Source organism: Thermobia domestica, chromosome 7, assembly GCF_964235325.1.
Source record: "Thermobia domestica chromosome 7, izTheDome1.hap1.1, whole genome shotgun sequence".
NCBI classification, from domain to species: Eukaryota; Metazoa; Arthropoda; class Insecta; order Zygentoma; family Lepismatidae; genus Thermobia; species Thermobia domestica.
In genome coordinates, this window is record NC_137460.1 from 285,165,747 (window position 1) to 285,309,925 (window position 144,179).

The following is a 144,179-nucleotide window of genomic DNA, read 5'->3' on the forward strand; positions in this document are numbered from 1 at the left end:
TCGATTCAAGGTGTAAAGGAAACAAAACACTTCGACTTCTGTATTTCCACTAAAACCGGAAGTGGTAGAAATTCACTACTACTTCCGGTTTCAATATTGATTTTCATTGATATAAAACTGTGAGTTATCGACAAGCAGTTTTCAGAAATCGATTCAGCATCCTAAGAATATGTCCTATCTCCTTCACCAATCTTCAAGTTAAACCGGAAGCTATACAAATCGGCCACTTCCGGTTTCAATAGTATTTGTCATAACCCAAAAACGGTTAGAGGTATCGACAAGAGGTTTCTAAGAATCGATTCATCGTTCCAAGAATAGGTACAATCTCCTTCGACAATCTTCTATTTAAACCAGAAGTGGTTGAAATTAACTACTTCCGGTCTCTACTATTTCCAGTTTTACTATGTAATTTGTATAGTTTGGAAGTCTACCGTAGTTTCACACTGTGGAACGATACTCACTTGTTTCTTCTTTTTCAGAGACGATCATGAATCGCAGAATTGATATGTCATGTTCCACTAATTGAAATCAAGCTAAATTCTTTTAAAATTCTTATAATTTATGTGTGGATGGATACACATTGAGTAAGTAGAGAAAATTACGAGAATTTCTGGGAGCCTATCAGTTTTATGGATTCGTGTAATTATAAAATATGTTTCAACTCTACGATTTCAGGTTGTCTCGAAACTTCGTTTTTACATATTTCGGAAACATATACCTCGACAAAGATAATTTTGAAGGATATGTTTAATGAACATTCCTTTTAATGTTTGTCGGAAAAGTAGCTATTTGTGCTTCAAAATTTCAGTTCATCCTGTCCTGTTTCAAGAATGCTTTACATTATTTTTCGTATTAGGTCAGTTCAGATGAAAGAACTTTAATTGAAGTATCCTCCCGCAGACAACATGGAAATTCGACTTATGAAGAACATCGCCGCAACCGTCTAACGTCATCCATCTTCCATAAAGTTGTGAAATGTAAAGATCACACTTCGTGCCATGTGTTGGTGTAAGACATTTTACACAAGAGAAATTTATCGACACCATCAATAGAATACGGAAGAAATCATGAAGATGTTGCTCCACGAAAGTTTGCGGAGGAGAAGAATGAGACAGTAGAGAAATGAGGATTATATATTGATTCTAAGTATAGTTTCTTAGCTACTAGTCCAGATGGTAAGAAATATTTTTCAACTTCTTTGTTGATATAATATAATAAGTGTTTAAGTCTAATAAGTGCTGTTTGTTAAGTGTGCTATAATTAGAGGACTGAATCTGAACGAAACCAAACCACTTCCTTTTGGAAAAGGGACAGACAGATTATTATATTACTTTTTTAAAAAAAATCTATTTTCATTCTTGTCTATCAATTAATTCTCTTCTAATCATATTTCAGGATATGTAGTAGAAGATGATGCGTCAGTGGAAGTAAAGTGTGTTCCTTCACTCAGAAATAGGGATGTCACTGAAGAGAAAGAAAAAGACAGGGGCATTTTTTCTTAGAGCCATTCCAGACGGAACTATAGGACTAAATACTAACAGCGACTACTACTATCAAATTCAGGGCCAGTTAAATATTACCAAATTAGACAAATGCTTTTTAGTTGTATACATTGATGATAAATCACCTTTACACATTGTAGAAGTAAGAAGAGATGAAGAATTATGGGGAAATGTTATGCTACCGAAACTTATAGGTTTTTTAAAGAGTGTATGCTTCCTGAGATAGTAGATTCTATGGTACAACGTGGGATGCCCTATAGAGACCCGGAATATATCCTAAGTGCTCAAAGCAAGATCGCCAAGAAAAAAGACAATGATCGAGCAAAGATGAAATAGGTGTAATAATGTACATACTTACTGCAACGAATTTGTGTTCTAAATAATCGTGTTTAGCATGTGTATATGATTATTGTTACTATTATTGTATATTTGCAGTTCGTTAATTACTGTTGTAATGTTTTATAATACTGCTTCTATCATGTTATTCGAAATGCTGGAAAATGCCATGATTTATTGGATCATGGTTAGGAAATATATAAATATTGTACATATTTTCTTAATAATGTAAACTTGTATTGTGTTTATTTGTTGTTCTTTGTATTATAGTTGCGCTGTGTATGTATTTGAATTTGTTCATGTTGATGTACTTGTTAATATTGAATAAAGTAACTTAGGGTATTATTATATGATATAAAGACTCAAAATAGAGAACTTAGAATGATCTAAATAGTGTAAATAATTTATAAAATGAAAATTACCATTGCAATACTTTATTTTTACTCAAATATTCTGTTACATACTTTTTATTCATATAGACTCTTATGTACTTATGTTACACTCAAATAACTACTTAACCTTACTTAAATTTCCAAGTTCCAAGTTTTTAAATGTAGTTTATAATGTAGTAACAGTATTCTTGCGCTGAATAACCAAACAATCATAACATTATTTGTATTTTAGCATAAATAAAGAAATCGCTAGTCTGACCAGCCCCAAGCAAGTCTGGAAAAGCAGCCAAGAAGACATTGTACCAGTGTTTCTCAAACTGTGTGGTAACAACTCCCAAAATCGGTAAAATATCAAGGAGTTTGTAAGTTTAAAAATATTCATTCGTAAATGACTTTGTGACATTAGTGTTATACAAAGAGGAGACGTCGTAACTTTTACTGACTTCTAAAGAGGATCTAGAGGTAAATTGTTTGAGAATCACTGTGTTACACATTCCTAACGGTCACAAGCCCGGTGAATGCCCGGTCTTTTTTTCTAAATTTAGTCTAACTTTAGGGGCAATTTTACACATTTTAATACAATTTAACCTCGGACCTCCCGAAATGGTTTGGACCCCTCCGAAAATAAATTCCTGCGTACGTCTCTGAGGCCAAAACATTAGCAAATACAGATACTTTATCTTTAAGGGTGGTATAAAAGGTGGTATATAAGGGTGGTATATAAGGGTATTTTTCTCTGTATAGATCGATTAATTATGGCAACAACCGTTCAAACTATTGAAAGAGATCAACGTGAAGCTTCCACCACAGCAAGCATATATAGCAGGCACGTATCCAGGGGGGGCCTGGGGGCTCATGTCCCCTCCGAAACTGAAGCACGTTTTTAAAAAACATACTTTTACGCTTGTGAGATTCTTTTGTTTCAAATTACTTCGAGTCTGTCAAAATTTTGGGCAATGTGTTTCGTCTTCTTTTAAGTCTAAGAACATACCGTGATGCCATTGCCCCTTGGTGGAATAAAAAAAACACTTTTAAATAGGATTAAAATTTCGTTTCTAATCTGTTTACAAATTTAAATGTAATGGGACTATACACTCAGTGTTTTCTTATTATTGTTATATGCTAGAGCAGACATTTTCCTTAGTTACATATCTCTCGGAAATATTTGTTTGACTTTCTTTGTGCCACAATACAGTTCCTTCAAACTAAACTGGTTCTTATAATGAAAAGTAAGGAAAAGTTTAAGCAAGAATAGAACTCTTGCATTATATTATTATTATTATTATTATTATTATTATTATTATTATTATTATTATTATTATTATTATTATTATTATTATTATTATTATTTTGAAAACAAATTGATATTTCAAAACATTAGAATTACGTGCTTACGAGACTTCCCCTTGTCACCCCCGCGAAAAGAAAACCTGGATAAGTTTTTAATATATAGTGATTAAATTCCCATCAAATCAAATAAGTTCTCATGTATCTGACCTTGATACATGGATACATGTATTCAAACTACAGACCAGGAGAGCATAACTTGTTCTACAAGATAAAATTTTGAGATGACCAATTTCGCATCACATCACAAACTCAGGATTGTGAAGACAAGGGACGTACGCAGGGAGTAAGTGCTAGGGGTTCGGACCCCCAATATCCCGACATTTTTGTAAATTTAGTCTAATTTTAGGGGCAAATTTACAAAGTTTAATATAATTATTATCCGTTAACATAATTATTATATTTTCCGTACGGTAATCGGGTTTGGATGTACATCTGCGGACAGCCAAATTACTGTGCAATTTCCATCTCTAAATCGAACAAAATCTGTTTTTAAATAGTTTAGTATTTTATTTCGTAACAGAAGAAAAGACTTGATGGGTTGAAAATATATAAATATTGGAAACAGAAGGAAGAAGTTAAAGGGTTACTTACAAAAATAAAAATAAAAATAACGTATTACGCTCATTGGTACGCGTTTTCGTGCACACAGAAATAATAATAATATTAATAATAATAATAATAATAATAATAATAATAATAATAATAATAATAATAATAATAATAATAATAATAATAATAATAATAATAATAATAATAAAACGTATCAGATACTCCATAGAAACACATTATATACCAAGCAATGCAGAACAAGTAATCATTTCAAGACTTCAGTGTCTTTTAAGGCAAGTTCTGCATACAGAGGCCAATTAACCAGAATAAACACCTTTGTTCAGGCTTTTGATTCAAATGAAGGGAGAAGCCGCGGGTGCTCAGAGATAGAGCGTTCACCTCTGGTGAATGGGGTCCCTGGTTCGATCCCAACTCGCGCCATATGAACTTTGTGGTGGACAAACACAGTGTGCATGTTTTTCTCGGGGTTCTTCCACTTTCTTCATTCCACCATTTCATTCATTTCTCATCATCATCGTCTCCTTTAGCCTAACCGGCATAACCGTAGGACGTAAAACTCAAAGATTTCCAAATGAAGGCACTATCGAAGAAATGTGTGCACGCTTAAAACATCTAAATAGCATCTGGTCAAAGCAGGAGGAGGTGCAAGATACTATTGAGACTAATCAAATTGAACCCGGAGCAGAAGAAAACGTCCGTGCAGTGATTGAAAATACTGTATATATTGTATTTTTCTTTAGAGACCTCAATACAAGCACTTGTTTCAAAGCATGAAAATAAATTCTACTGTTTTGCAAAATTTGACCCGCTATATTGGATCCACTATTTTGAAGATTTCAATTAGGATATCAAGTTCGTGATCAGTGAGGTCAGAAACCACAGCATGCTCATTTTTGCACACACTGAAAGTGATTTTGAATTTTGGCCACGTTTTTAGCATTTCGTAGCACTTGCGTCTTCGCAACACACAGGACAGCTCTTTAAAAACAGTACTGTATTGCGAAAATTAGTACGTCTGGTCACCCTATGCTAGTCAGACGAATTTCGTAACGGAGAATTTGGTGCAATAATTGAAACTCAAATAGTATAGACAATATATTCCAATTCGAGGTATAAATCAAGCAATATCTAATAGAAAGTCCTCTGTGACATTCATATGTTAACACATTTTCATTGAATATAAATTGTTCAGTTTTCCCTCATATTAGCGGTAAAAGTGTGCTGGAACACAGGAGGACGCCGTCCCCAACCTCCAAAAAATATGTACGACGTCCCCCAGTTCCTAAAGAATTACAATGGGCAAAGATAATCAGGGCTTGTCCATCACAAAGTTCACATGGCGATGGCTGGGATCGAACCAGGGACCCCAAGCTCAAGAGGTGGGGTCCGATAGTTATGCCTCTGGGCCTGTTCCATACATGACAAGTTAATTAAGGGACAATATTGACATATCTCAAAGCCGTACGAATAAATATAACTTCTAGGGCAACTACTAATACGGAGTTTTTTTAAACTGAAATTGGCCCACGACTCATTTTTGTTTGTGCTGTTTTGTTTATGTAATATAATGAACCTGTTTGATACTTCATTTATAATTTCATGTTCGTATCGTATATGGTTGAAAAATATATTGTCTTCAATTGTATCCCCCTCGAACGGCGGAGAGCTACCCTGGGGAGAAATTGCCCTCCTGTCCTCCACAAGTTAAGACCCTAATAGAATCCACTACTTATGAACATTGTTTCTAGCATTTTCATTTTATTTAGTGAAGATATATCGAACCAGAGACCTCTACCACTAAGCCACTGCGCTCCCTACAATCGTAATCGAGCTCTTGATATTCATTAGGGGGTCGGTGAAAGTAAGCAGAAGGGTAAAAAAAAAAAATCGAAGTTAATAAACAGGTTGGGCTAGGTAGCACCACTTAAATCACTTTCTTTGATGCCCCCTCGAAATTTTACATGCCGGAGACGCCAGTGCGCGGGAACATACTATAACCGCATCTTTTTCATGCGCAGCAACAACTAACATATGTAACACAACATATAGAATTTATGACAATTTGAAATGTATATGAATAGTATTATATTAACTCACCACATGTATATAGCTCTTCCACTTCTAAGGCCACGATTCTTTATGTTGCACATGGAATACTATTAGCTGGTTAATATTTAGTTTGTTCGTCGTCTTCCCCACAATGAACACTTACAAATCATGTTTTCGTGATATTTACAACTGTACTAGCAACTTGGTACAGTTGCCAATTAATGAATATTTTTATCACAAACATTTTTCCTCACTTGTAAACTCACCTTCACTTGACTATAAGAATCAACGAACTTCTTCCACATTGCATCACCATATGACAAATGAAGGACGCGAACCGAACATACATGCAGCGAGACCAGACTACGATTTCTCCAATGAGGCTCTTCATCGGCAAAGGCGGCTCGGCGTCTGCCCAAGCACCTTTCCAAGGTCGATCCGTCCGCTTTTTTCAGACCTTCTTTCGACTCCTTTACTTGTCGGCACGCCGACAGCGTTTCGGCACCTTTCCGACAACATTTGCCGAGGTCGCCCGTCAGATGTTTGCCGTCTTATTCCAAAATGTTTGTCACCGATCCTCTCGTACTTGTAATTTAATTTTAAAAAATTTACATCTCATATACCGTTTACGTGCAGTCCCTTTACTACATTTCTTTTCATACATTTACCTTTTTTATGGTCGGCACGCCGTCAACGTTTCGACGTCTTTACAACTATCATTTGTCGTGGTCGTTCCGTTCGCTGTATGCCGACTATCTGCAGACTCCGTTTTCACAATTCATATTTTATGGAATTAGTGCCCACTCAAGGGAAAAACCTTCGGACAGTTTCAATTTTTACTTCATCTTTAACATCTACGGACCAGCATTTTTCAATGCTCGAAAAAATTATTTCTGAATATTTTCTAGTTAGTACACTGTATACTCAAAGCTGCCATATAATGGACCCAGAGTGCACTAAATGTATTCTCGAATGAGTACTTGAGTAGCCAAACTTGTAACGATGCAATTGACATGAAACGACATACGTTTACGTAATATTAAAATAAATGTACTCAAATGAGCACTGGGGTCCGTAGAGGCTAATGAAGATACAGGCTTTATATTCATTTTCCAAAATTCGACTCGTTGCCACTTTTACGCAATATTGAAACATTCTCCGACGTCGTTTTTTAAAAGAAATTGCCGGCAGTGTCTTTTTGCAGTCGTCGTCCTACTGGCTGCCGACTGTTTCGAGAAAGCTTTATACGAGGGAAATATAAGCCCTAATTCGTATTTTAAAGGTACAAATTACCTTCTAACTCTCTTTGTTTCTTTTGGTGAACGAATCTCTTTTTGCTCGTCGCGTTCGGAAACATGCCGGTGTCCTCAGTAGGGACATGCAAGATTGAACTATGTTCTGTTAATTAATGTGAAATTTGGCGTAATTGTACCAAAAGACTATGTGCTTTTCAAATCTGAAATGTTATTTTGGTAATACACCGTCTTAGGGGGCGAAGCTCAGAAGATGGATCTTTATAAAAATTCAAAATTTTTTTCCCGAAATGCAAGTGAGCGTCAGATTATCCACAAATATCATATAATTAATATTTGAATGCTCCTTCCTGTGCCAGTGATTTATATGGGGCTATAGCCCCCTTTCAGAAATAAAAGAGTCACCATAATTATCCTTAGTACGAACATACAAGCAGAATGTATTTCTTGTCAATTGATGTGAAATTTAGCGTCATTGTAACAAAAAGGATGTGCTTATCAAATCTTGAATGTTATGTCGGTAACGCACCGCCTTAGGGGGACACTGGGGGCGAAGCGTATGTTACTGGATCTTACATATAAAAAATAAATTTTATTTTGGAAATCCAGTGAGTGTCAAATTGATCACAAATGTTACGAAATTAACATTCTGATGCTACTTTCATGAGCCAGTGACTGATATTGGGCTACAGCCCTCTTCAAAAATCACATTAAAATTCATGATAAATATCCTAAGCAGGGATATGCGCAAGAAGCTATTGGTTGTCAATTAATATGAAATTTGTCGTTATGTTAGTAAATATCTGGAATGTTATTTTGGTAACAGGGGGCACACAGTACGCAGGGTAAATTAGTAGAGATACCTTCGGCAATCACAGGGGGAGGGGAAATAAAAATTCCAAATTTTATTTTGGGAGTGCTCATGAGTTTCAAATTACTTGCAAGATGCGCAGAATTAATGATCCATACTACTTTTATGTACCAATGACTAATATGGGACTACAGCCCCCTTCGAAGAGCATAATAAATTCAGTATGATTGTTCTTACGCAAGGATTTACTGGCAGGAGCTAAATATTTTTTATAGTTAATAGGAAATGTCATTATTTTTTAAATAAAATGTTTATTTAGAAAAGAGTCTTAGTAACAATAGGATAATACCCCTGTGTTGTTCTCCTTTCAGGGGCACGGACTCAGAATTTTTGCCTAATGGGAGTGCCAATATGAAACGGTGGAAGTAGTTTTCTCTAGTTCAGTGGTTCCCAAACTTTCCAATAACGGAGACCCCTTGTTCGTTCGGAAAGTGGTCTGTAGGTCCCCTTGCAACGCTATTTGGAATAGATGGAATTACCACTGAGAAGAAAAAGATCAAGAAAAATAATGCAATAATTAGTTTATTCTAAATATACATGATTGTTTCCTAGTTAACGAAATTTCAATTGAAAATACAGTAATCTTCAAGACTGAAAATCAGTCTTTTTTCTTAAAGGATACCACTTCGTAAACAATGTTTTCAAATGTGCGATCACTAATGTGAAGAATGATTTTTTTTTCATAATTGCGTTGAAATCTGGAATAGGTTTTGTCACCATCAATCTTAGGTCCGATTCCACACCAAGACGATTTCATTTCTAGGTTTTAATACTGCAAAGAGCAGAAAATTTATGCTCACTTAAGTAAGTGGTAGGGGAAGCCATCAAATGTTGTGATGCCTTTTCATACAACTCTTTATACTCACAGCGCACAAGCAACCAAAAGTTACAAAGTTCATTTTTTAAAAGTTTATCCATGAATTCCCAAGATAGTTCCAATAGCTGTATTTTTCTGTGTTCGAAACATTCATAATATGTACGTCATGTATTTCTACTATCACCGACCCGAAGCTCATTTTGAAAATTTTAAAAAAGACATTTGGAAGAGACAGACATAATATCAAACTTTATTAACCAACCCTCGTATATAAAAGGAACAATCTCGAAGCTTTCTTCATCAGTTTTGTATTTCGTGCATCTGTGTTGGTAGGTCTCATTTTGATTCTTACGGTCATATATGGTCGAGGAACAAGGACAGTTCACGTGAGAGTTATATGCTTGTTAAATGTCCTTTTGGGTGTGATTTTGGGACAATCACTTTCAACCTACGCACTTTTAATACCAAAAGCTCATTGGACAATAATTCTGATCCCGACGCTAGGAGCGAAAATCGGGATTTCCCCGTTGACCATATACAAGCTTTGGTTTGCTAAATAGAACTCTCACTGTGTGTTTAGTACGCATGCCTGTTTGTTACTTCGAAGAGCACCCACCAAGGCGTGTCGGGTGCCGTGTTCTAAAGATAATACGCGCTCCCCTTGTATGGGTTGAGCTTCGCACGTTGAATCGCCGTTGGCATATGTGAGAGTTAATTTTCAGAGTTTATCAACAGTGATATGTTATGCATCTGTACAAAAAAGGTCATTCTAACAGTATGTCGAACTCTCACATAAAGTGACTCGTAATACGTGTTAACACTTTAACATTCGTTTGTGGCCTCAGCTCGGATGGTCGTTTTATTCCTGCCAGTAGGGAATTACATTGAACCTTCAAGACTAGTTGACGCAGCGCCGAACTTATTTCGGCTCTAGTACAGGAACTTTTGTGGATCTTGTTTACATCTAGGGGATTTGACGCCAGGACCCGAGTTGTACACTCTAAATACAGTACCCACTATTTCAGAGGTACAAAACGGCCTTTCTGTACCCATGAATTTAGCAGGTACATGGTACCCAAGAAGTAGCAGGTACAATGTACGTCTGATTTATTAGCTACAAATATTTTTCATAGATACTAAAGCTCGTAATTTCATGGGTACAAAACCTAATTTCATGGGTACATGTACAGTCAGAAACAATATTAAGTACAGTTTGGAGCTATAAATTCATATACTTTCAACCTATACTTAAGTTAATATTGTTTCTGACTGTACCTATTACATGGAGCTGCAGTGGCTCAGTGGTAGAGCGTTCACCTCTGGTGCATGGGGTCCCTGGTTCGACTCCAGGTCGCGCCAAGTGAACTTTGTGGTAGGCAAACACCGTGTGCGTGGGTTTCCTCGGGGTTCTACCATTTCCTCTCACTTTCTTTATTCTACAATTTCATTCATTTATCATCATTGCCGTCTTCTTTAGCCTAACCAGCATAAGCATGGAACGTAAAACTCAAAGATTTCATTTCATTTTGTACCTCTTTTATTGATAAACATAAGTTGACTCAATCAATATCTAGATTACAACCCTTAACAACATTTGCTATTATAGGTCGTAATCTAAGCATTTTCCAGTCAACATTAAAAGTCGCAATCACTCTGATTAACATAAATATGCTAAAAAAGAAATGTGATGGTCCTGTATAAAACTTAGGTGGGCTCGTGAAAACTTTCGTAACGTGAGTCTGTTGCCCATTTCACAAGTAGAAATATTGGTTTAATCTATTTAAAAAAAATAATGGAAACAAGGGTCATGTGATGCATCACCTTTAAGACTAGATTTCAATAGAAATTCAAAGGCAAAGTCAGATTTTCAGTATTTGTACCCTGCTACTTTTCAGAGATGACTTTATTAATGATATTGAAATTAGGAACAATATGAAACTGGTTACATAAACAGTAATAATGAAAACTCATTTTTTCAATAGTTCTCATGAAATACTATCACAAAATGAGGTGGGCTCCATTTTCCATTTAAGATTATTTTCAGACAAATTCAACAGGGCTGCCTACAGAACACATTATACTGCTAGAAATTTTCCGCATCCAACTAAACCAAATTACAATTATTCCTCTTTCACTTCAGAATATACAGTAATCAGGGTGGCTCTAACTTTGACTTACTTTGTACCGTATCATATATGAATATACCTTGTACTTTGTTCCTTATTATAAACACAAATATTTATTCGATTTGAAATGTTTGTATACATTTTATATTAATACTATAGTACGGCCATTCGTCCTACTGGAAGGACGCGCCTCCTGATTTAAAAATGGAGAATCTGTACTCCCGGAAGAATATGAAACTCCTATAAGAGGTATTCTGCAAAAGAACGAATATCAGTGTGATATTATCCATCAAACATCACCTTCGGAAAGCATCTCACTTTTAGTGAACGAACAATCGTAAGTTTTTTTTAAAGATTGGATGCCATACAGAACTGAGACTTCTCTTTTTTCTTAGTGATGCTTTCTATGCTGCCACAAATATACAAAGTCCTCTTAACTGTGGGAAAATATTGTAGTACCTTTTGGACGTTCAGTCCTTCCTGAAGGATGTTTATGTTACAAGTTTTCTGATGAAAGCAATGAAAATACTTAAAAATACCATCGATTATATTTTCGATATCTAAGCTTTGCTTTTATCAAACCAAATAAAACAACATAACAGCTGAGCAATGCAAATACCTTCCATTAAAAACTAAGCTTTTAGCTTTTGATAAAACTTATAAAATTTACTTGGGGCAAAATGCCACATATTCTTCTTCAAGCTGTGGATTAGGAAAAAATGAAGAAAGAATACTTCAGTTTGCGCGTGCGGACTCACACCGATTAAAGCATCCGAATTGAATAAAGCAGATCCGAAACCTACGCGAAAAATTTGAAGAACAACCAAGGACCAGACTGGTTTGTTGAATTAGGGAAGGGGGCGCTGATAATGCAAATTTGATGTTTTAACCTTTTGTTCACAATTTTTGCTGCTACATTATATAACCTTATTAAATAATAAATAAACATTCTTATTTTAAAATGAAGTGCTAAAAATACTTGATATACAGGAACATAATTCAAGTAATACAAAACAAGTTTATTGCTATTGTTTAATTGTTATTCTTACAGTTGTTTTCGTTATAATATTTAGTATCTTATATGGTTTCTGCAGTACGCTGCGTTTAATATTTCTTTGTCACATGTCAAAATTTTTTTGCAAGTCCCAGAAATTGTCCAAACCATGTTGGGTATAATAAATTCTTAACGTAATAAATGCATAAGAGCAGCTTAACACTCTTGCCCACTTACATTTAGATATTTTGAAAAATAAATTAAGTCCGAGAAAACCGATACAGGCGTAAGTGGGTTGTTTTTTTAAACCCTGATTTTAGTAGCTCTCAACTTTGTCTGGGTACGATGCTATTAGCTGTTAAGTTCCTAAAATCCACAAACAACCATGCTCCAGTGAGAATCGAACCTGGAACATTGAAGTAAGCGGAATGATACTTAAAAGCGCACGGCTACTGCGGTCAACTCTCGTTCTCATTTACAAAATCAAGCAAAAGGTGCTACAAGACTTCTTTCTGAACTGCAAAATTGGTTTGAAAGTACTTTTAAATTCTTATGTGCAATAGATGTAATCTGTTGGTCGTAGAACGATGTGAGAAGGAAAAGAAAAAATGTATACAATTAAAATATATTAAAAAACTACAGTAATTCCGTGGGAAAAGAGGAGCAGATAGCGGAAAGATTATGTAACTTTAGATAAGTATGGTTTCATGTGTTAAATTTGGAATTTTTTAATCAATATACAATGAATTTTATGTTGAGCATTCACTGATAGAGCAATTCCAGCAATTTCTTCAAAAGTGATGTGTGATTGGAAAACAAAACTAGTACACGTGATTAAAGGCATTGGTACAGTAATTAAATAATTGGAAATTTACTAAATGTAATAAATGTATACAGGTACCTATAATTATTATTGCTCTTTAAAGATAGCAACACATTACCATTTTAATGGTAAGAGAACATTTACTTGATTTTTAAAATATCAAAGCGATTATTTATTAAAACATACTTCGATTTTGCTGTTATCTATGTCTCATAAAATAACGAATTACTTATTGAGATCACAACGCAAAGGCGAAAGTTAATCAAATTGCGTGGTCCCAATTCCAAGCACTTCTATTAAAAAAAAAATGAAGAATATCCCTCTGTATCCTACTGCCATATTACCAGATTTTACTACAATGCATGAGTATTGCATAAACAGGCTATTCAAAATTCCTTCTCCAATTTACTGTAATTACTGATGACGATCTTAAAGACATCCGAAACATTGATGTTGCGATTTTTAATAAATTTATTTTCAAAATAATAAAAAATTGCAAAAGATAAAAATAAATGGTTAAAATTTCGTACAATACTATTACCTATGTTAAAGGGTTTAAAAATTCGACACTGGCCGTATTTAAGGCACCATTACAGCATTTGCATAGTACGACTGAGATAAACCAGGGATAAGCGGTTGCTGAGCGCGAACCCAGGAACTTCCTAAAACGAAGCCAACGCTCTACTCAACTGCCCTACGGTCACTCGCTAATATAAAGCAAAACTTTAATATAATTACCCCTAACTCCAGTTGATTTGGAACGACACGGGTTTGTTGCTTCTCTTTTGACAACAGTTTTTGCTTCTTTCTTCCTCTGTCAATCTTCTTATGAAAATACCTTACGAAGAAGAAGAGGAGAGAACTGTCACTTTTATTTTACCAATAATAAACTAATTCTTAATTATAAATCAAAATAAAAGTTAGTGTGCTTTAAATATGAAGCAACACATTTTTATTATAATCGCGCTATTTATTCCTATTGCATCAGACAGCTAAACATTTTCCTAGTAATCGATGTCTACTTTCGGAAAAAGATCTTCTTTCATATCACTGTGTTGCATAAGGACGTTAAGGCCAAATAAAATTATTTATATCCATATGTAATCTAAATAAATTAAGAAATTTATTTAATCCAAAACACCGCTTGAAAAGAAATATATATATATTGGAAAGGAATATATATTGGCTGACCATGTGTAGCAGACAGATACTGGCACCCAACAAAATATTTCCCACCAGCTGTATCGAGTAATATTATATGTTAGTAGCGTAAGTAATTTTGGGGGTCTTATAAATTACACACGAGTAGAATCACAGTATTTACAGACAAATTGTTGAGTGAGTCAGGAAAGTTTAACGAAATTATATTTGTCTGTTTGTTTAGTTTGAGATATTGCATTCCCTAGTTGAGTTTGCGATACTGAGCAAGAAACACTGAAATTTCGAAGGAACCGTATATTTAATTTTTGTTTGGCAAAGTTTAAGCTATCACCGTTCATAAAAAAAGACAGAGAGAACTGTGTAAGTTGTAGGCCCAGTTGCTAAATTTTCCTTCGATCGCTTTTACGTTTTTTTTTTTTTTTCCTACGAACTCTTGTGGAGTATCAGCTAGGGCCAGGTTAATTTAAGTCCTTTCAGTTTTCTTCGTTACTTTCGTGATATAGGCCTATGAGGTGAGGGAAAGGATAACCCCTCCCCCATGATAATGCGAGTTTTATTTGCCGCATTTTGATAAAACCGCCTTCTCTGTGTGCACATTGTGTATGTTTTTCGCCATGTACTTGTACAAGGACTTCGAGGTATTCGTAGAAGGTAGAGGGGTGCAACGTTGTGACTGGTGTACGAGGGAGAAGGGGGAATTTGTGTTATATAGAGATGTAAAAAAGTCGGTTTTTTGGATCGATGGTTTTTTCACATAAATAGCCGGCTTTTTTGGGGAAAAAACGAGAATTTTGGAAATTTTGGCTTTTTTCATTTTCATGATTTTTCTATCTAAATAGCTTTCTTATAGTATACTAACTAACTAACTAACTCTATGGCCTCTGGAACCCGGAGGTTCAGTGCCGCGTTCACAAAAGCTCTCCACTGACTTCTATCCTTAGCTAATTGCATCCAGTTTCTACTTTGTATTCCTATCTCTGCGAGATCCATCTTAATATTATCCTCCCATCTGCGCCTAGGTCTTCCTAATGGTCGTTTTCCTATGGGTCTACCAGTCAAGACTTTGAAAGCGTTTCTACTTATTCCATTCTAGCTACATGACCTGCCCACCTAAGCCTCCTAGACTTGACGACCCTAACAATGTTGGGTAAACCGTATAAACTATGTAGTTCCTCGTTATGAGATTCCGCCATTCCCTATTCTCGTTCCTCTTGGGTCCGAATATTCTTCTCAGGATCCTGTTCTCAAATACTTTCAGTCTATGTTCTTCCGTCAGAGTAAGCGACCATGTTTCGCAACCATACAGAACAACAGGCATGATTATCTTTTTATATATTTTAAGCTTCAAATTCCTCGACAGAATTCGCGACGACAAAAGATTTTGAACCGAATAGGAACACAAATTCCCTGCTTTTAGTCGACATTTAATTTCTTAGTGAATATGATTTTCGTCTCTTAATATTGATCCTAAATATTTGAAAGTATCCACTTTATCAAAAGTATTATTTAATATTTTAACGCCTCCACAATTTGCAGTACTACGGTTGCGACGCACTTCCATGTATTTAGTTTTCTCTGCATTTACTTCTAAACCCATGTCCCTGCAAGCGTTTAATAAGATCTCTGCATTTATTTCTACTTTTCTCCAATCATCCCCTATTAAATTTACACTTCCACTTCTATTCGATTGGATTCTGGAATATACGGTTCTGCGGTGTGTATCTCCTTTTCTCCACGCACATTAGTTTTTGGCTGCGTGTTCAGCAAATCGTCAAAGAAATCTTTCCATCTATTTAAGAGGCTATCCGTAACAGTGAGAACTGTTCCGTCAGATTTCTTTAAAATATAAGCACGAGGTTGATAGCCTTTCTTAAATTCGCTGATCCCTTTATACATGTCCCGAATATTTTTATTTTTACTATTATCTTCAAGTTCCTTAATTTTAGCTTTCAAAAAATCGCGTTTCTTTGTTCTAAAAGTTTTGGAAGTTTTCCGCCTGATATCTGCGAAATTTTGTGTAGTTATTTCATTCGGATTTTGTAGCCACCGTAATTTTGCCTGTTTTCTCTTCTCTGCTAGTTTAATGCATTCTTGGTCGAACCATGGTTTGTTCCTACGTATTTCCGCGTGTCCCAATTTTTCTATTGTTGAACTTTTAATGCTATCTCTAATTGCAATCCAAGTATCCTCAACACTAGTGCACTCCGAGACTTCTAAAACCGCGAATCTATTCGAAACTTCAATCTGGTATTTCTCTCTTACCTGGCTCTCTTCTAATTTCTTTAAGTTATATCTCTTCGTTTTCGGACATTGAGTATTACCTTTATTCAACGATAATCTCTCCCGTATTATCGCTGCTACCAGGTAGTGATCAGTGTCACAATCAGCCCCTCTAAACGACCGGACGTCAATTATGCTAGATTGTCTTCTTCTATCTACTAAAACGTGATCAATTTGATTATGTCTTTTTCCGTCTGGTGATGTCTAAGTGTATTTATGAACGTCGCGATGTGGGAATTTTGTACTCTTCACAATTAGGTTTTTGGATGTTGCAAAGTTCACGAGTCTAACACCGTTGTCGTTACTTTCCTTATGTAAACTTTCGTTCCCTATAATCGGTTTGAAATTATCCTCTCGTCCTACCTTCGCATTGAAATCCCCTAATAGAATCTTCATATGGTATCGCGGGAGTTGGTCAAATATCCGTTCCACTTCTTCGTAAAAACTATCTTTTATATCGTCACCCTTATCTTCAGTTGGAGCATGTACATTTAAAACAATAATATCACACCACCGTCCCTTAAGAGTAATAAAAGAAAGTCTGTCAGTAACGAATTCAACCCGTTTAATTACTGGTAATATTCGTTTGTGAACGAAAAACCCTGTTCCTAACTGGTGATTTTTATTTCCTTCCCCGTAAAATAACGTAAAATTTCCGGAATTATCAGATCCATTTTCTTCCCACCTAACTTCCTGAACTCCTACTAAGTCCATCCTGTATTTCTCTAACTCACTCGTTACAGATTTTAACGCGCCTGCCCTATAAAGACTTCTAATATTTCATGTTCCAAACCTCATGTCCATTTTCTTTTGCTGATGTCGTGCCAAGTTATCAGTCCTTGTCCGAGGCTTTTGTCAATGTTTCTGAACAAGTACCTTTTTTTACAGGATGAGGGTGTTAGCCTTACCCAAACCCCCAAGCTGGATTACCACTTCTAGTCGTCTGTCCGCGACTGCTTATTCAGTATATTCGCAGCTAACCTCTATATCTAGAGGCCTTCTCCTCGATCCGCAACCTGAGGACGCGCCATGCCATGGTGACAGGAACCCACGTTATTTTTTATTGTATATTCTATAGTTAGTTAAGAATTCCATGACCTGAATGCAATATTTCGATCTGAAATTCACCATCAATATGGATGGAGCACATGTTTTACGAATTAAAACTAACATGAAGAATGTAGTATTTGAGGGCAATTTTAGAGGCTATTTAACTTTATTTTAACTTTTGAGTTATCGACATCTTTTTTCTTCTCTAGATCATTTTAGTTTGTCATCCATGTTTCATTTCTAAGAGCTTAGTACTCTAGCTTCTAGCACAAAAGTAAAACATGCCCGTTTTTCTATTTATCCGTCAAAGCATACGTTTTTCAATATACCCGTCAAACCGTACTTCCACATTTCTGTTAAACTGTAACTGTGAAGTGATTTAGCAATAATTTTCCGAACACAATCTTGAATACCAATTTATACAAATAATCAGTAGCGAATTTAGAAAAGTACTTTAGGAGGGGTTTTTCTGATTGTTTCGTTTTCTAAAAAGTCCTAATTTTATTTGGGAGGTGCTTGAAGTTTATGAGTACAGGCATAAGTAATATTTCGTTTCGTTTATATGTTTAGCAATAATCTTCCGGATACAACCTTAAAAATAATTTTATACTGAGAATCAGAGGCGGACTTAGAAAAGTATTTTGGGAAGGGTTTTTCTTACTAATGTTTAGTTTTCTAAACAATCGTAATTTTTATTTGACGAGAGCTTAAAGTTTATGAGTAAAAGCATAACTAATAGATATTTTGTTTGTTGTACACATTCCGTAACTTTGGGGAACGGGCTTCGGTCCGAAAGACCGCCCCCTAACCTTCGCAAAACCGTCATTGCTGATAATTAGTAATAATAACGATTTATAAACAATAAGAAAGGAAGTCGGTCAACTCACGGTACACGCACTATTTCTACATTCACAGATGGAATGAAGAAAAGCATTGTCAGAATGGTCGAATGCTGGTTGAATCCCGGACTTCCCGATAGAAGCGTAAAAGTTAATCACTCAGTCATGTCTGTCGTGCAGTTGTATTTAGCTTAACTTAAATATATTCCGTAGTCCTTTTTTTTTGGGGGGGGGGATTCCGTAATGATATGTTGAATCCCTCTTGTTAAAAATTCAGAAAACTTGAGGATTGGGTAAACCGTGATAGTGGTTATATAAAACGTAACTGCAGAATTTCAAGAATATACAAAACCAAAAGCTCTAGATGTGCAACCTTTAAGTGTATCATATAAAGCTAAGTATTTCTCTTGTGTTTTATTCTAATTTTATCTTGTTTCAAAAAGAGGGTTTGGAATATTTTGAAGTAAAAATACTACATACTATTTTGCTAGTTATTTGTGTATTTTTTTAAAAAAGAAGTGTTTACATTTAGGGTGGGCTGGTTTAACCAACTTTTTTTAAATAACTGGTTTAAACCATAAAAATAAAAAGAATGAAAAATGCGAATCGTGTGAACGTCATGGTGACCCTTCCAGATATCAAACCACCTGCAATAGTTTTATTTCCTTTTCACCTTTTAATCAAGGTGTCTCATGATCAATTCTCGGTCGAACAAACCAAGTAGCGGTTTGGATGTCACTTTAAGCGAAAGTTTTCTCCTTGATAACCTCGGTATTACGTAGGGATGTTCAGCATAAACGTACAAAACAATACCAAATTGTATATTTTTCCTTGCCTGAATGCCTGTTGTTTTATAAAGAATCCAAAATTTCTTAAATATATTGATAGAAATTGGTAAAATTTATCGATTGCCTACGTAGCTTCCAGCATTAGATTGGATTGCACTTTCAATGATATCTATGTATTAAATTTATAATTTAATACCTCAGTTTTAGCGTACTGATTATGATACGTTGACCTTTAAATTTTACATGCAAAGCAATAACAGGGATTTCCCGTTATTGTCTTACATTTCAAGTAATGACGGGATTTTCCCGATGGCTAGGGCGGGAGATTCTCAATTTAAGAAATTTACTGACCGGGCTTCTTTAAGCGTATGGGAGTTCTTCCGGCAAAATCTCGCTGTTGCATAATAACACAAAGGCGAAGCAAACTTATTTCTGTGAATATGTAATATAAATACATAAAGCAAAAAATCTAAATAAAAAACTGGTTTAAACCAAAAAGCCTGGTTTAAACATCCCCCCAAAAACGGGTTTTTGGCATTTTCAAAAAAAAAAAAACCATGGTTCTTGTCAACTCTGCATACTTTTGTATATAGAAGGTTAAAAAATTCTTATTATATACATTGGTTAATCCCGTGGAATTCATAATGTAAATATGTTGAAAAAAAATTGTTTGAAATATCTTTCCGAAATTCATAGTTTATTTTCAAGATTTTATATTATTATCAGCACCAACCACTAATTAAATGACTTTTTGTGTTATAGAGAAGCGAAACAATGTCTCCTTTACCAATTTAAAGCAGAATTTTGAGAAAAAGCCCAAAATTTCCCAAGCAAAAAAGAGAAGCAGAAAAAACCGAGTTTTTTTTCAAAAACGCCGTTTTATCCTAGCCCTTGCTTCTCTAGCGTTATATCGAGGACTACATGAAAACACAAAAAAGTACCAAAGTGTACTGCACTTGGTTAGATTACATTACGTTACTTGAGGCTAGGTCAGGTTCAGTTACCTTCAAAACAGAGCCATGTAAACTTTTAGGATTTACATGGCATAAAAAATTACTATTGCGTACAAACACGGCGTACGGATGTATGCTACAGTGCTGGGTGCGTCCGGAGAAAGCAGGCGTGTCAGCGATGGTGGGTATGCGAGTTGGTGGTGAAACAAATGGTTTTTGGCAATGATACTAGCTTCAATAGGACTTCATATTAGTAAAGCTCCACTTGTAAACAGTATACTGTGTCTTTTACAGAATTTCAACAACTGACATTCGTTATTTTTGTGTAATTCTATAAAACGCAAACAAGGTATGTCAGAATCTTGACATATACGCCCTATTACCACACTGTCTTTTCCATCACTAAATCATAGCAAGTGTACTTCTCCGCCAAACAGTCACTTCCGCCTCCGCATACAATATCCCTTACAATATCAAACACAGCCTACAGAAATCGCTATTCCCTTCACCTGACTTTCCCTTACTCTTCCTCTCAAACCAAAATAAATTCTCCAATTCACCCTGTAAATTTCCAAAAATTGGTCCGGCGATACAACACTTACACGGTAAAGTCCTTGCACAAGCACAAGGTACAGGGATTTTGTAAACGTTACCTTGAACGTAAGCACCAGAAGCCATGAACACAACGTATACAAACCAGTGTAGTGCAAGGTGCACGTAACCATGTGTATGGAATACTTACCCTTGCACTTTCAATTCCATACTCTTGATTTTCCTACATACGTTAATGACACCCACGGAACAGTCGGAATATTATTCAGATAAAGTCACGAAAATTAGCATGTTGTGGATGTTTTTTTTAAAAAAAACTTGATTTAAAATGTACATTTTGTAATCAGCTTAACCATGAAAAATTGTTTCAAAGGAACTATGGCATAAATTACTGTTTGACTACTGAAATATAATATCCATTTTAGACAAGTTAATTCATTTAAAATATCCAGATACAATTATAAATACAAAATATTCCATTTACTTTTATATGTGACTCGTTTGATTGGTTGCTGAAATCTTTTCAATCTTCATTCAAATAATGCACAGACAACACATCAACCGAAAACACACAATATGGCGTATGTTCATGTTACCTTATTGTCATGGATACATTCTTCGGTACAAATTTACTGTACCCATAAATCTTCCATGTACCCACTAATTCATGGGTAAGAGGCTGAGACGCGGTGTGTACCCACTAAAGTCTTCGGTACATTGAATTCTCATAGGTACATCGGCGAAGTGCCTTCTATTTCATGGGTACTTGTGCAAAATCATGGGTACTGTTTTTAGAGTGTTTCAGCAGTGGAACAACTGACCGGTCGAAGATTTATCGTGAGTAAGTGAAACATTAATTATTCGAGCCACCTAGCCACTTTTTTATTTAAGGAAAGCAAATAGAAATGAAATGAAAGGTTGAAACAATCAAATAAAATTGAACAAATCTACTTGACCGCTTGTAATCTCTTAATGTTCTCCTAATTTGTGTAATTCAGATTCAGCAACACATTCTTTGCACAGTTTAATTAGTTTTTTTGAGTTGTATCGTAAAGTGGTTTCTTTATTATTCGTTAATATTTGTGTTGAAATTAATAATTTTCACATATTTCTATTTTACGGTCAACCGTATGTGCCCAGCTTCGGGTTTTCGATAAGATATAAGTTCGGATGTAATTGTGATTTGCCGTAGTAAATCTGGGGTGAATGCTTAGGTTTATAGAGTTTTAACAACGGAAAAAAAAACACGATTACAAACACATAGTGACCATGACAAAACAAAATCATCAATCTTCGGATGTAATTGTGCCCGAAGATACTACTGATTTACTTGGTAAACACGACAGTATTTAGAACAGGTATTGTAGTGTTTGCGTATAGAATCCAGAGTTTGAGTCACGTAGTATATGTAGCAAACTAATTATATTTAATTTCCTTGGAAATTGTTCAAACTTGTGAAAAAGGAAAGAGAAAATAATAAGCAGGCTTTAAATAACATAAAGTAAATTTAATTACTATAGAAATATTACTAGTATAAGTTTTTCGTAAGACAGTAAAATATAACATTTTTATCTTTGTTCGCAAAGTTTTCCAACCGTCAAATTCCAATATTACGCATAGATGAATAAACACCAATCAGCTGATCACAGCCGAACACACACCAATATAGACATAACCTTCTGTTTGCACCTTTATTTATACTTATGCTAAGAATATTGTGAGAAAATAATTATAGGATACGTGTTAAGCAGGGCCGGCGCTAAAAGTTTTGCCTCCCTGGACGGTACTATCACATGCCGCCCCTTTAATCCGCAAACCTTATTTTAACAGAAGATGTTCAAGTGTCATGAAAAAGCTGCCCCGTTTAAAAGCATGTATGGAATGGAAAAGTAAACAAAAAAATGAACTACTTCTCTCGAATGTTTACGTAATATTTGAGGGGTCACGGTGGCTCAGTGGAAGAGTGTTCAGCTGTGGTGCATGTGGTCCGTGGTTCGATCTCAGCTCGTGCCAAGTGAATTTTGTGATGGACAAACACCGTGTGCGTGGGTCCTCGGGGTTCTCCCGTTTCCTACTTTCTTCATTCCACCATTTTCATAATTTCTCATCATCACTGTCTGCTTTAACCTAGTCGTCATAATCGTGGGACATACAACTCAAAGATTTTTTTTAAAATTTTGCTTACATACTCCATACATTACACAATATTTAATATGCTCGATTTCGCTGTGTACCTGTGATGTACAGCAGCGCATACAGAAAATAAAATAAAAATGCTTTAGTGACGGCTAAGAATTTTAATTTTTAAGCTTATTTTATATCAAAAGATGTTTCCAATACGGTATGGAGCATAAAGATAATTGAGTGAATCAGATATTACGGCAAAACTAAGTGATTATACTTTAATTGAAAGAAACTTCTTGCTTTGATACGAGCAAATTCCATTATCATATTCGCGTAGTCCAATGTTTCAGCCAATTCGTATTCTATTGATATCGCTAGACCACACAAGCGTGTTTTAGACGTGCAAGAACGTAGATAGTTTTTAATAAACTTAAGTTTCGAGAAACTTCTTTCTCCACTTGCCACTGTAACCGGTAAGGTTAACAGAATCCTAAGTCCTGGGGAGCAAAGTCATGTTCCTTAATTAATTTTAAAGTCTCTTTTGGTGACCTTTCAGGCTTAATTATAGCGGATAACACTTTCAGTTCGTCTTTCAAATCATTGAGGTTAATATCTTTTGATTAGGTGTGTTAAAATGCTGGCAAGTTTAGTCACTTTTCAGACAAATGTTCAGGTGGCATATCTATAAGATTATTTATATCGTAAAGAAAATCGAAATACTCGCTGTGATGTTTAAGTTACTCAAACCTTTCTCTTAAATCTAACACAATCACGTCTAGAACTTTGTAATAAATATCGATCTTGTATCTTGTTTGTGAATCTTCAATAACTTCATCCTCTGCCTCGTACTGAAACTGTCTCTCCTTTCGACTTCGAGCTTGCACTGAATCACCTATCCGTCGATCATCCATATCTAATACTGATGCCAACTCTATCACATCAACTAAGTAAGATTGAAACTTTGCATCATTTCTTCTCCTCTCAAAGTACTCAAATACATTTTCAAGAAACCCGACTGTATCCAGCAATGACAATCAATGCTTTAGAGACTTTTGCTTACTATGTTTATGTGGAGTAAAAAGTCATACCAGATAACGAGTGAGCAAAGGAAAGTAGCCACGCAGCTGATTTGCTATACACAGAGCATCGTGGGTGACCATTCTACACTCTAACAGTACCCAATATTTCAGATATATCTGAACTATTGTCGTTACTTACTTGAAGTAAAGCATCATAAACCTCCCTATTTGATATCTAACACGTAAGTTGAGTCAGAGCATCAATTCGGCTCTCCCACCTTGTGGCGCTTAATAGTTTTAAAATGAGACTGCTAATATGTTCCTTTAGTATGGCCCAACGTTCAACTTATACAAAAACTGAAACGGCGTACTGAGGTGCTGTGGCTGCATCGTTAACGACAATGTTTAATGAATGACTACTGCAAGAAACAGAAGGCTCGGGAATATATTTCTAAAATTCTCTTCTGAATACCTGAATGTTTGCCTTTTATATTGGAACCATTGTCATATCCTTGGCCCCTCATGTCTTCGATAGGAATGTTCATTTTCTTTAGATGTTTATTATTAGTACTTCTGTCAGTCCTAGGCCAGCGGTATCTGTTACCGGTACGAAACCAACAAGTTTTCAACCAATTTGTAAATTAATTAAAAACTCGTTGCTAGAACCTAAATGTCTCTAGATGCTGTAGGCTAAACGCCCTGTTTCAAGTATAAGTGTACCTTTTGCATATTTGAAGTGGAGCGTTAGAATATTGCTGAACAGAAAAAATATAAAACACACCTTGAAAATCTTATCCACCCTAGCTGAAAATCTTCGCCGCTTCAAGGGAAGTATTGAATGAGATACCTGTGGCTAGTAGTTCGATAATTGAAAATGAGGGGGATGCTATGAATTTCCTGAGTAGGTAATTTCCTTAATGTGAGTGAAGTAAGTTCAATTACCCTCTCAGGTGAATATAGTTTTATGTTTCCATTTGTGGGCCTATTACGAAGCATTATATTTTGATAGTATTCTTTTCTTTTTCAAATTTTGACGCCCATTAGACTTGCCGCCCTGGGCGTGGGCACGGCTCGACCCCCCTCGCGCCGGCCCTGGTGTTAAGATATGTTAAAATAATTTAATAAGTTTTGAGAAGTGTCAAAAAAGAGAAGGTTCTGTGCAATTGAAATAATGACACGTTAGTTTCAGAAAGTTGTTTGTTTACACTTTGTTGTTGAAGTTAGGCGTTCGTATTTTTCACTTTTATATTGTGAATTAGTTGTTTCTATCTTAAATAAATATAGAGAGTAGAATTACATTAGAACAAATTAAAGCATTGTTAGAGAAACAGTCTGCTAAATTAGAGCAGAAACTAGAAAATAACAGTGAACGTTTAGAATATAAAATTGAAAGCAATAGAGAATGAGTAGATGAATTAATAGGCGAATGCAAACAGTCAATAACAGAATCAGCAAATGAATGTAAACAGTGCATAACCAAATTAGCGAAAGAGTGGACGTAGAATTGAGTTGAATTAGAAAGTAGACTTGATGGTTTGAGTAGTACGATTACTGATTACCGAATTCAGCAATACGATTACTGAAATACGTTTGGAATTAGCTAGCCTAACCAAACGCGTTGAATCACTTAGGGAAGAATATAGGAAAAGTGTTGGGCAATTACAGGCATCCATACAAGCGTTTAGAGATTGAGAGTAGAGAAACCACCGAGGCCCAACAGCGTGATATTGATACTTTGAAAGAGGAAGTGCAGGGGGTAAAAGGCCAAGTAGAGAAAATAGAAGAACACCAGGTGCTCACAGACAGAAAATGCGAGATTTGTAGTTTTTGTATGAATAGACAGGAAAGTGTCGTACGCGAATTAAACGGATATGTAAAGGAACTCGCGGAAAAGAGAGGTGAGATAGGTGAAGAAGTACAAGGGCAACGGCAAATTCTAAAACTTAACAGTGAACGGTCAGATGGAACCGAACAAACCTTAGAAAGTTTCAGTGAACACCATAAAGCTACTGTTGAAATGATAATGGAGCATTTTGAGAAATTGCCCGCTGTTACCGTAAAATCCGAACATGATCAAAATATTACTCAGGAAATGCATAGATTAGAGAGAGTAGATCGTGAATTATTAGTACGACAGGAACATATTGATAAATTGCGACAATTGCATATTGATACACGTACGTCACCACGTAAAGAGAATCAGTTCGATCATGAGTACCACGGCTCACATTAACAAAGTGAAGGATTCAAATCCGACGGTCCCCTAGTGTATTTATGAATATGTAATATTTGGCATAATTTGAATGAAATTTGTCGTGACTAGTGATGGGCAGTGGGAATATTCCCGGTGGGAAGGAATTTAAAAATGGGAATATTCCCGGGTTTTTCCCCTGGCCTATAAATTCCCGGGAAGGAATTTATTTCCATTTCTTTAAATTATCTTCCAAATTATAAGAACCATATGACTAATTACTTTATTTTAATATATTATGATATACTTCTAGGTTTTAAAGAATTTGGAGGTTAAAAAATTTAAAATTGACGGTACTTTATATAACTAATAATATGATTTTTTAAGTTCTATTTCCATTTGAACTAAAACGTAAGGTAATTGTTTAGTATTGGAGGGGGCCAAAACTAGCAAAAGTAGGATGATTTAGGGAAAAAATGAGTTGATAGTGATGTTCAAGTAGTCAAGAGAGTATCGAACACATTTGTTTAAGGCAGTAACGAATTTATACAAAACGGAAATGTAAGTGTAAGTGATATATGTGAAAAAAGAAAATGAATTGTCGGTAACGAAGATAAAAAAAAAAACAACGTGCCATGGGGGTTCTAACCCGCCTTCATTCGCTAACGCTCGCTCTACAATGCTGTCTGAATTTAATGTTGGTAACGTAATTTAACGTATGAAACCATAAAACAACCTCATCGGAATAGAATATCGCAAAAAAGTAGGTGCATAAACTGGCTCCCAATGTTAAAGAACAGCCAAAATTAGCAAAGTACTAATTTACAAATGAAGAAAATTAACCATTTTGTAAAATAATTTAGAATTATGTATAATTAGAGATTAAGTGCTCTTAATAAACCTTTAACCACCATTAGTAGTAGACGTCGGTCTGTCTGCTCTCTCTGACTCGAATTTCTGAAGAGGTAGGCTACTTGGACTTCTTTTACATGTAAATTAACGTATGGAATTTCAAGAAATAGATAGAATGAAAGGTCGTGTATGGAGTCAAGTTGAGTAAATCCACTTACATATAAATTTAAACTGTTACTATATAATTTTTTCACACATATTTAATTGATAGAACGTATTGTAAACAAATATACTTTTTTGTGTACTGTCTAAAAATAATCAAGTGGTAATAAGGTAGCATTGTACCGTTCAGAATGTACATTTTAAAGAATCCTCTGAGGACAACAATAATAATATACTGTGATATAATAATTAATTGAACTTCGAAATCATAATATAGTAATATAATGCAATTTTCTTTCTGATTTTACATAAATTCCCGGATAAATTCCCATTTTGGGATTCTTCCCGGGAATATTCCCAAAAAATATCTTTCCGGGAATTTACCCATCACTAGCTAGTGATGGGTAAATTACCGGGAAGATATTTTTCGGCAATATTCCCTGGGAATATTCCCGGGAAGATTCCCAAAATGGGAATTTATCCGGGAATTTATGTACAATCAGAAAGAAAATTGCCTTCTATTACTATATTATGATTCCAAAGTTGAATTAATTTTTATATCACAGCATATGATTACTGTTGTCCACAGAGGATTCTTTAAAATGTATATTCTGAACGGTACTATGTTATTTTATTAACACTTTATTATATTTAGAGAGTACGCATAAATGTATATTTATTTACAATATGTTCTATCAATTAAATGTGTGAAAAATTATATACTAACAGTTTAAATTTATATGTAAGTGGATTTGCTCAACTTGACACTATTAATGATATTATAAAGACATTAAATTTATAAATGTTTTAAACCAATTAGATTGGGTGAATGCTAGAAGATACATGTCTCACCAATGTATCAACATTTGCGCATACATATTTATGTTCACAAAATTTGCTAGATACATACTTACCTTTATATTTTAGCACGCCACATTACCATACACGACCTTTCATTCTACCTATTTCTCGAAATTCCATACTTTAATTCACATGTAAAAGAAGTCCGAGTACCTCTTCAGAAATTCGAGTCAGATAGAGGAGACAGACCGATGTCTATTACTAATGGTGGTTCAGGGTTTATTAATAGTACTTCATCTCTATTTCTACATAATTCTAAATTACTTTACAAAATGATTCCATTTCGTCATTTGTAAATTAGTGTTTTGCTTATTTCGGCTGTTCTTTAGCACTGGCTGCCAGCTTTTGCACCTACTTTTTTTTGCGATATTCTAATGTGATGCAGTTGTTTTATGGTTTTAACGTTAAATTACGTTACTAACGTTAAATTCAGACAGCGTTGCAGAGCAAGCGTTAGCAAATGAAGGCGGGTTAGAGCCCCGCATGGCACGTTGTTTTCTATCTTCGTTACCAACGATTCACTTTCTTTTCTCACACAAATTACTTCCACTTACCTTTCCTTTTTGTATAAATCCCCTACTGCCCTAAAAAAATGTGTTCGATACTATCTTGACTACTTGAACATCATTATCAACTCATTTCTTTCGTAAGTCATCCTACTATTTGCTAGTTTTGCCCCCCCCCAATACTAAACAATTACCTTACTTTTAAGTGCAATTAAAAAAATTAAAAAAATCATATTATTAGTTATATAAAGTACCGTCAAATGATTTTAAATTTTTTAACCTCAGAATTCTTTAAAACCTAGAAGTAAATCATAATATATTAAAATAAAGTAACTAGTCATATGGTTCTTATAATTTGGAAGATAACGTAGTGAAGTGGAAATAAATTCTTTCCCGGGAATTTATAGGCCAGGGAAAAAACCCGGGAATATTCCCATTTTTAAATTCCTTCCCACCGGGAATATTCCCACTGCCCATCACTAATACCCACCCATTTTCGGTTCGGTGCTGCCACCTGGCGTATCATACTGGAATTATTGTCACCTTACAAGGGCAGTGTTTGTCTGACCTGGAATACTAGCAGACACAGTTAAAGATGCTTTTATCATGGAATCTGGAAAGTCCTCAAAACTTTCCCTTCTGTTCTTTGAATTATTTGTTAGAGATTTATGACCCCGTTACCTGAAAATCAACGTTGCTACTTCCCTCTATTGTCCCTTTCTTTTATCTACCATTCATTGTTTTTTTTTTAATGCTGAATTTTGTTGTTTATGAAAGGTTACGGAAGTACGGCAACATTGAAGAGAATGACAGCGCACGTGCTGCTTAAGATCAGCCCTGGGTTGTGTGGGGGGAAATGTGTAGTGTTTGGGGCAAGAGATCTCTAAGTTTGTCTCCAATAGTTACAGTAGGTGCGTGAGTGATGGTAGTGACTGTTATCAAATGGCACCGAAAATCGACGTCTTATTCAACGAGACGCTTACACATACACACAAAAGCCACAACCAGTTATTGTTCTCAAGTGAAAAAATTGTGTTAAAATATTAAATTGTTCGCACTAACTATCTGAAGTCGCGGCACAAGTCACAATCAAAAGTAGCATTTGAAGGAATAATAGCACATGTATGACGTGTCAAGATGGCGTCCAAGAGTAGTGGTGTAAATTCTCAAGCTGTTGATATAAACAAGATAAAGTGTGATGAAACCTGCGGTAAGTGTAAGAGAAATGTTAAAAATGGCATTTTGTGTGTATCATGTGACAAATGGTTCCATTTCAAGTGTGGAAATATCAATAATGGTGACAGAAATCATAAAATGAAGGAACAGCTCGAGTGGTTTTGCCCAACATGCACAGAACATGGTGGACCAGTAAACATTGATACTTCTACTTGCGATACCGATAGTTTGCTAGAAATTATACGTGTTCTACAGGAAGACATAAAACTACTAAAAATAGAAAATGAAACTTTACATCAAAGAGTTAAAGCAGTAGAGTTAAACCTTGAGAAGAAAAATCCATCGAAGTTTGAGTGGTCAAAAGTAAGTACTAGACAAAGGGGGTCTATATTTCATACAGGAATGACGCCAGAGTTTCCATTAGTGTGTGAAAATAAATTTAGTGTTCTACAGAATGTTGACTGTGAAACTATGAACAACTCAAAGTGTTTGAAACAGAACGGAACCAACAGTAAAAGGACAATGAATAACGCCAAACTTACAGTGAATCCGGCCTTCAGTGCGGTAGACAAGAAAATAAGTGCAAGGAATAAACCTGGAACAGAGCCTCAAGTTTTTGTATATGCGGATAGCAATGGGAGGGGTCTAGCTGAGCAAATGAACCTCAATCTAAAACACAAGTTAAAGGCACAAGGAACCATTAAGCCTGGAGCAAAAAGTGCAGAGGTATTAAGTGGAATTAACTCTAAAATTGCAAATAAGGAGAAAAACTATGTTGTAATGTTAACCGGTACAAATGATGTGGCTTGTAACCAAGGAAATGAAGTTATTAAGAAAATTAGAGGTAAGCTTACTGAGCTAAATTACTGTAAAGTAGTGGTGGTAAATATTCCAAATAGGTATGACCTTATGGAAGACTCATGTGTAAATCAAGCTACTAAGGTCACTAACATGAAGCTGCAATCTTTGTGTAAACACTTCAGAAATGTGAAAATGGTAGATGTAAGTAAATTTGGTAGAGAAATGTTCACAAGGCATGGTTTGCACTTAAATAAAAGGGGGAAAAAATTTTTAAGCAATGAAATTTGTGATGTAATTAACAGTGATATGAGTAATAAATCTAGATCTCAAGCAGCGTTGCCAATACCTTGGGAAGTAACTCAAAGTAAGAACAATGTGGATGAGGGCACTTCTTTTTTAGTTCAAGGGTAAATTTAACACAGCGAGTAGGCTTACGTATCTTTCACCAAAACGTACAAGGGTTTTCCATTGGGAAACAATTAACTATGGAAATTTTGTTGACGGAAATTCTGAAAGATGTAGATATTATTTGTATAACCGAACATTGGTGTGCACAAAACAATATAGAAACTATAAATTTACCAAACTTCAAGCTAGCAAGTAGTTTCTGTCGCGAAAAGAAAACAAGGGGTGGTTCAAGCATTTTTGTAAAACATAGTTTAAAATTTAAAGAATGCACTAAGTTTAAACATATAAACGATGAAAAAAATTTTGAATGTTGTATTTTGGAGCTCCCAGTGGAAAAAAATGTAATGATCTGTATATATAGGACACCGGATAGTGAAGTTGAAATTTTTGTGCGTAACTTAGAAGTAATACTTTCACATTATAGTGGTACTAAATACAGCCCAGTAGTAGTAGGAGATCTAAATATGGATTTTTTGAAAGATATTGATGTAAAGATAAAAACATTATTGGGTACGTTTAATTTAAAACATTTAATAAATAAACCTACTAGGATAACTCCAACCAGTATATCAGCACTAGATCAGATTATTTTAAACTGTGACCACTTGAGCTCAAGGGCGCAAGTGATTAGTACCGGATTTTCTGATCATGAAGCTCAGATTGCTGAAATATGTGATAAACGCTTCTCTGTAGCTCAAAAGTGTAAGAAATATAGTGTAAGAACTTTCAAAGTTACAAGGGTATTCAGTAATCAAAATATCAATTATTTCAATTATTTACTTAGTCACGAAACATGGGAAGGTGTACTTTCATTAAACAACGCAAATGATATATATAATGAATTCATAAAAATTTTTGCTTACTATTTTGATATAGCTTTTCCTAAAATGAAACTCGTGTTAAAATCCCAGAAGAAGGGACAATGGGTTACTCCTGAAGTACTAAAAGCAAGTGCTACAAACATAAATTTACATAAACTTAGTAAGGTTTTTAAAACAGGTTGTGCAAAGTCCTACTATAAACAATATAAAAAAAGGTACAAGGAACTAATTAGAACGACTAAAAGGAATTACTACCAACTTAAACTTGCTTATGCATGGAATAAAACTAAAACCATGTGGAACATTATAAATAAAGAACTAAATGGTGGCAAAGAGACACCATATGTGGATACAATAATACATGAAGGGAACAGTGTATCAGACCCAAGGGAAAAAGCAGAAATATTTAATAATTTTTTTATAAATGTTGTCGCAAAAATTATGGATGATGATAAAGTAAATAAATGTAAACAGAATGGCTACAAAGTAGTTACTGTAAATAATTTTAAACAAAGTTCAAATAAATGTGAAAAAACAATCTTTCTACAGCCAGTATCAGAAGATGAAATAGCAAATATAATAAAATCTCTCAAAAACAAAAATACAGCTGGAATTGATCAAATCTCAGATAATTTATTGAAAAGATGTTTCAATCAGGTGACAAAGCCACTTTGTCATTTAGCAAATATATCACTTACAAATGGCGAGTATCCAGAAAATTTAAAAATTGCGAAAGTTAAGCCCTTGTTTAAAAAAGGTGAAAAGCAAAACATAAATAACTACAGACCAATATCTCTCTTACCTGTCGTTGGAAAAGTTTTGGAAAAAATTATGTATAACAGGGTAATTAATTTTTTATTGAAAGAAAATGTTATTTCAACAAAACAACATGGCTTCCTTAAAGGTCGATCTGCAAATACGGCAATATTTAATTTCATTGAGAAAGTAAGAAATATTGTAGATAATAAAGAAAACTGTATAGGAATCTTTCTTGATTTGTCTAAAGCTTTCGATACAGTACAACACAGTTTACTTTTGAACAAACTGGAGAACTGTGGAATACGTGGTAAAGCAAGGGACTGGTTTGGTTCGTACTTAAAAAATCGTAGGCAGGTCGTAGAAATAACGCATAAGAATAATAACATTGTAGAAAGCTATTTATCAGATGAATTATATATAAAACACGGAATTCCACAAGTATCTATTCTAGGGCCATTGCTCTTCCTTTTATATATTAATTATTTTGAGAAAAGCATATCTTCGGCAGATGTTACCCTTTTCGCTGACGATACCACTCTGCTAGTGAGTGGAAAAAATGAAAAATTATTGGAACAGAATGCTAGGCAAACATTAAATGAAGTATCTCTTTGGATGAAGAACAATAATCTTTTTGTTAATGTTGAAAAATCCATTGCTATAAATTTTCATAACAAGTGCAGTAAACCAATATACCCTAACCTATATCTGAACCAAAATAAAATTAACTATACAACACACTGTTCGTTTTTAGGTCTTACTATAGATCATAACCTGACATGGGAATTTCATATAGAGTCAGTTATTAATAAATTAAATAGAATATGTTATGCACTAAGGATTATTAGAAAGAAGGTAAATTTAAAATTAGCTAAAACCTTGTACCATTCGTGTTTTAGCTCTATCTTGCAATATGGTATCATGTTCTGGGGAAATTCAAGTCAGAGATTTAATGTTTTCAAAATTCAGAAGAAAGCCATAAGAATACTTTGTGATAAGAAGCCGAATTTTTCTTGTAGACATTTGTTTAAGGAGGTCAATATACTACCTCTGGATAGTTTATATTTGTATCGTCTCTTTTTGTATTTGAAAGAACACTCATCGGCATTCGTAACAAATAAGGATGTACATAATCATAATACGCGAAATAAGAATGATTTTCATTTGTGTAATTACCGGTCAGCAATGTATCAAAAAAGTGTAAGTTATGGTGGTGTTAAGTTGTACAACATGTTGCCTATTGATATAAAGTATGAAGCAAATATGAAAAGGTTCAGACAAAAGTTAAAATTATTTCTATTAGAAAATTCTTGTTATACGATTGAGGAGTATGTAAATATCATGACAAGGTAATATTACTTTATTTTACTCATGTAAATTTTTTGTACATATGACGCATGTTACACTTACTTGAGGACATTCCTCGTACTTGTAAGTTCATACAAAAGAAATAAATACAATACAATACAATACAATAAATAAAATTAGTACCGGTATACGCAACGGGAGATTGACAGTCAATCAAACCGCAATGGCATACAGAAATACAGGATTTGCTATTCACGCTAAAACGATAAAGATGGATGGATACCTTCTGAAACACGAGAATAGCGGTATGTGATTGTGAGCTACACTAGCGACAAAAGATCTCACTTGAACGAAATATGAACTAAAGAAGCATACATCCGGGTACCTTTTCATTTTACTCCGGCTGCTACAAACAAACAAACAATCTCCTAGAGAGCGATCGTGGCTAAGGAAATAAGGATCTGCAGAAGAAGATGATTTTAAATATAAAGTTGCTTTTGTGAGCGTTCTTGTAAATCATTTCATTAAGACTGGCAACATAAAATATAAGGGAAGTATAAGAACAGTGTTATATTCTTATTATATTTCAATTCACAATGGCTGGTGAGGCGTCTGTTAAGTTGGAATTGATGTGCAAAGAAGAAACTGATTTTGACTTACCTCAGGAAGATCCACTCGAAGGGAAAGGGTGGACATACGAACTGATGACTGACAAGAAAGAGTTAATATTATCCACAACGGAAGGAGAGGAAACAATGGACAAGGATACAGCTATGTGTACTTTGGATGTGAAACTAAACATTGATAGGGTGAAATCAGAATTAGCAGTAGAAGGTGATCCTGAATTTGAAAGGAATATAGAATCGCCTAGAAAAATAGTGGTTCAGGATACTTGCGCGTCGTACTGTAATGACTTCCAACAATTAACAACAAAAAGTTTAAATTCACTTCGCCCAGAAAGGTAATGTTCAATTTTTCGTATAGTAATTGGCTCAGATTGATAATGCGGTTACATGCGTTCGGAAAGTTTGTTGGCTAAAAGCAATACTTCGCGAGAAATATTTAGATATGGGAGATATCTCGAACGTAAGTTAGTAACCTACATTTAGGAAATTGGAAGGCACAGGTAGATAAGCTGTATACCAAATAAAAATAAGATCGATACGACTAATACAAATCTCATGTAGTTTAGATCTAGATAAACTAATTATTTCTTTATTATTGATCACACACTTCTCACTAATTGTTGCACATATTTAAGATATGGGTGCTCGACAATATTGTTTTATTTATATAGAGACTTATGTAAAATAAGAAATCGTGAGAATGGTATATATCCTAATATTTTGCAAATTTAAACGTGGAATATATTATATTGGAACAAAAACTATGGACGTTTGTGTTTTTACTTAGAATTTAGCTCAAATTTGTCTAGCCTCATTTTTCCGGAGGGCTTCGAAAGACATTAGTAAAATACAAGAGAAAGAATATTTTAACCATCAATGGATGTTCGTTAATTGTAGAGGTCCATACATCAAACCATTTCATAGCTGCACTCATTTCTTTCAAGGAAGTCGACTTTTTCCATTCCCAGGAATCATTTCTAGAGTATGGACCTAAATTTCTCAATGTACAATCACTGTAGGGGCTTAGTGAACGTACATAATGTGTGAATTATTGTACAGACAACGCTAACCAGCATGTGCTAGATGGCCAGTAAAAATAAGATTGCTATGCAGATTAGAGCACTACGCAGAATGTTGGTAAACGAGGATAGCGCAAAATTCTGCATTTAGGATAAACTTACATGTCTTACGTGTTGAATGTGTTCTTGTACGTTCGTAAGTATTTTATACGTAACATCTTGAAATGCTTTCTTTGCTTGTATATTTGTGTTCCAAACTAACGCAATATATTAGGGACGTAATTCCTTAGTTATATGAATTCCTTCCTTCCCAAAGGTTTTTCTAGTTTTGTGTCATGATTTGCCACATTGAATGTTGATATTTCATTTCGCTTACAGTGGTAACTAGCTACCGTAACACGGGGTAACTTTGCACATTGGGCATTACTTCCCACAAAATATGAAAAGAGATTCAGTCATCTGTTAGCAAAACCCTGAACTGTAAACAGATTGATGGTAGTTCATAGTTTTCTCACACATTATGTACATTTTTTTTTTTTTTGCGCTGCCCTGAGCCTATCGTAGAAGTATGTATTTGATATCTAGGTATTCCTAGTAGAAGTGGCAAGTAGCTCGCGAGTTTTTTTTTTTTTTAATGAAGAAGGAAGTATTAATGTTTGTACTGACAAACAATGAAAGACATTTTGATCGTAGCTTTAAAGTTGTTTCAAACTTCGTGATCAGAACGGCTCCTACTCTGCGGATGGTATAATTTGAGAACGTTCATTTTTTGTAGCCGATTGAAATAAATTGAGATCTTATTTGAATATATAAAGGAAAGTAAGAATATCTCAGATACAAACCATGAAAAATTTCCCAACCATTCTATTTTTAACATCTTTCAAACTTTAACAGCTATTGCCAGTTATTTCGCTTCTAACTGCAGTGAATGTAATTTGAGATAACGTCTTTCTTATTAGGTGAGTTAAGTAAATTTTGTTACTCTGCTTTTAGATTTTAGATAGAGTGAGAATGGCCATAGATACAAGTCCCTCAGGATTTTGTCCTTTTTTTCTATTTAAGAACAGTTTTGGAATAGAAGATTAAGAATAGATTTATCAATACAAAATAACTATGCAAAGTATCTCTTTTGACAAAGTAGAACCTTAATATGTTTTAAAAGTGTGCCCGACGTCGGTTTCTTCTTTTGGGTTCCCTTTAAAGGGGAGTTGTCATTATGATTACAAATCGAATTCTAAGTAACGTTAGTTTCAATTTTTGTTATGGGGCAGCAACATTTTATCAGATAATGTTCTCGTTGTACTGTTGAAAAGGGTATTTTGTAAACGACTTTTCGTTCTTCTACATAGAAATGGAGAGCTTCTGTATAGATCATCATTATTATTTAAATTCATTTCAGAACGATGTTAAATCAAATTTCATTGTGAGTTAATGAGATGTACTCATAAAATGCCAGCGAAGCGTTATTTGTTTATTTATAAATTAGCCTTTATAGAGTCCAGATTAAGAATATCATAAATACGATATTATTAAGTACATCCCGCCTTTCGAACAAAATTTCTTAGTATGATAGAAAACTACATAGTATAAGCTGCATTTCATTCTTGAATGTAGGTTTACATTAGTAAAGCACGATGATGGTTGAGTCCAAGTTTTTATGAGACAAAGATTTAAATTGCTTTAAGAAAAATTATATTCCACTTTTATTATATTTCTTACACGGGGGAATATATTCTATGATCCAATCGAAAGTAGCAGGAACGTGAGAGTAAAACTAACCAAGACAGACGAAAAGGTTATGGAGCTAATGGTTTATAGTTTACTTGTGTATCAGTTTTCTTATATATTTTGTGTTACCACGTATTTTTCCTTTCTTTAATTTGCATTTTTCTCAATTTTTAAGATTTTTTCACACCATTTTAGACTAAATTCCACCAAGATATGAGTTTTCTATCATTTTGTCAGTACTTGTGTGAATTGATAGCTTTTCCCATAGTTCATACTGCCTTTTTGGACAGGTCTATATTTTTGCTCTTAAAGTTGTAAACGCTGAGCTATTCCATATAAAATCAGGAAGTTCACGAGTGAAGCCTTAAAAATTAAAGTTAGATTTTATGTTTCAAATGAAATTGACGTTTGTTTGATTTGCTCTTGCTGATGGCTCAAAGCTCATAGGATACTTGCTTGGGTGTCGTTTCTAAGCTTGTGCATTACCATTTACAAGAATTTCCATTAACAAACCTGGATTTCTTTAATTTGTATTATTGTTTTCTTTTGAGATTTTAGCTTGCATTCTCCGTTTTTTGTTGACTACTTACAGCTTTATCTCGGCCACTTGCGTAATGCTTTTTCATCGTTGTAAGTGTCTATTTCCTTTGTTTTTTTTTCTGGTTAGTTATAACTCAGTAGTTTACGAAAATGCATTTTAAATTTTGCATCGTCCCAGAATTTTAAACTCAATCTTTTTCTCCTTCGTTTCCTTCTGCTTTTTAACCCTTAAGAGGAAATATGTGTATGTCAGACACCTATGGTTTTTCTTTGTATTACATTGGCAACACTGATTCACTCAATGTATCGGTTCTCTCAGTACCTTCCAATTATTTAGTTGTATGTGTGTCGCAGTAGTCCATTGTTGGCGTAATGTCTGAGTGAACATTTATCGATGATTTTAGAAAGAGGCACACATTTCCATTATTGTTTATATTTTTGCGTGATTATTGGACACACATTTCCTGAAGTTAGTTTTGCTTTCAAAAATTTTTGTGGTTTACTTTTATTTACCATGAAATAGAAGCTATTGAGCTCTTGAAACATACTATTTTGTTTGTGTGAGATTTTATGTGTTTGCAAAATATAGACCTAGTACTTCGAGAAAGAAATTTAAGAATGAAACTGTAAGTACAGCAGATCCTTATTTCACGGGAAAAATTACAAAAATGTTAAAAGTACAGAAGTAATTTATATTATTGTCTTCAGTAGATTCTGACTGAGACGCCGAATTTTTTCCTCAAATCAAGAATTACATACTGAAAGTGAGGACGATACCAATTCTGATAGAGTGCCAGGTGTCAGCTCAAGTAGTAACAGAACTGACAATGTGAGCAGCCCTAGTGAAGTTTCATGTGATAACGAAGGCCTTAGATACAGAGGTAAAAACAGGTTTGTTTGGAATTGAAATGAACCTCTAAAAAACCGAAGAGTTCTCATCAAAACATAGTCAGAGGGATTCCTGGTATAGTCACCCATGTAAGTAATCTGGGAAAAAAATCCTGTCTAACTTATGTAATGATGATATAATTCAGGAGATTTCAATATGAAGTTGGAAGAAAATCGAAACAAATTTGAAGTAAATTAGAGCAAAGTCAAACTACAGATCTACTGACCTATCTGAAAATAAAGCCCTTATTGCTCTCCTAATATTGTGTTCTACTTGTAAATCAGGCAACGAAGACATGTATTCACCATTTTCAAGACACTTTTGGACGACCTCTATTTAAAGCTACCATGTTCGTTAAATGTTTCCAAGCTCTTGGACAAATAGAACATTTGAACAGGGCAGCTACATGTGGACAAATAGCATTTTTGCGGGGTAGTAATATGTAGAATTATACTAATTTAAAATTTGTCAGTTTTTAAATTTATATTCTATTTTTATTTAGATACTGAAATATTTTCCGAATTTTTATTCCAATAAAACCGAATTAATATATGTAATTCTTGTTTATCATATTTTGCTCAAAGTAGAAAATATAAAGTTTCATTATTCTACATTACACATACGTTTTTTAAAAAAGATATTGCTTTATACATGTCCGTTTCCCAGAGACGTGCATTTCCTGTAAGCGAACAAAAATAACGTTCCCTGTTAAGGGTTAAGATATTTTCTGACTTTAAAAATTATTCTAATAGCATACATTTTACAAAAATGGAGATCCTAAAAGAGCTGGGAGTGAATCCAAAAACTACTCTCTCTTCTTTGTCTTCAGTTAAATATAATGTTACCATTTGGATGAATACTTCGCGATTAATTCCAATCAGTATTGCCCTAAAATCGATAAGATAAAGCGCAAGTAAAATGGAATTAAAACAAGAAGAAACAGCTGGCAATCAACAAGGATATCATCTTAAAGTTTGTTCTTGGCTTTCTTTTCTTTCTTCGGAATATCTCTTTTCCATTTTGTCTATTTCAAAACAACATCTGGAATTACAAACATGTATTATAACGAACATTAACAAAACGGAAGTGATGTTCACCTGTTCCACGTTATTTCGAGAGAAGATAATTTTTTTATAACAAGTTTTCGTCTTCGTTTATAAAGATTTATAATTTGTGCTGAAGGAATGTATGATTTTTTCTTGCTTTCCTTGTTTTTATCTTCTCCCGATATTCTTTACCATATATTGAGCTAAGTTCTGAAATTAATTTTCTATCTTACCGTTTGATGTTATCCCACGTATCTCAATTAGCTTTTTCTAATAACAATATTGTTCTCGTTTCTACCAGGGTCATAATGAGAAGCTGTGAGGGGCGTAGACATAAAATCATAAATAAGGCGCACTGACTGTAACATAGGGACGTTATTTCATATGCGTATTTTTTATTAAACAGGCTTATCAACAGTTGTATATGCAGTATTATTACAAACTATCCTCGCAGACCGTTTAAACGCTCAAAATTGTAAATAAGTAAAACACAGCGAAATGGTAACTATTTCATAATAAGTTACTAGGTTTGGAAACACCTGCTCGACACACAGGTACGGTAGTGAGTCATCAAAATTGCCAGAATGCCATTTTATAACATTTTATAACTTTTTCGTTTGTATAAAAAAGTTAAATGAAATATTTCTGATTCAGGCCTACACATCCAGGATAACAATGCTACCACCTTGAAATGTACAAAATATAGCTAGAGAACCAAATATTTAAACATGTACAAATTTTGCCCTGTAATCCATATTGAAAAGTTGAATATAGTACAACTCAAAGATATGGTAGTCAAATAGATTGATTATTTGATCTCTGTGGATTCAAACTTCAGAAAAACGATCATATGGCATTTCACTATATTTGACCCAAAAGCCGTTGCTTGTAGGAAGCGCAAACCGTTGACCGCTAAGTTAGTCCGACGGTGATTTCTTCCGACTTTTGGTCTACCATGCAGTAACATGTTAAATCGCATTAGGTATTTAATCTTCTAGTATAAGAATTACAGAAACCCTGACCTGTAAACATTTTCATCGTCTCTTTGTTTAATTCCCTTTTCCCTTTTTTAATTTTAATAGTCGGTATATTTTTTTCAATTTGTCATCTCTTGGTTAATTTTTACCATGATACGCATTTTCTGTTGATGATTGCTTTTTGCTGCATAACAGGAATTGTTCCAAATATTTCTTAAATGTTCACTTATTTCTCTTTAATCCAATTTTTTATCACTTTTCCATGTCAGCTAACCACTAACATTTAAGGAGACTGGCGTTCTAAGAAATAGAAGCTCCTTCCTTCAGTTTAATTCTTTCAGTTTATGTCTGATAGCTGGACACCAAACATGGCAACACGTATGCCCCGAAATATGACATGCCAGTATATTTCTCCAATTGGAACAAGAAAGAGTGAATATTTCGCCATGACTTAGAGACGCACTAGATAGATTTGATAAACTACATTCACTTTGAATTCTAAGGTATGAAAATTAATGCAAGCAAAATGAATATAACAATATGCATCATGCTAAGACAGAAAGCATGGACAGGACAACGAAATTTCAACTTTTAAGAATAGAAAGTCTGCATTTCCCATTTTTTTGTTTTTGGTTTTTCTCTTTCCTTTAAGGAATATACCGCTTTTAATTTCAATAGCGAACATAGCTTACCATGCTTAACTCCCTGAAAAACAAACTGTAGTTCCAGGCTGCCATTCGAACGAAGATTAATTAGAACGAGTCTTGCACTCTGTCGAATTGGGTGCACGATCTAAGGCGTATGCTCAAATCAGCCATAAAACTCCACACTGCCATATATTGCCCCCGGTTCCATTTGAATTTTTAGTTTATTTACGGTTTATAAATGTTTATGGGTTAACATCTGGCCTCAGAAAAAAAAAATAGCATTCCTAGATCAAGGTCAGGCAAATTTAATCCACTATCTTCGGAAGTTACTGTTAAGTCTAAATATATGTAGGATCAATCGAGGATTTCCATTGAGAAAAGCTAAAATATCTAAGCTAGAAGCACTTTGAATGTGGTCTTGGCGCACAAGGTTGCGCATATCATGGACCGAAAGAAAAAGAAATGATTAAGCACTAAGGGTTGCTAATGAAGGACAACAGATCATGAAAATAATAGGAAAAAGAAGAAACACTATGCTTTGCCATCTTATTCGTTTCTCCGATGTGATCACCATGCTGATAGCGGGAAATGCAATAGAAATACCAGGAAGAAGAATACCAAGGATACAATATATAGACACTTACGAGGAAGAGACGTTATCAAGTTTTAAAACTGATCTCCCACGGTAGAGAAGAATTTCAAAATTTCCATGTTGCCCACCTATCTATGGTTAGGGTGAACAGGATGGAATCGACGATTTAAAGATTGGTTTCCCTAATTTACTATATTCACACTAGCTCTTTAAGGATAATTAGAAGGTTGATTTCATAAATCTACGAAGCCAGTTGTACCTCTTGAAGGAGGTGTACTCACCAATAATGCATGCGGGAATGACATTTCTTAGCTTTGTTATGTAATGTTCGGGCAGCGTAAATAAAACTTCGAAAATAATATTCGCAACCTCTCGCATGAATACGTCGGAACTAGGTCGTGTTATTTTTTGAAATAAACCGCGTTCAAGTATCGGCTGGTACAAGCTATATTTTGCTCTCAAAACACATCATTTTGTTAATAATAATATGTTTTCTGCATTTCTTGTAGATATCTTAAATTTTATTGGCCAGTGGTTAGTGGAGGTTAGTGTTGGTGAAATATCTTTACACTTCTATTTCTTTCTTTTAACTGCGTGGATTATTCCAGTGGCCATGAAATCCTGTTTCCTGTCGTTGTTAGAATTTTGTAAATATATTCGGAAAGTTCATATAGATTTTCGCTTTTTTCCCAAAAGTTTACACATCCTTCTCTCTCTCTGTCACTTGTTTATTGCTTTTATCCCAACTTTGCTACGGCAAATCACGATTTCTTTCGTACATACGTTGTGTCATAAACCGAAGCTGGGGAGAACGGTAGACAAAACATAGATACCGTAAAAATGGAAAAGTGAACAAATGATCAAATTAAGCTCAGGTATTAACAAACTAAAATTATGATGTGCAAATCACAAAACCTGTTTAAACTTTACAGAAAATATGATAATACGAAATATAGTTCATACAAATTAAAGAACATCAAAAGGTTACAAATGATAAAGTAGCTTTTACTGTATATATTTTCGGCCGTTTTAACTTGTTTTATTTCCCCTTTTATCTTTTATTTTCGGTATTTTCGAAATATCTTGTTATTTTATTTTCGGGTTTGTCACACAAAACTGAGATTAGAAACGATTGTTAGGATTAAACAGTGGAGTGCATTGTTCTAAAGTAAATTCATGTTATACTCTTATGAGTGCTCCAATTGTACGGATTGAGCTTCGCAAGCTAAATCGCCGTTTGCATACGTGAGATCAAATTTTTTGTTTGTTTATCATCAGTGGTTGTACGATATTTTCATACGCCTTCGTGTAAAATAATTTTTTCAAATATTGTGCAGAAATCAGCAGTGAAGTGACTAGTACATATGTGTTAGCACCCTAACATTCGTTTGTAATCTCAGTTTTGTGACAAATTCTGGCTCCATATCATTGAAAAGGAAGGAGTAATTGTGCCTGCTTGAACGATCGCCCTTTACTATCTGCAGAGGACTCCAGCGGACCCTTGGGATAATACGACGTGGAACGCCTGAGATCCTATTAACTGCAACGCCTCTGAAGGAGTTGACCGATCGAAGATTATTGTGATTAAGTGAAATCTTAATTTATCAATTGTGCCACACAGTACAGTATTAAAAGAAAATAAAGTAAGATAAAAGTGGAAATAAAAAAGTTAACACGGCCGAAAATATATAGAGTAAAAGCTACTTTTTCATTTGTAACTTTTTGATGTTCTTTTAATTTGTGTAAATTACATTCAGTATTATCACATTTTCTGCACAGTTTAACCAGGTTTTATGATTTGCACCAGAAGATAATTTTAGTTCGTTAATATCTGAGGTTAATTTGATCATTTGCTCACTTTTCCATTTTTACGGTATCTATGTTTTGTCTACCGTTCTATCCAGCTTCGGTTTATAACACAACGTATGTACGAAAGAAATCGTGATTTGCCGTAGCAAAGCTGGGATGAACGCAACACACAAGTGAGAGAGAGAAAGGATGTGTAAACTTTTGAAAAAACAGCGAAAATCATTATGAACGTTACGGTTATATTTACAAGGTTCTAACAACGACAGAAAACAGGATTTCATGGCCACAGGAATAACCCACGCAGTTAAAAGAAAGAAATAGAAGTGTAATGATATTTCACAAACACTAGCCTCCACTAAGCACTGGCCAATAAAATTTAAGATATCTACAAGAAAAGCAGAAAACAAATTATTATTAACAAAATAATGTGTTTTGAGAGTAAAATATAGCTTGTACCAGCCGATACTTGAACGCGTGTTCATGCGAGAGCTTGTAAATATTATTTTCGAATATTTATTTACGCTGACAAAACATTACATAACAAAACTAAGAAAAGTCATTCCCGCCATGCTTTCTCTGTCTCAGCGTGATGCATACAGGGTTTGTATGATAAGTAATGAGACCAGGTCTGGAAACATTGTTTTATTGATCTGATCTGTACAGGGACTTAAAAGCTTTCGAAGTACTCTCCTCTTGCGTCGATGCACTTCTGCAATCGATGTTTCCACGCTGCAAACGCCCCCTGGAAGTCAGCAGCCGGCATGTCCTTTAGAAATGTGGTCACGGCTGCTTGGATGGCTGTGACGTCTGCAAAACGGGTTCCTTTCAAGCGTGGCTTCAGCTTCGGGAAGAGGAAGAAGTCGGCCGGGCTCACATCTGGGCTGTAGGGTGGTTGTGGAAGGACTTCCACCCCAATCCGGGTCAAAAAGGAGGTCACTAAGAAGGCGGTGTGGGCAGGGGCATTGTCGTGATGCAACTTCCACCGGCTAGCGATCGCCGGTCTTTTCCGCTTGACGCTCCTGTGCAGTCTCTCAAGGACTTGTTTGTAGAAGGCGGCGTTGACGGCTTGTCCTTGGGGTACAAACTCCTTGTGGACCACCCCCACATTGTCAAAAAAAACAATCAACATTGTTTTCACCTTTGACTTCGACATTCTGGCCTTCTTGGGGCGCGGGGACGCAGGAGTGTGCCACTCCGCGCTTTGACGTTTCGTTTCAGGGTCGTACTGGAACACCCACGACTCGTCACCTGTTATGACGTCATCTTCAAAGTTAGGGTCACTGTTCATGAGGTTCAACAGTTCCTGACAACAATCAACACGTCGTTGCTTTTGTTCGTCAGTCAACACTCGCGGCACCAGTTTCGCACAGATTTTTCTCATTCCCAATTGTTCCGTCACAATCTTGTGCACTGTTGTGTGGTTCATATCGAGTTCATCAGCAATCAATCTCAACGATAATCGACGGTCTGAGTTCAGGAGATCCCTCACTTTTGCCACAGTTTCGTCCGTAGTCACTGTTGTCGGGCGTCCAGCCCTCTCCAGATCCTCAACGCTTTCCCGGCCGTTCCGGAACGCACTGTGCCAACGAAACACCTGGGCTTTGGATAGGGCTTCCTCTTTGTAGGCCTCCGTGATGAGAGAAAGCGTCTGAGTAGCCGTTTTCCCCAGGCGAACGCAAAATTTGATCGCATAACGCTGTTCGATGGAACCCTCCATGTTTGTTGATTTTCCGCCGTGACAAGAATGTTCACAAGGGCTTTGTCCAAGGCTTGTCCGCGCTCCACTAAGGCTCGGAGCCAACTGACGCGCGGTGCGTTGCTTTGCTCGGACCCCCCCCTACATCCTCCATCACCGACAAACCCGCTCCAGCGACACGCGCGCCGCGGCGCGGCGAGTCTCATTACTTATCATACAGACCTTGTATTATTATATTAATTTTGTTGGTATTAATTTTCCTCTCTTAGAATTCAACGTGAATGTAGTTTACCAATCCATCTAGTGCGTCTCTAAGTGATGGTGAAATATTCATTCTTTCTTGCTCCAAATGGAGAAATATACTGGCATGTCATATTTCGGGGCATACGTGTTGCCATGTACGATGTCCAGCTATCAGACATAAACTGAACGGATTCAATTGAAGGAAGGAGCTACTATTTCTTAGAACGCCAATCTCCTTAAATGTTAGTGGTTAGCTGACTGAGACAAGTAATAAAAAATTGGATTAAAGAGAAATAAGTGAACATTTAAGAAATATTTGGAACAATTCCTATTATGTAGCTAAACGCAATCATCAAAAGAAAATGCATATCATGGTAAAAAATAATTATAAAAGGACAAATTGGAATAATATATACCGACCTTAAAATTAGGAAAGGGAAAAGATATTTAAACAAAGAAACGATGGATATGTTTATAGGTCATGGTTCCTATAATTCTTATACTAGAAGATTAAATACCGAATATGATTAAACATGTCACTGCATGGTAGACCTAACGCCGGAAGAAATCAGCGTCGGACTAACTTAGCTGCCAACGGTTTGCGCTTCCTACAAGCAACGGCTTTTAAGTCAAATATATGAAATGCCATATGATCGTTTTTTCTGAAGTTTGAACCCACAGAGATCAAATAATCTATCTATGTGACTACTCTATCCTTGAATTTTTATTATATTCAACTTTTCAATTTTGGATTTCAGTGTAACATTTGTACATGTTTAAATATTTGGTCCTCTAGCTATATTTTGTACATTTCAAGTTGGTAGCATTGTTATCCCGGATGTGTAGGCCTGAATCAGAAATATTCGATTAAACTTTTCTTTACAAACGTAAAAGTTATAAAATGGCCTTCTGGCAATTTTGATAATTCAATACGCTACCTGTGATTCGAGCAGGTGTGTTTCCAAACCTAGTAACTTATTATGGAATAGCTATCATTTCGCTGCGTTTAGTTATGGAGAAAGAAGTTAAGATGAACACTGTGTAGAAGTTGTGCCGTATACTGTATGAATACTGTATAGAAGCTGTACCGTATAAGAGATGTAAAGAGTATTTACCAACCTTATCTTTTAAGATTTGTGTGTTTGTAAGATTGCTGAAGGCAATGGTTTCATGGTAAATTCAAGGTGAAAACAAATAGTGTCTGGAGAAATGTAAGATCATTATGTCGTTTCATTACGTTTCTGGTTTTAAGTTTGTTAACGTTGAGATCTGCGCTTAAATACAAGTACTATTAATGCGAATACATTTTACTAATCCTCTGGACTTTCCTGACTGGGTATATACTATTCATTTCACTCCGTTTGCTTGTTTGGAAATAGTTCCGCAGGTGTGAATTCGTTTTGCTAATGATTACACTAGGAATGTAGTACCCGAATCATGTGCTGGCATGTGATGGTATTATTGCCACCTCGCATACTTCGTTTTGATATTTCGTGACTTTTCACGTCACACTCAGTTAAAATAAAAATTAATGGTTTAACAAATTCTTCATTACCATAAACAAGTAATAAAAATATCATTTAAATTACTTTGACGATTCTCATAGTACTTAGATACAAAATTCAAAATATATATGTTGCATCCGTTAGTGCGCTCTAGTTCTGAAACTGAGTTGTTGACCACGCGGAATTTACGTGGCATTTCACACCAGGTGTTGACAATAAGGTAAAACTGGTTAACAAAAAGAATGTCCTTGTAATCCACAAGGAGCGTAGCAGATTGGGTGTCGCGTAAACGGGAGGTTGTACGGGTAGTAGGGAGTTGGAGAGGGGTAGGTTCCGAAGAAACCAGCAGGAGGCATGCGTTTTGCTGTGATCAAATAATATCAAACCATAGAATGTATTCGTTCGATTGTAACGTTATAATTAAATTTAATGTATTTTTCGTCACATTAGCCCAGTTCGAATACTAAGATAAGTTACTACTATCAGGCACCCTCAATTTATACGTATATTTGTAATAACTAGTGATTGCATAAATTTCAAACTAGACACATCACATTCACCACAACTACTTTTTGTTATGTAGTCTCCATTAATAAATACCAGTTGCCATAGCAAACCGAAACAAAAATTCTATTTTATTACTGTAACCATAAACAGAGACAATCTATCTGAAATCAACATATATTCTATATATTTTTTCTTCTTCTTACACGAAAACCTTTATCACGACTTTGTGTGTTTCGATCCCAGGCGGATTTCTAATTTAAAAGACGTACTACCCTCAAATGCAATGAACAAAATCTGTGGCATAGATGAAGGGAAAACTATCGAAGAACTCAAATTTTATGCAGATAGTTAGTCCAAGACATCGCAAGGAGATGTTGTGAGTGAATATGATAGTGAATATATAAGTAGTGAGTATGAAGAGGAAGCATGTTAAAGCGATATTGAACGAGGGATGTAGGAAATCAAAGTAAACTTGCAAGTCCATCCTTACGTGTGCGTTTAAAATTATATATGATTATCACATGTATGCCTTATGTTATACATACCTCTTTAAAATGTACAAGTTCCTCCTTACTATCCCTCTTACACATGCAGAAAGGAAGTTGTAAATATGCTTTTCTTGAAACTCAATATTATAAAATAAGGATTGAGAGCAAACCACGGGAAAGACAACCTTCAATCGTTTATGTTAATGCAGTATGAAAGGATATACTAAATAAAGTGAATAAAGATGTCTTAAATAATAAATTATGTCATGATAATGCAGAATTGAAAAATTTCTGATATAAGGTAAGGATGTCCTTCCTTCTTGTCATGAAAACAGATCAAAGTAATAAAAGTTAAATGCTATATATATATATATAATGCACTGCCACTACATATATATATATATATATATATATATATATATATATATATATATATATAGTGACAGTGCATCAATAGTAATTAAGCTGTCTGAAACCAAAGTGAACTATCATAACTGCATTTTCGAGCTGTCAACAAGTATGTGTAAAATTGGAAACCCTGGATGTCAAATACCACAAAAATTGTACATTGCCACATTTTTACATCACCTTTTCATGTGAGTTTATCCACCACTCTTTCCAAAAGTGATAATTTATCATAAATTATGAAAAACTACAAAGTTTAACCTGGTTGCTGATACTTTGAAAATTCATTTAGTTCACTGTGTTCACTGTTTCAGACAGCTCAATTGAGGTCCCCATAATAAAAGTGATCCAAGTTATACATGATGTTTCCAATAAGTTTTATTTATAATCGGAAAACCACTCTGCGGATTACAATATGCAAACTTCGAAAACCTCATCGCACTCCACCTGAGGGTCTACCAATGAGTGAATTGTGTCGTGGTTATCCTCCCAGCTTATATACAGATGATGATAAGAAAAGTGAAAAAACCTGTTGGCAACACGTCAGATGTATGGGTTGGCAGTGATGTGGCACGTGCAGCGCCGGACCGCTGGTGGTGTTGTGTTAGGTCGGTCTCCATACTATGTCAGGCGCAGTGGAACAGCAGTGTCCAGTCGCTGCCTCAGACGGAGGTAGTGTAAAATGGGACACCTATCAGATTTTCAAAGAGGGCAAATTGTTGGTGCGCGGTTATTTGGAGTGAGTGTGGCGGCAGTGGCCACTATGTTAGGTGTGTCCCGTGGGACAGTGTCGACAACACTCGGGAAAACCACGTCGGGGAAGCGGAATAAAATCATGATTGACAGGTCACGCCGGGTATTAAAGCGCATTGTCACCCAGAATCGTCGTGCCACTGCGGAGCAAGTGGTGGAGGAACTCAACCAGCACCCCCCACCCTGTTTCGACAATCGCAGTCCGCCGCGAAATACATGACATGAACTTAAGGGGTCGTGTTGCACGTGCCAAACCGCTCATCAGGGACCATAACGCTTTCACACGCCGCAAATGGTGCCGCGACCATGCAGCTTGGACCGTTGAGGACTGGAAACGTGTGATATGGTCGGATGAGTCATCTTTCACCCTATTCCCAACCACGGGCCGTGTTTATGTGTGGAGAACACCCAAAGAAGCTTATGATCTGCAGTGTCTCCGCCCAACTGTAAAACATCTCAGCGGCTTGGTGATGCTGTGGGCCTATGGTCAAACTTAGTGGACGAATCACTGCCAACGATTATGTCGCAATTCTGGAGACCACTTGCATCCTATGGTCCAGATGTTGTTCCCGGACAATGACGCCATCTTCCAGGATGATAAGGCACCCATTCACACAGCTGGAGTTGTTGCAGAGTGGTTTGAGGAACATCGGGATGACGTTCAACACCTTCCCTGGCCCGCCCAATCACCAGTTTTCAACATAATTGAACATCTGTGGTCCGTCTTGGAAACAAGATTCCGGCGACTATTTCCACCTCCATTCTCTCTCACAGAACTGGCCGATGCCCTGCGCGAGGAATGGTGTAAAATTCCACTTGCTACCATTCACGACCTCTATGCCTCCACCCCACGTCGCATCAAGACTGTTCTGAAGGCGAAAGGTGGCCCGACACCATATCAATTTGGTAAGTTGCAATTTCGTTCAGGTGTTTCCATTTTTCTGATCACCATCTGTATTTCACTATGGAGTGTCAATTTCCTAGACAAATTTATCTACTTCAAAAGTCACTTTCCTTGCCCTCTAAGGTCTTCACCTTATGTTAGATGTAGATGTATTATTGAGTGGAATAACATTATGTGGTTTTGAAACTTACAATTTTGAGCGTTTAAACGGTGTGCGAGGATAGTTTGTAATAATACTCCACATAAAACTGTTTATCAGCAAGTTAAATAAAAAATACGCATATGTTATAACGTCTGTATTTTACATTCAGTGCGCCTTATTAATGATTTTAAGTCTACGCCCCTGACAGCTTCTCATTATGACCCTGGTAGATATAAGAACACTATTGATATTAGAAAAATCCAGAGGCATGGGATAACATCAAGTGGTAAAATAGAAAATTAATTTGAGAACTTAGCTCAATATATAGTAAAGAATATCGCGAGAAGAAAGAACAACGAAAACAAGAGAAAAATCATACGTTACTTCAGCACAAATTATAAATATTTACAAACGAAGCCGAAAACTTGTTATAAACAAAATTAATTTCTCTCGAAATAACCAGAAACAGGCGAACATCACTTCCGTTTTGTTAATGTTCGTTATAATACATGTTTGTAATTCCAGATATTGTTTGGCAATAGACCAAATAGAAAAGAGAAACAAACCATAACAAAATGATACTCGGAAGAATGAAAAGAAAGCCAAGAACAAACTTTTAGATGATATCCCTGTTGATTGCCAGCAGTTTCTTCTTGTTTCAATTCCATTTTACTCGCGCTTTATCCTATCGATTTTATGACAATACTGATGAGAATTAATCGCGAAGGATTCACCCAAATAGTAACATCATATTTAACTGAATACAAAGAAGAGAAAGTAGCTTTTTGATTCACTCCCTGCTCTTTAAGGATTTCCATTTTTGTAAGGTATTTGCTATTAGAGTAATTCTTAAATTCAGAAAATATCTTAAAAAACAGAACGAAACGAAGGAGAACGGGATTGAGTTTAAAGTTCAGATGCCATGCAATACTTAAAATGCATAATCGTAACCTACTGAGTTATATCCAACGAGAAAAGAGTGGTAGCGAAAATAGACAATTACAAGGAAGAAAAAGGCATGAGACAATTGTCGTAGATAAGACTGTAAGTAGTCTACAAAAACGGAGAATGCAGGCTATAATCTTAAAAGAAAACAATAGTACAAATTAAAGAAATCTGGTTTGATAATGGAAATTGTTGTGAAGGGTAATTCATAAGCTTAGAAACGACACCCAAGCCTGTATTCTATGAGCCAGTTTTACTCGAACAAACGTCAATTTCACTTGAAATGAAAATCTAACTTTAATTTTTAAGGCTTCATTCGTGAACTCCCTGATTTTGTATGGAATAACTCCGCGTTTACAGCTTCAAATGAAAAAAAAAAAAAAAAAAAAGACCTGTCCAAAAAGGCAGTATGAACTATGGGAAAAGCTATCAATACATTCTGACAAAATGATAGAAAACTCATGTTTTGTTGGAATTCAATCCAAAATAGTGTCTTAAAAATTGAGAAAAGTGCAAATTAAAGAAAGGGAAAAATACGTGGAAACACAAAATATATCAGAAAACTGATACACAAGTAAACTATAAACCATTAGCTCCATAACCTTTTCGTCTATCTTGGTTCGTTGTACTCTCACGTTCCTGCACTTTCCATCGGATCATAGAATATATTCCGCCGTGTAAGAAATATGATAAAAGTGGAATATAATTTTTCTTAAAGCAGTTTAAATCTTTGTCTCATAAAAACTTGGATTCAGCCATCATCGTGCTCTACTAATGTAAACCTACATTCAAGAGTGAAATGCAGCTTAGACGGTACAGTTTTCTATCCTAGAAGAAATTTTGTTCGAAAATCGGGATGTACTTAATAAATTCGTATTTAAGATAATATTCTTAATGTTGACTTTACAGGGCTAATTTATAAATAAATAAATAACACTTGGCTGGCATTTTATGTGTACATCTCAGTAACCCACAAAGAAATTTGACTTAACATTGGTCTGAAATGAACTTAATTAATAATGATGATCTACAGGAGTTCTATATAGAAGAACGAAAAGTCGTTTATAAAATACCCTTTCTAAAAGTAGAACGATAACATTATCTGATAAAATGCTGCTGCCCCATAACAGAAATTGAAACTAACGATACTTTGAAATCGATTTGTGGTCATAATAACCACCCCCCTTTAAAGGGAACCCAAAAGGAAGAAATCGTCGGGCACATTTTTTTTAAATATATTAAAATTCTATTTTGTCAAAAAAAGATACTTTGCATAGTTATTTTGTATTGATAAATCTATTCTTAGTCTTTTATCCTAAAGCTGTTCTTAAATAAAAAATACAAAATCCTGCGGAACTTGTATCTATGGCCATTCTCACTTATGTCTAAAATCTAAAAGCAGAGTAACAAAATTTATTTCACTCAACTAATAAGAAAGACGTTATCTCAAATTACATTCTCTCCAGCTATAAGCAAAGTAACTGGCAATTGCTCTTAAAGTTCCAAACATGTTTCAAATAGAATGGTTGGGAAATGTTTCATTGTTTGTACGCGGGATATTCTTACATTCTTTTATAATCTCAAATAAGATCTCAATTCATTTCACTCGCCTAAAAGAAATGAAACGGTCTCAAATTATACCACCCGCAGAGTAGGAGCCGTTCTGATCACGAAGTTTGAAGCAAGTTTAATACTACGACCAAAATTTCTTTCATTGTTTGTCAGCACGGACATTAATACTTCCTTCTTCATAAAAAAAAAAAAAAAAAATACTCACGAGTTACTTGCCTCTTCTTCCAGGAATAGCAGGATGTCAAATATGCATACTTCAACGATAGGCTCAGAGCAGGTTAAACAAATGTTCGAATTCGAAAGGGCTTGAAATAGAACGAATTGAAACTTTCTTTGTAGTTTCAAGCTAGGGATATTCTTACAAATTTCTAAATTGTATAAAGCACAAACTCCTTATTTGTTAAACTTAACTACTAAAAATGAAAAGAAATAAGTTATTTATTCCGTAATGTTTGTTGTAGAATAGTTGCAAGTAAAGGGTACAAATCCCTTGCAAGTTAGGAAAATATTTCCAATCCTTATTGTTGAAATATTATCACACTTGTGGTTGGTAATAACTATTTTTTCGCTTCTCAACACAAAGGATATAATTTGAATTTGCCTTATCCGTAAAAAGTGAGGGAAACACATTTGTTACTATGTGATACAATATAAAATATACAACTATGTCCGTAGATAACAAACTAAAATTATTCGTTTCTTCTATTCTTTACGTACTCTAAATTTTGGCTCCTCATTTACGCTCTCTGAGGAACTGATGTGGAAGTGTTTTACTTCAAATCACGTTAGCGCTAATCGATGAGTGAAATAATTAGTTACTTTCTACAATCCATTAAAGGATAAGAATATATGGTAAGGTAATATGGTCAACCACTTGCACCTTCGTTACATTCTGATTATTGCTAGTGCTCCTATGTTTGTGCTCTCAACATAGAATTTATCATAACCTGCTCTAATGCTAATCGCAAAAATCGAAATATATAGCCTACTAGGTTTGGAATTTTGCTTTTACAGAATTTTTGCAAACAATGCCTCTCGTGTGTTATTAGCATCGTGAAACACTCTTCATTATTGTTTTTTACGCTAAAAGTAAAAAGGGCATGCGAAGATAAATACTACACTCTGAGTACCGAAAAAGTGAAGAAATATGTTATGCATCACATTCTAAAATACAGGGAGCTGAACTGTTTGAAATAAATATTTAATATTATAACACGATTGGTTCGTATTTCTGTTCGGGAAGGTCATTCATATAACTTGGTGGGGTTCGATTCCTGCCTACCCCTATTTGGGAAGACATACTTATGACATTCTGGGTTCGTATCTTGTCCGGTACGCCTTACTAATGGTGGTTTTAGTGGTTAGAATTTGTACGAGGAACTGGACCTGCTCGCAACTTGAGATGAATCCGAACCAAGCTGGCATACGCGAGTACCCACCTTCAGTGACACGCCTACTTCGAGTCCACTCAAGATCTGTATTAGCGAGTACTGAATTCTTACCGTACCTGTAGTGATTGATGCGAGGAACATGGATAACAACTGAAAACAAAAATGTACACGAAATTGGTTTTACTCAAGCACAAAATAATATACATATCACATACATACTTACTTCTGTATTTTATTAATATTGACTTTATTTATACCTTTTGATGCTTTTGTATTTCAATTCTTTCCTTTCATTATTTTAGCGTACGAAATATAAGCCTTTATATTAGTTAATAGGAGAATAAAAAAAAATAAAAAAAGAATGTTAACAGATTAACTCAAAAATGTATGATATGACGACGAGGAAGCCGGCTTATTGCGTGATAAGAGAGATGATTATTTTACGCACGTTGCTCACTGAACACTAATTCACACAACACTTTAATTCTGGAGATTTTAAGAGAAGAAAAAAAGGGGGGTCATATAATTATTCCGAGTTAAAGAGTTCCTTATAAATTCATGTTTCCTCTTCAATGGTCGTATTTTAGGCTCTATCTCGGTCGCTTCTGTGTAACTTTGCCAATAGTCGAATGTATAACTGCATCTCTCCTTTGTTCAAAAGTCGTGGTCATTCGTCACTTCGAAAATAGTGCGTTTCTTTTACATACGTTCATTCACTCTATGAAAATTTAATGCTTAAACTATTATTTTGATCATAATTCCTTTTTCACACAACTTTTTCCACTACACCTTTAAAGATGATCAAAGAAATTTGTTATTTTCGATGCACACAACATTTGCAAGACAGTCCATATTGCAATCCACGCCAAGCACACCGCGCCTTCTTCTTTCAGCGTCTGTAAGATTGCGCTAGTCATGACAGAGAAAATATTTAAAGAATATCTATAAAAAGTGTTTTCTTACAAGGAATATATATATCGAAAAGTATTAAATGTATTCTTCATTAAAATATGATGATTAAAATATTAAAAATAGTCAAAATATTCTTCTAATACTTTAGGTTCAATTGGACTATTTTTTAATGAAGTCACGACCACATCACATTCCTTTGTCCGACGAACAAGAAGTTCAAGTCACCACTCACAGTACGGCCAACTCATTGACAAAGATAAAACCATAACACAGTATGCGTTAACGTACAGTGCATAGAGCCTCATTCCAATTCAGGTAGAAACAACTAGAAAAATTAAGATGAAACGGGAGTGAAGGGACGATGATCTTCTTTGAAGATTATCAGAATCCTGGAATCTTGAAATTTTTCTCTTCTTGAATTTATTTTTCAGGTTATTACTCCTCTTCATTCTTGCACTATTAATATTTGATTTACGATGGTTCACTAATACTTTACACAAACGTAGATGGGCTATTTTACTTTTATGGGCTATTCACTTTAAATGTTTTTATTTGTGCAAGTATAAGATTATATTTTTGTTCATAGCACAATGTTTCAAAACAAATAAAATAACATGTTGATTATCTATTATATTTCCATTTTATATCGTATATATGTAGTTTTCATATTCTATTTATTCACATCACATAACTAATATATTTTTTATACCATTACATAAATCGTAAAATTTTAACCTTTCCTTTTTTTCTTTCTTTTTAAGTATCTGACTCGTGTTGTTACATCTTACACTAAATATCCTTATTATACTAAACATATGAAATTTTCAATATTTTAAACAGAGCAAAATATAAAATGCAAAAATAACTATTTTTATACGTATATGTACTTACTTATGGCTAATTTTCAAAATAACTTTTAATAATGTAATATTTTCATTACTCAAACATTCAAAATACGACATTTAAACGACACTATATCAACTTATAAGTAAATTTTCAAACATAATGCAATAATATGATAACACGAATATATGAAATAAATTCTCTCATTAGTAAATAATTTTTCAAAACATATTATACATTAAAACTTTATTTTCACCCAATATTGACTAACATACGATTTTGTCGAGATTTAATAAAATTTATCGGCGCCTTTAAGATTCACAGCTAAATTTTTACATCGTAATAATTCAGTTATGATTCTTTCTGACCACTCGACAAGGTCTGCCTGGCTAAATTTCAAAGATACCTACCCACAATGAATTATTTGTTTTCCACCCCGAGATGAGGCCGAAACGTAGAACTCAAGGTTAAAACTTTAAAATAATAAAGAATGGGACTTACCAAAATTGCTTACTTCGAGCGTTAAAGAAATATTACATTACCCAAAATATATAGGGGGGAACCTCATCTCAATGACTTGGCATATATTTTTGCTAGTTTTTCCATTACTTTGGAAAAGAAAACATCAACGGCCATCTGGAAGTCGCATAGCTGATCACAGATGCCTGCTTATATCGTATGAAACAACTTTTTTTTTTACATTCCTTGAACTCTCTTATTCAATAACACATAAGGGTTTTGTAAATTTACCAATGCTAATTCCAACACATCGGATGAACACAGATTTTTACAGTACAGAAAATTCAAATATTTATCAACTTCCAACAATTTTCCCAAAATTTTGTGTATTCGTTGGTTATTAGTTCTTGATTGAACCTTTTGAGATAAACACACTGGTATTGTGGTTAATGCGTTGCAAAGAACAGTTTCAACACTACATTCTAAATCTGAATTTTTAAATTCGCTTGAAATCACTTCATGGTATTTCTCAGAATTATGTTTCACACCTAAATCTAACCAAATTTTACGAGTTTGTTTCGTAGGTTTCCACACCTTAAATCGGTCTACTGAATGCGATCCAATTGATTTACCAGTTAAAGGATCTAACAATTCGAACACCTTTTCTGAATTTGATGCTTTATTAACACAAAGATAAGGTCCTTTGAACACATTAAAGAATTTTGAGATTTTCTTGTCTGTTGCAGAACTTAAGTTTGTCTGTTTCAAGAAAACCAGATCATTCACCTGTATTTTGTGTTTACTCTCCTGTTGAGAATTGTACCTCTCATTTCGCTTTCGGATCACTTCTTTTCTTTTGAAATCTGCCATTACCAATTTATTATCCCAACTTTCATTGTCATTTTCACTTGTATCATTTGTAAAAATGCCAAAATGTTCGAAGATGGGTTTTTCAGCATGAATGTTCAGATGTAAACTAGCTGGACTCGCGCCAAAACTTCTTGGTATCGAATAATTCAATAACACAACAACTTGCGGTATAAATTTCTCCCAGGAACCATGATCATCTTTACAAAATAGTCTGAACAACCTGTTCGTCTCCCGATGGATTCTCTCGACCGCGTTCGAGGCTGAATGGTACGGCGTGGAATAAAATATTTTAACACCATATTCTTCCATTTTTTGTTTGAAGTTTTTAGAAATAAAACTACCATTGTCCGCTAATATTGCTGAAGGTATTCCTAAGTGCACAAAGCACAATGATTCCAAACATTTAGCTACGCACTTCGTACTAGCGTTCCGGATCGGATAAACAACAAGGTAGCGAATAAAAACATCCAAGACTGAAAGTATAAATTTACATTTTGAAAGAGATGGCACAAGAGGTCCGATGGTATCAATTGAAATCAATCTCCTAGGGCCTTTCACCTGTATGGTTTCTAGAGGTCTAGCTGGGGGTCGAGTATCAACTTTAGTTCGTTTACACTGGAGACAATCGTTAATATAGTTCATCACGTCTCGTCGCATAGATTTCCAATAACAAATTTCGCTGATAAAACTTACAGTACTTTCACATCCGAAATGTCCACGGTTGTTATGCATTTCTTCAATTACCAGATTTACTAAAGATGGTGGAATGCAAATTCTCCAGCTGTTAGGGAAATGAAAGTTCTTATAGAACAAAATCCTGTTTTCCAATTTGTAGAATTTCTCTACATTTCTATTTTGCATCTTTGTATAAGGGTCGTTTGGTGTTTCTAAAAATTTTATAATTTTACTGTACTCAGGATGCTCTTTTTGTTTTTCGGTTAACTCTCCTGGTGTGAGGTTACTGAAAAATGATGGGAGGACTTCCAAGTTGTTGATGTCCAAAATTTCATTAGGAGGGGCTAAAACTATCCTGGACAATGCATCACTGGAAACATTTTCACTCCCCGAAATGTGCTTTATTTCTAAGTTAAATCCCTGTAGTTCGAGACTCCACCGAGCCAAAGGAGAGTTCCAATGGCGAATTTTATTCAAAAACACTAATGAGTTATGGTCTGTATAAACTTTCACGTGATGTCCATATAATAAATGTCCCCATTTACGTATAGCTGTAACAATTGCATACGCCTCTAATTCCGTGATAGTGAAATTTCGCTGTGCACTATTCAGCACACCGCGTCTTCTTCTTTCAGTGTCTGTAAGATTGCGCTAGTCATGACAGAGAAAATATTTTAAGAATATCTATAAGAAGTGTTTTCTTACAAGGAATATATATATATCGAAAAGTATTAAATGTATTCTTCATTAAAATACGATGATTAAAATATTAAAAATAGTCAAAATATTCTCCGATTGCTTTAGATTCAATTGGACTATTTTTTTGTAAAGTCACGACCACTTCACATTCCTTTGTCCGACGAACAAGAAGTTCAAGTCACCACTCACAGTACGGCCAACTCATTGACAAAGATAAAACCATAACACAGTATGCGTCAACGTACAGTGCATAGAGCCTCATTCAAATTCAGGTAGAAACAACTGGAAAAATTAAGATGAAATGGGAGTGAGGGGGCCATACGCTCACAATATGTGGAGCGTGTTCATTGATGTGGTATTTTATTGCGTTACGTTCATTCAAATGAGTATCATAAAGACGGGAACAGGATTAAAACTGTACTTCAAATATTATAATCTGAGTGGTCTCTCTTGTTAGAGAAAGGACAGTTGGCACACTAGCCTTTTTTACTTTTAAATAGTGTCGCCTGCAGCAGTGTTTTCGGAAATAAACATTCAAGAGAGAGAAGACGAACAATCTGCATACTATACTTCAGTACAAAAAAATCAACACCAACCTAATCTGGTATTAGCTCCAGAAGTGGCTGAATCGATTGATATTAAATTTTACGTGTCAGCAATTAGCCAGACATGTAACTCATTTAGAAAACTTTTTATTTTTTCTTACGTTACTCTCAATAGAATGAAGACCCTACGAGTAAAAGAACAGATTTAAATTTTACGCTAAAAATGGCGAGTGGATTATGCTTAGGAGGTTTCTTTACGCTATACCAGTGAGCAAGTGATCTACGACTTACGAGATGAAAACGGGCAAATTCCGCAGATTCCGCCTCAATATGCATTTATGAATAACAGACAATGTTTTCTATATGGTACTAGTTTATATCTGTGGTTATTTTATATTGAAGCACTTCGCAAAGTGTAATCTGAGCTGTGAATAAAACAAGGATTGGTTGCTAATGGTCGTAATATCAAAATTCTTAGTGTTTCATGTTTTAAGTGCATGTTTCTTATTTTCGTCACAAACTGAGCCATTTACATTTTTGTACTTTGAAATAGTTGCTTTTAACTCATATCAATATGGAGGCTAGTGTTTTAAAACAATTTCAAGCAATGTTGACAGAGGAATTATAGAAACAATTAGAAACCATTGCTCAGAAAATGGAATTGAATATTGGACGTCTAGGACAAAAATAGATGAATCTGTAAGTGATTCAATTGTGAAGAGAACCGCGGCCGCCAGAGGGTTAATGGTCTTTGTTAAGTATCCCTGAAGAAATCACTATATTGTGGAACGTCCTATATATAGGTTCAATTCACTGGAAGTTCACCATGGAAATCGGTATATTGGTACCTCACTGTACATAATGGATCACTTTTCGCTTGTTAACTATAAGGTTATTCAACCTATAAGCCTAAGCCACCTGTTGTTAAAGCCACCTGTTATATTTATAATCCCTCATTTAAGCCACCATTATACCACCATTAATAAAAATGTACATATTATTCATTTAAAATTGCAGTTTATAAGTCCTTTTCTTTCATTCACTTATTTATTTATTTATCTATTTATTTTTCAACTGTAGGTTTCTTACCATGAGTGGATGTTTCAATTGATTTTCCAATCTTTTTCACTGAACATATAACATATTTGAAATCATAGTAAACACCTGAAACTAAGTGAATATACTGGTAGACATTAACACAAAAATACTTAATTACTAAACCATAATAGAAAATGTGTATATTTCGGAAGCATTGCCTAACAACGGCGTAAAGGCTAAAGCCGAAATTCCTAATATGTGTATAAAGTGTAGTGTAATGTGTGTATATGCACCTTTTTTTACAACAAACTTGTTCAACACTCAAACCTTTTTATTCAAAAATATTTTGTAATATTCAACTACTAAATATAAACACACAATGTAGCATTAAAATGATAATATAAATTAATATATATATTCATACACAAAAAAACATTAATAAAGCAAGACAATTTTCAAAACAAGCATTTCGCAAAATAGTTATAACATTACTTGTATATTGATTATTTAAAATACTGTACCACAACTTACTAAATAACAAAAAATTCTAAAGGAATAAAAAAACATTTAAAGTCTCAAGTTTCAATAATCAAATTACTCATACGGCAAAACGAAAGACTCATTAAAATGTTTCAAATAAATTTAGAATAACAGGTCAACTCACAAAACAATCCCTCTTGTCTTGCTGTTATTTAAACACATATATATGAAAACTTACATTTTTTTAAATTATCAGTAGTACTCGCAAACAAACTTCTATTTTTACCAAATCATCAAATATAACAGGTACATAGGCATCAACACTAATGCACGGATCTTTACAACATTAGCGAGCACACGATTTTTAGCTGATAGAATCATTACTTAATCTTATTTTCAACAAACATCTTATTGGCTACGGAAAAGTAAAACTCTACTAGCACATGCACAACAAACGGTTCCTACTCATGTATCATTAACAAGCTAGGCATTCGGGAAGCAAGAAGGAGTAACTATCTATGGAGTGATCCGCCCTCTAATGGCCATTGGCATCACGTTAAAATACGCATTCATTATAACTGTAAATTCATGTAAGGATGCCAGTCTAAATCAGCCTTTTGGCATCTTGAAAATAGCCCTAAATCATTTATAATGCTCAATTGCCATTTAGTTGAACTCAAACGTGCACAGCTCTAAAACACTTTATATGCAATCATTTTGTTCGCTTGACGAACGTTATCAATTTTCACGTGCCTAGTTGGGTCATGCATTACTCCCTCAACATACCATGAACAACGGTACCTACCCGTCACTAGATTCCTCAACGAATCAAAAAAAAAAATTCTAATGTCGTTTTTTTAATATCAGAATTCTCCAATTCAATTTAAAATCCGTTACATAGTATTACTGTTGTGTGAATCAGTCGAACCGTAATCAGTGAAAGATTTATGGGGTTTGTAATTTTCAGGCTGAAGGCCACCCAATATTGCATGATTTCTTCTTTTTTTTTTAAAAAAAAAAGGAAAATACTTAATTAGACTCAAACAGTGACTTTAGACGGTTCTTATTGTTTCAATCACTTCTCGGAACAGTTTCTGCGTGAGTCACTTGCTGGAAGTGTTCGTGCCTTTTGAGTGACGTCCTTTTTGGTAGTTCATATTTTTCTCACTATATGTCTCTGTACAGTCATATGGTAGTTTGTTACTGTGACGTCACATGTTCTTTCTGTTTGTATGTGTGGAATGCGGTGAGCGGATAATTGAATATTCGTATCATAGTGACAATCGAGTTAGCAAGTGCGAATGAGAAACCGTAACATGAATTTAATACAAAGAATTTGAACTTGTGGTTTTTAAATAAGTTTGAATTAGATTCGGATATTAACTCATCGCTTTGCAGCATTGTGTGGTTTCATTGAGTTAGAGAAATCCTAATATGGTTGTGGTCGAAGGCTGAAGATATTTTCGACGTATGTTAAAAGTGGGCGTTTATTGGTTAGTCTTGTTTGTAATAATACTTGTTTGTAACAAGTGTCCTCGCTTTAGTATATCGACGTCTGTGCGGAGAGTAACATTTTTCAGTAATGTGAAATTGAGTATTGCGCATGTGTTCTTGCTATCTTATTTTTTCGTGAATCATCACTTGTGAGTTCATTATTCATGAATGTTCTGGTATGGGGAAACGGTGAGTGCTTTCGTTATTAATTGATATTAATTTTATTCTTGATTTGCTTTGCATTTGAGTTTTTAGCAAAGTATTTGTTTGGCTGGAGGTGGTTCCATTATCTTGGGGAGATGTAATTTATTTTTCTTCTTCATGTTGCACTAATTTATAATTAGTGATTATTCATTTTTCTAAATTTTTCCTTCTTACGTCAGCTTTATAGTACTGGTTTGAATAAATATTGTTTTTTGGGATGTTTTTACGATACTTGAGTGGGAGGTTGAGGGAGCGGTAGTCCCCATTTAGATACCCCATTTAGATATCAATATTGATAGTCATCGCTTCACCTGGATTGATTAGGTATAGTGTTTAGTAACATTTTGGCCCTTGTATTTATAGCAACATTCTTTACATTGTACATTACTTTGACTTGGAAAGTGACTGTAACGGATTCATCTGATCCGGTTCCGGGAGCAATTGAGGAATGATTCCTAAACTGCTCTGGTAACCGGATCAGATGAATCGCTTGCCGTCACTGTTTGACCGAAAGTAAAGATTTGCCGAAAAATCTATTGTTAGTGATTCCAACATGTATAAGGTACAAACCTACTCACAAAAATTAGTGATTTATAAAATAATAAGAAAAGGATTTTTGAATGAAGGTCCTGTCAAACTACTTTTCTGGATTCGCCGCTGTTCATAATTTTTTTTAACAAGAAATTCATTCCGGCATCTACCTAAATAGGAAATTTACCTAACGTTAAAGCACAGGAGGCTCCAGTGGTAATAATTTCCTATCTAAGCGTTATTTTGGACCGGTGCAAAATAACCGCGAGTATAGGCTGAAACCCCTTCTCCCAGTTTTACGTTTTTTATGACTAATACGTTAGACATTTCAATTTCAACTACTGCATTAAAGTCCCACTATACATGGTAGTCTACCAAACTAATTTAACCTTGACGGAAATTCTTATAGATGATATCTTTCAAATTTTATGAGCCTTTACAGTGACTGCTTTCAATACCTCTACAAAAATAAACTTTCTCGGTAAGTAGAACTGAATTTAACCACTAACATTACAGCCAAAATACAGTTACATCTTCTATCTTATGGTGGAAGTTGAAACTTCCGGGTTACTGCTCATGGTTTTCCCGACAGAAAACTGTGAAACTCTTTTCGAATTTTGTGCAAAGTAACGCCTGATGTGTTAAGTAACCCCGTCTTATGGTACTTCAAAGTAGTTTTATGCAAGACATCATAGTTTTCAGTAAAGAGTAGGTTATATATCATTATTTGGTTTAGGTTAATTGGGGAAAAGGAATTCCTATGATGATGTTATTAATTTATTTTTTCTCTCTCTCTCTGTCATCACGTTAGGAATATAAAGATCGATTCATATACTAATTTATAACAGCAAGTTAATATACATTTATAACTAACATTATGGAGAAGAGAACTATAGATGTGAAAGACCCCAAAATATTATGAAGAGTAGAGATGAGAAAATGATCAAATTGGGCCGCTATCAGTATCGAATCCATAGTCTTCTGGCGCAGTAAATGTTGCTTCTTGGTATTTATTTTGCTTAATTTTTATAATAATAGTTATTATTATAATTACGATAAGGAATTGCAAATGTACCGGTAATGGACATTGAAATCGCAAGAACGTGTTTTTTTATTTATTCTCATCAGTTTCTTATTTCAAAATTCTTTCTATATGCGTTTCTTTCCTAAAGCTAGTGCTATTTCGCCTGGCACCTGGTAAAATACAAGTTTGTACAGTATTATAATAAGAATGTTTACCTAATACTGCGCAAAAAAATCGTATTGTGTATCATTTGTTTAACATAGCATACAAAAGATATAACTGAAAAATATATATTAATAATCAGTACCTGTTGAGTAATCGAGGACAATACATAATGATTCCAATGATGTGTAAAAATATTTATAACAATCTTTGAAAGGTTCACCACTCGAAATCGAAAATGGAATCAATAATCACTACAGTTTGGAAATACGTTTCAAATAAATAAAAAGCTAAGAAATTGCTTGTGATTCATATCTAGTCCCATTTGTTCTGTAAGATGCTCGAAAATTTTAAGTCATTTCACTTTTCTTTTAAATGGTGTGATTCCAAATTATAACTCCTATGGTGAAAAGCTGGACGCACGCCATTAATAGATGCAAATTCAAAACATGTTAGAATAAAACGATTGAGCATATTTTTATAGCTCTTACCTACGATATTCTTATCCTTTCCTAGATTGTAGAAAATAAATATTTCACTCATCGGATAGCGATAACGTGATCTGAAGTGAAACGCTTCTACGTCAGTTCCTCAGAGTGCTCTAATCAATGGAATAAATTTAGCTGTTAGAATAGACGTATCACGCAGCTACAGTTTCACTTGCAATCGATCAGGAAGGAGAAAATATCTGTTGACCGGCTTTACAAAATTTCATCTGAACTGTGAACAATTCTACAGAAAGACCATATTGAGAAATGGATGATCATTTCTTTTATCTCAAAAAATAGAAAGAAGTAATAGTGGTTTCGATAATCTAGTTTGATCTACTAATCCTCCTAAACATGATTTTTTTTTAACTATTAACTTTCGGAAAAAATTAACGTGCACAATGATGCATGTTCGGCTGGTATTGTATATATTGCTGATTCTATCTACCTGCACAGTTAGAAGGTCAGGGCTGAAAGGGTAGAAATGGTTATTAGCAATCAGCAAAAAGACGTTACATCTTCAATAACTTACTTAGCGTGAGATGAAGGAAAGAATGTTTACATGTTATATATATATAGTTAACACTTACAGTAGAAACCGACATGTCTACTATAGGCGGGTCACGTCGCTTGCGTCAGTAATATGCATGTGAACTGTAAAACTTTCGTGAAAGGTTCGTGTACCAAAACGATAAGATAATATTATAAAATACGATAAACTAAGAATGGGCTATATTAATAAAAGTTGGCATGGTTTAGTATAGTATGATATCCACTTGAGAAGTTAAATGTATGAGATGTGGGACTTCGGTTATGGTTAATTACTGAGTGAATGAGTTTCGCATATTCTTGAATGTATACGAAACTTTAAAGTGAAATATATATTTTATTTTTAAGATTTTAGTATTTGCTGCTAAAATTACACAGGGAAAATTACTATGAAAACTTCAAATGAAGGTCACGTTTGTTCCAATCAATTGACTATTTCGGCCTTCATTCATAATTTCGCGAACGTATGCTCAGTACGTTGTACTTTCTTGTAACCAGCGAAACAAACATCTGATCACGAGGGTGCTACCTCTGCAAAAGAATGTGCAGAAAACCAATGCTTAATCTCAACTTTTAAATTTCACACATAGTACAGTAAATACAACCAGGACCAAGCTTATGCTTATTGTCCCAGGTTCAGGATATGCTTACGCTTATTGTCCCAGGTTCGATATTTTTCCCTAGAAGTATGTAGATATACTTCCCCATATAAGTAGATTGCTCAATATAAGTAAAGAAGCACATTCGGAAGGAATAAATGCGTAGTTTGAAAGAGAAATGACGAAAATACTTTGTTTCCTAGTAAACAATTTTTAAGTCGTATACTACAAGCCTTTTTGCTGTTTTTGACGTTGCTCTTGTTAAAACATCTAAAGAAGTCTATAAGTTTATCTGAGGTTTGCAGCTTAATTTCACAATATCCTCTTGAAAACGTAGTTCTTCTATAATTCTTTTTATGCTAACAAAATTGTGATCACTTGAGTGCATCAGCCAATGTGTGATGAAGTTCTGTACATTGCATATTAATGTTATATCATATGGTAAATTGATGTATTATGAAACCTGCGGAAATTGCCCGTTTTCTTTTGTAAGTCTTAGATCACTTGCTCACTGGTATAGCGTAAAGACACCTCTCAAGCATAATCCACTCACCATTTTTAGCGTAAAATTTAAATCTGTTCTTTTACTCGTAGGATGTTCATTCTAGTGACAGTAACGTAAGAATAAAAAAATTTCTAAATGAGTTACATGTGTGGCTAACTGCAGACATGTAAAATTTAATTTCAAACGGTTCAGCTATTTCTGTAGCTAATAGCAGATTAGGTTGATGTCAAATTTTTTGTACTTAGGTGTAGTATGCAGATTGTTCGTCTTCTGTCTTCTGAATATTTATTTCCGAAAACTGCTGCACGTGACACTTTTTTAAAAGTAAAAAAGCTAGTGTGCCATCTGTCCTTTCTCTAACAAGAGAAACCACTCAGATTATAATATTTGACGTACAGTTTTAATCCTGTTCCCGTCTTTATGATACCCATTTGAATGAACGTAACTTAATAAAATGCCACTTAAATGAACACGCTCAACATATTAAATATTTATTTCAAACAGTTCAGCTCCCTGTATTTTATAATGTGATGTATAACATATTTCTTCAATTTTTCGGTATTCAGAGTCTAGCATTTATCTTCGTACTCCCTTTTTACTTTTAGCATAAAAAAGCAATAATGACTAGAGTGTTTCACGATGCTAATAACTTTCGAGGACATTGTTTGCAAAAGTCCTGTAACAGCAGAATTTCAAACCTATTATATATTTCGATTTTTGCTAATGGCATTGCAGCATGATCATTATATCATGTATTTCAAATAAGTACATAATGATAACAATAATTTACAAACTCTATGCTTCTCAAATGTATTTGTTTATTTAGAATGTATGAGATGTAACTACGTCGCTACATATCAATATAAATAAAATTTTACTATCTCAAGGTATCAGATTATATAAAGCGCAACCTTAAATTGGTATGCTTAATGAAATCACGAATCTTGTGCAAAATTTTAAAAGTTGTTATATCGTCCCTTTGTTTCTTTCTAATCATAGTGACAGTTTCTCGTAGCTGCAATTGCAAAAGTTTCATCCGATTTTTAAATTTTCTGACACAAAGAGTAATAATGTTAGTAACAACGGATCTCTATTTTCACTTATAATAAACGTTTATTCCATATAGCACAAAATAAGTATTTTGGTATGTACCTGAGTTAACTCTGATATCGTATGTGTTGTGTCGGACATAAGTCTTTGACCAGGTAATGGCGACTGCTTTGAAACAAATGCAGAGTGTAAGAATTAAATCTGCCATGTCTGTAGTTTCGTGTGCAGAAGATACATACTTCAGGATCATTATCGCAGTGGGTCATGGTGAGTGGTGAGTTGCAGTGGGTCGCGTGCTGTTAACCCAGTATCGACTGCCCCACCGACTCAATGATCAACTCTAGCTGTGGCACTTTCCAGAATATCCGTACAGATTTTGGAAAAGTTCTAAAGGATATGTAATTGTTACATTTTAGGTTAAGGTATTGCTAGTCTGCTGTTTTATTTTTGAATGGAATTACGATTCGCCATGCCTTTTTCTACATATTGTTTTTGTGAGAAAACCTTAATGAGCAATAGAAAATACAACTGTTTTTCGATTCGGATTAGTTTGGGTTAACAGCTTGAAAATAAAATCACTTAATGTCCAACGCTTATGAATGTTAGCCTAAGGGAAACTATGATTGAAGCAGGTGATGATGGATGAATTGGTGGAATGAGGAATTGCGAGTGTCCCGAGAAAACCCACGACCACTATTTTGTCCGTCTCAACCTTACTTGCCTTGGAAACGAATCAGGCATCCCACCCATCTGATTGATTAGTAGGCGGGGTCTCACTTTCGATTCTCGATGGAAAACCTTTGAAATATACGATGCCCTTGGTGTATCCCTGCCCTTCCAGGTTATTGAAATTACCTGTAGAAGGAGAATAACCGAATAGAATAGAGACAAATTTCAGAGACGCTTTCAGTCTTTTTAAAATTTAATCTTGAATTCTCTGGACTGCACTATTTTATCATGACCAAAATCAGTGATTCATGGTTAATAAAACATTGCATTTGTAAACGTTTGCATTTCCTACATAGACGAGTAATTCTTCACTCTTACTTAAAAGAGCATTATTATGGTAGTGGCTTGAGTATTCGCTTTGTGTATTAGGAATCCGCGGTTCGATTCTCTGTGGATATTCAGAAAAGAAATTATAATTGAAGAAAAATTGATAAATTAAAATTATTCCTTTTTATATATTTTGATAATATATCAATATTGCGCATACTTAATCCAATGTCTAGTATTGTAATAACCTAACTTCTGGGCCAAAGCCCTGGCCAAACCATTTTGGAAATATCTTTTACCAGCACAGATTGAGTAGGGTGAGATTGAGCAGGTTGCTTTGCGCATAGGCTTTTATGCCAATTAAAATGATAAAAAACTTACATCTAAAATTGCATTACACTAAACATAATTACATTCTTACTCTATCGCATAATGTCCTCCTGATTGTTTATAACTTCTAGACCATTTTTTCAGTGTCTATAACTTTCAGCACACCCGTTATCGCAAGGCTTTGATCAGAACATAAGAATAGCGTGAAGTATTTAATAATTAGAATGCTAAAGTGCTTTGAGGTTAAAGCTAAATACTGTACACTGGTCTATAACTAACTAACTAACTAACTAACTCTATGGCCTATGAAACCCGGAAATTCAATGCCGCGTTCACAAAAGCTCTCCACTGACTTCTATCCTTAGCCAATTGGATCCAGTTTGTACTTTGCATTCCTATCTCTGCGAGATCCATCTTGATATTGTCCTCCCATCTGCGCCTAGGTCTTCCTAATGGTCGTTTTCCGATTGGTCTTCCAGTCAAGACTTTGAAAGCGTTTCTACTTTCTTCCATTCTAGCTACATGACCCGCCCACTTATGCCTTCTAGACTTGACGACCCTAACAATGTTGGGTAAACCATATAACTTATGTAGTTCCTCATTATGAATTTTCCGCCATTCCCCATACCCGTTCCTCTTGGGTCCGAATATTCGTCTAAGGATCTTGTTCTCAAATACCTTCAGTCTATGTTCTTCCCTCAGAGTAAGTGACCATGTTTAGCAGCCATACAAAACAACAGGCATAATTATCGTTTTGTATATTTTAAGCTTCAATTTCCTCGACATTTTCTTCAACAAGTTTTTATATATCTGATAAATTCACATGTTTCTCTTTTTTGGTCTGTGTGTGATGTATTATATAGATTGAATAGTCTTTATCATACTTTAGAAGTAAATGCAGAGAAAACTAAATACATGGAAGTGCGTCGGGACTGGAATACAGCAAATTATGGATGCGTTAAAATATTAAATAATACTTCTGATAAAGTGGATAGTTTCAAATATCTAAGATCAAGATTAGCAGAGGAAAATCATATTCACGGAGAATTTAAATGTCGATTAAACGCAGGGAATTCGTGTTACTATTCGGTTCAAAATCTCTTGTCGTCGCGAATTCTGTCGAGGAATTTGAAACTTAAAATATACAAAACGATAATATTGCATGTTGTTCTGTATGGCTGCGAGACATGGTCGCTTACTCTGAGGGAAGAACATAGACTGAAAGTATTTGAGAACAAGATCCTGAGACGAATATTCGGACCCAAGAGGAACGAGAATGGGGAATGGCGGAAACTTCATAACGAGGAACTACATAATTTATATGGTTTACCCAACATTGTGAGGGTTGTCAAGTCTAGGAGGCTTAGATGGGCGGGTCATGCAGCTAGAATTGAAGAAAGTAGAGACGCTTTCAAAGTCTTGTCTGGAAGACCAATCGGAAAACGACCATTAGGAAACGCTAAGCGCAGGTGGGAGGACAATATTAAGATGGATCTCGCAGAGATTGGAATAGAGAGTAGAAACTGGATGCAGTTAAATAAGGATAGAAGACAGTGGAGAGCTTTTGTGAACGCAGCATTGAACCTGCAGGTTCCATAGGCCATAGAGACAGAGAGAGAGAGAGAGAGAGAGTCTTTATCATTCGCATAGACATTTATAGAAATATTAACTAATTTTTCGACTTTTGGAATATCGCTTAGTTTTACAGGAAAATGAATAATTTTTAGTATGGATTCTAAGTTTGACAATAGTTCATCATCTTTTGGTACTCGTTCAGGATGTGAATTTGTAGGATATAAGGCACTGTATAATGAGTATAAGAAGCCTTTTTCGTCTTCATTTTTACATTAATTACTGCCTTTTTGTTTGAATCTGTTTAGGTAATTCTATGTATGATGATCTTCTCTATGGTATATATTTAGCGATTGCTAGTTCAAAAAAGTTAATGTTTATAAGAGCCCAGCCAGAACTTCAAGCTTGAAACTCATGCATTCTTGTTCTTAATGCTTGTTTCATTTTAGTTAGTGGTTTCTTTACATTGGTTGATTGATATATTACTCGGTTTTCAGTATTAAAATAAAACTCTTGCATTTCTTTTCCTTTCTTATATTTAGAACAAACATAGATTAATTTTCAATGAGCCATGTTTTTGTAAGCTGAGTTGAATTATTAATTTTCAATGAGCCATGTTTTTGTAAGCTGAGTTGTATTCTTCTTAATATAGCTTTAGATGTTGTTTTAATATTATGTTTTATTGGATATTCTGGTTTGTATTGTGTTGTGAATCTTCATGTTTCTAATTTTGATTTAAATGTAGTATTTTGACGATTTACATCGATTGGTATTGATTCAGATTTGATTTTTGGTTCTTCAAATACTTCTTTTTTAAATGGAAACAGTTTTAAAGCTCTCTTCCTACCTAATCTCTGAGGTTTTGGTTTTTCCAATTTGTCTTTTTTAAATGGGAAAGGTTTGCTAAAGTTTAATCTGTTTTGTTCATCTTTATATTCTTTAATACGGTCTATGAGTTCCGTTTTTCCTTAATCGGGAAAATTTTGATCCCCTTTCCTTTACATAAGTTTTTTTTTAATTCCACTACTGTGCGCTTAATTAAATTCATAATTACTCTCTTGTTTTTATTATACAAAAAATAATTTTTAATAATTTTCGTTATTTAATACAACAGCTAATATTCATGTGACGTAGGAAATCTCGATGTCTATTAGCATATTGTATTAGAACATGGCTTTTATGGGAATAACCCATGAAAGTTACTAATGATCTAATGAAAACTAATTCATTTTTGTTATTATTTTTTCAAATCTACCTCATCATGTTCATCACTATCATTTGTAGGCTCATGTTCTTTGTCACTATCATTTTTGGGCTAAATTTTTTTGTCGCTATCCCTATTTGATTCTGGTGTATATCTTTCTAATACTCCATTCTCTTTTTCTTTTAATAGCATTTCTTTTTCTTTTAATATTTTTTTCCTAGTAGTACTGTTATGAGTTGAAGATCTTGATGAATAAGGTTAAGTTTATTCTGTATCCATTCATACTGCTTATCCATATTTATTAAATTCAGAAATGAACAAAAATGAATACCTACCTACTTATTATTATTATAAAAAAGAAGGTTATGTAAAGGAAACCTATCCCCCAACTTAAGCAATAATGTAGAGAGAACGGAGTACATGATTATTCAAAGCTTAGAAAAGCAGAAATAATAGCCTTAATCAACGAGCACAGAAATAAGTCTCTAGAAACAACTGCTGCAAATTCACAACAACCATGTAAACAAGATAAAACAATGATGAATAAAGATGAGCTTATAAAAGACACGATTCAAAGGTTAAACCCTGAGCATATTGTAAACTACTTTCAGAATCCGATTTGTAGAAATATAGTTATAAATGAACTTAGTAGTCGAAAATTCAAAGAATGGAAACAAAGTTTAGAAATAAAGAACTTACCCGATAACTTTCTACATATCTTCAAAAACAAGATACATTTGTATTCAGTTACATCAACCCATAAACTGTCACTTTCTTTTATAGAACGTTATGAAGAACACATCAATTGGGTCAGATTATCAAACAGGAGAGACTTAGTTAGATACGAAAACATTATTAATAAGTATAGTGATAAACTTTTCTGAGACAAATTGTGTGAACGAAGGTATGGTTCATGTTGTTATCATCATTTAAAACCAGATTTCGTACGAAACCATAGAGAACATACAAGACGACATATTCATTGGGAAGACTGCACGTATAAATACGCTCAACAAATGAGTTAAGATTATGTTAATGAATTTAAAGAAAAAGTTGATTGGCTCGTGTTTGGTGAAGAAAATAACTGGAGAAATATTCGCAAAAACAAGCTATTGAGGTTTGCACACAATTCCAAGAATACTTACTTTGGAGCATACTCTCTTGCAAAACAGATTTGCTTAAACTTACATTCCTAAAAACCTTTAAAGACAAACTCTGTTGGGATATAGTTTCTAAAAATTGTCGCGTCTCAGGAAAAGAACTAACAGCCTTCTTGAGAGAGTTTGATTCTATTATCGATTTGCACGATATTACACCACTGCTAGATGAAGCACATGTGAGAAATAACAAAAAATTTACTGGTCAAATGTTAGTTTACACGATAAAAGCGAAAAATTCGTTCTCGAGTTCGAAAGCAAAGGTTTAGAGTAAAAACAGCATAATACGCACTTGTTGCGATAGGAAGTTATCAGAAAACTTTCTAATGAAAATCACAGGTAAGATCGATATGTTTAAATTCTTAAGAGTAAATAAGCATGTCAGGAGTCCCTCAGAAACAAACTAATGCTACTCTTAACAGGTTTACATTTAATAGAGAACTCAGAAGAATGCTCAATATGCAAAGAAACGAAAACTGAATTATGTAAAATGACGTGTTCTGTGTTGAATATATGCTTACCTATTTAAGAATTAATAACACTTGTCCTTTCTGTAGAACAGTTATTATACTTAACAACAACAACAATGAATATCCTGAAGAAAATCCTGATTTTGATAATCCGTTTTTTTTCTGTGGAAGATTGGAAATAATAACATCGAATATTGATGTTAAGTTTTTATGAAATGATAATCATAAAAGTTATATCGAAAGTTTTTACATAGGACTAGATATTAACCGATAATAGAAACAATCAATTTTTTTTAATTTCTTTAACCAAATCTCCTTCTGATAGGGACGTCCAAAACTCATTACCCTTACCTTTACGAATATCTAATTCCTTTTGCATTAGGTTGAATAACTTAATACTGTTAGGATCTCGAAACTTTTCGTATATTATCTCATGATCTGTATATTTTTCTTCTGCCTCATTAAGAGGCTTATATAGACTTCTCTTTTGGCATCTGATACCATAATAAGGGAAAGGATAATTAAGTTTGTTCTTCTTGTATATGATTAGGCAATTATCTTTTGAATCATTGTCTGTATATGGTGCTGCTATTTTTTAAGCCCTTGTTCTTAAGACAACTTTTCCGTCTGTATTTCTATATCTTGCATTCGTGTTTGGAGTAATTCGTTGTTAACTCTATATTGCTTAAAGTCTTGGATGAAATAGTCTTCGATAATATCATAACACTTATTGTAAAAATCTTTAGATAACAAAAAGGCAACAGCTAGAAATATTTCTTGTGTACATAAGTTCCACATATGATTAAGGTTGCTTCTTTGTCTCCTCCTTTTATTAGGTATGTGGAAGAGCAATTCTTATAATTAGAGGAGTTGGTTAATTCTAGCTCAAAGTATCTTATTAACACTTGTGACTTTATTTTTTAACCAATTATCAAACCTCTTACCACCATCTTGACACAACTTAGTAGCAATGAAGTATCTTGTACTCTTATCCACAATCAATTTAAAATCTGCAAAAATAGCATACCAATAAATGTCTTTAATCTGTTCGTAACAAATAACGTTTAAACTATCCATAGTACTCGTATTTATTGTTTAGAAAATATTTTTTAACATTATTTCGTCACCAGCTAGTTTTACTGTATAAGGTGAATTTTTGAAGTGGCCCGAATTCGGTCCATTTAGTTTGTTATTGTAATATTCTAATATTCTAAAATTGCACACAATTTAGTAGCATTGAAGTAACCTGTGTTCTTATCTATAATCAGTTTAAAATCACCAAAGATACCATACCAATATCTTTAGTCTGTTCGTAACATATCTCATTCAAACTTTGATCCATACTAACCTATTATGGTTATTATTCTATAAAAATAATATTTAAATTTATACTACAACATTGCTTTTATCTATCCAGCTATTATGTGAATCATCAAATACTAACCATTTAACGTATGCTTTGTCACCTTTCTTTCTCAACACCTGCACTAAGTATTCATCTTTATGTTTCGTCTTTAATAATTCTGGTTCGTAAAATCTACCTTGCACATCCTCTTTTTCTAAAGCTTTAATTCTATACGTAGGTGCATTAGATGGTATAACTTCGCTAATAACAAATGCTTCTGTTGACCAATTAGGTGCATATCCTTTTTCAAATAACCCTTTCGATTTCCTGTTTGCTTATTTTTTTTATTCACTTCTATAGGCTTTAAACCAATGGTTCTATGCATAGAATTATTATACTTGTTAACTAGTGTTGGTAATATTTCTATCCATTTAAAATCTCCTTGTGTTGCAAATTTTTCCACATGTTTTGTTTAAGAGTTCTATTGAATCTCTCAACAACAGAAGCTTTCTTACCCCTATAGGTTGAGTAATGATTAATCTTATTTTCCTCCATCACCTTCTTAAATTCTTTATTGTAAAACTCTTTGCCTTGATCAGTTTGTAAGTTACTAGGTTTTCCCGTTCTTAATATGGATTCAAATGCTTGTGTAACATTTTTACCGCTCTTATCTTTAACAGGAACAACAAAAAATTATTTCGAAAACACATCTATAATCGTTAGCAAATACTTATAACCTTTGTTTAACTTGGAGATACCTTTTAACATGCCACTATGCATTTCCACAAGATGTGCTAGCCATAAATCATCTATACCTTTAACAATAACATTTAACATAGGATAATTCTTTCCGGAACGTTTGTGAATTTCTTCTATAATGTCTTCTCTAATACCTTTACCTTGTTCTAGTCAATCTTTCTTTTTAACGAATTACGATTTAGTAACACCACATACTGAACCAATACCTTTCTTACTATATCTTCCATTCTGTTTTTTTCAATTCTAATAGTGTTTTTCTTCCTATCTGTTGATTTCTTACACTTAACACAATACATCCTGTTTATTATATAGAAATTTAAAATTCATCATTACCTAATACTACCCTCCTTACATTATCATTATCACTTGATTCGTTTTCGTATTCATCTTCATCCTCTTTTTCTACATACATAATAACCATTAATGATTTGCCTTGTTTCAAATCACAATTTTTGGATCGTCTAATTGTTAACTGATCATTTATATTAAAGTGTAGTGGAAAACTTTCAAATAGAATGTCATTTAAAAATATGTCTATAAGTTATGAATTGAAACTTGATTCTGTATGCATTAACTACTTCTATAAAGAAATTTGTAGGCGGCAGCTAAATTATATACAAAAATGACTGGTTTCTCAACATCATCTTTTGCCAACCGACATGGCAATTCTACAGTTTCTTTTTGTGTAAACCCTTCGTTTGCTTATTCAAGCTGCTCTAATGTTACAACATCTTGTTTATCGATAGCATTAGATACATTAACCAATCTTTTATTCTGAAAATCAACCCAGGATATATAATTTGACATAAAATCTTCTTTTTTTACTTTTAATGTTAGATTAAGTTTTAGGTGTAAATATTTTATGATTTTAAATGTCATTAAAGCCTATGCGCAAAGCGCCCTGCCCAATCTCACCCTACTCAATCTGTGCTGGTCAAAGATATTTCCAAAATGTTTTGGCCTAGAGTTTGGCCCAGGAGTTAGGTTATTACACTACTGTCCTTTACCCAAAGAAAAGGTGTTACTTCGAAAGGGTTTGTGATTAAGACACATCCTACTTAGGTTCTGTTCGATTTTCACATTATCCAGTAGCTGACACCTTTTTCCTATCTTTTCTTTGCATAGTATCTCATAACTCAATTCATTCTTATATAGGGTTAAAAGAATTTATTTTCATTTCCTTAACTTCAGTATGTTTATTTACATTGCTGTAGGACGTAATATTGAGGTCTCAAATATTCAATAATAATAATAATAATAATAATAATAATAATAATAATAATAATAATAATAATATAGGTAACAATTTCCGTATGAGGACACATTGTATTAAAATCTGTAAAATCGACCGTAGCGTTAGCCAGAAGTTACAAAATAGTCGGGATTAGAGAGAAGTGTCAGGATCAACAGGACATACCCTCTCAAACGTCCCTACAACTAGCTAAATGTTATAACGGAAAGTTTCGAGGCAAATTTCGTTTAGAAAGTAAGAATTCTGAACTCACAAGAGCCGTAAGAAAATTTGTTTTTAAGTAATGGTTATGCCGGCTAAGCTACAGAACACGTCGATGATGAGAATGAAAGAAATATTGAAATAAAGAAAGTACGAGGAAGCAGAACACAGAGGAAACCTATACACACGTTGTTTGTTCAACACAATGCATACTAGGCGGGAGCTAGGTGGAACAGGTTGTACCATTAAATTTACAACACTTCAATAATAATAATAATAATAATAATAATAATAATAATAATAATAATAATAATAATAATAATAGCAATGGTATTAAAAGTTTATAGTTGCACTAAAATTCGGCAAAACTTACTTAATCGTAGGAGTTTCGAGGAAGGGGTACAGCTACTCTAATTTAAACGAAAGCTTTCTGCTAAGATTTCCTGTAGAAAATATTCACTTTACGTTTCCAGGAAAACAACTGTAATAGAAAGACATGAATGTAATTGAACACTAAAGCTTGTAATAAACTAACGTGTGGAGTTTGCAGATGTAATTATAAAAGTCTTGCTAGAAAAGTATATACACAGACCATAAATCAGTGAGCTCTGAAGTACAAAGTAGCAAAATAATATATAAGATTCAGTCTACATAGCAATTGTTGCTTAAAGAGTGGCATATACTATGTCTAGAATCGAGATAGGACGAGAAATGTTTTCGATACTTTTCGTCTCGTCTCGATTCTCATCTCCAAAGCATGACGATACAGTTACTTAGCCTTGTCCCGTCTGAAATTAAAATGTTAAGTCTCATCCCAATTTTGTTTGGTTTGTTTTTAGAATCGAGATGAGAAATTCGTCTTTTCATGGGCAACGTTACACAAAACCATTTTTTTTTTTATTTCTGCTTGTAATGGTATGACCTGAGCGATAATAGATTTTTAGTTTTTAAATATTTTTCCGGATAATATTTATTATCACTAGTATTATTCCTGAAAATTTGATAGTTGAAGTGTTGAAACAAACGAGTATTTATTTATTTATTTATTTATGTATTTATGACTTCTTTTGCGTGGCGAAGTTAAGGATCTGCAGCCTTCTTCGAGCACTTAACCACGTGCATACATTATATATATTTTAAAAAAACACCAATATATAGAAAATATTAACAATTACAAAAGAAAAGTATTGAACCACATAAGAAAACAATATACTACTTAATTTTAAAAAATGGTTAAGCACTTCAAAAAACAAAAGTTGAAAAATAATATTCAATAGGGGAATAAAAAATAACATGGAGAAACCAAAAATTGCATATTGCATATAGCAGTACTAGAGGTATGAATAAGCTGTACAAATTAACATAGGTTACCTATTGGTTGTGTGTTCATAAGTGGGTTATTAATAATCTGGTAAAACGAAGCTGCCTCATGTGCTACCAGTGTCCTTATCTTTACTTAAGAGAAGGGAATATACCGATTTTTTTTTAATTTGGCGACTGTGGAAACGTTGTGTATTAATTGAAGTAAACTGTTCCAGAGGCGTGTAATACTTACTGTGAAGGATTTTGAGTATGAATCAGAATTGGGACTGCGGATGGAGAGCAAGAAATTTTCTTGTGATCTTGTGCTTCTAGTATGAAAATCTCATAATTATAAAAATCTACGGGCTAGATACGATGGTTCTGACGTAGTAAGTATTTTGTACAATAGGGTAAGATTATGAAAATTTCTTATTCCGACTAACTTCAGCCATGACAGTTTTTTTATAAAAAAGATGTGAGATGTTCCCTGTAAGTTATTTTGAAAATAAATCCATTGCAGGCATTTTGCACTCTTTGCAAGCGCTTTGATTGATTTTCTTTTAGATCAGAATAGACTGAGTCGCAATAGTCAAGATGTAGGAACACCAGTACCTTGACAAGTTTGATCTTCAAAGATATTAGTAAGAAAATTCATAGTCAATTTAACGTATGTAGGGCACCAAATGCTCTCTTACAAACTCCATTTATTTGATCTGACCAGGAGAAATTTCGATTTATTATGACTCCGAAATTTTTGGCAGCTGTAGAGAATGGAATAACAGTATTGGACAATATTATATTTGGGAGCTGATAGATATTAATAGAAGAAAGAATTCTTGGGGAGCCAATTAAGATGCACTGCGATTTTGTTGCATTTAATTTTAACCCATGAGCCGTAGACCAGTCGCTGATTTTGTTCAACTCAGTATTTATTTTCTCAATCGCATTATTAATACCTTGTTGGGGAAAAGAAGCATATAACTGAAAATAATCAGCGTTAATATGGTATTTACAAAAGGTGAGAATTTTAGGGAGATCATTAATGTAAAGGGCAAAGAGAAGGGAACCAACACGCTACCCTGCGGCACTCCACTGTTGATACAATGCCATGTCCATATGTGATCCTGATTGATCACTACTCTTTGTTTACGTTTGTGAAGGGAAGAATGAAACCATTTAACCACTGACTCAGAAAAATTAAACAATAATGATAATTTCTGAGGTAATATGTCAAAATCAAAGGTCTGAAATGCCTTACTATAGTCAAGTAGAGTAAGGAGCGTCAGGTTTCTGTTATAAATAGCCAACCTTATATCCTCCGTTATGTTTACTAGTACAGTGCATGTGCTATGATTACTTCGAAAACCAGATTGAAATGTATCCAATAAATTATTTGTTGTTAAGTATTCCTGAATTTGATCATTTACAATATATTCAAAAACTTTTGAAAGCTCGGGAAGGACACTGATAGGACGATAGTCTGCAATATTATCAGCGTTGTTCTTTTTTGGAAGTGGGGGGACCTTAGCGAATTTCAATACTGTGGGAAAAGTACCTGTTTCAAGAGAGTAATTAAAAATGTCAGTGATAGGATTAAGTACATGCAGTAGGATTTTCCTGATCATGGTTATTGAAATATCATCTGTACCAGTGGCTTTAGATTTAATTCTCTGGATCGCTTTTAATACATGTGCAGGCTGTACGTGAGAAGACGAGAACAGAGAGTTAATTTCCGAAGCTACAATATTATTCATTGTTTGCATTTTCATGGAGGCTGGTACATACAGGTTTGACAGAAAAAAGTGTTCTATTTATCTGGCGTATAGTTAACAGCATTCTTGGCTATGTTTCTCCCAACACCTAATACTTTAGCCATTTCCAAAGAACTGCTCTATGATTTTGGAATTCAAGTATTTAATAGGCAAAGCGCCGTTTTGCCTTCCTTACTTCTTGAGTGCAACGGTTTCTTAACATCCTATTATTTCGAATTTCGTATTAGGATATTGTGCTATCACTGGAAGGATCACTATTTTTAACATGTCTCCTGTATGCTTGATAAGCTTTTTTCTCTCCGCGCCATTAACGAACGTAATTAATCGGTTTAGCATGGTGATGGGTGTTGCGAAAAACGTTTCTTAACTACAGGGGCGTGTCTATCATAGAAATTTATTATTAAAGAAGTATTCAAATATTTGAATGTAATAAAGCGTGTGTTATCGCTGGTCAACCGCCATCAACATTCCTAAAGTAAAAAAAAAAAAAAAAAAAAATGCTTGACGTGTATTCGATCGAAAAAGTTCCAGATCACTCGCCAATCGCTTAGACCACTGAACTACAATCACTACGCTGTAAATGATTCGTACTGTTCGATTTAATTCTCGTACTGTGCATTTGTTTCAAAGCAGCCACGGTCAAAGACTTATGACAGCCACGGTTTAAACGATGGCTCAAATTGATATATTGAAACAAACTACAGCCTCTTATTTTGAGAATAGAAAGTAATGGAAACTACTCAGTGGTTTTCCATTTCATATTTGTACAATATTTCATGTAATAAAAAAAATTGAGTGTAATTTTATAATGAAATAAAGAGAATGATTATTTTTTTGTTGCTACTTATTCATTATCTCTATTCACATTTCCTTATTTGTTGAATTTGTTACAGGTGCGATAACGTATTACCATTCCACGGAGAAGACGATACGTGTATTACTTTAAAGGAAACCATTTCTCATTCAGATGAGGAATCTCATACTTTGATGCAGTTTGGCAAGGGGTTTCATCCATCACATTTGTCAAGGCATATTCTAGCTCAGGAGAGTGAAAAACTCTTTAGTCAAGGTTCAACTTTGCCAAGCATTAACTTAGTGCACACAGGTCAAAAATCCCACATCTGCGGAGTATGTGGAATGGAATTTAGTGTATGTTCATGTTTGGCTACGCACATGCTAAATCGTACAGGAGCAAGGTTACACACATGCCAAGAGTGTGGTAAGTCATTTACTCGACGTTCAAGTTTTGCAAAACACATGTTAATCCACGCTGGAGAAAGATGCTACACATGCCACGAGTGTGGTAAGGGATTTAATCATCGTTCAGCTTTGGTTAAACACGTGTTAATCCACACAGAAGAAAAACCACACACGTGCCAAGAGTGTGGTAAGTCATTTACTCGACGTTCATATTTGGGTAGACACATGTTAATGCACACAGGAGAAAAACCTCACGCGTGCCAAGAGTGTGGTAAGAGATTTAAACGACGTTCTGAATTGGCTACACACACGTTAATCCACACAGGAGAAAAACCTCACACGTGCCAACAGTGTGGTAAGGCATTTAATCAACGTTCCAATTTGTCTTCACATCTGTTAATCCACACAGGAGACAAACCTCACACGTGCCAAGAGTGTGGTAAGTCATTTACTCGACGTTCATATTTGCCTACACACATGTTAATGCACACAGGAGAAAAACCTCACGCGTGCCAAGAGTGTGGTCAGGGATTTAAACATCGTGCTCATTTGGCTACACACATGTTAATCCACACAGGAGAAAAACCACACACGTGCCAAGAGTGTGGTAGGGGATTTACTGCACGTTCAGATTTGGCTAGACACATGTTAATCCACGCAGGAGAAAGATGCTACACATGCCACGATTGTGGTAAGCGATTTAATCATCGTTCAGTTTTGGTTAATCACGTGTTAATCCACACAGGAGAAAAACCACACACGTGCCAAGAGTGTGGTAAGGGATTTAGTGCAAGTTCAGATTTGGCTACACATATGTTAATCCACACAGGAGAACAACCTCACACCTGCGAAGAGTGTGGTAGGGGATTTAGTTTACGCTCACGTTTGGCTAGACACATGTTAATCCACGCAGGAGAAAGTTGCTACACTTGCCACGAGTGTGGTAAGGGATTTAACCATCGTTCAACTTTGGTTACTCACCTGTTAATCCACTCAGGAGAAAAACCACACACGTGCCATGAGTGTGGTAAGTCATTTACTCGACGTTCATATTTGGCTACACACATGTTAATCCACACAGGAAAAAGATGCTACACATGTCACGAGTGTGGTAAGGCATTTTATCGACGTTCGTATTTGGCTTCACACATGTCAATCCACACAGTAGTAAAGCATCACACGTGCCAAGAGTGTGGTAAGGGTTTTAAACATCGTTCAACTTTGGTTACTCACCTGTTAATCCACTCAGGAAAAAAACCACACACGTGCCAAGAGTGTGGTAAGTCATTTACTCGACGTTCATATTTGGCTACACACATGTTAATCCACACTGGAGATAAACCTTACACATGCAAAAAGAGCGGTAAGTAATTTAATCGACATTCCAGTTTGGCTTCACACATGTCAATCCACACAGTAGTAAAGCATCACACGTCCCAAAACATGACATAATTTAAGCTGCTATTTTTACACGCGTTATGAAAATCGTACAATCCCAAGTCGGGTGCTTGAGTAAAATGTTCGACAAAGGAATGTCATTTGTGCGATGTTATCCCATGTTTACTGTAGTTCCATATGTAAGCTCAAGATATATTCACCAAAATGAAGAATTTTGTCACCTTGTGACAACATTTGGAAATAATTTGTGGCATGTTTCAACTAACATTGAGGACTGTTCGTATATGGTCTGCAGAACACCCACGAAGTTTGTTATGGATAGACTTACTTGGGCTCAAATAATTTCACACTCACCTACGAGATCATTCTGTGCTTTGCTGCCCTATTTATTTTAATACTACAAACAATCCGCCCCTGTGGTCTTGCGGTCGTTTATCTATGTAGAGAATTGGTTGAGAAAAGGCATTCCACTCTTCCTTACCAATACTTTCAGACACGTTTCAATTACCACTAAACAGCATATTCCAGCAACTAACTAATATTCATACCACAGTCCGTAAAATTGATTATAATGCATTGTATGTTCAGATAGTATAGTTTAAACGTGTTTTTTTTTTTAGTGCACTTTTGACCAGCATTCTTCTCTACATCACCCTCGTGACATTCATTGTTCTTAACCCTACAGTGGTAACGTGAAATAAAATTTCATGAATGGTAACACTTTGCTTCCTGGACCCAGGACCATTTTTGCCTGATAAGATGTGAGCTAGCATTTAAATTTCTATTATATTTACAATATTAAATACAAACACCAGATAGTGGATACGCTTTAAACGAAACTATACATTCACTTTATTGAAGCAATATCTTTCTTGTTATAATTAAGTTCCATACCTATGTGACTATTTTATTGCTTAAATACCAGCACTCAAAATAAAATATTTATTAACTAGAAAGAAGTAAACAAGGATTTCTCCTAATAGGGCTGTATTACACATAAGGGAACTCATTATGTTCACTGTTGACTCATTATGTTCTATATCGAAAAGACGAGACTTCACGAGAAACTAATCAATTTCTTTATATTCATAAACTATTACCATTTGGCAACCACACTCTTCAAAATGTTCATCTTTTGCACAACCATGAATATTACACGTTCAGCACGCAGCTCGCAACATCCTTCACTTCGATTTTCATGCCACTTACACTGTTTCGTACGTGCAATTTCATGTATCTTCACTCGAAACAAATATTTAACTTCATAGTGATCATATATACCTAGGTATTTGACTATGACTTTTATTTCTATTTCTCAACATTCTCTTCTACTTCATAAACTCATATTTGAACAATTATTATACGAGGAACAATTTCACACATTGCTTATCAGTAAAACGCATCTCACTTCCAAATTTAATTGCAAATTTACCGGCTATCAACTCATTCGACACGATAAGAAGCTTCCGACTCGACGCGCCACCAGCGCCGTGACAATAGTATTTTATCCTTACACATGGTATAGTATTGACTCTCCATCTAATATTCCAGAACATCTAATCATAACTATTTATTACAGATCTTTATGTGTCACAATGACAGTCATCTATGTTAGACCAGGTCGTCCTATTCCCCTCCCATTCCAATATATTTCAAATAATTTCCGACATTACCTGATCTCTTCCAATATTAACATCCATAGCCGCATAGACCGAGAAAAAACAGCTTTTAACAATTTTATCCCTGCCTCCACTACATGCTTCATTCACCCATTACCAAAACCAATCCGTTCCTGATCTAACACTACTCCTGACATAGTGATTACATGGTCTCTCGCCCATAGTATTTTCATCTACATTCTAGATCCTCTGGGTAGTTAACATGTGCCCATTAAACTCACTCAAAAAGTTTCCACTACTTCTTCCTCCGTCTGAGCACCTTTTCGGCTAATACTTCGCTACTAAACTTCATAGTGATCGACGTCCATTGCACCTTTGAATACCAAAACTGGTTCAATTTGGCCCAGATGATCTTTTATAAAGAAATGCCACAATATCAAAAAGAGGTAGTGGGCTAATATTTTTGGTATTCTTCCATTAGCAACCATTTTTACTTTTGGAAATCATTTCAGTAGAATTCATATTTAAAAAAAAAAATACCCCCAAAAATGGCAGAAAGTGTAGCTAGTTCATTTTCACCCAGTTTTGGATACCTCGCGGCACGGCCCAGAAAATATCATTTTTTTATTATTATTATTATTATTATTATTATTATTTTGCCGATTGAAATGAAACCTGGAATAATCACTTCTCCGTTCTACCGAGCTTTTATTCGGGTAAGAGTAATAGTAAATATTATTTTATGAAACTTCTCTTTTCCCCACTCTTTCCCACGTCCACGCGTCACTACATACTTCCTTCTCAGCAATTGTTATATTTTGGTTCAGTTCCCTAAAATATCTGGTTTTATTTTTAGCAAGACACGTGATTCTTCACCCATTAAAAGTACATATGTTGGAAAAAATGTACTGGCAAACCTGCTGGCACGCGCCAGTCTAGTGACGGAGAACCGCGAGTTGGCAGCACCGGAGAAGACAATCTCAGTTGAGGAACTTAGGTGAGTGGGAACGCTGTTGAGTCAGTCAGTCAACGAGAGCAGTGGCGTCAAATTGGTATCGCGAGTTGAAGCGCTCTAAACACAATGTTCACTAAACATGTACAGCATTCGTGGATCAAAATTGAAGTGGCACGTAGTCGTAGTGCACGAGAATGTTTTCAGGGACTGCGGGAAGCCTGTGGTGAGGCAGCGTTGCCATACCGTACCGTAGCTCGATGGGTTAAAGTGTTTCGTGAAGGCAGACAGAACGTGGAAGACCGCCAATGTTCTGGACGATCTCCAGTGGACAACATGACAATTCAGCTCCTTGCATCCTTGCTGGACGTGGATAGACGGTGGACTGCGCGTGAGTTATCGGCAGAGGTTGGGTTGTGCCATAAAACTGTGATTCACATTTTGAACGACATCCTGGGTTTTCGCAAATTTGCAGCACGCTGGGTTCGACATGTCATTACCGAGGTGCAGAAATGGTACCGATATGCACTGGCACAAGAATTGCTCGACCGCCGCCAGATGGAGGGTGCCAATTGCTTGGGCAGGATCATTACCATTGATGAAACCTGGGTTCGATCCTACGAACCATGTTTGAAGCGCCAATCCAACGAATGGAAGCATCCCGGTTCCCCTCGACCAGAGACAGTGCGCACTACTCAGGGAGTAGTGAAGGTGATGTTGATAGTGGCGTATGATGTCCAAGGGGTTATCCTGCACCATGCTGTACCAGCAGGGCAGACTGTGAACGCGCCATATTACTGTACGTTCTTGCAAAACCATCTGCGTCCCACACTTCGGAGAAAGCGACCTGGTCTTTTGGCACGGACCCCAATCATTTTGCACGACAATGCACGCTGTCACACAGCTACCACCGTGACGGACCTTTTACGTGCCTGGAACTGGGAGATTCTGGAACTTCCACCATATTCGCCGGATATGGGTCCGTGCGATTATGACCTGTTTTCCAAGATGAAGCAAACACTTCGCCGACAAGTACACAACACCAGACAGGCCATCCTCAATGCCGTAGGGCGGTCGCTGCGAGACATAGCCAGACTACAACGTGCTGACGGAGTACGGCGCCTTCCATATGTGTGGCAGAAGGTTGTGGACATGGGGGTGATTACATTGAAGGAATGTAGAACGTATTTTCCCTTCTAATACAGTCATTTGTAAATTATAACAATTGCGCCATTACTTTTTATCCATCCCTTGTATGTAATCTGTCACAAGCTTGTTTGCAAAGCGCATTGCACCAGGAAACCGCTCTGCAAGGACTGTCAGGTGTAATCAAAATACAATGTGTGACAGAATTTATTCCTAACAAAGCGTATTTCTATGTATAAATTTCTAATGTTACAGTACTATAATTCAGGTACTGTTTGAAAGAATCAAAAGCCGCCACTGACAGTGTATACAGCGTATGAAATTTACTATAAGAAGCACGGATGGGTCAAAATAACACACGCTTAGTACTTTACCTAACATTTTAGGTTTGGTTCTCTAAGGGTTAATCCACTCTAATCTCTACCACCAATCATTCAACTCGCAATTGAGCTTTTCATCCCTCAAACCGCATATATATCACCTCATCATCCTAAAATTCCTCCGCGCTACTTTCGTCTAGTTAAACACTCACGTCAAATCTATACACAATATGTTTGCACTGGCAACCACGAAGCTCTTCAGCAACATAGAACCCTCCACCGAACAGTGTATAAATTACGACAGTGGATTAAAACCTGAAACACAATTTCTGCCTTATCACACCCTTCGGAATATTAGATGCGTTTCAACGCATTAGCTGGTAAATTTACCCAAACCTCTTATCCTCTCTTACATCACGATCAGGAATTGTACAGAGACCAAGGAAAAGCTAAAACCTTTTCTTCCTACTTATTTTATATTATTTTTACACCTCTATCATTCACTTAGAATTTTAGGCCTAATTATCATCCTGTAGGCATTTCAACTTCAATTCACCACTTATCCATTTTCAACCCAACACATATACTCACAAAGCACTCACTACTTTCATTTCTACCACTGAAATCACAAATTTCATCTATCATAAATGTTATAATGACCCGAAAATCAATAACATCTATCGACATGTAAGACAAAGTCCACGAATACTGCTAAATCTTACAAACCATCCAAATTTTTCTTTTTTTTTGTTTAAATCAACAACGCCGTCCGATACAGCTCAACAGAATCTTCAACCAAATTCTAGGGAAAAATATCGTCAAATGACTTCATGCTCATGTTTTTCATTACTATATTTACCACATCATCAAGCACGCTTCCCGCCCACAAATTACCATCAACGATCAGCTTCTGCGTCTCTTCAGCTGCATCTATAAGCAGTATAATACCACCAAGCCATCCTGCCTGGTACTCTTTAATTTAGAAAAGGCATTTAATGACGTGTAGCGTTAGGTTTTGCCTTCAAACCTGCTACACTTTCGCCTTATCACATATATCCGTTTTATTTAGAATTTCTTGTCTGGCCACAGTACTTACGAATACCTTAATCAACAGTCATATCAAATGATATGTATGCACTCAGCCGTATTTAAGGCTCTTTACTATCACCCTTATTATATCTGTTTTATGTTGTTGACATGCCTCTTTCCCCACAAAATATTCAGTTATTTCCATACGCTGATGATACAGCTTTTTTTGCAATTTGCAGTATTATACACTAAGTAAACAACGCCTTACAACCAATAATACAGACGTTTGGTCTGTGGTGCAATAAATAGCTACTGAAATCCAATGCTGCTAAAACCCAAACTACAGCATTTCTGGCCCCTAAGAAACGCTCCACATTTCACAGTAATTCACTTTCATCACTGTTAACGACAACTGTTTTAGAATCTCCAAAACTGTTAATACTTAAGACTCACCATAGATAGACACCTCAGATGGAAGACTTATGTCCAGGACATCAATAGAAAGGCATACATTAGACTCAATATATTAAAACGACTTACTGATACAATCTGGAGTAGTTCTACAAACGTACTCTTAAACACTTATGTAGTCTTCCTTCGACCTGTGATTAGTTACGGCCATACCGTTACGTCTCGGCAGCTACGCCCTTTTTTTTATCAAAAACTTAAGGTTCTCGAACATCGCACACTCAGAATTCTATACCACATCAGTCTCCTGAGCTCTATGCTCGCGTGACTTTTCCATACATATGGTTCCGTGTAGAAAAGCTTTGCCTCAAATACTTCCGGAACGCTCCATCCTCATCGTCCACTCCTCTCTGATTCCATCAACGCTCATATTTATTTTTATATCGTTCACAGCATCAGTCATTCTACCTCTTCCTCCTTTTTACAATATATCATTATTCCTTACCACCGAATCATCAAGATCTTCCCCTCAACAGAAAGTTTCTTCTCTACCACCCTCCGCACAATATCATACAATCATATTCTACACAATAATTCCTTTGTCACTAACAGAGCTACCCATCCTTTTGAATAATGCTTGAAGAAGTCCCCGAGGGATAAGAATATCCGTCATTATACAATATATTATAGTTTCTCTCGTCCAAACGCACCTCGTCTCATAGATTTCACTTAACAACGCAATATGATGAAATGTATATCCAAATATTTTCATCATGATGTCCATAATTCATTGTACAATTTCCTTTCTCCACCATCATTATAATTACGATTGTAAAGATCGTAATGTCCTATTTACTCGTTTATGACATAAAATTACAAAATTTTGAAAATCCCTTAGACCATCTTTAACTCCTTTCTCGAAATACCCTTCACTTCTCTTTCCCCCATGGAGCGCGTAACCCTTGAGTGGGTGGTTATCTAAAACAAACATGCGCCATACCTTTACGTTATAATTTCAATTATTACGTTATTTCTAAAGGGTGTCTTATAGGTAATTTATGTCTAGAAGCAAAGTAAAGGTCTTTGTTTATAACTTTATCACAAGACTGAAGTCGCTGTAAGACCGTAAGTAAAATTTTGCCCAAATATGTACCCCGTTGGCACTTTCAGATAATGATTTTTTAAAAAAAATTCCGTATCAGGGAGCCAACACAAATATAGGGAATAAGCGTGAGGGTGAGGTTTAGGACAGTTGAAGATGTGGGACAGTGATATACTTCTCTGGTGATTGTGTTAAGCCATAGCGGTTGCTAGCAGATGTGGCGGCTACGTTTAAAGAGCATTGCTACCAGGTTCTGAACGTGCACAAGGTTTTAGAAGCAAAGACAGATTTTCTTTCACCGCTGATAACTATTATATCAGATGCATATTATAAACATATTTCACAATATGAAGAGGTAGTAGAGGATTTGATATAAAAGTAGAGAGTTAGGTATTGAAAGTATATTTAGAACATTTTTGTATGATTCTAATACCAGAGTGCGTAGCTTTATAGTGACAGTAGTTAAAATGGGTATACAGGGAGGATTATAACATAATTAGTTGAGGAGGATTGGGACACTGTCCCACTCCTATCTGCTCACAAGTGTGAAAACGTTGAGTACATTTATTATAATTCCTGTGTTTCCGCTTGGCTAACGCTATATTTATTTAGTACTTTTTCTCATCAGTGTTTCAGAAAAATGCCAAGGAAGTGGAAGAAGATAAACATAGACTAAATACAAACAGCAAATAGTGATATTCTGCAAGCCGTAAAGATAGTAGTAGAGAAAAAGAAGAGTATTTGACAGGTAGCAAGAGAACACAACATATTGAAAAGTACAACCAAGACTCAAATGGAGATGCTGTAATATTTCAAGGAAATCTCTTTGTGAGAAACTCTCGTTAGCGCAAGTAAGACGAACTATGGGCTTAGAACGAGGCACGGACGAACTTTGACTTACGCATATGAAAATGCCTTGAAGAAGAATATGCCAGAATTTTAAACCGTGCAGAAAAGTGCGGGATATGGCTGGCTTAATGGTTTTATGGAGCATCCCCCTCAGTTATCTCTGCGATCCCTGGAATCAAAAGTTTATCAAAAAGTACCATCTTCAATAAGCAGAACGTGGACGACTTTTTCAACAATTTGAAATCAGCATATGAGAAATGAAACTTCACTCTGAAGTGTACTTTCAACTGTGGTCAAACTGGATTTAGTACCATACACACAACGCCACCTGTGATAGCTTCACGAGGACAGAATCAATTCGGACAGGTAACTTGAGCGGAACGTGCTGAACAAGTGACAGTCCTATGTACCTTCAATGCAGTTAGAAATAGCATTCCTCCATTTTTCTATATTCGAGCGTAGGGTACAAGAATTTCTTTCTGACGAAAATACCACCTCATAGCTTGGTATTAACAAGGATCACTGGATGGATGATTGCTGAGGTATTTGCTGTTTGTTTAGAACACATTAACTGAATTTCAAAATATTCGAAAGAAAATCCAATCATATTGCTCCTCGAACACCACGAAAACCTCGTAAACATCATTGTGGTAGAGAATGCTTACCAAAATGGCGTGTTATGAACATTTTAACCCGCATTGCAGTCAAACTGCAACTGGTGGATGTTTCGCTTTATGGACCTCTGAAGACCCATTACAATCGTGTGTGCAATGACTGGCTGATTAATAACCAAGGAGAAACTATTTCTCCTCATTCTATTGATGAGTATATAGGACGGGTATACCACAATATGACACAATAGAATATTATATCTCGATTTAAAAAGACTCTAATATACCCTTTCAACAATGTTTCTTTTACAAAAGACTAATTTCTCATATCTTTAGTAAATGACCGTCCAAATCCCTCGTTGAACAGAAACGCACCGTTTCACCAGCAAAATCTATAGGCAACCTTACCACGCAGAATGTTGCTGTCATATCTGAGGGTATGGACCATGGTTCATCATAGCTTCTGCCTCAAAGCTCGCTTATATTAGCTATCCAAGAAACTACATATGTTAGATTTTGCAGCAATATCTTCCACTGCGTTAGTATTCACTCAGAATATCCGTCCTTATCCGAAGGATGCCTACACCTCTTAATAAAACCAACCGTGAGAAAGAGAGGAGTGGTCGAACAAGAATACTAACAGCAACTCCAGGAAAGATGAAACCAAAGAAGAAGGCTTTGCGCAGCAAAAGCGAAAGAGATGTCGGTATCAGAATTCATTTACAACAAGTAAGAGTAAGGTTGATACGAACTCAGAGTCCTCAATCGAAGACAGTATTTTCTCTCAAGAACAGTGTGTTGATATATCCTTTAGTAGTTCTGTTAGTGATGTAGGTTTATCAATGAACCAAATAGGATGGGAAAACACTAATGTCAGTGTTGAAAACAATAATATTATACTTTTTAAATTTTACATCAATAATGCGTACAGTTTCTGCCAGGTTTTCCAGACCAATTACTAATGGTTGAGATCACTCAATGGTAATGGTTACTTCTTCTTTTCAAATTAAATAATATGTTTCAGAGTAACTTCCGAATTTCTTTTCATGAAGTGAGTAGTGTGTTTTCTTGAAATGTAAATAATTATTAAGTGGAAGTTATTATGTATATTGTTGAAATTATTAATATGTCAGGCGATGTAATTGTAAACTTAATAAAAAAAATAAGAAATAGCTCAACTCTGCGATGCACAGCATTATTAGTTTGATAGAGATTATTATTATTATTATAGTTCGATGTATCTAATTCTGCTCTGAGTTTATAGGAGTAAGTGATGGTGATGATGGACGACATAATAGACTGAAGAACGTGAGATAAATCGGGTTCGGGACAAACCTGAGAAGTCACACGGATAGGATGTTTATCTACCTAAATGCCCACTTAACGAGAGCTAGGATCAAAACAGGAATCCTACATATCAGAACTGATCGGTCTACTACTGAGCCACTTCGAGAACCGGAAACATTCATGTTGGAAATGAACGTAATTCTTTCTACTCCATATCTTATCCCGAATTGCATCCAAAGCACCGAGAATTATCAAAAACCCTAAAGAAAATACACATACTTCATATTATGTGAAATCAAATGTACTCCCATGCGCAAAAAAATTGCGCGTATACTGTAACTGAAGATTTTTCGTATTTATTCCATTTTCCTTACGTTTATAGGTAAAATTCAGTTATTAGTATGTGGAGATAATAGAAAGCAATCCATCTAAGGAGATATTTCCAAAAAATATAATAAAATAATAAAAATATAAGCAAAAAACAAAATTATACTCGGTTTTGTGTATACTGGCAACGATGATTTCTAGGGATTTTTTCAGTAGCAGAGCATGATTGCGGAGGGAATTCAGTAGGGGAGTCGAGGAGTTGGATCAAGGAACTCGATAGTGGACTAAAATGTTGCATTTATTGGTTAAAACCTAGTGTGTAGATTGCCTGCCAAATATAAATTAGCTTCTGTAACTAAGATGTCGTACGAAAATATAGAATTAAACAGAAAAACTCTTATCTTAAGGTTCGAAGCGATACGGACCATGGTTATGAAGATTAATTCTTTAAAAAAAAGAGCCAACACAAAGTAACCTCCGTGGTAAGGTGTATAGAGTGGCGGACTTAAAGTTATTTCATTATTTTGACACCACATCGAATCCCATCCCATCCTTTTTTTTACAAAACATTATAGAAAGTGTATAATTTTGATGTTAATAAGAAACGAAACAATATAATAAGGAAATAATTTATTGATAGTATCTTTTAATCGGCGTATTTATTCTGTATTAGAATACGTGTACTATTGGAAACAGTTATTGTTTTCAGTTTATGAACAGTGTGTCTGAAGCAGGAAAAAGAACATACGCGACCTTGAAGCCTATCCAGTCTTACCCCTTGTTACATCGACCTGATGTTAAAAAATCGTTTATGTGTGTGTGTGCTTGTGTTTTTTCTTTTTAGAGTATTGACTTTCTCTATCTTTTTTTTTCATATCCACAAGTGGAAGAATGCTTCCGTTGAACGTAACTAAATTATACAGAACTATGTATACCGAACACGAATATTCCCAAAAGATAGCATGAATATGAACGATAATCATACCATATTTCTACATTATATAGTAGCGTGAAAAACTGATATTAAAATGATATAACAGGCATAAGCTTTTTTTCTAGCATGGCAACACACATTAAACGTAGCTCATTAAATTTTGGGAATTACAAATTACCACCTTACGTGTCGTTGTATTCCTATTCTTTTTCACGTTCAAGCGACGAAAGAAGAAATTGTAGTAATAGTGATAAAAATCGAATTCGGGATTTCAATGACTTCAAGTTTCACGTCCCCACATATCGAAAAAGTTATTTTGATGTCTGTCCATCTGTTCGTTTGTCGGTTCGTCACGCTTTTACATGCATTCAAATGGAGGCCATACTGTTCGTCGTATCTGGACTGAATTCTAGACGAATTTTTTATAACACTTTATCGTTTCGACTTCTATATCCTCCGACACCTAAAAATAAGGGAAGTTTACTGATGAATGAAAATTTAAAATAATTAAATTGTTTCAAAAACAGCTGTAAAGATTTTGCTTATTTTTTTTACAAGTATAGTATGAATCATTGCTCTGAAAAAAAATACATAAGGTGTAATTTACTGTATGGGATGCGTTTTTTCGAACAATTTTCTCAATCACATTTCACAAATAATTGTATCATTAATAACCTAACAATATGACACAACTCGTTCGTCCTGTAAACATTCAGAAGGGGTAGTTTACTCTTCTCCGACGATTTTCCCATTAACGCCTGACGCAATTTTGTTCATATTTCATAAATAAATGTTACATAAATAACCTAACGATATGGTATAATTCCATCATCCTAAAAAGCTAGAAGTGGTATATTACTTTTCGGAGCAAGTAATTACCCTACGATTTTGTCGAGAATGACTCTGGCAATTTTGTTCGTATTTCATAAATAGCATAACTCGTTTGTCCTGAAAAGATACACAAGGGATATTTTATTCTTCGGAATGACTTTTTTGACGATTTCGCAGAAAGTACTCAGACGCTTTTGGTCATTGTTCACATACAATTATTTCCTTAATTATTCTAATATATGGCATATGTTATTGCTAACAGAAATATGACCAATGGGTACTTTACTTTTGGACATAAGTTGCTTTGAACAAAGTTTTCCAAAACACATTATTTTATTCGCATTTCCCAAATAAATGTTTCAATAATAGCTGCAGCCTAACACGAGTCAGTTTAAGAAATTCGAGCGAGAAAAATCAGTGCGTTTCATCCGTACCCATTCTTAAATATGGGGGGCGCGGTGGCTCAGTGGTAGCCGGTGGGTGTAGCCGAACGGTCTGAGGCGTTAGGCTGATGATCGTAAGGTGAAGCCCGTTGGGGGTTCGAGTCCCTCTGAAGAGCAAGGGTGGAATTTTAACTGTCCTCGATGTTTCTGTGTTCGTGTCCCTGTCGTGTCCAGTAGTCCTGAGAAGTGGTTAAAATAAAAAAAAATAGTCAGGAAGTTTAAAGAAAAGTGGTACAGTGTCCACCTCTGGTGCTTGGGGTCTCGGGTACGATCCCAGCCCCCGCCAAGTGAACTTTTTGGTGGACGAACACCGTGCTCGTGGGTTTTCTCGGGGTTCTCCCACTTTCTTCATTGCACCATTTCACTCATTTCTCATTTTCACCGTCTCCTTTAGCCTAATCTGCATAACCGTGGGACGTAAAACTCAAAGATTTCATTTAATCTTCATTCTTAAATATATGTTTAAATGTTACACCTAATCACAATTTTCCTAACAAAATCGAAATTTCTATTTAAATGTGCCTTGTTGTGACGAAATGGTTCAAGTGCATTGGTTCTGGATTTGATTCCCGGTGAGAGTTAGTGTATTTTTATACAACGCTAAGGTATAGGTAATAAGTAGGTGCAAAGAGAAAAGCGTTTAAACAAGCTTAACCAAGCTAATGAATAATACAAAGAAATAATACAATATTACGAAATTATAGAAGAAACGTTGTTAATATTAGATATTTGCGTGTGAGATATCCAAACGATGACTGTCAACTTCAAAGGTAAAAAAGTGAAACATCCAATACCAGGTTAATCAGTGGTCTCTAGGTAAAGCTATCCTACTAGGAAGTGATTGAGATACCAAAAAATGTTGTAATCGCTGAGAGACATGTTAGGAGCATACTTTGGGTGAGAGACTTTAACTCATGAATAGTCTGCACCTTTTGTTGGTGTATTGAAGTGCGTAGGTGGTGTGTGTTTGGCACATCGGGTTCTTTTGTTGTTAGTCGCAGCTTTCTAGACCGGATGCAGTTATTCCCGGTAGAAAATACAAAAAAAAAAAAAATATACATTTCTATTACTATTAAAGTAAATAATTACACTCATTCCCTCGATGTGACACTTGTTTGTTTAACTGTATACAGACAGCTGATCCGTGGAAGAATCGTTCATAATAATAAATAAAATAAACTCGACAAATATTCTTGTAAATAATAGGTAAAAGTTTGCGTCACACTGTTCATTTTGCTGGGCACTCCAGTGTGCCCTGTTATCCGGTTGTGGCACACTGGAATATAGGGTATGGCTTTCTAATTTTTCCCAACTATTTTAACTGCTTCAATTGAAATGAATTTATAATAATAAGAGAGTCAATTTAATCTTCTTACCCTTCGATTTAGAAATAAGGTTCGCTAGAATTGTATATATAAAAAATAATAATACTCAGAAGTTTACTGAGTAGTTTGTTTTATTCGAAATGACATACTTCCTGCAACTGTTTGGGTTGGAATTATTTGAAGTCAAATCTTTTAAGTTTTACGACCCACGGTTATACCGGCTAGGCTAAAGAACACGGTGATGAGAAATGAATGCAATGGTGGAATGAAAAAAGTGGGAGAACCCCGAGAAAACCCATGCACATGGTGTTTCTCCACCACAAAATTCACTTGGTGCGAGCTGGGGTCGAACCAAGGATCCCATGCACCAAAGTTGAACGCTTTATCACTGAGCTACCGCGGCCCCTCTGAAATTATTTATAGGAGAGAGTGACTATTTTATGAAAACTTGATATCGAACACATTTGTTTAAAAATACCAGCTTTTTGAGAAATATTGCTTAATATTCAGAAAAACCTGTCAATAAAATAATAATAATAATAATAATAATAATAATAACTATTATTGTTATTAATAATAATTAGCTTAAATTAAAAACTCTCTGGACCTAGTGCATTGGCACAATTCCACGAATTAAAAAGAATGTGTTTACTTCTCATGTAAGTGTAGAAGGATTTAATCCCTGTTGCTTTTAATATACGAAGAAAGTGTCCAACTTTCAAATGATATGGTACATAAAATGCCCTATGCAACATAATATAGTATAGAGTCATCATTTCAGGTTGCCTAGAGAACACTTTCGCAAGAACGTTTTAGCAAGAAAGAAAGAAAATAAAAAATACTGAGTTTTAACCTAATAGAAAGTTTGCAGATTTAAGGGAAAATGCACAGAGTTGTTGGATATAAAATGTAGTTCGGATTAATGGAGTAAGACACCGTAAATAGTTTATTGTTTGAAATATACTGGGAGTGACCAAGCCATTAAATATGGAAATATCGAAAGAGATACGTTAATGGTGTTAGTTGCAAACTGTTTTAGAAATGAAAAATTTAAGGAAATCTCTAAAACTCAGATATCACAGATCCAAGTTGACTGACTGTTAAGTAAAACTGCTAAATCTGAGTAAAGCAAAAAAAAAAAAAAAAAAAAAAAAGTATTAATGACCTGTGTTACAGTTTCAGACATATCATTCTCATATCAAAACTACGATAGAAATAAATTATGAATAAAGGTGAATTCACAGTTCTGGAATACCAACAAATGATTTTGCTAGATGTAAATTTTCGGAAAACTTTTTTTATAAGGCTTTAGATTTATTATTTTGTTTGTTTATTAGCTTCCCCATGTCATAAACGTCGCGAACTCCTAGTGGCCCACTTGCCGGTAAATGGCGATCGTCGATATAGCGACGCGTCGAAGGATTGCCGTTAGTGTACCACTAGTGGCAGGGTTTCGTCGAGTCAAAGCACTTATCTAGAATCGGAGGTATCGGGAATAAAATATTTGCAACCCATCGCATTGACAGCAGAGGAAGATATCGAACTAACGGACAACGAGGAAGTTGAAACAATGATTAAGAAACTAAAAACTAAAAAAGCTCCAGGATTGGATGGTATAGTAAATGAGATCTACAAAAATAAAAAGGATATTTAGACTCCATATCTAACAAAATTTTTCAATACCCTGCTTAAGAAGCAGATATTTCCCTCGTTGTGGAAAGAATCGAAATTGCTAATTTTTTATAAAATCAGGATAAAGATTTAACAGAAGTGAGTTCTTACCGTCCAATCTGCCTTTTGAGAAACATCTCAAAATTATTAGAAAGGATAATAGCAAATAGAATTCGACGAAAGCATAGAAATATCGAAGATGATAGTTTACAATATGGTTTCAGAAAGGGCAAATCTACGGAAGATGCCTTAAATGCATTTGTGTATCAAGTTAAAGAAAGTAGCATGGAAAGAAAATATGCACTGGCCCTGTTTTTTGACATAGAGGGAGCGTTTGATAACTTATGGACACCATCTCTCATTGAAAGGTTAAAAGAGCTAAATTTATCACAATATTTAGTAAATATAGTTAGGGATTACTTCTTGAATAGACAGATCATCCATGAAAACCTGGGAAATATCAAAGTTACTGCACAAAAGGGATGTCCGCAAGGATCGATCTTAGGACCATTGATGTGGGATTTGGAATACCAGCCGTGTTTAGAAAGACTAAACCAATTAGAGGAAACTGAACGAGTAATTGCTTTTGCTGGTGGTTTTGCTATAATAATTTCAGCAAACTCTAGAATAGAATTGGAAAGAAAATTAACACGAATTATAAACGAATTACTTGATTGGTGTGGAAAGTCTAAGCTAAAAATCTCTGAGAGGAAAACGAAATACATGATATTTGGAAGTAAATTATTAAGAGGACCAATAATTAAAATAGGCAACAGTAACATCGAGAGGGTATCAGTATTTAAATATTTAGGGATTATGATAGACGATAAACTGAATTTTGGAGGGTATATTCATTATGTTACTCAAAAGGGTCATAAAGTAACTAATAAATTCATTTGATTGGCTCAAACAAATTATAGGCTACCGAGAAAATTAATTAAGACTTATCAGGAGGTAATCCTAAGCGCCTCGATGAACTATGCTTCCAGCGTATGGGCACATTGATTATTAGAGAATAACTCCTTAAAAGCAAAAATAAATCGCCCACAAAGAAACCTTTTAATTCGGCTCATTGGTGCCTTCAGCACGACACCGCACAGCGCGTTGTGTATTTTGATGGGTTTCAAACCAATGTATTTAACAGTAATCCAGAGAGCGGCAACATATTGGTATAAAAAAGGAAATTTAAATAAGACGAAAGAATTTTTAGGGACCAAGGCACAAAAACTCGATGAAATAGAAAGACAAACTCAACAAAAATGGATACAGGACTGGCAAGTAGACAAAACATCAAGAAGATTATTCACGTTTATTCCAGACGTTGGAACGCGATTCAAATGGAATTACAATCCCAAAAAAGGACTAATTCATTTCCTAACAGGACATGGACCCTTTCCAACCCATCTTTATAGAATCAACAAAAAAGAACATGATAGCTGTGAATGTGGAGAACAAGGGACACCTGAACACAGTGTTCTGTGGTGCCCGTTCCTGGAGGAGTACTTGCGAATTCGTGACCAAATTAGACAGAAAGATATAAAAGCTATCTTGGAAGATGAAGAGGATTATAGAATCCTGGCACATGTAGCAGAGGAATACTCAGAACTATGCAGAAAATATTTTACAGAGAAAACACAAACTAAATGAACATTAAATATGGAAAACAGAATGAATGAGGATTCCTCCCTCCTGGACCGAAGGAAACTTCTGGAAGCGCTGGATCTCCGCGCCCCCAGGAAGGAGGTTGAGTGATGATGTGTGAGTGCCTAGAGTATTCTCGGTCTTTGACTGGTAAGAACTCCGGATGCTCTGGGAGCGTATGTGTGATGCGATGGTGACGGAATGAGTGTTAAATCTAGAGCCGTAGGAATAAATATACACTAATATGTAACAGAAACCATCATATAAAAATATCCCAATTTTGACATGAAGACTCGGAAATAGAGCATCATCTCGAAGCCGCTTCGCGATTCGGTTACGATAGCGTGCGACTTTCGGTCCGTGGGTACGCGGCGGCGGGACACAACTGACCAGGGCCCGCACTAAGTGCTCCGAGTGTGTCCTGGGCCTCATGTCGATACTCACGGTCCGTTTCTGATGTGTAGGATGAACCGAGATCAATGAATAATACAGCTACATCAACAAATACAGCCATAATCAAAATTTAAAAAAAATCAGTGAACCAACTTTATCGATATGACACTTAAATGCATTATAGAAAAGTGGTGTGTTAGTGAAGTGATGTGTAGTGTAGTGTTTAGTGAGGTGATGTGTATATAGTGATTATTAACCACACAGGGGAAACCGTGACAAAGGAGAGGAACGCACATACAGGTGAAAATCATTTAGGTGAGAAACCAAGATTAGGAACAGTATCAGCAGTAAGCAGACACCGAAGTTATCAGAGTGTGATAACAGGAATTTTTCGTGTTATTTAATAAACTCTTAAAATCAATCAGACGAAAATAGAAAATGTATGTTTTGGAAATATTAAACAATTGTCAACTTACTATATGTGACAATTTAGGTAGTAGCTAGATAGCAATCAAATTTGTTATGTAATACGATAATAAAATTAAGTAGGAATTAGATAGTAATTAAATAGTAATTTAATTCTTGTTTAGTTAGTTAATATTGATTAGATAGCTCAAGTCCTTTTGTTTTTCTTTTTGTTTTTAAAATTTTGTTTTGTTTTATTCGTTGTTCATTGTTGTTGGATGTTGAGTGTTGTAGTCTCGTCCTTCCCACCGTTTTCCTTGTTCCCTGCCTTCTTTCCAATTATTGCAAATAAAGGATGATGGAAAAGGCTAAAAAAAACAAAATGCGATGATGATAGCCCGTTTCGGTTAAAGTCTTCAGATGACGAAACTGAAGAGGCAGATCTGAGCATTATAAAAAAAAATCGGGGTATTGAAGTTACCACCACGTAAGAACGAGGACTTCATTTTGGTCCGCACTCGTTTGATCTGTCACGGAGAATCTTAAAGGGGCCAACATGAACTATCACCAGTCATGTGCATGCGGATATTATATATTATTTTTCGCTGACGAATTGTTATTATAAGGAATACTTGAACTCCGGGGGTCAAGAGTAACTCCTGCCTTTACATCATGAAGTGAAAAATCTAGAGATGGGTGCGTATAATTGTATGAATTTAGTTGGCAACTGTCGCCGATCACTAGCAAGTGAATATGGGAGAACTATGAAAAAAGTAAATAGACGCTTGCCATTTTGTTATAAAATTACATGACGAGTGCATTTGATCTGATTCCAAACAGTTATCTTCAAATATATACGGTTAAAGGAGCACTCTGATTAGAAATATTAAAAAGACTTCAACGATTTATCACTCTACAAGCTGTGTCTTCATAGTTGCTTCCGTGGCGAGTTCGGAAGATTATGCAACTAGTAACCCTAAGGTTGATGGTTCACGCCCAGCTCAGGGCACTTTTGTTTTATTTTTTAAAAAATGTTTTTAGACACCTTGATGCAAAGAAATTACGCATATAGGCGATTTAACGTATTTTAGGGGAATAATTTTGTGGTTCGTTGGCGTCCCGTCCTTCTCTGCCGGTGGTGGTATAATTTTCAAAACGGAAGTGTTACCAATTTTTGGCTGCGGGACCGCCAATTTTTGGGGACATGTCACTAGTTGCCTATCAGTGGTCCACCAACGCTTACGGCATGGAATTTTCCCCTCACGAGTGAGGCAGATTGTAATCGACCAAGAGTGTTTTGGAAAAGTGGGAAACATCTTCCGACTTCGACTTCTGAATAATACGTTTAGGATCAAGTCGAATCAAGGCTGCGCCACGGGAAGGTAGAACAAGTGAGGCAATCGTTCCAAGCACTACGCTCGAGAGCTTCCGTGTCATCCAAGACTTAGACTCTTCAGGAAAAGTAACAAGTTTATTACTTGTAATTCATTCTTTGAGTCAAAGTATTTTACAATAAACCATCGTTTTGTAAGATATTTTTACGATTGTATACTATTAATTTCGAAAATTGTACTCATAATATAATTTCCCATCTTGGATTTGAAAAAATCAAAGTTGGAACAAAGAAAGATCTTCGATCCACATGTCTCTTCATGTTTGATATGGAAGTCTTATCTTCATTATCGACCCTTAATTTATTTTAGTACTAGGCAACGCGAATCGACGGGATGGCTCTAAGTGAAAACATTCATTTAGATGGTTAGGTAATCAGGAAATTCCTGCTGTTATTTCACGAAACACAACAGATCTTGAGGGGAAAAGAAACAATTTTGCTTACCAGAGGGAGGGAGTAAACCATCTGCATATGTTTTCTTAAGTAGGAAGAAGGCAAGAGCGCCGATCCTGTGGGGCCGGGCCCGGCCAAAGCTCATGTAGGCCACCTTTGTATTTATGAATATACAAAATTTGCCATAATTTGAGTGCAATTTGTCTTAAAATCCTCATATATATCTTCTGCACTTGAATGACCCCTCCAAAATTTACAGAGAAATTGGCGTCCTTGGAAGGTCTAGTGAAATGAATAAAAATGTGATAACGTAATACTTGAATAACTCTATCTAATGGAGGAAAGTAAATTAGTATTCAACACTTCTTTCAATTTTAAGCATTTCAAAGATTCTCGTAATTTAGTAGCGTCCCGGATTTGCATTTTTGAAGTACGGGAACTTTATCTATACCTTAACGTGGGAATCGGTTCCGGACCATGCACTTAAGCCGCTTTGCCATAGAGGCACATAGGAGTTTTTTCTTTCGATTTCTTTAGGAATATTGCGAATAGTATGACTTAAAACAATGTTTAAAAAAGAATACACATCGACACAATAAGATGATAATCTGATACCTAGGAAATATATTCAATTGTTTTTAATTTGTTCTCACGCTACCAAAACAGTACTTACGCTTTTTTTTATTCCAGCCTTTTAATATAAGCATTTCCCACTATTGTCTGTTCTAGGATGATACAATTCTAGTTCATGTATATGCTAGCTTTGGAAATACAGTAGAGTTTCGCTTATCCGACATAAACAGGCAGTCAGAACGTTGGATAATATGGATGTGTTAAGAAAAGACCTATCAAAAGTAAAACTTACGATATAATTTTACATATTACGCATCTAATAATAATGTTTTATAACAAATAACTGCACTGCACTGAATCAGGGACGTATCCAGCGTGAGGGCCTGAGGGCTGTCACTCTCCGAAACTCAAGCACTTTTTAATAAACTGTTTTTTACCCTTTTTAGGTTCTTTTATAGCAGTTTACTAGTAGTCAGTGTCCAAACTTTGGACAATGTGCTGTTGTCTTGTTATAATTCTAAGAACATAGCATAATGCCATTATACCAGGTGGAATTAAAGAACAGTTTTAAATAGGATTAACATTTCTTTCCCGTTCTGTTTTTAACTTTAATATATTAGAACGATATACTCAATGTCTTCTTGCTATTTTTGTTATGCGATATACGTAGCAGACAGTTTTCTTTAGTTACATTTTTCTCGAAAATATGTTTCATTTTGTTTATGCTATAATGCAGTTTACAAAGTAAATGTAAAGTAAATGAGGTTTATAAATGAAAAGTAGGAAAAAGTTTAAGAGAAGTACAGAACTGTCGCATTATTATTATTATTATTATTATTATTATTATTATTATTATTATTATTATTATTGATATTTTTAAAACATTAGAATTACGTGCTTACGAGGATGTAATTCTACGTAATTAGGATCATACGTGTTGGGCCCACTCCGAATAGAAAACCTGGATACGTGTCTGCACTGAATGACAGACGTATGAGTCAAGGTGAAGAGGGCGCGCTAGGCGATAGACTCCAGAGCATGAAAAATAGATTAAGACCACTACTTGCAGTTCTTCTTGCCGATTGGTGCTATTTGCAATGATATATCGGATCATACGGTATGTGGAACAAAGGATGGTCGGATAAGCGAGACCATGGTGTATTGGTGTTTCACGCACCTAAACCTGTAAAATGTTTGTATAAACAATTATCTTTCACTCCCTAGCTAAATTTGTGCGTATGATCACACATTTTGCCTCATAAAGTATAGTCTTATAAAGAAAACATATTTTTTTTAGCTAAAACCTAAAGAAAAGCCAACTTCAATAATTTATTATTTTTAATAATAATGGCAAACTAGTCTTTTTCTGTCCGTATATATCCTTCACACTTTGTTGGAGACAAAATTGTTCTTTCCCCAATAAAACAGGATGAGAGAAGCTATACAACAGCATGAACAGAAAACAATAGCTATTAACAATAGTTCTCTAATCCTGGATAAATACGTCATTACAGCAAAATATCAGTAAGCTGTACTTATTATATTGCTTCGGTTCTTATTAACATGAAAATTATAATGTTTTGTAAAAAAAAAAATGGGATGGGATGGGATGGGATTCGATGTGGTGTAAAAATAATGAAATAACTATAAATCCGCCACTCTATCCACCTAACCACGGAGGTTACGTGGTGTTGGCTCTTTTTTATTAAAGAAATAATCTTCATAACCACCGTATCCCTTCGAACCTTAAGATAAGAGTTTTTCTGTTTAATTCTATATTTTCGTACGACATCTTAGTTACAGAAGCTAATTTATATTTGGTAGGCAATCTACACACTAGGTTTTAACCAATAAATGCAACATTTTAGTCCACTACCGAGTTCCTTGATCCAATTCCTCGACTCCCGTACTGAATTCCCTCCGCAATCATGCTCTGCTACTGAAAAAATCCCTAGAAATCATCGTTGCCAGTATACACAAAACCGAGCATAATTTTGTGTTTTGCTTATATTTTTATTATTTTATTATATTTTTTGGAAATATCTCCTTAGGTGGATTGCTTTCTATTATCTCCACATACTAATAACTGAATTTTACCTATAAACGTAAGGAAAATGGAATAAATACGAAAAATCTTCAGTTACAGTATACACGCAATTTTTTTGCGCATGGGAGTACATTCTAATTATCCATATTCTTCTCCACATCCACATTTCAAAAGCCTGCAATCTTTTATCGTCCCTTTTGCATAAGTCCATGTTTCTGCCCCATTGAGAGAAAATGTATAAAGCAATCTAAACATCTGAAAAGAAAACAGGTTCGCAATTATATTATCGGTGTCTAAACGTATGAACAAGTACTATGACTACGGGCTATCTAGAAGCAAATGTGATTAAGAGGTTTGGATAGTTTATCTATTCATGTTACAATGTTCAATATTAATGTTTACAGCGTTGAATATTAATGAAAAACGCAAGTGCAACTCTGCGAAAATTGAGTCACACACAACATATTACAGTAATGCTTAAACACAGTTAGTGATGCCCATGAGACAAGATTTGAGAATGTCTCGTCTCAAAAAAAATTGTGAAAGTTCTGTCTCGTCTCGAAAACCGTATATATTTTCTATTGAAATAGATCTATCTCGTCTCGAATCTTGTAACGAAAATTCTGTATCATCTCGTGCGTATCACTAAGTATAGTGTGTGAAGTAACAAAAAATCAAAATCACGAACCTTGATCCTTCAATAAATTCCAAGTTTTAATTAACCTTTAGTCTAATTTTTGAATAGATTTTACAAATGTTAAAATAACTTATTCGTATGTTCAGTTTGGACCCTCAAAAGCTTTGGATCCCTTCCGAAATAAGTTCCTCCACACGTGACTGTATATTAGATATTCATGATGTTTGTATATACATAGTTGGACTTCCGTTTTTGTTCAGTTTCATCCCTTAGTAATTATAATACTTCAATATGAACGACTCGATTATGTTATATACAGAAACAGTATCAATCAATATTGTATACGCTTAGTTAACTATCTACTCTCTGTACTTCGCGATTCATCGCCATATTTTATCTCGCTCTAATAATAGAAAAACTCCAATTTAATCTTTTCAGGTGGCTAAAGCGCGTAGCTCCATGGTAGATTCACAATAGTTAGAGACTTGCTTTTCGAACTGACTGAAAATCTTACCTGGTGAGGGATAACGCGCTCTTTAGTGTCCGAATTCTCGTTTATATTCGCGAGATCAGACTAGTTAAAATTGTTTGCGGTGTTACCTCTTACGAGAAAACCTATCCAAGTAAAACTCTGACTTCGAGTCGAGACTATGGCCGTTAGATACCTTGTCCTAAAAGAAAATAACACGAAAAGGGATATCCTCGATCGCAACCATTGCGGAGATAAAACGTGAAAAGTTAGATATTGAGCTCCATACTATATATTACAAATTCGGATTCCGGGTCAAATTTTTCGGGAACGGTCCCGTAAGGAAACGTAGCCAATACATATCAAATTAGTGTTGGGAGCCCAGCACCTTTTGAATGAAAAAATTGTGTCACCGGGGCACTCGCATGGTCCCATGCGAAGTCCAACTCAAAATTTGCTAATCGAACCTGGGGTCAAGTAGCATACTGTATAAGAGCTATTGTTAAATAAAATAAGATAGAGCAAATCTCAACTCTCTACGATAACGCTGTGCAAATGGGCAAGTGGTCAAAATGTCAATACAACCTACATCAGAAAATCTATGGCCAAGCTTCTAAACCCGTTAAGTTGCGACTATAAAAAAACACAAAAAATACGTTTAAAAGTGCAAGGTATTGAAGTCAACCAAAATGCTGCAGTCTCTCACAGAGTTGCACAACGGACCTTATCCAGGTATAAGTGTGACTTCGAATGACCAATGGACCATAGAATGACCATGGCCATTGGATTTCGTGTCCTAGAAGAGAATGGTTACATTGTTAACCGCAACCGTCGTGGAGGGTGAGAAGGTCAAAAGCCAACGGTATATGCGTCGCCCATCGGGACCCCAAATTCACAGATTCCACCGTGGAATTTCTATTGGAAGGTTGGAGAAAACTGGAATAATGGTGCAGAAATAAAATATATCGGAGGATGCTTTTGAGAGAGTGACTCTGCAGAAATTTCCTTTACTTCAATATCTTGCACTTTTAAACTTGTTTTTCTGTTTTGTTATTGTCGCAACTTAACGGATTTAGAAGCTTGGCCATAGATTTTCTGATGTAGGTTGCATTGACATTTTGACCACTTGCCCGTTTGCACAGGGTTATCGTAGAGAGTTGAGATTTGCTCTATCTTATTTTATTTACATGTTAGGAGAATACATTGGGTGAGAGAGTTTCTCATGAATAGTCTGCACTTTCGTTGAGTCTTGAAGTGCGTAGGTCTATATAGGTTTGCATTGAAATGAGTATTAATACACAATATCTGTTGAATATTTCGGAGGCTTGCGGACAGGTTTGCAGTGCATTTCACGGAGTTCGATATTGTAAGGATCCTAGCGAACTCCTGAGCCTTCCACACTGTACACCATAAGTTAAATTCGTGCTTAATTAAAAACTATTTGTTTAAATTTAACACTGTTAACCGTTATCACCTGTGTACTACGGGCAACAATCCGCTAGTACTTCTTCAGTTTTGTCCTTTGTTTTAGCGCCATAAATGTTTTTGTTCATAAATTTCTTTGTCTATGATTTTGCATATACGTAACGTGGGCATTAGATTTTGACTTCTACTTCATATGCATCTAATTACAAACACACGTATAGAATGAACACAATAAACTTGGAATGTATAGTTTGTGTACAGAAAATCATACACGAGGCGCTGCACGGGAGAGCAGTGTGCATACGTTTGGCAGTCAACTTCCTAAGAAATTATTATTAATAATAATAATAATAAACAGAAAACGAAACAGTTATTTACATAATTTATTTATTTAAGTATGTAAGTGCAATGTACTTAAGTTTTCTCTCTCTCTCTTTGAAGGCAACAACCCTTAGGGTACCAAGACGTAGAAAAGGGCTTGTGGCACTCACGACTATAGGGTGGTGTGTGTTTGGCACATCGGCTAACCTTGTTAGTCCCATTTTTTGGACCGGATGAGTTATTCACGGTAGAATATACAAGAAAATATACTTTTCTTTTACTTTTAAAGTAAATAAATACACTCATTCCCTCAATGTGATACTTGTTTGTTTAACTGTATACAGATAACTGATCCGTGGAAGAATCGTTGATAATAATAAATAAAATAAACTCGACAAATATTCTTGTAAATAATAAGTAAAAGTTTGCGTTACACTGTTCATTTTGCTGGGCACGCCAATGTGCCGTGTTATCCGGTTGTGGCACACTGGAATAGAGGGTAAGGCTTTCTATTTTTTCACAGCTATTTTAACTGCTTCAATTGAAATGAATCTATAATGATAAGAGAGTGAATTTAGTCTTCTTATCCTTCGATTTGAAAGTAAGGTCCACTAGAATTGTATATATAAAAATAACAATACTCAGAATTCTATACAGTAGTTTGTTTTATTTGAAATGACATACTCCCTGCAACTTTTTGGGTTGGAATTATTTGAAATCAAATCTTTAAATTTTACGACCTACGGTTATACCGGCTAGGCTAAAGGACACGGTGATGATGAGAAATGAATGAAATGGTGGAATGAAGAAAGTGGAAGAAAACGGGAGAACCCCGAGAAAACCCTTGTTCATGGTGCTTCTCCACCACAAAATTCACTTGGTGCGAGCTGGGGTCGAACCAAGGATCCCATGCACCAAAGATGAACGCTTTATCACTGAGCCACCGCGGCCCCTTTGAAATTATTTAAAGGAGAGGTGACTAAGTTATGAAAACTTGATATCGAACACATTTGTTTAAAAATACCAGCTTTTTGTGAAATATTGCTTAATATTTAAGAAAACCTAAGTCAATAATAATAATAATAATAATAATAAATTGAAAACTCTCTGGACCTAGTGCATTGGCACAATTCCAACAATTAAAAAGAATTTGTTTCCTTCTCATGTAAGTGTACAAGGACTTGATCACTGTTGCTTTCAATATACGAATAAATTGTCCAACTGTCAAATGAGATGCTACATAAAATGCCCTATGCAACATAATGTAGTATAGAGCCATCATTTCAGGTTGTCTAAAGAACACTTTCGTTTTAGCAAGAAAAGATGAAAATAGGAAGTACTCAGTTTTAACCTAGTAGAAAGTTTGCAGATTTAAGGGAAAATGCACAGAGTTGTTGGATATTAAATGTAGTTCGGATTAATGGAGTAAGACACCGTAAATACTTTATTGTTTGACATATACTGGTAGTGACCAAGCCATTACTTATGGAAATATCGAAAGAGATACGTTAATGGTGTTAGTTTCAAACTATTGTAGAAATGAAAATTTTAAGGAAATCTCTAAAACTCTGAAATCACAGATCCACATTGACTGACTGCTAAGTAAACCTGCTAAATCTGACTAAAGCCAAAGAAAAAGTCTTAATGACCTTTGTTACAGTTTCAGACATATCATTCTCATATCAAAAGTACAATAGAAGTAAATTATGAATAAAGGTGAATTTAGTTTTGGAATACCAACAAATGATTTTGCTAGATGTAAATTTTGGGAAAACTTTTTATAAGGCTTTAGATTTTGTTTATTGGTTTGTTTGTTTATTAGCTTCCCCATTCCGTAAACGTCGTCAATACCTAGTGGCTCACTTGACGGTAAACGGCGATCGTCGATATAGCACTGGTGGCAGGGATTCGTCGAGTCGAAGGAAATATCGGGGGTATTGAAGTTACCACCACGTAACAGCGAGAACTTCATTTTCATCCGCGCTCCTTTGATTTGTCACGGAGAATGACAAATAGACAAACACGAACTATCGCCAGTCACGTGCATGCGGTTATTATACAATATTTTCCCTGACGAATTGTTATTATAAGCAGAACACTTGAGCTCCGGGGGTCAAGAGTAACTCCTGCTTTTGCATCATGAAGTGAAAAATCTTGAGATGGGTGCGTATAACTGTATGAATTTGGTTGGCAACTGTCACCGATCACTAGCAAGTGAATATGGGAGAACTATGGAAAAAGTAAATAGACGCTTGTCATTTTGTTATAAAATTACATGACGAGTGCATTTCATCTGATTCCAAACAGTTATTGTCAAATACACACGGTTAAAGCAGCACTCTGATTAGAAATATTAAAACGACTTCAACGATTTATCACTCTAAAAGCTGTCTTCATAATCGCCTCCGTGGCGAATTCGGAAAAACACGCAACTAGTAACCATAAGGCTGGTGTTTCATGCCGAGCTCAGGGCACTTCTTTTACTTTTTTAAAAAATGTTTTAAGACTTACCTTGATGCAAAGAAATTACGCATATAGGGGATTTAACGTATTTTAGGGGAATAATTTTGTTCGTTGGCGTTCCGTCGCTTCTCTGCCGGTAGTGATATAATTTTCAAAAGGGAAGTGGGACCAATTTTTGGCTGCGGGACCGCCAATTTTTGCGTACGTGTCGCTATTTGCTTATCGGTGGTCCACCGACGCATGGGGTTGTCCCCTCACAAGTGAGACGGATTGCAATCGACCAAAACTGTTTTGCAAAAATAGGAAACATCTTCCGACTTCGACTTCCGAATGATTCGTTTAGGATCAACTCAAATCAAGCCTGCGCCACGGGAAGGTAGAACAAGTGAGGCAATCGCTCCAAGCAGTACGCTCGAGAGCCTCCGTCTCATTGAAGACTTAGACTCTTCAGGAAAAGTAACAAGTTTATTACTTTGTGGGCAGAGCCCGTATATTTTATTTATTTTAGGTTTATTTTCAGTTAATCATATTTTATTAAAGATTTAGATTTTGAGTATTAGATTCATAAAAACAGCAACGTGTCAGGAAATAATAATCCACGAAAAACAAATTACATAAACATTGTAGTCATTGCATTTAAAACTTATGTAACGATGGTATGTAGCACGCTTTCTCTAGCAAATTGTTTCATTACAGGAAATTAAAATGAGAATTAAATTAATATCTGATTGAAAAGAATTGGCAGAATTCGTTGTAAGTAAATTTGTAAGATGTTTGTGAACACAAGACTCTTCTCGGGTATGTTAGAATTGCCAGGAATTGTGAGTCGATTCATTCCAAGCATTGCCAGCCTCGACCACAATGAGGTAACATTGCGTTTCCTAGACAAGAAAAAGCACACGCCTCTGACGTCATGCAGAAGCGGCAGATTCCAGGTCACAGGAAGTTCAACAAAAACGAGAGGACCAGAGGTAACTGGAGCAGCTGGACAGTCGAGATCATATCAGTCAGCAGTGATCAGTCGAGATCAGTCGAAGACGGAGAGTTGGAGCAACGGAACAACGACTACAAGTCGGAGATTGACGTTAAAAGTTCTAACTAGTAGAATGTCTAGAAACAGCTTTATTTAAGTTAAGCCAGTTAACGTTTCGCTAAGACGAACTATGAAAGTTTATCATACGTTACGGAGGAGATATTATTATGCTGACCGTTCGCAAAACTTCGGCGTAATCAAATCATTCGCAGCCCGTTCTTAGTTCGAACCTCCGTCACATCCTTTGGAGTGACCGCCAGCGAGATACCATCCAGCCTGTGGTTTGACGATCGGAAGGAGCTTTTGGTGGACCAGCATTTGCAGGAGCATAAGAACAGAACATCAAGAGGTATGTGTTACTTTCTAAACATTAGTCGAAGGCTCAATATTTGGTATGTAGTGTTAGGACTGGTAATTTCTAATTACCCGAATTCATACACGACACCTTACACGTACTTACACAAAGTAATGAAAATACATCAGTAATTCAATTATCGAAATCTGGAGTTGTTATTTAATTGCAGAAATCCCCATAATAACATGAACCGAAATATTATCTCTCGGTTAGTTGTACATCATATTGCCACTCATTTCAGATAGTGAGTGGAAGGTAATTTCTCTGTGTTCACTCAAAACATCCCCAAGATCAGAAACGAACCAGGGAGGTTTACATGGCGGAGATGTTCTGGGTTCTAGCCTAGTCAAAACTGACCACCATTGTCATTAGTTCCATTGTTCGATTCCCGGTTAATGCGTAGTTTATCAGGGCTGAGATGCTAGAAGTTCGAGTCCTTCGATATTAGTTTAGATTAACCATCATTGTTTTGATATTACATTATATTACACCGTATTGTCATAGTGGAGTACTTTAGTTTAAGCCCCGTTGAGGTTAATTTTGTATCGTTATAGTACAGATTGTCATACTGTTCTTATAATCAATTCTTGTTTACATTAACCAGCCTAGTCTAAATTAAGAAATTCACCCACCCAACCACCCTTGCTTCATTTATCTGTTATTTTGATTTTATCATAAATACTGTACAAAATGCTGTCGCTGAAAAACAATCACCGAATTCACTATCCTGTGATAAAAAGCAGTGGCAAGCCAGCCACAATGTTTTCAAAATCCAGGTATTACTATTTAGACTTGGGTGTACTGAACCATTTCGTAGAGTATAGTCCGACTTAGGGGGGAAAGAATGAAACCATTATACGGGATAATTTGTTAGGTCTAAGGTACAAAAGATATTTCATGGTGCAGTTCACCGATAAGAATTTTAATTTAGAAGACCTTATCGATCTAAGATTCAGGAGGCATTTCTTGTCTATTATAACTGGAATTGCAGAGACAAATACTGTTTTGCGAGAATCCATTTTCTTCGCATTGAAATCCGAACAGCACAATTACACATTATGTGCCTTATTCAAGTCGAGAGCAGACCAGGTTACTGTTAAGAAGTGGTTTGATCGCTTCCGCAATAGGTTCAATTGCTCTCAAGCGATTCAAATAGCGGAATTTGTATCAACAGTCGCACAATACGAAAAAGAGGCGAAATTGGTTATAGCGAGCGACAAATTATTGCTAGATTTGGTAGCATTCGCGAATCTCTTCAGAGAGAGAAATTCTTGGTCATGTAGGTAGAGAAGTGAAACGGTGGTAAATGTAAGTAGTTGTTAATATAAGGATTTTAGATATTAGTTATATTTTATTCTGCATTGATATATATACCGTAGCATTTAAGTTAAGATTATAATAGAATTAGATTAGTATTGTTGTTAGTGGTATTATTATTATTATTATTTGACTATTAGATTAGGTAAGAAGTATAGGTTTAAGGATTATAAGTTAGATAACACAGGTGTTTTGGTGATTAGGATTATATTTATATTATTATTAGTAAATATTACGTTGAAAAGTTAGGAAGATTAAAATTTAGAAAATGGAAATATGTCTCGAGGATATATATAAAGACTAGACAAATAAATAAACATGACTAATAGAGAGATAGAAAGTAGTAAATAGAGAAATGTTTAGTTAACATCTGTATTAAGAAGAGTGAATAGTAAAAGAGAATTTAAAAAGTAATTATGTGTATATGATAAGTAACAAATGTGACTGTGAAGAAGAATAAAAAAATATAATAATTGCTATCTAGAAGGAACATCTAGGTTAATATAAATATTAAAAGGCAAGAAAGAACGGAATATTAAAATGAATGATGGAAATTAATGTTAATGAGTTAGCTAGCAGAAAATTTAAAAAAAAAGAAATTGTTAAAATAACATAAAATTTTAGAGAACCTTTCAGAAGGTCAGAGTACTAGATAAGAGGGAAGTCCCATTCTCCTTGAGTTCAAAGTGGGCGATTAACCAAAACGTCAAAGATAATATTTTATGTATTACGTCACATAAGTCTTCAGTGATAAAGATCGAAGAGACACAGGAGTTGCCTCGTTTATCACTCGAAAGCAGTGAATATTTTTTTATGTGAATCCGACTTATTTAGCAGAAGACCCGACGAATACAAAAGTAAAATTTAAATTAAATAAATGAGTAAGGTTAATGTGATTAACATATTAGAGTATAGGCGTAAGATAAACATAAGTGTTTTTCAAAATAATAGTAACTTGGATTAAGATAGCACTATAGAATATAGATTTTATATCTAGTGGAGTGCTTGTTTAGGAAAATATAGTTAAGAGTCTAGCTGATCATTTACATTTATTTGAATATGGAATGAGAGAAGAGATGTAATAGAGAGTGGATCCGAATAGAAAGAGACTGAAAAGAAGGAGAATAGCAGTAGATAAATAGAGATAGCATAGAGATAGATTAAGAAAATATTGACTACAAGAATATGGATACGATACCGACATTTATATAACAAGATTTAGACAAATAAGATAAGTGTATAATCGCTAAAATAAAATAAATATAGTTATAGAGAAGAATAGAGAAAATAGAGATATAGATAAAAGTAGAAATGAATAAAAATAGAGATATATAGAAATAAATAGAAATAAATAAAGATAGAAATAAGTGAAGTTAGCATGCTATAGAATAAATAGTGAAGATCATAAGATATTATAAATAGTAGAAAAAGAAAGAAAGAAGAAAGTTTTAGGGAATTAAAAAGACATAAGTGTTTTACTAGTCTAAAGATAGCCCTAAACAAGTAAGAAATGTTTCGAGACTGTAAAGAATATCTAGTTCATAATGACAGATTTAAAAGTCACCGTTTCACAAGCTAGGCCATTCAGCAATAAGATAAGATAATATAAGATTAAAGAAGTAATTATAAGATTATTACCCCGGGATATTTTGTTTACTCTACTTGGACAAGAGATAAGAAATATACGATTAAGACGAAGGCGAAAGTTATTTTGTTGTTGGTTGGCCCCCGACGCAAAAGACTTAGCTACTGTACCGATTAAGGATAATGAATATACGGATTGGACATAGATTTTCAAATGGATATACAGATTGGACAAAAATATATAATAATTATCTACACATTAGGTAATTTGTAGTTTATAATTAAATAGACGATATAATAGCTAAAAGTCAGCTTAGCTATAATTATTTTGACTTGACATAGATTTGAAATGATAGATGAAAAATACCGTTTACGAGTATGGAGAAGAAAAGTGTTTTTTTTTTTAAAAAATTGAGATAAAAGTGAGATTTTATTATAGTTGTATATACATTGTAGTTTATAAATATACTGGGTAGATAGAAAACAAGATAACTGGGAACAAATCACGTTTAAGATGCACGGCTAAAAGTCGAGCAGCCGTCGAACGACCAATGCTCAACCCGAAATCTGAGGAAACGCAGATTTCCATCGTTTTCACCAACCCCTGAATCTCTAAACGGGTTTTGGTTTCAGTTATCGATAGATAGGAGTAAATAAATGTTCAATATTTATACTCAGGTAGGTTAAGGATATAAACAATTTTGTAAATAAATATATGCGTAATCATAATATTATTAATTAAATCATAAATACAAAATAGCTTAGGTTCATATACTTAGCGAGTCATAATTCCCATTGTATGCGAGAGTAGAGAAGAATCAAGCACATAGACACGACACTAACATACATATTATACAAATCATTAAACACACTCCATTTCAGACAATGCCAGATTTAAGCAATGCATATTTAAACACTAGCACTGATCATGGAAAAGAGGTAGCACATTATATAAACACCAAAAATCGTAATTTGCATCCAGAAGACCCGGCAATGCAAGTAGGACACGTCACTGATTTCCAATTACGGATATCGAACAAACTGGTGAATAAAACCGAAATAAACCGTAAAATTGGTGTCACGAAAGACGGCGAAAAGGAAACATTTTTCCCTTGTGATATAGTGTTAATTTAAGCTTAAAAATTAATAAAATCCACCACAATTTTTTGTGTGTTAGAACGCCGTTCATAACTACCCAGGTACCGAGGCGCAAACGAACGAGAGACGTGCAAGTTTTTTGAGTCAACCTTGTTATATAAGTGATGATTTTGATTTCTGAAAGTCAAGTTCAGCGTTGCTAACTATCTCAAAGTGGATTTTCATGATTTATAAATATGTGTGTCTGGTGAAACTTATTTTAAATTAAATATTGAATAAATTAGTGATGTTAAAGTGTAGTGATAAGTGCAATATACATAAAAATAATAATTTAAATTGTGTTGAGCCTATGAAAAGTTAGTAAAAAGTGTGTGAAAATTTGTCATAAATGTTGCAATCAATTATGGATGGACAGATAACTTGTATTAAATTGAAAAGACTGCAAACAGCATCAGGTGATATGTGAAAGTGGAAAATTTTCATAAAAAATGTTGTTACCAACGGCAACCTAAATAATCTTAATTGCAAACATTAAAAAGAACTTCATGTGCAATTAATACGGCTAATGCGTTCAGTTGAGATAATTTTCAGTTTAGCCGCTAGATGGTGTGAGAATACAGACTCATGACTAAAATGCATATAATATGTTTTTCATTAATAAAATGAATGAACATTAAGAATATTAATAATCTATTTGGTTTTGGGTGTGTTGGATTTAATAATAGATATTTATTCACATTGTAATATATATGTGTATAATCTTTGATGTTTTTCGATATTTTTATGTACAGTTTTCATATATTTCATTCTTTTATATACAGAGTATTTCAAATTAAACGATCCCCTGTGAGATCTAGTCTGTTAGCGGAGCTAACAGGGTTTCAGCAGGGGGCATGTGGCAGAGCCTGTATATTTTATTTATTTATGTTTATTTTCAGTTAATCATATTTTAATAAAGATTAAGATTTTGAGTATTAGATTCATAAAAACAGCAAAGTGTCAGGAAATAATAATCCACGAAAAACAAATTACATAAACATTGCAGTCATTGCTTTTAAAACTTATGTAACGATGGTATGTAGCACGCTTTCTTTAGCAAATTGTTTCATTACAGGAAATTAAAATCAGAATTCAATTAATGTCTGATTGAAAAGAATTGGCAGAATTCGTTGTAAGTAAATTTGTAAGATGTTTGTGAACACAAGACACTCTTCTCGGGTATGTTAGAATTGCCAGGAATTGTGAGTGGAAGCATTCCAAGCATTGCCAGTCCTCGACCACAATGAGGAAACCATTGCGTTTCCTAGACAAGAAAGAGCACACGCCTCTGACGTCATGCAGAAGCGGCAGATTCCAGGTCACAGGAAGTTCAACAAAAAGGAGGTCACTGGAGCAGTTGGACAGTCGAGATCAGATCAGTCAGGAGTGATCAGTCGAGATCAGTCGGAGACGGAGAGTTGGAGCAACGGAACAACGACTACAAGTCGGAGATTGACGTTAAAAGTTCTAACTAGTAGAATGTCTAGAAACAGCTTTATTTAAGTTAAGCGAGTTAACGTTTCGCTAAGACGAACTCTGAAAGTTTATCATACGTTACGGAGGAGATATTATTATGCTGACCGTTTGCAAAACTTCGGCGTAATCAAATCATTCGCAGCCCGTTCACAACTTGTAGTTTATTCTATGAGTCAAAGTATTTTGCATAAAACATCGTTTCGTAAAATATGTATAGTACTGTATACTATTAATTTCGAAAATTGTACTCATAATATTATTTCCCATCATAGATTTGAAGAAACAAAGTTCGAAGAAAGAAAGATCTCCGATCTACATATCTCTTCATGTTTGATATGGAAGTCTCATCTTCATTATTGACCCTTAATCTATTTTAGTCCTACGCAACGTGAATCAATGGGATGGCTCTAAGCAGAGGCGGCCTTAGGGGCGGGCGAACCGGGCCGTTGCCCGGGGCCTCGCCCAGAGAAGGGACTCGCACATTAATTAAAATATATACAACATCACATATTTTAATTCAAAAAATATGAGGGAAAACGACCAAATAAAAAAAGTTTAAGTATTTTATACATGTATTTTAACCAATAAGTATAAAATATAACATAAACTTAATAAACGTACTCGAAATAATATGTACTGATAATCCTAGGTAGCGCTAAAATTTAAGTTGCTATTTTGAACAGTTAAAACTAAAAATGTACAGAAACAATATGATAAGCTTACAAAGAGTTTATAGATCAATATTCTAAGCGAGCAGTTTGTTTTTGTGTATTAGATAGTATGTTTTATTGAGATTTATAACAACAAACCGGTCAACTCGTATCGCCTTAATACCTTAGTACATGTCTACCATGCGAAATTTACGTGTTAGGAGAAAATTAGCAAATACAGTGTTCTTTAGTGGTGTATAGGATAATTGTATTTTCTCCGATCTAGGATTATAACAACGTTTGGTTTAAACAGTGGTGCCCACCCCCCTCATGTCCATGACGCACCCTCCCTCAATTGTCTATCCGTAGGTGTTTTTCCATGAAAAAATCTTTTCGATTAATTTTTACATCCCCTCAAACATATTTATATAGAATTTTAACCCCCCCAAATATTTCAATGACGCAGTTTGCGTCATAGCCCCCTTTGTGGGTACCTCTGGTTTAAAAGTCCGAAGTGTTTCGGTTGGGATTTTTTTTTAAATTGGAGTGTCGCGTGAAGCCTGAAAGTTCGTAAATATTTTGGTTTATTGTGTATGACTAGATTAGAAACATCACTTCGCGTGACCAGGATGTTGGTAGAAAATATGAATCAGGAAGCACGAAAAGAAAAAAAATCTGAAAGAAGAAAGGAGCTAGAACAACAACTTCGTAGATATGATCTTGAAGCTTTGCTGGCGTCTACTATTAATCCAATGTTCTCGGGATTGCTGCCAGAGTGAGTGTTGCTGTGCTATATCAGCAACACAGCAACACTCAAGCACAGAAACACTCACTCTGGCAGCAATCCCGAGAACATTGAATTAACTTCGTAGATCATTGTCCAAATATATAAAAAATGTAAATCATGTTAGAGAAAAAGTGTTAGTGTGCGAATCCGTTGGTGAAACTGAGTATGAACATACAATGGCAGTTGAGGTAGAAGCGGGACCCAGCAGCAGAGTTGAGGTACCACAACCAGTACAACAGTTTGTGGAATCATTGCGTTCGTCCTCATCCGCAATTTCGCATCCATCTGTGCAGTCGCCAACAAATGAATGCATTTGCGAAGTGTGTAATGGAAATGTGGAGAATGATCCAGGAATATGACCACAGCAAATGAGTGACGAGGAGTGGTCCTATTCGAGCCCTATTCGATAGTATGTAAGGACCCTATTCGTCGTGCGTGGAGAAAAAAGCGGCGTGCAAAGAATAATTCTCTATGTAAATTCCTTCGCCTATTTTGTACCCTGTGGAAGTCACAACTGGAACTTGGTGTTGGGAGACGCGACAAGTTCCTGTGCACGTACTAAGTCCTTCTTTGGAATTCTACAGAGACTGTACACACTCTTTTCTAGCCAGGGGAGGATCCAGGGGGGGGCGATCCTTTATTCTTGCGATCGCCCCCCAGAAGCGGGAACTTTCTTATTTTATATATATAAATAAAACCCATCTCAAAGTTTGGAGCCCTTAGAAGTAGCAGTATGACAACCCACCGTCTTCCCAGAAGTCGGTCCTGGATCCGCCCCTGTCTCTAGCTCAAATGAAAGATGGGCTATTCTTAAAGAACATGTCCAAATTTCTTTCAAACCTCTCTCGGAAAGAAGGTGAGATTGCAAAGTAGAATCCGTCAAAGCAGTCAGATACTAGCTTACCAGCTAGCTTAGCACTGAAAATTTTGTATGAAAGAAGTGGGTTGGTCAGTGAGTGCCAGTCAGTAGAAGCAGAAGCAAAATAACAACTTACGAATTTGTCGTCTCAGTTGTAATGTGGTACGAGCTCCTTACAAAGATTAATGGCATCAGTAAAGTGTGGCAAGGTGAGAAAATGAACTTAGATGTGACAAGAAAGCACTTGAAAGTGTTTTTGAAATGGCTTAAAAGACTAGCGGAAAAGTGGCTTTCAGACAAGCCTGGTAACAGCGAGAGAAGTCGCGGAAGAAGTGGATATGAAACCATTTTCAGGGAAAAGAAAGGAAAATCAACTCATCAAAAACGACGTGACTTCTTTAGACTATAGCGTTTTGATAGAAGACTTCAGTCAACTGGAAAGTCGCAAAGCTTTTTTTTTTTTTAAGTAAGGATTCTAGTTTCTTATGTTTTATTTTAGAGCAATATGTACTTCAATTCACCTCACAACAACAGTTTATTTTACACAAGAGTTACAAAGTATGATTGCGCAAGTGTCCCCAATCCAAACAGTATGGCCCCAAAGCGCCAACTCGCCCAGGGCCTCGCAAGAACAAAGGCCGCCTCTGGCTCTAAGTGAAAACATTCATTTAGATGGTTAAGTAATCAGGAAATTCCTGCTGTTATTTCACGAAACACAATAGATCTTGAGGAAAAAAAAAAATTTGCTTACCAGGGGGAGAGAGTAAATCATTTGCTTACATTTGCTTAACTAGGAACAAGGCAAGGGCGCCGATCCTGGGAGCCGCGCCCACCAAAGCTCATGTAGGCCCCCTTTGTATTAATGAATATACAATATTTGGCATAATTTGAGTGCAATTTATCTTAAAATCCTCATATATATCTTCTGCATTTGAATGCCCCCCACCAAATTTACAGAGAAATCGGCGTCCTTGGAAAAATGTCTAGTGAAATAAATAAAAGTGTTATAACGTAATACTTGAACAACTCTATCTAATGGTGGAAAGTAAATTAGTATTCAACACTTCTTTCAACATTTCAAAGATTCTCGTAATTTAGTATCGTCCCGGATTTGCATTTTTTAAGTACGAGAACTCTATCTATATCTTAACGTGGGAAACGGTTTCGGACCATGCACTTATGCCGCTTTGCCACAAGATGCACATAGGAGTTTTTCTTTCCATTTCCTTAGGAATATTGCGAATGGTATGACTTTTAAAACTATGTTTAAAAAAGAATTCACACCGACACAATAAGATGATAATCTGATACTAGGAAATATATTGAATTGTTTTGAATTTCTTCTCACGCTACCAAAACAGTACTTATGCTTTTTTATTCCAGCCTTTTAATATAAGCACTTCCCACTATTGTCTGTTCTAGGACGATACAATTCTAGTTCACGTATATGCTAGCTTTAGAAATACAGTAGGCTTTCGCTTATCCGACCTAAAAAGGCAGGCAGAACGTTGGATAATATAGATGTGTTAAGAAAAGACCTATTAAAAATAAAACTTATGATATAATTTTACATATTACGCCTCTAATAATAATGTTTCATAAAAAAAAACTGCAGTGCACTGAATCAGGGATGTATCCAGCGTGAGGACCTGAAGGCTGGCCCCTCCGACATTCAAGCACTTTTTAATAAACTTGCTTTTACCCTTTTGAGGTTCTTTTATATCAGTTTACTAGTAGTCAGTGTTCAAACTTTGGGCAATGTGCTGTTGTCTTGTTATAATTCTAAGAACATATCATAATGCCATTATACCAGGTGGAATTAACCCGTAAGTACTATGGACCGTCTCTTAGACCGCTGCTGCTTTTCGTATCATTATATTTTCTACAGTCTCACTACTACAAGTGGATCTTTTCGTCTACATTCCTGTCTAGCATATGGTTACGTAGTGCTAAGTTCGTGTTATAATTGATCCCCTGTGCGCGGCGCTGGAGGGGTCGAACGGTCTTAAACGTACTATAGTAGTTACGTGAGTATTTTGCTGTTCAGTTGTCTTTTGTTATTTACTGATTATTATCAGTATTGAGTCTTACCGTGTGGCACGTCTTACACCACACATCAAATAATGACCCAGAGACTAGGAAACCTGAAATAATCATATTTTATAACATGAGTAAAGGCGGAGTGGATACTCTAGACAAAAATGTACAGATTACACATCAAGTCGTCAAACAAGACGATAGCCATTGACAATCTTCTTTTTTCTGGTGGATGTTGAGTGTGGTGTCAATGCGTATGCCTTGCGTCAAGTCTATGCTAAGTCCGCAGTGATGACATGACTTGATTTCATGAAAAGTTTGGCAAAAGGACTTGTTAGGCCTCACATATGACGTAGAATGTTCATTGGACATCTGCCATGAGAGCTGAGTTTTTCAATCAAGAGTATACTATAACTTGATAGTGAATTTCCCACCATCGCGCACAAGGAGTTGAAGACGAGAACATACTCCGCTGTCCACTAAGTTGTAAGCGCAAAGCAATGATATTATAGTTGTATAGCATTATAGTTGGCAATGCTGCAAGTTGTGTAGTGTGGTGAAAGTGAGCCCTCTCAATATCAGGCTAATTTGTATGGAATTAAGGACATATGGAGTTATAAAATATGATAAAACACATCTGTAAGTACTAGTGATTAGTTAAAATTAATTCGTTTGTCGTGATATAATGCGGATGTAAGTGGAACTGTTAAAACAATTAAAGCAACAAGATTCCTGAATGTAAACAAAACGAAGACAGAATTGCAACCTCTGCAAGGGATATTTTTGAGTGAAAAATTCCCTTATTAAAAATTCGTAAGGAATTTTAATAATGCCACGTGATGTTTTAATAAGAAGAAATAACATTCAGTTTCGTACTATATGTCCTAGATAGTGCAGAACAGAAAGTATTCCAATTAGTATATTTGTATTGAGGGCTTGCTTATAACGCTTTTATCCTTTATTCAGAAACGATGGGGATTTGTAGTAAGTGCTCAAAAGCCGTAGCTAGACAAGACAATCAAAAAGTCCAATGTAGGGAATGTAATAATTTATTTCATGGTGCGTGTGTCCAGTTAAAAGAGGAAGATATCAAATTTCTACGTTCTCCTGAACAAGTGTGGCGATGCGATAGTTGTGAGAAATCGTGTAGAAGAAGTATGAGTGGTGATACCTCCTTAGAAGTTACAAGTAAGTGTCCTACCCTTATTGAAGTGTATCAATTATTATTATCAATTAGGGAGGAGATTAATAATTTGAAAAAATCAAACAAGCAAACGGAAGATGATTTAGGAAGATCTTTGAATCTAGCACACGAGAAACTTGATGAGAACTCGAAACTACTAAAAAGTTAGGGTGAAACACAGAAAAAATGTTCCGAACTCATTGATGATCTAAAAAATGAAAACTTAAGGTTACAGAATGAAATTAATAAGCTAAATTTAAAAATAGATGATCTAGAACAATATGGTAGAAGGAATACCGTAGAATTGTATGGTATCCCAGAATTACCTAATGAAAATGTTGTTTCTGTTGTGAAGAATGTAGGTCGTGCTTTGGATATATCAATTAATGATGACATGATAGACGTATGTCATAGGTTAAAGAAGTCTCCTAATCAGATTAATCCTGGCATAATTGTTAGATTTGTAAGAAGGTTTGATAAAGACAGGTTTCTTCAGAGAAGAAAGGTAAAACGAAATCTAAATTGTGGAGACCTAGGATACACTAATGGGGGACCTATTTATATAAATCAGAGTTTATCTTCAAATAGAAGGATTATATTTAGCGAAGCTAAGAAAATAAAAAGGGACAAAAATTTCGCTTTTCTGTGGGTAGATTGGTCAGGAAATATTAAGCTTAAGAAGAATGCTGAAGATACAATTGTATATTCACTTAGAACACTGGAAGACGTTAGGAAGCTAAACTAAGCAATATGAGTGTTAAGAATAAATGTTTTACATGTTACTATCAAAATACTAGAGGATTGAATACAAAATTAAGTGAATTGTACACAAGTGTTCTAGCTGCTAACTTTGATATCATAGTTATTACTGAGACTTGGTTAAAGCCAAGTGTGTATGATAATGAAATTTTAGATGGTAGATATAGTATATTTAGACAAAACAGAAATAGTAAAAAAGGCGGTGGTGTTTTTATAGCAGTATTAAACCACTTTCATACATATAGAATCGACATCAACATAGAAAATATTGAAGCAGTTTGCCTTAAAATTATAGTAGAAAATTGCTCGTATCTAGTAATTGCTGTTTATTTTCCGCCCAATTCTAGAGCGGAAACTTATTATAATTTCTTATCAAGGGTGGAGGAAATCATTAAATCGCATAATTTTAATATAATTCTGATTGGTGACTTTAATTTATCTTTGGTAACAGACTCAAATTTGGATTTATTACAAGGTGGAACGATATATTCTTCTCTTGCTAATTTTATGTCATTGAACAACGTTAAATCTATAAATAACATAAAGAATCGATTTGGCAAAACATTAGATCTAGTAATAACAAACCTTAGAGAAAATATGAATGTTTATAGAATATCAGAACCTTTTGTAACTGAAGATTTATATCACCCAGATTTGTTAATTCAAGAATCGATAATTGTTAGACCATCTCATGCTAGATGCAACTCGATTACAGTTTATAACTATTCTAAAGCAGATTTTTGGAGTTTGTATCATGATTTACGGGAAGTTAGTTGGGATGGAATATATAATTCGAAAGATCCAAATGAAGCATTAGATCACTTTTATAGGGTCTTTAACAACAATATTGAGAAAAATGTCCCTAAAAGAAAGTTATATAAGAAAATATCATTTCCCAATTGGTTTTCCACACACATAATTAAAACTTTGAAACAAAAGGAATATTATAGAAAGAGAAAACAACATTCTGAGTACAATGAAACTATATATATTGAATTGCGTAAGAAGTTGAAGAAAATGATAAAAATAGAATATAATCTGTATTTACACAATCTTGAAAATAATCTTGATAACAACCTTAGTTATTTTTGGAATTACATTAAAAGTAAAAAACTTAACAATCGAAACATCAACGCTATGGCATATCATGGTTCACTTTCACTGTCTACACGGGAAATAGCAGATAGTTTTGCACAATACTTTAAAACTGTGTATGCTGCAGAACCTCCATCATACGAAATTCCAAGCACACATCACTTGACAGTACCTAATTGCTTAAATATTGATATCATACATGAAGATGAATGCAAGGAATCAATAAAGAAATTAAAATCAAGTAAATCCAGTGGACCTGACCAAATACCTCAGTTTATATATAAAGGATGTCGCGATCTAATAGTGAAACCTTTGTGTTATATATATAATATCATTCTGAAAACTCAAATATTTCCTGATGAGTGGAAACTTAGTAAAGTTTGTCCCATTCACAAATCGGGTAATCCTGATGTGATTGAGAACTATAGGTCAATATCGTTAATTTCAGCACCCTCTAAAATATTTGAACAGATTTTGTACAAAAGAATATATAATCATGTAAAATCATATATTTCTGAATTGCAGCATGGCTTTTGTCCTAAAAGATCTACAGTGACAAATTTAGTAACGTTTACTCAATTTATATCTAGTGCAATTAACAATGGTAACTCAGTTGATGTAATTTATACAGATTTTGCTAAAGCATTTGACAAAATTGATCACTCTATCTTGATCAAAAAATTGTCTATGTATGGTTTCTCTAATAGTTTGTTGAAATTTATCATATCCTATGTATCAAGTCGAAAACAGTACGTTTCCTATTATCAGACTAATTCAGTACAGTATGAAGTACTATCAGGTGTACCACAAGGTTCCAACTTAGGACCATTATTTTTTATGTTATTTATAAATGATCTACCGCAAACAATTAAGTCATCTCATTGTTTGCTGTTTGCAGATGACCTTAAAATATATAAAGTAGTTAACAAAATAAATGACGCTTTAGATTTGGAGGCTGACTTAAATAATTGTTACAAGTGGAGCATAGAAAACAGATTGTTTTCTAATGTAAGAAAATGTCTTGTTATATCATTTTCTAGAAAGTTAGTAACATATAAATATGAGTATAAGATGAATGACGAAATACTACGAAGAGAGGATAAAGTGAAAGATTTAGGTGTGACAATTAGTTGCCGTCTTACATATGAAACCCATATTGAATCTGTTATTACTGATGCATATAAAACTTTGGGATTTATAAACAGAAATATTGTTGATTTCACAAATATAAATGCAATTTGCAGTCTATATAATAGATTTGTAAGAACTAAATTAGAATATGGATGTATAATTTGGGTTCCCTGCTATCAATATTATATAAAAAGGATTGAACGGGTACAAAATAAATTTCTAAGATGTCTCTTTTATAAAAAACATAAAAGATCATCGTATCAAGAAAGAATATCGTATAAAATACTTTTAACGGAATTTCATTATGATAGCTTGTGTGATAGGAGGGAATTAATTGATCAAATATTCTTGTACGAAATAGTTAATGGTTTGGTCGATAGTCAGGAACTATTACATTCATTAAATTTTAATATTAGGAAGCACAGTCTACGAGTTCGATTACCTTTTCACTGTTGTAAGTCTAATACACTAGTACACAAACTCGCCAATAGCAAGGATAACTAGAAAGCATAATCTATTAGTGAAAAATGTTGTGGTGTCGACTTTGCAACGAATATTGAATATTATATTAGAATAATAAAATAATACATTAATAAGTAAAACAGTACTTTTGTAGCTAATGAGAACCTATTGATTTGCAATGCGATTTGGACCATGTATATTTAGAAACTACAAAACAAATATCAAATATATATGAAATTATATATAGGAATATCTACTGTTTGCACTTTGTTCATGTATTCATTTAATACACATTTATAACAAAACAATGTATTTACTCTTTTACTATATAATATATTGAATGTATGTACTATTTTCTTTCATTATTCTGTATATGTTTGTTACTTTTCTTTTCACTTTGTTTATTCTTTTCTTTTTGTAATGTCCGTCTTTATTAGTTATACTGTGTAATTTTATAAGAAAAGTACCTGTAATACCTATTGTAAAGGGAGAAATAGCTCTGTAATAGGTAATAACGATAAATAAATAAATAAATAAATAAATATTCGTGTCAGCGGTGTAGGGTACCGATTTCCATGCAATGAAGAATAAAAAGATGTAAGTGCCTACTTAAAGAAAGTGCATGCTATCAGAACAGTTAGTGCGGTACTTTCTTTACCGGCAAAACGAATTTTCTTTACTCTCGCGATCATATAAAAACTAAAAATAAGTGTTATTCATTACCTTTTTACTACAAAAAATATAACAATACAACTGTAACAGTGATTTCTTGTAAGTTTTGAAAAGCTAATATTCCATGTTTTTCCTCCGTTTTTACTGTATTTTTTATTCTCAGTGCATCTATAAGAAGAGTGTTTAAATTAGTGTTATTTTAACTACATAGAGACGGAGAAAAAATTGAATATTTCAACAATTACAATTTTAGAATAACAATGAAAGCATTGTTGCAAATTTTAACTATATTCTTTTTCTCATTGCTTTAAAAATATAAAACTTTTTCTACATCGTGAAATTTCTATGTTTTATTTTTCTATAAGCAACTAAGATATGTAGGATAGCATTATAAGAAAATATGAAATTAAACTACTATTCAGAAAATGTGAAACAACAATGCGGTCTGACATATTACGTGATTACTTTCGTCAATAGTACTTAAGGGTTAAAGAACAGTTTCAAATAGGATTAACATTTCGTTTCCGTTCTATTTTTAACTTTACACTCAATGTCTTCTTGCTATTTTTGTTATGTGATATACGTAATAGACAGTTTTTTTAGTTACATTTCTCTCGAAAATATATTTCATTTTGTTTGTGCTTAATACAGTTTCCAAAGTAAACAGGTTTATAAATGAAAAGTAGGAAAAAAATTAAGAGAAGTAGAGAACTGTTGCATTATTATTATTATTATTATTATTATTATCTATATTTTTAAAACATTAGAATTACGTCCTTACGAGGATTCGTGTTAGGCCCCCTCCGAATAGAAAACCTGGATACGTGTCTGCACTGCATGATAGACATATGAGTCAAGGTGTAGACAGACGCGATAGGCGATAAACTCCAGAGCATGAAAAATAGATTAAGACCACAACTAGCAGTTCTTCTTGCCGATTGGTGCTATCTGCAATGATATATCGGATCATACAGTATGCGGAACAAAGGATTGTCGGATAAGCGAGACCATGGGGTATTGGTGTTTAACGCACCTAAACTTGTAAATGTTTGTATAAACAATTATCTTTCACTCTTTAGCTAAATTTGTGGGTACGATCGCACACCTTGCCTCATAAAGTATAATCTTATAAAGAAAAAAAACTTTTTTTTACCTAAAAGCTAAAGAGAAGCCAACTTCAATAATTTTGTTTTCTTTTTTTTTTTTTAATAATGGCAAACTACTCCATTTCATCACGATAAATAAGGTTTGGTACTAAGATGTCTTCTGTCCGTATATATCCTTCACACTTTGTTGGAAACAAAATTGTTCTTTTCCCACGAAAACAGAATGAGAGAAGCTATACAACAGCATGAACTGGAAACAATAGCTATTACCAATAGTACTCTAATCCTTGATAAATACGTCATTACAGCAAAATATCAATAAGTTGACCTTATTATATTGCTTCGGTTCTCATTAACATGAAAATTATAATGTTTTGTAAAAAAAAGAATGGGGTAGGATGGGATTCGTTGGTAAAATAACTACGAGTCCGCCACTCTATCCACCTAACCACGGAGGCAACGTTGTGTTTGCTCTTTTTTCTTAAGAAATAATCTTCATAACCATGGTGTGTATCGCTTCGAACTTTAAGATAAGAGATTTTCTGTTTAATTCTATATTTTCGTACGACATCTTAGTTACAGAATCTAATTTAGATTTGGCAGGCAAACTACACACTAGGTTTTAACCAATAAATGAAACATTGTACTTCACTATTCAGTTCCTTGATCAAACTCCTTGACTGCCCTACTGAATTCCTTCCGCAAATATGCTCTGCTACTGAAAAAATCCCTAGAAATCATCGCTGCCAGTATACACAAAGCCGAGCATAATTTTTTGCTTATATTTTTATTATTATATTATACTGTTACACAGTTAAGCTTCGAAGTCCTAAGCCGGACTCAAATTATAGGGTGAGACGCCCGCGCTTTTCTAATTGTGTGTGTCGAAGAGAAAGAGAGAAAAGGAGAACGGAGTCAAGTGAGGCTTTGATTGTATTAGCAATCTGATGCCTTATTGACACCAACCCACACGCATGTGATAGTGGTATGACCCTGGCTTTGATTTGCCCAAAATCTCAGTGCTGGGTCGCGGTTGTAAATTTATTAAACATCACGCAAGCGATAAGTACATAAAAACATTATGTATTTGGAGCTAAACATGAAATAAAGATGTATTTGTAAATGTAAAATAGATACTTCCGCCCCGGCGTGACGGGGACAATCATAGAAAAACTAGAAGTCTTGGCCACTATTGGGCATGCGCGTGAACAAGCTTCTCCAAGTTCGTCAAGGTTCGTGACGTAGCTCTCGAGCTACGTCAGAACTAGCAGAAAATGCGTGGGACAAAGTCGCTTTATAAGTGAGGCCCTTCGCCGAGCTCAGGTTGTTCGTTTCCGGCATTCGACTAGTGAAATTGGTTCTTCGCTCCGGTCGCTCGTTATCAGATCAGGTATGTAATTATTTTTCTAAGTCCCCCGATATGGGTCGAGCACTTTGAGACTTGTTAGAAATTGACTAAGTTATGACTTAAAAATGAGACCAAGTTCCCACTTCGGAAATTACCTCTCCCCCTTTTGGCCAATGCAAGTTGCAAGTACGAATCATCAAAATTACTACTTTCAGTAAATCGCGGCTTAGCATAATAACCTTCTAGCACCTAGTTTGTAATGTACGGGTTGTGCCCATGCATGTCATGTAGTAATACTTTAAGGTTAAATTTTCAAATATTCGAATTGTAAAATCCTTTGAATTTTCATCTTTTTTATAAATAAAACTTAACGATGGAAATGAACTCTTTAATTTATTAATGCTATTCCTCCCTATCTGGATTCAGTTCACAGTCTTCACGAGTTACCTGGGTTTCGATTTCCAGTACAAGCTCTACCTCTGAAATACAAGTCTCCCCCCATTATTGAGACTTTCTCATCATCTTCGAACCGGTAAAGCCTAAGACGTCCCGCTACTGAGGCTTAAAAGGAGTTGGACTCAGTACCAACTTTGACTAACTGGGTGGAGAGTAGAGAAGTGATCTCAAATACGATTTCACGAAAGAAAGTGTATACAAACATAACGACAATCTCAAAAACACGTAACAGTTTTATGACGTTCGGTGTTCGCCGGGTAACGAACTGTGTTCTTGAATCCTTGAAGAAGTTCCTGGTGCTCGGTCATTTCATTGGTGAACCAGAAAATCTCAGTTGTGCTTTAGGGCAAATCGCGAGTGAATTTTTATCGAAGATTTTTTTAATACATAAAAGTGTAAAGTGTACGCGAAGTTTTTCTTTTGACTAGTCAAGTGGTGTGTCTGTACTATGTAAAGCCATTAAAGTTCAGTAGCGTACTTGGCCTAGGCGGTGTTCAGCTTATGACTCTGATATACAAGTATAATCCTTCTGCTCTAAGTAGTGCGTTTTACAAGGAGTTAAGTGTCGACGAAAATTTTCTATTGTCAACTTCTCTCGCTTTATGTTGTTATAAGTCAGCGGAATGGTAGCTAGGTTCCGCAGAGCAAGACTCAGTCTACCTCACGACGTTTTCTTGTGTACTGATAGAAATGTAAAATCGGGACGCAAATATTAAGATAGAATTCAGCTTTTGTCTCATGTACTTGCAAAACCGTAAACCTGCTTTTGCTTCTGCTAGCTTTGGGGGGGATCACAGTCAGTTTATCTCTGGACAACAGAACCGCCCGTTACACGGGATGAAAGTTCGACACGTTTGTCCGGCGATAAGTGGCTAAAATCCCTACCGTTTACCTGGGGATGATCACAGGCAGTTTATCTCTGGACAACAGAACCGCCCGTTTCACGGGATGAAAGTTCAAGTTTTGTCCGCGATATGTGTTTAAAATCCTTTCCCATGCAAGCTTGGGAGTTACAGGTATCTTATCCCCTTGGTTCAGCAGCCCCCCCCTATACTAGGGGTGCATGTCCGATGGCTGCCTGGGAATAACTGCCTAAAACTCATATTTATGCAAATGAAACAAACCAAAAAGAAAAATATCTGCAGGTACATGATCCTATGGTTGAATGTTCATAATTCCCCTGTGTGCATTAAAAAAGTTAAAGAATGTAAGTAAAAAGTAAAATCATCATCAGTGAACAAATAAATGTTTTCTTTAAAATAAATAACTATCTAGTCATTTTCTGTTTCCCGTTCTAAAAATAAAGCAAATTTATAAAGAAAGGGAAGTGGAGTATTCGTTCAAAGGAAGTTTACAAGAAAAGTAAGGCATTGAAATAATATGTTTATTATTATCTTAAAATTGACGTAGCATTTCCGAGGGAAGTAGCTGTCCGTGATTAAATTCTTACTATATCGGAGAAAATAAGTTGATTACACGCTGCCCTAGCTTAGGAGGCCACTGACTAGAAAAACAGAGTTTATTCATCAAAAAAGAGTTTTTCGCAGAAAATAAAAGAAAAACTATTAGATTTAGGGCAATCCCATTGTCCTAAGACACCAACGGGCAAGCACCGTTATATTTTGAATCGGTGGCATAATTTTTATTGTATTGAATGGAATAAAGTGAAAGTACACGGGCATTCTCCCCCTCAATTTAGCCGTTGGAAAAAGAACCCATTACCGAGATATTTGGATACGTGGAGTCAGCCCAAACATCTCGAACCAACGACCGCTAGCCCGCAAACTCCTGACGCCTCGGCGAGTGGCTACGACCTAACGCCGCTCGCCGCGTCCAGCCCTATCCCGACTAGAAATGATACAGAAATACTAAGTGCTGGTTCGAGTGATAAACCAACACCAGCCCCTAGGACGATATATGTAAATTCACATACTGATGAAACCCCACCGGGAGTAGATCCGAAATCTCTAGTGAATGCATTAAATTTAAAAGACGAACTAGAAATCACAGAATTAATAACTGCAGGTCAGGAATGCCCTCAAGTAACAACTGAGATAGAATCAACATCAGGTGTAATACCTGGTGTCCCCTCGAACCAAAGACCCTTAAACGATAATAAGTTAACTGATAAGGACAATAGAATAAGTAACTTAGTGTTAAGTTCAGGAAATAAAGATAGTGGTGTTACAAAGGAACCTGATAGTCCAGTAGCGTTATATTTTCCTATTAAATACGAACTGTCAGATCCTAAAACGCCGTTAGAAATGCGAAGACCGACCATCCAATATTTTTATGCTGGTAGTAGTGATGAAACAGTTTATGCCGAGATCGGCCCTAGAACTATATATGCTAACTTAACTACTGAATCACGAATCTCAACGAGTAAAGAGCCAATTTGCGAAAATATTGGTCTCGAACCCCAGACTTTAACGAATAAAGAGCCAATTTATGCAAATATAGGAACCGAACCTAGGGAATCGAAAACTGAGAGTCCTGACGAGAACAATGAAAATGAATTGCTCCCTCTGACATAACCTAACAATGAAGCGTTAATAGACCAGATTAGGCATTCATTACAAACAGAACTGTCTCCTGAAGTAGGAAACTTAATTCGACCTTTAACTAAACAACTACGGTACAAGAAAGTACAGGTCACAGTTGTTCGTCGCCAAGGTGACGATGAAGAGAAATTAGGTATTCTTTTTCAAGCTGACCACTCAGCCCTCTTTGAAGATTTATTACCTGAGGAAAATGTAGTTGGAAATTTTGATATGGAAATACAGAATGAAGTTTTTCAAAAGAAGGATGTTAGCGTTCAGACCGAATATAAGTTTCCTAAAATGATCAGGATTGACACAGATCGTGATCTCAAAGTTATTCGGACAACAGCTACTCAGACCAACCCTGTCATGTTTGAAAATAGCCTTATCCTCCAAGAGAAACTGCAATATTTGGACAGTATAGATAACATACTTAGTGTAGTTACTAAAGTTAGGTGGTCAAACGGAGATATTAGTAGTGCAGATTCAGATGGAGGTGAACCTTTGAAAGACAATTGGTTAGGATACGAATTGCAGCAGTTACAAAACGAAGAAATAGCCCAATTTCCAGAAGACAACCCGGAGTCTCCTCCTGCGTCAACCCTGGAGGATGAGTTAAAACCTTCTTGGAACTCCGAAGAAGAACTCCGATATGACCATTGGGATCCTCCTACGGTTAATACTCCCCGAGCAGTGAACCAAGACCCTCCCACAGAGGACGCCGATCAGAGAAATGATCTCGTCGCCCCTGCTCCAGTTGAGAGGATGTTAAACGATGAGAAGAAAAGTGATGATGCTTTTCCGTCTGTTTATTCCGACCACCAGAAGCAAATTGAGGAAAAAGAAGAAGAAAAGGATTCCTGGTCCGAGAGTAGAATAAACGAGAATATTCGTAAAATCTTTGATTACGCGGAAATTGGTGCGTCAGTAATTTGTTTAGATGAAGTAGAAAATAGAGATGATCCCTCAACCTCTCCAACCCAAAGTGGATCTAACAAACAAACTAAGAGTGTTAAGAATATTGGATTACAAACTTCAGCTAGTGCTACTTCTAAACTTAGTTCCTGTAGTGATACTAGTGAATCACCTGCGACCAAGGAAACAAAAAAATACCAACAAGAGGAAAAGTTAGAATCCTATACAGATAGTGTTTGTTTCGCCACCTAGCAGCGTAGTTTCACCCACGACCCCAGTGGAGAAATTAGAGTTTAGCGAAGGCGAAAAGACAGACAAATCAGTACTTAGCGAACAAGATAGATCTTATACATCAGAATTTAGTCCAGAACAAACCTCCGAGTTAGAAAATAGGAGCGCAACTGATACCGACTATAGGTCCCTTTCTGAATATTTCAACATCTCAGCTTCTTTAGACAGGTCCTTATATCTGAAAGATGAGCCTTTTTCACATACATCAAGTGAAGATAAGAACCTTGACAAGCAAAAATCAAATCTTTCGCCCTTTTTAAAATTAGATCCTGAGGATAAGCCGTATATAAATTTAAAATCTGAGCAAGAAATTAAAACTAGTCCAGCTACCGAGCCATCTATAACATATAGTTTTGAAAAACCTAAATTTACAGATACAGTTAGAACACACCAAGTTAGCACCCCTCCTCCCAAGGGTGACAATCAAAATTCTACTATTAGTGCTAAACCACAAGCATTCAAGATCTATCCAAATGTTGAAATTCCCTCCTTCTCTGGTAATAGAAATGAGTGCGTGGAAACTTTCCTACAAGAATATGAATCAGTGGCTAGCATATACGAATGGTCGACCCCAGAGATAGTAAATTATCTCCCTTTTTGTTTGAAAGGGGAAGATTTCTCCTTCTATTTAGTATACATAGCAAACCTTTCACCCTTAAGCTATAACGAGTTGAAGGAAAAACTTAAAAAGGCATTTCGTAGTATTGAGTACTTCGCAAGATTGGAATATGACGTTGATATAATAAAACAACAACCCAATGAAAGTACTTTAGCATTTATTTATAAGTTAATAAAGGATCTGAAATTTTTACGAGGTTGGATTAATGAAAGTGAATTGATGAGTAGGCTTAGAATGAGTTTGTTAACAGACGTCCTAAATAAGTTGATGCTTGAAATGAATGATTGTGATAATCTCGAACAGTGCATGCAAAATCTTAGAAAATATCAGACAGCACAAAGGTTAGTTAGTCAGAGTATTGGTTATGACATAATATGGGAAAATGACCGCTTGGACTAATCAAGCATTAAAGGAACTGCCCGACCGGGATTTGTACAGGTTAGGTCTTATTACTCAAACGAAGTAGTAGCAGAACCGGTTATAAAATGTATAGGAACACTCACCAAAATATCTATGGATTTGGCCATGGTCGAGCCCAGTTCAGTACAGTAAGAATAAAAATAGGAGACCGCCGGGCGCAAGGCCTTATTGACACGGGGTTGGAAATCTCGCTGGCTTCGAAAACCCTCTTACCCCCACGATTTCCACTAACTGAGAGACTGAAGGGTTATGTAAAGCTTCGCGGGGTAGGTGCCCACCCACAGATTACATTCCTGTGGTGAGAATAGCGTGTTGTTTCAAGGATCAATTGAAGACAACCTAACGAAGGTTTCTAGACGTAGCTATTGTTGACCCACAGTTTTGCGCCTATGATGTTATTTTAGGGGTAGATTTTTTGCACAAGTATGTCACAAAAATTCATTCCAAATACTTGGAGCTAGCAGATAAAGACGGGAATCATGTGGAAAACCTATGGTTCACAATCCCAAAAGGTACAAATAGGCATCGTCAAGGTGTAATTCATACTTAAGATTTAACACATGTTGAACGATACCCACCGTCAGTAGTATAAGGATCGTTTAACGATTCACAATCGGCACAGCACGATAACGCTAGACAACCGGCCTTCTCTAACCCTCCTCATAGAAACAACCAAACTTATAAAAAACGAAACCTCCCTCTCAGGAGTAAGGATCCGTCTCCAAAGTTGGTCACCGGAAATCCCCTAAATCCTGTTGCTAGTGTAGCTGACAAGAGACAAAAACTTCCTGCTAAAGAAATTACATCTCGAATATTCATGCGTTCCGGGGAAACTATAAAATTTCCCCCGGAGCCTACGAATAGAACGGATGGAAACGTTAATAGGCGCGAAAAGGCAAGACGTAAACGAACAAAGAAAAGCAAGGTATCTTCCAGTGCTCCTGAGCTGGAACCTATCAATTCGCCTAGCTTAGGGAAAGGGGAAAAGAATCTATCCAACCTGGCCCCTCAACCAGGCCCTAGTGGAAGTTTGGTACAAAAGTTCGAGTACAGAGACTATTCACAGAAAGAAAAAGAAAGTGTTTTATGCAACAAAACATAGCAAAAAGAACCAACTTTCTGTAAAGCCACCCCTGGCCTCACGTGCGCCTTATGAGGCTGTAGAGGACAGATCAAATAGAGGACAGTCAGAAACATTTGAAAAACCTTTGACAACGCAAGGAAGTGTAAATGATCCAGCAACTCTCTCTGACCTAGAGAGTTTTGCTCAAGATCGTTTTAAGAAAGAGGCCGTGCCAAACCCCTTGGGGTTCGGCATCGAAATTTTTGATATCTATCCGGGCACTACCTATAAAGTGTATCTTCCAGCAAATGTCCGCGTGCCGTCGAAGGCTTCGTATGACATAGAAATTACCGCGCCAACCGGGAAAGTGCATATTTGGGAATTCATACCGTCCAATGGAATTCGGTATTGGCACTCCTGCATGATCCCCAGGGGACCAGTTTATACTGAAAACGGAAATATTTATCTGACTATTTTTAACGGTTCGGATAGAACTAGAACGTTGTCTAAAAAACCTTTATTTAGGGAAACTTGTTCCCCAGGTTGAGTCTTTAAATGACGAAACAGACAAAGCCGTGCAGGCTGTTAATCAGATCATACGCCTTACTAACAAAGATGAAACAGACGATGTGGAAGTCTCTGGACAGCCCCAAAAAGTCCCACAAACAAAGGAAGAATTAGCTCAAGTTCTAAACATTGGTCCAAACTTAAACCCAGAAGAACGAAACCAGTTACTGGACCTACTGATGGAATTTAGGGATGTTGTAGACTGGGACAAATTTTGTCTTACTGCGGCTACCGATAAGTTTATGTGTCCCTTGGAGGTCATCACAGGTATTCCTGTCTCTCACCCTCCATATAGAGAAAAGCCAAAACAGAGAGAGATAGTCGCAGAAGAGATCCAGAAAATGTTAGACAGTAATATTATCCGGGAAAGCAAGAGGCCACATCGGCACCAATTGTGACAGTCCCTAAAAAAGATGGCTCTCCAAGGATATGTATCGACTACAGAGCTTTTAACAAGGTATTAAGGCCAAACTTTGTGCCAGTGCCGCGCATAGATGAGGTACTAGCTTTCTTAAATGGTACCAAATTCATAAATGCATTAGATTTACAAAACGGGTACCATCAGATGCTCATCCGTCCGTGTGATGTAGAGAAGACTGCAATCATCTGCAGCCGGGGAAAATTCGAGTTTTTGAGATTACCATTCGGCCTAACCACGGCCCGGGCCCTTTTTCAAAACATGATGAATGTTATCTTTGGTGCCATCATATGGGAGTATGTAATATGTTATTTAGACGATTTGGTTTGCCCTGGTCCTTCCTTTTCAGCCCTAATAGAGAGGACGAGAATTATTCTATCTCGGCTCCGGGAGGCGAACCTAAAACTCAACCCTAAGAAATGCTATTTTGGTTATGAAGAAGCCTCGGTGCTTGGACGCATCGTCGGTAGACGAGGAGTTTGTGTAGACCCCGCCAAAATTGAGGCTATATCGAAGGTACCATATACCACTACAGTAAGAGAAATACGTAGTTTTATCGGACTTTGTTCATTTTACCGAGCTTTTCCTCAAGGATTTTTTACGATGGCAAAACCACTCATTTCATTGACTAAAAAGAACGCCGAATTCGACTTTGGAGAAACCGAGAAAAAGGCATGGGATACTTTGAAGTCTTGTCTCATATCTGCTCCAGTCCTCGCACACATTGACCCGACTCAGGATGCTATAGTCTATTCGGATGCCTGTCGAGACGGAATCCGTGGATACGTCGCACAAATTAAGGAAGATAATAAGCAACACCCGATAGCCTATTTTTCGAAATCATTGACTCCAGCGGAGCTCAACTATTCCACGGTTGAGCTTGAAGCTTTAGGTGTTACTAAGACAATTTTGCGCTTCCACTTTTAATTGACAGATCGCCCCTTTATTGTTCGGACTGCCGCCTGCGGCATTGGCTACCTAAGAAATAATAAGGTGCTCAATTCTCGTCTTATGCGCTGGGCCATCCGTTTACAACCATATCAGTTTACGATTGAACATGTAAAAGGCCGCAATAACGTACCGCAGATTTCTTGTTAAGGTGTCCGTTGAAGGATGAGTTACCCTCCAAATTTAGTCAAGAAGAAGATTGTGCAGACGTGTGCAACCTAGTGTTATGCCCTAAGATAGATATAAGGACAATGCAAAGAGAGGACTATAAAATTAGAGAAATAATACAAAAGAAGAAAGATAACCCTACTGGTCGTGCTCTAAAACCCTATGTGGTAGTTGACGGTGTTTTATATCGAGTCATGAACAAAGAAAGGAAACTAGTGATACCGGAAAAGGCTATCCCCGACACCTTACAAGAGGCCCATTCGTCTCCGCTGTGTGGAGGCCACACGGGATTCTCTTGCACGTACTCTAAAGTGAACGAACGTTACTACTTTCCTAACATGAGGAAAATAGTTAAGGAATATGTTCGCTCTTGTGACGAATGTCAAAGGGTGAAAATCCCTCGAGAAAAGAAACATGGATTTCTTCACCCGTTACCTATAAAAGAGGAACTATTCTCCCTTTGGAGTTTGGATATTTTTGGCCCGCTACATGGCAGTGCAGGCTAGTTACATCCTGGTTATGATAGAATATCTTAGCCATTTCGCAATATTAGTACCGCTACGAAACGTGAAAGCTCCTACAGTGCCTAGGGCCATCTTGAACGAGTTAATCATGCGCTTTGGCCCCCCAAAGGATATATTAGCGGACAGAGGAACTAATTTTCTAGCAGCAGTAATGGCCGAACTAAATGACTTAATTTGACATTAAACATGTTTGAACTGCAGCATTTAAACCGTCAACCAACGGGCTGTGTGAGCAATTTAACTCTGTCATTGCAAATTTCCTAACTAAGTACACGGCTAAACAGCCTACCAAGTGGGCGGAATATATCCTATTATGTGCATATGCTTATAGTGTATCAACCTCCCCTATTAGAAAATACTCCCCATATGAGATTGTCTTTGGTCAAAAGGCAAGATTCCCCACTCAGTTGGACACCCAGTATCAATTTACAAAAATACAGGAACATCAGAAACAACTAAAGTTAATCCGTAAGCTAGCTCAGCAGGCCATGACACAAGTCCAGCAGCGGACTAAATTACGGATTGACCGCACTAGACAACCTATAAAACTAAAGGTTGGTGCCTTAGTTTTATGTGGAGACTAACCACCAAAGAAGGATATTTCTCCTAATTTGACACCAAAGTTTATGGGACTGTATTACCTAAGTAGTATTTCTCCCACAAATACCTGTAAAATCAAATTAGTGCCAAACCCTAACCACACTCAGATTGTAACCATCGAAAGGTTAAAGAAGTATTTCCCCCGAGACAAATCACGCGTGCTGGAACTTTCTAGCGATAGTGAGAACAAGGAATGTTAAGTGTATCAGATAGGTTGACCATGAGGTCTAGTCGCCTCAATTTAGACGGACTTATGCCATACCAAAAAAAGGAAAACTTGGAGTATGTTATTTGTTGAGTGTGTTTAATATCTCATATATCGCATAGACCACTAAAAGGTGGAGTACACGTATTTAAACATGACCTCTAGCACACGTACACGGAAACACGTACATACATAGCTATAGATAGAGCCTAAACGTATACATACATATGATCATGTCTCGAGATCCCCTCCCTCAGGATAACTTGAACTCGACCCCAGCAACAGAGGGATGGGTCACTACGGTCAACTCCTGTCACTTTCTCATAATGTTAGTCTCACTTTATCTCACGTATGAACACTGGGTCCCCCTAGCTTTTTTCAAAAGCAACGAAAGGATCTCTTTCAAACAGTAAAAATGTAAAATAAAAAAAGTTGCTTCTCCTCTTACTTCCTGGGATGCATTCCCCCTCTCCCCTCGATGCACTAGTAGGCCATGTGTGATAGGCACTCATCTTAGTTCGGCAGCGCTAAGACTGATCTGAGGATCAAACTAGTCCCTTTTAGACTTAGGGCCCTACCATACCAAGTATGTTCGACGCGTCACAGGAACAATTACATCGAGTTGATACCTAAATGAATGTTTTGCCAACATATTGGGATGAATATTTTTTTTGTTCGTTTGTGTGAATGTGGCCGGCCACGACTGAGTTACCCTTCTTTTTCTCCTATAAGACTCCTAATATGTTGACAAACACGGAGAACATATAAGGAAAACAAGTGTTGACATAGCTGAAAGAGAAATTACTATTAGTGATCCCGAACATTTATACATACATGCGTAAATCTCTGTACTACCGCGTATACTCAACTCCGGTTTTAAGTATACTTCGTTGCAGCTGCAAACTCATCATTCACATTACAGGGATCCATCCGTTGCCGACGCCTGATTACTTTATTTCTTTCTTTCCAGGAAACTCGCCGCTGTCCCTCTTCGTGTCTAGGAATGTATTGAACTGGAACATAAAATAGATTCAGTATTGTTGCTCACCTACAAACTTACTCTTACCTAATGTTAATGTTTACGTTTCGCTTTACATTTGTCCGGGGTTATCTACCCGTAAATTTGAAAAAATAAAAAAGGGGGCTTGGTTCTCCCCGCCCCAGACATTTACATAGGCTCCTTTAACTATGCCCGTTATTCCGTTCCAGGTTATCATCTTGAATCTTGCGTTTTACCATGTCTATGGCACAAGGTAACCAAGAAGAGCAACATCTACCACTCGGTAATGTTAATTCGGTCGCTTCCGCTTATTTTCTGTCCATAGCCGGGGTCACTTTGGACCCCAATCTCTTTACTCCCTATGAATTATCTTTCCTTGTTACTAATGAAACCCCCATGGACGGACCTGTTGTCCATGATTTCGATAATTACCTTCTGCTTACTCCTTTTTCTTCCACAGCCGACCTATCCTATGCTAACCAGCTACGTATAGCAATACACGAAGCGTCCACTCACACCGCCTTTAATGCTGGCCATCACCTCTTAGAGGATGTAATGGAGAGGCTAATGACTCATGTCCCTTATGGGACGGTCATTTTTATTTACGGTAAGGCCGCCACCGAGTTGCTCCAGGTCAAGCTACCTAAGCGCCTGTTTATGGACCTGGCAGTGGTGTTCCCCAACCCCTGGCATCATTGGCTTGCGTATCCGGAGTTGGGGATTGACTCTACCTGCCCGGTGGTGGCACATCATGGAATCGACCCCACGGGCACCTCGTACATTAATTGGAATCTTCCTTCCTCTAATCCCTGTAACTGGGATCCGGACTCGGGGGCCTCTGGGGTGTACCCTACCCAGTCTCGCACCCGGGACCATTTGCGCACCAGATGGGTATGACCCCATTGTCTGGTGACAGGTGTAATTTGGGGGGCGCCATTGCAGCCCCCACCCGTTATGCAGTCCCACTACTGGTCAGTGCGCATGCTATACCATTGAACCAGTGTGTCCTTGCAACCGCTTCTGAGGCGAATAAATCAGACACCTCACATGAATGGACCAGACCTACCACTAAACACGGACGAAGCGTCCAGGGATATTGTCCATGGCGTGGTTGTCGTACCCAACTGGTACTCGTTAGGTACGGCCAGCTTCCTCCCCCTTCCTTCTCCCTCCCTCTCTCCTACAGCATTATTTTTTGTGTGTTAATGCTACCTTCTCTTTGCCAGAGGCGCTCATATTTCTCTAGCATTTATATGAGCTTTTGTCTGCTCTTCCACTTCGAGCGCTACAACTTTCACCTGCCTTTGTGTACTCCACCGATAACTTGCCCCGTTTGTTTTTTAAGCCTATTTAGCGATTATTTTTTTAATTTTTTTCCGCGTAGTTCAGGCGGGAAGCGTATTAAGTTTTAAAAAATAAAAAAAATAAAAAAGGTAGAAATACGCCTTAGTCTCTGTCATGCTTTTTCTTCTGCTGCTGTGAACACCATATATATACGTGCAACTTTCCTGCGCCCCTTCTGGACGAACACAAGTGAACTTATGCTGCTGTAAAATTGCTAAGTGATTGAGAAAACGGCGATGTACTAGCATACTGCTCATATTGTACATAATGCATTTACAATTATATATGTATCGTCCATTTTTTTTCAAGAATGTAAATAGCTACCTGTGTACTATACTACGCTACCTATAGTTAGTAAGATTACGCTAATTTTAGTTATGTTCAACCCAGGTCGAATTATGATCAAGTATTAACAGTTATGCTCATTAAAGCTGATGCTCATTCTAGCGTAATATTTTCAGTTATGAGGACATTAATGATATTTATCAAAATAATTGGTAGTATCATACTGTATCACAATCTCTTGTTCATTGTGGCAAACTGAACTTAAGTATGACGACTTCTTGATCCCATTGCTAACATTCGAGTTAAATAGTTACAGACACCACATATTTTAACACTTTATCCAGGATGGTAAATAGTTAAACATGTTAGGTGATCTATTGCTAGTAAAACCATTAATGTTAGTATACTTAGTGTTAAGGCTACCATATGTATTAAGTAAGAACATTGGGTGTAGATCGAGGCCCCAATTTTTTTCTGTCCTCCCTGCATTGGGTAATGGGCTCGAACCCGTTACTAGTTCAATTATTGTAACTAACTTGATTCTATTACTTATCGATATGTTATGTGAAGTAACGGTTACATAAATAACATCATTGTGTGCTATAGTGACTTGCTAGATGTTGTCTTATCACTACACCACTATATTCGTGTTGTTCAATCATCCCTGTATAGCTGCCTTGATACAAGTTTAAAATTTCGCTTGGTTTGATCAGTAACCAGATTAAATTTTGTAGTTTTTCATAATTTGGAATAAATTATCACTTTTAGAAATAGTGGTCTATAAACTCACATGAAAAGGTGATGTAACAATGTGGCAATCTACCTTTTTTGTGGTATTTGACATCTTGGGTTTCCAGTTTTACACACATATATATATATATATAAAATGTGGCAATGCATCATATATATATAGCATTTAACTTTTATTACTTTGATCTGGTTACATGACAAGAAGCAAGGACATTTTTATCTTATATCAGAAATCTTCAATTCTGAATTAACATGACAGAATTTATTAATTAAGACATCTTTATTCACTTTATGTAGTATATCCCTTTCATACTGCATTACCATAAAAGATTGAAGGTTGTCTTGCCCGAGGTTCGCCCTTAATCCTTACTTAATAATGTTGAGTTTCAAAAAAGGCTGGTTTACAAATTTCTTTTTACATGTGTAAGAGGGATAGAAGGAGGAACTTGTATAATTTTAAAGAGGTATGTATAACATAAGGCATACATGTGATATTCATATATAATTTTGAACGCACACGTGAGGCAAGACTTGCAAGCTTACTTTGATTTCCTACATCCCTGGTTCAATATCGCTTCACCATGCTTATTCTTCATACTCTCTACTTATATATTCAATATCATATTCACTCAGAAATATCTTCTTGCGATGTTTTGGACTAAATATCTGCATAAAATCTTAGTTCTTCGATAGTTTTCCCTTTATTTGTGCCACTGATTTTGTTCATTGCATTTGAGGCTAGTTCGTCTTTTAAATCAGAAATCCGCCTTGGATCAAAACACACCAAGTCGTGGTAAAGATTTTCGTGTTTCGAAAACCGGTTAGACACACTTAGAATGTTTTTTTAAAGAATATCACTGAAAACACACAGTCTGACAGTTTTCTCTTCAGTATTCTGTGATTTCTTGACATGCCAATTCAGATCATGCAACGATATTATATATTTGTAAATTACTTCCATTTTTCTCGTAGCTATTTTGGGTAAAGTTGCTACTTAAAAGTGCACAATCTGTTGTTAAGAATAAAATATAGAATATATGTTGATTTTAGATAGATAATTTGTAATTGTGGTTACAGTGATAAAATAGCATTTTTGTTTCGGTTTCTTATGGCAACTGGTAATTATTAATGGAGATTACAGAATAAAAAGTAGTTGTGGTGAATATGATGTGTCTAGTTTGAAATTTATGCAATCACTAGTTATTACAAATATACGTATAAATTGAGCGTGCCTGATAGTAGTAACTTATCTTAGTATTCGAACTGGGCTAATGTGATGAAAAATACGTTTAATTTAATTATTATGTTACAATCGAACGATTACATTCTACGAAAAGAAAAGTTTTACACTATCGCAGGGAAAGGTATGCACAGTTTATATGATTTGATCACAGCAAAACGCATGCCTCCTCCTGGTTTCTTCGGCACCTACCCCTCTCCAACTCCCTACTACCCCTACAACCTCCCGCTACGCGCGACATCGAATCTGCTACGCTCCTTGTAGATTACAAGGACATTCTTTTTGTTAACCAGTGTTACCTTATTGTCAACAGCTGGTGTGAAATTCCCCGTAAATTCTGCGTGGTCAACAACTCAGTTTCAAAACTGGAGCGCACTAACTGATGCAACATACATATTTTGTATTTTGTATCGAAGCACTATGAGAATCGTGAAAGTAATTTAAATGATATTTTTATTACTTGTTTATGGTAATGAACAATTTGTTAAACAGACAATTTATATTTTAACTGAGTGTGACGTGAAAAGTCACAAAATATCTAAATTGTATGCGAGGTGGCAATAATATCATCACATGGCCGCACATGATTCGGGTACTACTTTCCTAGTGTAATCATTAGCAAAACGAACTCACACCTGCGGAACTATTTGCAAACAAGCAAACGGAGTGAAATGAATAGTATATACCCAGTCAGGAATGTCCAGAGGATTAGTAACTGTATTCGCATCAATAGTAACTGTGCTTAGGCGCAGAACTCAACTTTAAAAAACTTGAAACCAGAAACGTAATGACTCGACATAATGATCTTACTTTTCTGCAGACCCTATTATGTTTTCACATTGAATTTACCATGAAACCATTGCCTTCAGCTATCTTACAAACACACAAATCTTAAACGATAAGGTTGGTACATACTCTTTACATCTCTTATACGGTACAGCTTCTATACAGTATTCATACAGTATACGGCACAACTTCTACACAGTATTCATCTTAACTTCTTCTTCCGAAACTAAACGCAGCGAAATGATAGTTATTTCATAATAAGTTACTAGGTTTGGAAACACATGCTCGAAACACAGGTACCGTAGTGAGTCATCAAATTTGCCAAAAGGCCATTTTATAACTTTTACCTTTGTAAGAAAAAGTTTAATCGAAAATTTCTGATTTAGCCCTACACATCCGGGATAACAATGGTACCAACTTGAGTAAGTAAATGAAAAATTGAACATTACCTTTCTGGCTGAACTGAATTTAAATTTTTTGTTGTTAATTGTTGGAAGTGATTAGAGTACGACGCGCAAGTCTCCTGAACCACTATTTAACTTAGCGTTTCTATATTCCTTTCAAATTCAGGATCTTCTTCTACTGCTAATTGTGATTTCACTCTATCAACGTTTAGTTTCACATCCAAAGAACACATAGCTGTATCATTGTTCATTGTTTCTTCTCCTTCCGTTGTAGATACTATTAACTCATTGTTGTCAGTCATCAGTTCCAATGACCACCCTTTCCCTTCGAGCGGATCTTCCTGAGGTAAGTCATAAGCAATTTCTTCTTTGCATATCAATTCCAACTTAACAGACGCCTCACTAGCCATTGTGAATTGAAATATAATAAG

General features: G+C 35.4%; 1 protein-coding gene across 1 annotated transcript; it reads left to right on the forward strand.

The window, feature by feature from the left end:
* The first annotated feature begins 33,899 nt into the window (after nt 1-33,899).
* LOC145690991 (uncharacterized) lies at nt 33,900-100,008 on the forward strand. Its single transcript, XM_081766466.1, has 3 exons — nt 33,900-34,652; nt 80,496-82,165; nt 89,405-100,008. The coding sequence occupies exons 1-3, from the start codon at nt 34,288-34,290 to the stop codon at nt 89,467-89,469; spliced, it is 2,100 nt and encodes a 699-aa protein (XP_081622592.1). The 5' UTR covers nt 33,900-34,287; the 3' UTR covers nt 89,470-100,008.
* Nucleotides 100,009-144,179: the final 44,171 nt, after the last annotated feature.

Coding starts and splice junctions, on each gene's coding strand:
- LOC145690991 (XM_081766466.1), top strand. CDS start 34,288: ATGGCTGGTGAGGCGTCTGTTAAGTTGGAATTGATGTGCAAAGAAGAA. Junction 34,653..80,495: donor AATTCACTTCGCCCAGAAAG/GTAATGTTCAAT, acceptor AATTTGTTACAG/GTGCGATAACGTATTACCAT. Junction 82,166..89,404: donor TTACACATGCAAAAAGAGCG/GTAAGTAATTTA, acceptor TTTTCTCATCAG/TGTTTCAGAAAAATGCCAAG.